This window comes from Elgaria multicarinata, chromosome 20, assembly GCF_023053635.1.
Source record: "Elgaria multicarinata webbii isolate HBS135686 ecotype San Diego chromosome 20, rElgMul1.1.pri, whole genome shotgun sequence".
NCBI classification, from domain to species: Eukaryota; Metazoa; Chordata; class Lepidosauria; order Squamata; family Anguidae; genus Elgaria; species Elgaria multicarinata.
Window position 1 is genome coordinate 12307171 of NC_086190.1, and position 135241 is coordinate 12442411.

Here is a 135241-nt window from a genome sequence, read left to right on the forward strand (position 1 = left end):
TGGCCATCCAGAAGGTGCTCTAGACCACAGTAGGTCAAAATTATGTCTCACCGTGGCTCAGAACAGGACTGGGGAACCCGGAGTCTCTCCAGAGGTTGTAGGACTCAGTGGTGCAGCTAAATCATTTTAGACCCTGGACTTAATGAAGCATTCCTAAGACATTTTGCTGCCTGAGACAGAGCAGCAAATCCGCCCCGCCCTGAAGTCAACCTCATCATCCCCAAGACTGGCTGAGTGATTTCAGCACATGGGACAGAAAACCCCACAAACACCTTTCTCCATCCCTGGCAGTAAAAATACAATAGCAACAAATTAAATAACTTAACCATTTGCTGTTCTTTCATGATTGAAGATTGAGGGGAGACATGAAAGCACTCTTCAAATACTTAAAAGGTTGTCACACAGAGGAGGGCCAGGATCTCTTCTCGATCCTCCCAGAGTGCAGGACACGGAATAACGGGCTGAAGTTAAAGGAAGCCAGATTCCAGCTGGACATCAGGAAAAGCATCCTAACTGTTAGAGCAGTACGACAATGGAATCAGTTACCTAGGGAGGTCGTGGGCTCTCCCACACTAGAGGCCTTCAAGAGGCAGCTGGACAACCATCTGTCAGGGATGCTTTAGGGTGGATTCCTGCATTGAGCAGGGGATTGGACTCAATGGCCTTGTAGGCCCCTTCCAACTCTGCTATTATATGATTCCATGATTCTATGTTTCTCCTAATGTTTAGCCAATTCTTGCTTTATAAGAACATAAGCCCTGCTGGATCTGACCAAGGGTCCATTTAGTCCAGGATTCTGGGCAACACACAAGCAGGACCTCAGTGCAACAGCACCCTCCCACCCATGTTCCCCAGCAATTGGTGTACATAGGCACACTGCCTCTGATACTGGTTCTGCACCGGTACTTCCCTGTCTCTGTCTCCTTGAGCGTCAGGTCCTTCCCTCCCCTTCGCACCATCCTTCATCTGACTCTGAGTCTTCTAACAGGGCCTCTGCGGAGAGTCTGGACCCAATGCTGACACCTAGACCCATCAACAATTACAGAACTACAGCCATGGCAGGGAGAACTTTTGTTAAATCACTTTAAGCTTGTGATACAAGAAGGTAAAGCAATGGATACATTGCTATGCCCCACCCCTAATAGCAGAGGTGGTAACCTTATGTACACCAGTTGCTGGGGAACATGGGTGGGAGGGTCCTGTTGCACTCATGTCCTGCTTGTGGGTTCCTGGTCAACAGCTGCTTGGCCACTGTGTGAAGGGAATGCCGGACTAAATGAATTTTGGTCTGATCCAGCAGGGCTCTTCTTATGTTCCTATGTTCTCACCCAACGTATAATTCCCAGGATGCCTTGGGAGAAGCTGTGATTGTTTAAGTGGTACAAAAACTATGATACATTCTTGCTGTAGCTAGGGTTGGAATTTCAAGCCTCCTTGCCTTTTGTGATTTTAGAGTTCTGGAACATTTTATTGACAGACATTCCAGCATGAAGTAGAGACCCTAGATGGAAATCACCGGAGGTGGCATTATTTTGGTTGTTTCGTCGGCAGAGCCATGTTGGATGCGACGGTTTTACAAACGCCAGCCATAATCATTGACAATGGATCTGGATCGTGTAAAGCTGGGATCGCAGGTGATACCAAACCAAGGTCGGTGGTCACGTCTGTTGTCGGCCACCTTAAACAGAAAGTGGAGGAATACTACATTGGGGAGAAAGCCCTCTCCAACAAAGCTGCCGCCATGTTGAATTATCCTGTTGAGCACGGCATAATTACTTGTTGGGATGACATGGAGAAGCTGTGGAAACACATCTGTAAACATGAGCTTAAAGTAAAAGCCAGCGAGAGGCCTGTCCTTCTCTCAGAACCACCACTGAACCCACGTCAAAACCGGGAAAAAATTACAGAGCTGATGTTTGAACACTTTAATGTTCCGGCTTTGTACCTCTCAATCCAAGCTACTTTGGCTCTTTACACATCAGGGCGCACCACTGGATTGGTCATGGACAGTGGGGATGGAGTAACCCACACCGTCCCTATCTATGAAGGATATTGTCTACCTCATGGGGTGTCCAGACTTGACATGGCAGGAAAGGACATTACCGAATACCTCGCCAGTCTCCTTTTGGAGAACAGCCATTCTATAAGCAGGGCCAAGAAAACCATGGTGAAGGATATCAAAGAGAAGTTCTGCTATGTGGCTTTGGATCCCAAGCAAGAAGCTGAAAAGAAAGCAGAGGAGGTCCTGAAGCTACCAGATGGAAATTCCATCAAAATCAACCTTCACCTCTGCCGAGCACCAGAAATCCTGTTTGCGCCAAAGGCCGTAGGCCTCGAGGCTCCCGGCATTCATGCCATGATCACGAAGAGCATTAGGAAGTGTGACAAGGACATTTGCGCCCTTCTCTACGGAAATGTGGTCCTCTCAGGCGGGTCGTCCCTTTTCCGAGGACTGGATGAAAGAATTTTTAAGGAGATAGAACAGCAAGTTCCGAAGGGAGTTCCAGTTCGAATCATCGCCCCCCCCGAAAGATCTTATGCTGCCTTGATTGGTGGTTCCATCCTTACGAACCTGGCCTCTTTTGCACCCATGTGGTTTACTCTCAAGAACTACCAAGAACTTGGCGCAGCTGGGATCCAGCAGAAGTGCTTTTAAGAAAACGAAACCACAGCCAAATTCAAGTCTGCCGATGAAGACTTACAAAGGGTGTATATAGAACTAAATAATACAAAAAAGTGATGTGTGAGATTGTAACTTGAATAAAAATGGCAATGGGTGTTCAACTCAACTCTCTGTTTTTGATTTTAGGATCATCCACACTTTTGCTTTTGCTCTGAAGCTTTCAAAGCAGTAAAAGAATGGTTTTCACTCATTATTCTGGAAAAGAACATATGTTATGAGCGGTTTTTACTTAATTACCTAAAATTACTTTTTTTAAAAAAAGTGTGTGTGTGACGAGGGAATATTTTTGCGTGATTTTGACCATTTTTGAGGCCTTCAGACTGCTGTCTTCCACCTCTTGACTTCTGCCTTTATGCTTGAAAGACTTTCTTTTGGCAGCCTGGTGACATCATAAGCAGTGCCTTATGACATCACCAGCCGCCACGTTGTGACATCACTGCAACAAGCCCTTGTGAGTCTCATGCCACTGCCTGGACGAACCAAACTTTTAATCACAGGTCCTTGAGGAATTCTGGTCTTGCAGAGATTTGGCAAAGGAAAGGGATTTCTGACAGAGAATTTCCCAGCACCATTCGTAAAAGCACAGTTCCCAGTATTCCTTGTGGTGAGTCTTGTGGGTTAAACTGGTAGGGAGCCGGGATACATTTTCAGCCTAGGGAAGGCTACATTTCGGTTAAAGCTGACCTAATAGTCATTCCCTGTAAGAGCAGGCCTCAACAGCCTTGTTGTTGTTATTATTATTTATTTATTTATTTATTTATTTATATAGCACCATCAATTGTTGGGCCCCCTCAGGACTACATTTCCCAGGTTTCCTGACGGAAAGGCAAGGCATCCTGGGAAATGTAGTCTAGAGGCTGGCAAAAGGCCTTTGCCAGGGAATTCTAGGAAAACTGCAATTCCCAGAATTCTTTGCGGGAAGCCATGACAGCTACACTGGTTCTCAAAAGGCCTCTCCTGTGTATAAACAGGTCCTCCAACCCTACTAGGGCGGCGCTGTTTTCCTTTACTGACAAGCCGCTACCGCTCTTCACTTCCGCCTCAAAGCGCCCTCCGTCCCTTTTCCTTTTATGGTTTGCCGGAAGCCGTTTCCATAGAGATATGCAAATGACACTTCGAGAGGGGCGGAGGGTTTGCCTCCCTCACGGCAACTAGGCCCCAAGGCGGAACCATAGAGAGAGTAAGGGGGTTGGAGTGGGGTGGGGGAGAAACGAGCCGAGGAGCCACTCTTGCCTTTTTCTTCTTCCTCTCTATGGTTAGAAAGGACAGGAAGGGCGGGGAGGCGAGAGTGGGCCAGAGCCGGACACGTCGCCAGGCCCCGCCTCTTCCGCTCCCCGCGGCCGCCATTTTGTGAGAGCGAACGGAGAAGAAGGAGCAGCGCGTCGCCGTCGGAACCGCGTCGACTCCCGCCTCCCGCCGCCGCCGCCGCCTCCCCTCTTCGGCCCCCACCTGCCCCCCAGCCCCTGCCCCTGCCTCGCCGGGCAGCCAGCCAGCCATGCCCTCCTCGCCGCTCCGGGTGGCTGTGGTTTGCTCCAGCAACCAAAACCGCAGCATGGAGGCCCACAATATCCTCAGGTAAAGCCTCTCCGGGCCTGGCTAGGCCTCGCTCGCCTCCTCCCTCTTCCCCACCCCCTTCTCTTCCGTCCATGGGAAAAGAGGTGGGGGGCTGGAGGTGGGGGGCTGGAGGCCACCTCAGGGGCCTGAATGAGCCCCCTTCCTCTGTTGGGCGAGAAGCGGGAGGGAGGGAGGGAAGGAGGGAAGGAGGTCGCCCAGGGGGCTTCGTTGTGACGTCAACGCGCCCCCTCGCCCACTTCTCCAGACGAGCGTTTCTTTCCACCCAGATGGACTACGATACCCATCATTTCCTGCCATGGTCTGGAGAGTGGCTTCCAGACGTATTGGATTACAACTCCCATCATTCCCCTGGCACGAGGGGTGTTGGTAGTCCCAACACGCCTAGAGTCTGCCCTCCGCACGGTTGTGCAACAGCTCCCATTGTTTCCTGCTGTGATCATAGAATCATAGAATCGCAGAGTTGGAAGGGGCCTACAAGGCCACCTAGTCCAACCCCCTGCTCAATGCAGGAATCCACCCTAAAGCATCCCTGCCTCTTGAATGACTCTAGTGTGGGATACTCATAGAATCATAGAATAGCAGAGTTGGAAGGGGCCTACAAGGCCACCTAGTCCAACCCCCTGCTCAATGCAGGAATCCACCCTAAAGCATCCCTGCCTCTTGAATGACTCTAGTGTGGGATACTCATAGAATCATAGAATAGCAGAGTTGGAAGGGGCCTACAAGGCCATCGAGTCCAACCCCCTGCTCAATGCAGGAATCCACCCTAAAGCATCCCTGACAGAGGGTTGTCCAGCTGCCTCTTGAAGGCCTCTAGTGTGGGAGAGCCCACAACCTCCCTAGGTAACTGATGGTTATTGTAACCCCACACATTTAGAGTACAGCCTTCAGGGTGAGTTGGGACTACTCACCACTACTCACCCACCATTTCCTTACATGATCTGCGTTGTATTGGCCTCCGGGCATGTTGGATCGCAAGCTCCTATCGTTTCTTGGCGTGATGGGTGCTGTAGTCCCAACACTTTTAGAAGCCACCAGCCTAAAGCAGGCCTGGATTAAAAGGCTGGGAGCAGAAGAGGGGTCTTGAGGAAGTTTTACTTCATTTATTTTTATTTATTTATTTATTTATTACATTTTTATACCGCCCAATAGCCGAAGCTCTCTGGGTGGTTCACAAAGCTCTCTGGGCGGTTCATGTGGCCATCTTACGCCCATTTTGAGGGAGTGGAACATCATCGCCCTGGTGTTTAGCAGCAGCGCACCTCCCCGCTCCAGCTTCCTATCACATGACAAGAGTGTGCCATTTGGATGGGAGGGGTTTGATTATTGCTATACCCGTGATGTAATTTTTACAGGAAGGGTTGTTGTCCTATCTTTCAACAGTTCTAAACACACACACTCACACAATTTGTTTTACCAGACACTGGGTTGGTGAGAAAATAGGATAAACGAAGGAGAACGTCACATCCCATGATAACCCATCTGTAAATTGAGGGTGGTAGAAGAAAACGAATAGTATTTTGTTCATATCCTTTAAAGGGGTTGCTTGTTTTATTTATCGCTGTCATCCATCCGTCCTCCTCCCCTGTCTCCATGTGAACCCTGAAATAAAGAAAGTGGGACTTTCAGTGTGTTGTAAATATCTCCCCTTCCCCTTATCGTCTTTGGTTGAAGTCTGGGGAAGGAAAATGGATGACTGCTTCTGATCCCACTTTTCTAACTGTTGTATTCTACTTAAACAGTGTTCGAAGTGCTTTGCATACATCACTCCCTCTAATACTGAACTCTGGGAGAGTGCCAACAGCTCCTTTGTGTTAAAACAGGGCTATTAAGAAAGAAAGGGGTGTGTGTATCTGCTTGTTCAAGGGAACCCCATGGCCTTCACATTAAGAGGGCAAAAAGCTAAAATAACCTAAGCAGTTGAATAAGGACTGAGTCTGTTTATAGAATGCTGTGTCAGCTGGTAAAGGAAAAAAAGGTGGAATGAGATGAAATATCTTGATGTTCCAACTTCCAGCATAGCTGGCTGGAACCCTGAACAGGAGCGCCCCTGCTTCTTTTTCAGTTCCCACTAGTATCTTTGCAGTGCTTACAACAACCCTCTAAGGTAGGTCAGTATTATCCCAGTGGAGAGGCTGAGAGATGGTAATTTTCTGAACTCTTGCATTTCCCCCTGTTTTAAGCAAGACAGTAGCTTGCCTAAGGCTTGTAAGCTCACAGCAGAGGTGAAATTTAAACTGGAGACGTTGTTTTGTAGCTCAGTCAGCCAGTACGCTGCAATACTTGGCCTTTATGTAACACTTCATGTGTTCAACGCTTGATATTCTTTGCATATTCCATGCCAGAACCCTGAAAAATTAGATCACTGCTCTGCCGTTTTGCAGTTACCGAATTGAGGAGTGTCTTCCCTAAGGCCACCTGGTAAGTCTAGAGATGTGGGAGGTGGGGAACCCAGCTGTATAATGCAGCAGCTAGCTTGCTGACCTAGCATCCCACAAACACTGGCCTTAAAGGAATTGCATTGGCTGCCTAAACACTTCCAGTCTGAATTCAAGGTGTTGGCAATGACATTTAAAGTCCTAAACAGCTTGGGACCTCAGTACTTGATGGAGTGCCTCTCCCTATAAATGCTTGCCCGAGATTTGAGATCTGTTGGAGGAGCCCTCCTCTGTGAGAAATACACTGTGTTGGGACATGGGAAAGGGCCTCCTCTGTTGTGGTACCCCAGTTGTAGAATACCCTGACCGGCGCTGACACTGTTTTCATTTTGGTGCCAAATAAAACATGGCTCTTTATCAAAGCCTTTGAGGGCTAAATTCCCCATGGTTGCACATACTTTTAATTGTTTTTATTGCTTTCTACTGGTTTTAATTTGTTCACGATTTAATGCTTCTTTAGCTGTGTATATTACGTCTGTTTACATTGTTTTGATTTACGCTGTACGCTGCCCTGAGATCCCAGGAATATAGGGTGGGATACAAATGTTTTAATAAATAACCTATTTTTTTCCTGGGATTTCGGAAAATCTGGAAAATACGTTTCCTCCCTCAATTTTATTTATTTATTTATTTTATTTATTTATTACATTTCTATACCGCCCAATAGCCGGAGCTCTCGGGGCGGTTCACAAAAATTAAAAACATTCAAAGTATAATACAACAGTATAAAACCATAATATAAAATACAATATAAAAGCTCAACCAGATAAAAACCGCAGCAATGCAAAATTACGAATTTAAAACAGCGAGTTAAAATTTAATTATAGACTGTTAAAATGCTGGGAGAATAAAAAGGTCTTCACCTGGCGTCTAAAAGCATCTAATGTAGGTGCCAAGCGAACCTCCTTAGGGAGCTCATTCCACAGCCGGGGTGCCACAGCAGAGAAGGCCCTCCTCCTGGTAGCCACCTGCCTCACTTCCTTTGGCAGGGGCTCACCGAGAAGGACCGCGGGCACATCTGGGCAGGCACATATGGGAGGAGGCATTCCTTCAGATAGCCTGGCCTCAAGCCGTTTAGGGCTTTAAATGTTAATACCAGCACTTTGAATCGGGCCCAGATCTGGACTGGCAGCCAATGAAGCTGGAAAAGGACTGGCGTAATGTGGTCTCATCGGCCAGTCCCTGTTAGTAACCGTGCTGCCCTGTTTTGTACCAGTTGAAGTTTCCAGACCGTTTTCAAAGGCAGCCCCACGTATAACACATTTTCCAGTTCTCTCCCACCCCGCCCCACACAGTTTCTTTCCCCAAGCCTTCATACTTCTAAGAAAGATATTGGCAGACGGAGTGGGGGGGGGGTCTCCAGTCCTCCCAATTTTCAGTTCACTTATTTAGCCAAGACACTATTCATAGAGCTTCTCTTTGTCGCCAGACGGCAGATCGGTTCATAAAATCCGGGCTCAGTTGCATCACCTCCGTCACACGCACAGGCCCCTGGGGCCTAGCCAGCAGCAACAAACCTACCTTGGGCCTGGAGGCGAGGCGTGTTTATGAGATAATGGACTGTTTTGTTTTCGAAAAGCACTAGTAGAAACGAGTAATGATATGGAGACTTGCGAGTCTGACTCATTAAGCCCTACTCCCCAGCTAGCACAGTAATACCAGGGATGCGGGTAGCAGGTTTGGAGGCCGGGAGCAACTCTCAACTGAGACTGGGTGTTAGGCATCTGTTCATGAGATCATTGAGGGTGTAGTCCTAGGAACGTGTAGGCAGCCGGCCATAAAGGCTGGGGCATAGTGGAAGCTCTAGGACTTTTTTCCTGTCTAAACTTGCATAGCGTTGCCCCCTTTAACGCGTGTTTCTAAATGTGGTCCCTATTGCTGTTATCACCTATCATGCTCTTAAGGTGTTTTATGTTCGCCTCCTTAAAACGCTTTTGACATGTCCATGTTAAACGCAGCAGATTTGAGAGAAGGCAGTGGACAGTTTATAGAACACACATACATGCTATACCAAATGTAGTTCAAGTTGGCATCAAGGACTTGTGTACCAGAGTCCAGTGTCTGTGTTTGGATTAATTTCGTCTAAACTGTAAACACCATGGTCCACGATGGAGGGTGGATTCGGGCGTCCACCTTTCTTCTTCTTACTCAACTTGACCCTTTGCATAAGAGACTCGATGGCCTTGTGGGCCCCTTCCAGCTCTGCTATTCTATGATTCTATGAGACTGTGCCTGGATAGCTGTCGAACAGAAGGTGATCAAGAAGACCCACATCTAAGGCAGGAGTGGGGAAGCTTTGGCCCTCTGGAATGTTCTTGGACTCTAACTCTCATCAGCCCCAGCCAACATGGCCAGTAGTAAGAGATGATGGGAAATGTAGTCCAAAAGTATCTGGAGGCACCCGGGTTCTCTGCTTCTGATCTGAGACATTGACCGTAGAAAGGTTATTGTTACTGTTCAGTTAAACGGTCCATAGTTGAGGAACATGTGCTACTGAATATCCCTTTCATAGAATCATAGACTAGTGGAGTTGGAAGGGGCCTATAAGGCCATCGAGTCCAACCCCCTGCTCAATGCAGGAATCCACCCTAAAGCATCCCCGACAGATGCTTGTCCAGCTGCCTCTTGAATGCCTCTAGTGTGGGAGAGCCCACAACCTCCCTAGGTAACGGGTTCCATTGTCGTATTTATTTATTTATTTATTGCATTTTTATACCGCCCATTAGCCGAAGCACAATAGCCATACTGCTCTAACAGTCAGGATGTTTTTCCTGATGTCCAGCCGGAATCTGGCTTCCTGTCACTTGAGCCCGTTATTCCGTGTCCTGCACTCTGGGAGGATCGAGAAGAGATCCCGGCCCTCCTCTGTGTGACAACTTTTTAAGTATTTGAAGAGTGCTATCCAGTTCCAGGGTGGGGGTTGCGGGTGCTGTTGAAGTTCAGGAAAAAGCCTGGTCTTTTGAGGCTGAGCCTCCTATCTCCTTTTACCACACACCCAATTCCTGGGAGGACTTCTTGCTTCACGTAGATGTCCCCATACTTCTCTTTCCTGGCTCAGTTTAACCGGATTTGCTGCTTATCAGCTCGGTGTCTTTGCATATGCTGCTTGGGATCCAAAATACTTTGAGTTGTCTGGTCATGCATGGGAGATATTTTACGGATTGTGGGTGATCTTTGCCCTTCTAGTATCCCCTTCTCTCAAAGCCCCAAGGTTGGAGTCCCTCTGGAGTGATCTCAGGAGGGACTGCTGTTAGAAGGAAATAATGCCCCTCCCTCTCTCGTGCATGTGGAAATGCTCATGTGGGTTTTGGATCCCAGCTATCATTCCCTGGCTTAATAGAGATTTCACCACCTTTCCATTATATCTAGGGCTCGACTCATTGCCTCTTTCTGGAAAATGGCTGGCTTATTCACCAAGGCGATTAGCCTGTTGTTCTGTTATATCAAGACTCCACTCACTTTTGTTTTGTTTTGGGGGCATGTCCACATCTTTCCTGTAGCCATCCCAAGAGTTGGGTTATGTGTGTCTGTTCTCCATGTGACTGGGTTTTCTCTTAGCCTCTGCTTCTGTCATTAAATGAATTGAATTGTTCATCTCCATTTCCCGGAGACAGCTTGAGTTGAAGCTGGCTGCTGCTGGGATCTCTTTCTGGAGTAGCCTTCCCCGACCTGCTGCCCTCCAGATGTCTCAGACTACAACTCCCCACCCGTAACGGCATGGCCAATAGGTATAGGGCAATGGGAGTTGTAGTTCCAACACATCTAGAGGACACCAAGTTGGGTAAGTCTGTGTTAGAAAATATTCCAGTAAACGGGCTCCAGTATTATAATATTCATAAAGCAAACTCTTAGATTGGGAACGTGGCTTGGAGGTTGGGGTCTGAGCATCCCTGGTGAAGAGCCTCATCCTGCACCTGTTTATTCAGAAGTCCCATTTTGTTCAATACAGCTTTGTAATTTAGGCTACAAACATTCCTAACATAACTATCCAGTAGTTCACCTGCTCACATATACCTGCATTAATCATGTCTGGCTTAAAAGGGGGGGGGGAAACACCCTTCAGTGTAACTTCTCCATGTAGTTCCCTGGAGGTGATCCTTACTCACCAAAGGCATCTAGCCTATGAGCTTATTTCAATGGGACTTCAGAACACGAGCAAAGTCCTCTTCATTCCATTTAGCCATATTCATTCCCCCCCCCTCCCCATTTCCTACTCACTAGATTGGACTGACTTGGGCATTAGGGTGAGGATGGGATTTTCTCCATCCTCATCTAAGAGGGTGTTGCCTCTCTCTATGAGAATCATAGAATCATACAATCGTAGAGTTGGAAGGGGCCTATAAGGCCATTGTGTCCAACCCCCCCCCACCCTCAATGCAGGGATCCACCTTAAAGCATACCTGACAGATGGTTCTCCAGCTGCCTCTTGAAGGCCTCTATAGTGTGGGAGAGCCCACAACCTTCGTAGGTAACTGGTTGCATTGTTGTACTGCTCTAACAGTCAGGAGGTTTTTCCTCATGTCCAGCCGGAATCTGGCTTCCTGTAACTTGAGCCCGTTATTCCGTGTCCTGCACTCTGGGATGAATATGAATGGGGCCTGTTCAGACGACACTAAGCCATGGCGCCGCAAATAGTGAGTGTGTTTAAACCATGTTTATGTAGCCACCATGGTTAAGAATGGTTCACATGACACGCTAAGCTATAACATTCAGCTCAAAATGCTCAAGTATTGTGACGTCTGAATAGGCCCTATGGTTGCTTACTTATCAGCACTGACTAAGAATGTTCAGCCATTTGTTCAGAGTAGAGCAGAAAATAGCAGTAATTCTCCCCCCACCTTACTCTTTAAGTGATCTGGCCAATAAGCATGCCATAAAAAAACATAAGTGCCCTGCTGGATCAGACTGAGGGTCCATCTAGTCCAGCACTCTGTTCACACAGTGGCCAACCAACCATTGGCCAGGGACCAACAAAGCAGGTCATGGTGCAACAGTACCCTCCCACCCATGTTCCCCAGCAACTGGTGTACACAGGCTTGCTGCCTCCAATACTGGAGGTAGCACACAACCATCAGGGCTAGTAGCCATTGATAGCCTTCTCCTTCAGGAATTTATCCCACCCCCTTTTTAAGCCATCCAAATTGGTGGCCATCACTACATCTTGTGGTAGTGAGTTCCATAATTTAACTATGCTGTGCGAAGAATCCTAGAATTATAGAATAGCGAAGTTGGAAGGGGCCTACAAGGCCATCGAGTCCAACCCCCTGCTCAATGCAGGAATCCACCCTAAAGCATCTCTGACAGATGGTTGTCCAGCTGCCTCTTGAAGGCCTCTAGTGTGGGAGAGCCCACAACCTCCCTAGGTAACTGATTCCATTGTCGTACTGCTCTAACAGTCAGGAAGATTTTCCTAATGTCCAGCTGGAATCTGGCTTCCGGAATCTGGACTTCCGGAAGTCCTTTCATTTGTCCTGGATCTCCCACCAATCAACTTCATGGGATGCCCCAAGGTTCTAGTATTTTAGAGGGAGAAACATGTCTCCCTGTCCACATTCTCCACACCATGCATCATTTTGTACACCTCTGTCATGTCTCCTCTTAGTCTCCTTTTCCCCCCTCAAGGATCTCTTTGAAATCATTCCACTGTGATCCTAGATCAAGCTCTTTTATCATCCTGACAAGTTTAATTGGAGATCTGAAGTACTTAAAAAAGACACGTTTCCATAGAAGTGAATCAAGTGGTCTCTGCCAAATTCACATCACTACCCTCTCTCAAATTCCAGCTTATCCAGTGTTAGACTTGCACTTTATGGATTGCAGGGTTGATGCTGAAAATGATTAGAACAACCATTTTGCTAACATTTTCCTTCCACGGAAAACTGAGGTATCTCATATTAGATATGGGGAAGGAAGTGGGGTCTTCATCAAAGGTGGGTATTGAAACTGTAGCAAGCAAGCGATACCACAATTGATCATTTGTGCTTGTGAGTAAGTTTCACTTGCATAACGCTTGTATGGACAGGGTGGGCTCCGGGTTGGTGGGCGTATTCTGCTTACATTTGAGAATAGTGCAGTTTCCAGTACAATCATAGAATCATAGAATAGCAGAGTTGGAAGGGGCCTATAAGGCCATCGAGTCCAACCCCCTGCTCAATGCAGGAATCCACCCTAAAGCATCCCTGACAGATGGTTGTCCAGCTGCCTCTTGAAGGCCTCGAGTGTGGGAGAGCCCACAACCTCCCTAGGTAACTGATTCCATTGTCGCACTGCTCTAACAGTCAGGACGTTTTTCCTGATGTCCAGCTGGAATCTGGCTTCCTTTAACTTGAGTCCATTATTCCGTGTCCTGCACTCTGGGAGGATCGAGAAGAGGCTAATGACAGAAATAACTGTTGTGAAGATGTTTTGGAAGCTGTTGTCCATCAAGGATGATCCTGGGCAAATGCTGAATCTCAAATGTACGCACAAGTCTGCCAGTTTTGGCAAAATTCTTTGCATTTTGGAGGTGCGCCTTCTAGCTTGCCAGCAGCATGCTTGAACTGGAAGGCGGGACCCTGTGCCTACCCCTCCGTTACCCCCATGTAGATGGCTCTGAGTTAGTTTTGGGGGGATTTTTACACTGCTTCTCGGCAAAGCCCCAGTGGCAGCTAACAAAAGAGAGCAGCTGCAACATACAACATTTATAACTGGCTGGTTCAGACAACACGCTAAACCATGCTGCTTAACCACAAAATGGTTAAGGGAATCCGTTAACCATTTTGTGGTTAAGCAGCATGGTTTAGTGTGTTGTCTGAACCAGGCCAATAAAATAGGCTTCAAACTTGAATTTGTTGATAGCTAAGTTTGCCGTGGGTTGTAGCCTCACTAAAACATTAATAGGCCGTTGCTTGTCTTTAAGATGCCAATTCCATGTTAACAAGTAATATAACAACTTAGAAAATTAACAGTTGTCATAGAAACATCTGTACTTGACTCCTAATTAGCTTACACTAAGTTGCTCTATTATTATTATTATTATTATTATTATTATTATTATTATTATTATTATTATCATCCCACCATTTGCCCAATACTGGTCCTCAAGGCGGCCTTACAAAGTTTAAAGCATACATTTGGATGGGTGGGTGGAAACAAAACCATAAATGTTTAAAATGCACAACAAAATTATAAGACGTTAACATAGATGGAGGGCCAGATTATTCTCCAAAGGCCTGCTGGAGCAAAAAAGTTTTCGCCTGCTTCCGAAAGCCCATCAAAAAGGGAGCCAGCCTAGCTTCCCTGGGAAGAGAGTTCCAAAGCACTGGAGCAGCCACCGAGAAGGCCCTCTCCCATGTTCCCACCAAGCGCACCTGTGAAGAAGGTGGGACTGAAAGAAGGCCCTCTCCAGAAGATCTCAAAGCACGGTCAGGCTCATAAGGGAGAATACGGTCTTTCAGATAACCTGGACTGAGCCATATAGGGCTTTATAGGTCATAACCAGCACTTTGAATTGTGCCCGGAAACAGACTGGAAGCCAGTGGAGCTGTTTTAACAGGGGAGTTGTCGTCTGCTCCCTGTAACCAGCCCCACTCAACAATCTGGCTGCAGCTCTTTGAACCAGCTGGAGTTTCCGAACACTCTTCAAAGGCAGCCCCACGTAGAGCGCGTTACAGTAATCCAATTGGGATGTAACTAAGGCATGTGTCACCGTGGCCAGGTCCGACATCTCTAGGAACGGGCGCAGCTGGCTCACTAGCTTTAACTGTGCAAATGAACTCCTGGCCACCGCCAAAACCTGGGCCTCCAGGCTCAGGGCTGAATCCAGAAGTACACCCAAGCTGCGGACCTGCGTCTTCAGGGCGAGTGTAACCCCATCCAACACAAGCTGAATCCCTATTCCCTGATCTGCCTTTTGACTGACCAGGAGCACCTCTGTCTTATCTGGATCAAGCTTCAATTTGTTCGCCCTCATCCAATCCATTCCTGCCGACAAACACCGGTTTAGCACAGAAACCGCTTCCTTGGAATTGGGTGGAAAGGAGTAGTAGAGTTGGGTGTCATCAGCGTACTGGTGGAACCGCACCCCACAATTCCGGATAACCTCTCCCAACAGTTTCATGTATATGTTAAATAGCATGGGGGACAAAGCAGAGCCCTGAGGGACTCCACAGGCCAATGGCCAAGGAGTCGAACAGGAGTCCCTCCAGTACCACCTTCTGGGTCCGTCCATCCAGGAAGGAATGGAGCCACTGTAAAACAGTGCCTCCAAGACCCATCCCAGCAAGGCGGCCCGGAAGGATACCATGGTCGATGAAAGCTTTATTCACCATGGTTAAAGCCATGGTTTAAGGTGTCTTCTGAACACGGCCTGGCTTTCTGGCTTAACCACCGTGGTTAAAGCCGTGGTTTCAGGTGTCTTCTGAATGGGGCCATAGTCTTGGTTCAGATGTCATGTCCTGATCTATGGTGCTGAGAGTCAGTTAGGCCTGGTTTGCATGTCACAGCTAATTCCTGGCTTGTTTAACCCAGGAATTGGTGGGAGCCTGCAGGTGTGTTCCATTCCATCCATGGGGCGTTCCTGGGTTGTTAATTGAAAGTGTAAGCAGGCCATAACCAGCTCACTCCAGCATACTTGCAAACAACCCATTAATCATGGGTTGTTTGATCCTTTATTTAATTACATTTCTATTTGCCCAACAACTAAAGCTCTCTGGGTGGATCATAACATAAAGTACAGTATAAGAGACATTGACCTTGTTCAGATGATACTCTAAACCACGGTGCTTAAGCATCTTGAGCTAAACGTTATGGCTTAGCATGTTGTGTAACCATTCCTAACCATGGTAGCTACATAACCACGCTTTAAGCACGCTCCCTACCCACTTGCTTCAAAGGGGTTAGCGGCCTAACCATGGCTTAGCATGTTGTCTGAACAGGCCCAGTGCAACTTAAAAGTTTAAAACTACAGTATAAAATCATAATAAAAACCAAAATAAAACCTATTAGCAGTTCAGAGATTTAAAATATAGTGACAGATTTAAAACAACTAAATGACTAAATTAAAACCTGGCTTTTTATCAAAGCTTTCAAGGGCTAAATTCTCCATGGTTACACATAGTTTTAATTGTTTTATTGCCTTTTTTAAGTTTGTTAACAATTGAATACATTTTAGCTGTGTAAATTATTTACGTTTATATGTTCTGATTTTATCTGATAATAGAGTGGGATTCAAATGTTTTAATAAATAAAATGCCTGGGAAGGTAAAAAGGTTTTAAATTGACGCAGGAAAGAATACAATGTAGGTGCCAGGCGAGCCTCCCTGGGAAGCTCATTCCACAATCGGGGTGCCACAGCAGAAAAGGCCCTCTTCCTGCTAGCCACCTGCCTCATTTCTTTCAGCATGTGCTCTTGGAGAAGGACCGCTGGTCATGCAAACCGCGTCTTATTTTGTAGAGTTGTATGCTCATGGTTTCCAGGTTTGCTCTAACCATAGCTTGCTGTGACATCTGAATTGGATGAACTTTGCTTGTCACATTTGTAGCCTGCTGTTTTCCCCAGCGCTTGGGATGGAGTATGCAGTACCCTCCATCCACCTCCTTTTTTGCTACAGCAACCCCTGAGGTAGGTTAGGCTGAGAGCATGAGTGACTGGCCTAACATCACGCTATAAACTTCATGGCTCGATGGGATTTGAACCCAGGTCTCCTTAGCCCACTCTGCGCCCCTCTGTCTGTTCATTTTGATTCGTGCAAAACTTCAATCTATTATTAGTGTAACCCCAAAACGGAGGTGGAATCCTGTGTGCCACAGAAGAGGAGGACGTGCAGAAACACAAGGTGTTCCCTATGATATGAAGATCCATAGAATCAGAATAGTGCAGCTAGAAGGGGCCTCTAAGGCCATTGAGTCCAACCCCCTGCTTAATGCAGGAATCCTCCTTAAAGCATCCCTGACAGATGGTTGTCCAGCTGCCTCTTGAAGGCCTCTAGGGTGGGAGAGCCCACAACCTCCCTAGGTAACCGATTCCATTGCCGTACCGCTCTGACAGTCAGGAAGTTTTTCCTGCTGCCCAGCCAATATGGAATCTAATTTGCCACTTGTAGGAGATGGAAGGAGCACTTGATTTTCTTGTCATGGTGGGTATGATGCCTCACTACCTAATCCAGCCTTGTAAATAAGCCCACAAACACTACTAAGCCTGCAGATTTATTATTATTATTATTATTTTTACTAGCATGCTGGGTGGTTAGTAACCTGCATTTCCTTACTAGCTATGGTGGTAAGGGTGGGGTGTGCGCTCTCCTCTTAGCCAGCTAGTAAAAAAGTTGTCTTGTACCAAGCAGCCTCAGAAGAGGGGTGGATTTGTGGGTGAAGGGGCTTTTGTTTGACTGTGAGTAGCACAGAGACTAGGAGGCCTGGCACCTCTGACCTGCTCAGAATTCCTTCTTGCCTGTGTAGGCTAGGATAGTCATTAATTGCAAGGTTGTCCTGACAAACCCATTCAGAATGCCCCAATATGGGACCCTCAAGAGGTGTTGGATCACAACTCCTAGCATGGCCTGGCTGGAGGTGATGGGAGTTGTAGTCAACACATGTGGCAGGCACCAGATTGAGGAAGGCTGGACTAGCCAGTTAAACCAGGTAACTTTGCATCGAGAGCGTTTAATTCCAGATATTTCACTGGAACTTGAGTGGTCTTTAATACCCTCCTGCTTAATTGGCTAGTAGGTTGGGCTTTTATGAGGTTCCCTAGAGAGATTCCATTGTAGTCTATAGGAGACATTTGATTCCAATCTTAACGGACACCCCTTTGCCCACCACGACCCCCTCCCCATCCTGAGAACACAACCCCCCCGATAAATATACGAAGGGCCTCTTCCTGTGCTTTGTCGTACAGAACAATTTTATTTTTTATTTATTTAAGGATTTTTATGCCGCCATTCAGCCAAAAAAGGCTCTCACGGCAGCTTACAAAAGTATTTCTTGACAGTCCCTGCCCACAGGCTTACAATCTAAAAGACATGACACAAAAGGAAAGGGGATTGGGAGGGAGGAGGAGGAGGGGGGAAAGGAAAGCAAATTCAGGCACTACAATCTTAGTTGGAAAGTTCAGCAGTTACAGGTGACAGCAGGAGGGAGGGGGCTCTCAGCTGGAGCTGGACCCAGGCACGGTGGAGAGGTGCCTGGCTGCTGCTTCCTCCCTCACTGGTGGCCTCTGCAGAGACACTTGGTAGCAGGAGGGAGGGGGCTCTCAGCTGGAGCTGGACCCAGGCACGGTGGAGAGATGCCCGGCTGCTGCTTCCTCCCTCACTGGTGGCCTCTGCAGTGACAGTTGGTAGCAGGAGGGAGGGGGCTCTCAGCTGGAGCTGGACCCAGGCACAGTGGAGAGATGCCTGGCTGCTGCTTCCTCCCTCACTGGTGGCCTCTCCGGAGACAGTTGACAGCAGGAGGGAGGGGGCTCTGAGCTGGAGCTGGACCCAGGCACGGTGGAGAGGTTTCTGGCTGCTGCTTCCTCCCTCACTGGTGGCCTCTGCAGAGAATGCGGTGCCTGGAATTTCAGAGCAAAACCCAGTTTTGCATAAGATGAATCATGTCCCAAAGTTGCAAGATGGTGCCCTTTTAAACAGAAGACATAAGATAACTTGCCAGCAAGAGATTGCTATAAATGTCTGAACTCCGTTCTGCATGGATGTGAGCAGGTTGTGTTTATTGCCACACTTTTCTAAACTGGTATTTCAGGGATTTGTCATATCCGTATTTTTATTTAAGATCGTATTTAAAACTACTGTTATTGCTCTGGTGCCTTACAGCCTAACTTTTTTCTTTTAACTTTCGGTGGGCGTTCTCTCTTTCTTCTTTTGGTCAGATGTGGGAAGCAATGGGACTGAGATATTGTGTTTTTAAATTTCCTTTATCCTGCCCTTCCTCTAAGGAGGTCAGGGGTGGTATGTGTGTTTAATCTCCCTCTTGATTCCTTAAAACAGTAGCAGGGAATCTGGTGTCTTCCAGATGTTTAAGACTACAATTCCCATAAGTCCCAGCTAGCATGTCCAATTGCCAGGGATCATAACTTGTTTTAGAGTATCCTACTTTCGCCTTCTAACAACCCAAGGAGGTGGCTTAGGGTTGGATATCAAGGTCGCACAGTGAGCTCCGTGGCTGAGCATGGATTTGAACCCAGATCTCTCTAGTCTGCCCCAACACTGATGCAATAAGCTATGGCTGCAGTAGTTGAGACCATAAACCAGTTAACTTTTAAAGGTGTCCCAGCATCACCTTTTTCTGTTGCTGCTATGGGCAAATAGAGCTGCTGTTCTATTATTATTATTATTATTATTATTATTATTATTATTATTATTATTATTATTAAACATTTATATACCGCCCGATAGCTGAAGCTCTCTGTGTGGTTTACGAAATTCTAGAATTCCTCAAGCTTGGTTTCTGCTATTCTGATGTGTCTTCCTAAATTGCACTTCCTTAATTCAGGCATTTTCATTGATTGATGAGTCATTGGAGGTGTAATCATCATCATCATCATCATCGAATCATAGAATCATAAAATAGCAGAGTTGGAAGGGGCCTACAAGACCATTGAGTCCAACCCCCTGCTCAAGGCAGGAATCTACCCTAAAGCATCCCTGACAGAGGGTTGTCCAGCTGCCTTTTGAAGGCCTCTAGTGTGGGAGAGCCCACAACCACCTTAGGTAACTGATTCCATTGCCGTACCGCTCTAACAGTCAGGAAGTTTTTTCCTGATGTCCCTCTGGAATCTGACTTCCTTTAACTTGAGCCTGTTATTCCGTGTCCTGCACTCTGGGAGGATCGAGAAGAGATCCTGGCCCTCCTCTGTGTGACAACCTTTTAAGTATTTGAAGAGTGCTATCATGTCTCCCCTCAATCTTCTCTTCTCCAGGCTAAACATGCCCAGTTCTTTCAGTCTCTCTTCATAGGGCTTTGTTTCCAGACCCCTGATCATCCCGGTTGCTGTCCTCTGAACACGCTCCAGCTTGTCTGCGTCCTTCTTGAATTGTGGAGCCCAGATAATAATAGTAGTAGTAGGGATAATCAGGGCTGTTGTGTTTTGTTCATAATGTCTTCCTCGCCGCTTACACCATAGAACCATCTGTTCTTAAACACCACTGTTCAGTACATCCACTTAACACCCCAACACACACACACACACACTGCCCCATCAAAGGCAATGGTTGTGCAGTCCTGGCCTTCACATCTCTAGCTGTGATGCCAAACCGTAGCCTGCAAATCCAGTACGAACCCTGGTTTTCCATTCCGGATTCTTGGCCAGTCACAAAACTGGGGCATCAAGCCGTTCCATGAATAAAGTTCCTTAGCCATCGTTTGGCCACACGTCTGAATTGAATCACTAAGATGCCAGGCATAACCTAAAACATTTGAGGGACAAAACAGCCGTACAGTTTGTGAGTTGTTAGTCTCGCATCTCAAGCCAAACTCTAACACGCAAATAGGTTGTCACGCTGACTTTTTTTTAGTCTCCAACATGAATCGCAAGTAAAGTACCCGTTATAAGCTGCTTAGCTTGGCATGTGAGCTAATCAGTTCTGATTTTCACTTCCGCACCGACTTGCGCTCCGAGCTGGCTTCTATGTTTGCAGCACATTACGATGGCTTACAGCTGTGGAACTTCCTGCTGCACAGATGGAAGACCATCCAGGCGTGAATTGCAATCCTTGCTTCCGGGAGGTTGGGGGAGAACTTAAAAGAAGCGAACTAATCTTGGGCGTCCAGTATCCTTTCTCCAGAAATGGGAATTCCAGTTTGAAGTTGGATAAATTCCTGGAGGCAAAGGCTATCAATGGCTACTAGACTTGATGGTTGTATGCTATATCCAGTATTCGAGGCAATAAGCCTCGAATAAAAGTCACGGACGTACAGGGCCACCTTTTGCACACCATCCCTTTTCACAATTGGCCGGCACGTGCACCTCTAGGTCACCGTCAGCACGCATGGGGCTGTATGGAATAATATATGCAAGGAGGCAAAGGCTATCAATGGCTACTAGGCCTGGTGGTTGGACCCTTGACCTGATCCAGCATTAGGGCTCTTCTTACGTTCTCAAGATGATTCCCCACTCCAAGGAAATTGTAGTCTCAGAGTTTGGCTGATGCAGCAGGAGGAAATGCAGACAAACCTTATACTGGGACAATGTGAGCAAACGTGGTTATGTAGGCCTGGTCATGTGTCACGGTTAGGCTTGGTACTGGGATTAGAATTTGGGGAACTCATAAAAGCCAGGTTTTACCTCCAGCACAATCCTTACTCCGTGCTTACCTTTAAGTAAGTTACACCGAGTTCAATGGGGCTTGATCCCAAAGAGACGTATGCTCGGGGTGGCAGCTTTAGCTTCCGAATCTGTAGCATCGTCCCTTCCCAGGAATAAAAGTCACGGACGTACAGGGCCACCTTTTGCACGCCGTCCCATTTCACAATTGGCCGGCACGTGCACCTCTAGGTCGCCGTCAGCACGCACGGGGCTGTATGGAATAATGTGTGCAAGGAGGCAAAGGCTATCCATGGCTACTAGGCCTGGTGGTTGTGTGGTATCTCCAGTATTTGAGGCAGTAAGCCTGTGTGCACCAGTTGCTGGGGAACACGGGCGGGAGGGCGCTGTTGCACCGTGTCCTGCTTGTTCATCTCTGGCCGACGGCTGGTTGGCCACTGTGCGAACAGAGTGCTGGACTGGATGGACCCTCGGTCTGATCCAGCAGGGCTCTTCTGATGTTCTTAAGTGCAGCAAGAAAAGCCACAAAGGTATTCTGTGAAAACAGCCCCCAGGGCAAAAAATTACACAGGGCAGTGGCGGAGTGATACCTTTAAAAGCAGCAGGGCCTCCTATCGACATGTAGAGCAGGAGCTGGGGAGTTTATAGTACAAAAATGGGCTTGCAGGAAGAAGGTCAGCTGGTTTTCTTACAGCTCACCTTGCCTCCAGTATTGGAGATATATTGGAGGAGGAAGCAGTGGATGGTGCTTTTCTATGCTGCTTGTTACTCTCTCCACCTCTATATTTTATGTATTTATTATTGCATTTATATCCCGCCTTTTCCCCCTGCAAGGACCCCAAGGCGGCGTACGTAATCCTCCTCCTTCTCTCTACTTTATCTACTGGAGCGTGTTCAGAGGAGGGCAACCAGGATGATCAGGGGTCTGGAAGCAAAGCCCTATGAAGAGAGACTGAAAGAACTGGGCATGTTTAGCCTGGAGAAGAGACGATTGAGGGGAGACATGAGAGCACTCTTCAAATACTTGAAAGGCTGTCACACAGAGGAGGGCCAGGATCTCTTCTCGATCCTCCCAGAGTGCAGGACACGGAATAACGGGCTCAAGTTAAAGGAAGCCAGATTCCAGCTGGACATCAGGAAAAACTTCCTGACTGTTAGAGCAGTACGACAATGGAATCAGTTGCCTGGTGAGGTTGTGGTCTCTCCCACACTAGAGGCCTTCAAGAGGCAGCTGGACAACCATCTGTCAGGGATGCTTTAGCGTGGATTCCTGCATTGAGCAGAGGGTTGGACCTTGTGGGCCCCTTCCAGCTCTGCTATTCTATGATTCTATGATCCTCACAACAACAACCCTGTGAGGTGGGTTGGGCTGAGTGTCTGTGACTGGCTCCAAGTCACCCAGTGGGTTTCCACGGCTGAGTGGGGACTAGAACTTGGATCTCTCGACTCCCACCCCGACACTCTAGCCACTACACCACACTAGCTCTATGCGTGATCTGGGCAGATCTGTTCTTCAAAACATCATTGCTCTCTCATGTACTTACTGTGTTAGAAGTCCTAAAGGGAGGCAGTTCTCAGTTTCCACGTGAAGTGACTTGGTTCTGGACAAGTGCAGACATGGTCAGCTGTAAATGGCTTCATCAAGGGCTCCTAGTGGTCTCCCAAGATGAAATTACCAGCTGGTTAATTTCTCAGTGAAATGTTCACGTTGCTTCCCAGGTGTACCCTCTGCTGTTCTCTGAAACCTTTCGCCTGCAGCATCAGAAGCAGAGACTTGCTGCATCAAGCTACCATTGATAAGGCAGGCCTTGTTCTTAGTTGAGGTTGCTTAAAATCTAGCCCCAAAGACGAACCACGTTTGGGTAAAGTGAACTGCCACGACATGTTTCAGTTGTCAAACCAGATGTCCATTTGTAACCATGCTTGGTGAAGCCTGATTCATCTCTCATCCTATAATTAGCCCCATGATTTGCATTTGGAGCGAGACGCAATGTTCTCTTGTTTGGTATTCACAGTTTATGGAGCAAGTAGCACATTGCGTTTGTTTGGGGGAGAGAGAGTGAGAAAACTTCAGCATGGCAGAACGTTTGCGCTGGATTCTAGATGTGCAGCTGTTAAATCTAGTTGGGATGCCTCACTATAATAAACTCTATTGGGACTGACTGTGTGTGTGTGTGTGTGTGTGTGTGTGTGTGTGTGTGTGTGTGTGAGAGAGAGAGAGAGAGAGAGAGAGAGAAAGTAAGTAAGTAAGTCCCAGCCCTGTGGGAGTTATTAGGAGAATGAGCAGTGTTGCTGGTAGTCATTACTTTGAGTCTCCGAGTGAGCATCCCACAAGCAACACCCAGAGGAATTCGTTGCTCCCTTCCTGTGTCCTTCAGTTTATCTCTGTTGACAGACTGGGATGGGGTGAGGGTAAGAGGAAATAATCCTGCTAAAACCGCAGTGCCTTTGATTCTCAAGCTCAACAAGGCCCATACTCCCCTCCTCTCTTCCCTCCCTCTCCAAATCAGAGCCAGGTTTTGCTAGAACCTGGCCTTCCATTTGTTCTTGTGACGGGGGCTCAGCTAATAACACGAGAAGTACTGGGATCTGGGTGCTGTAAGCTGCCTTGCATTGCCCTCAAACTCCCCATCCATCTAGTTTCTGGGATGTCTGTTCCTCAGCTGGGGTGGGGAACCTCAGGCCTGGGGGCAACTCCAGCCCTCCTGGAGTCCCACTTCTAAATGGTAAAATACCTCCCCTATAGCTTAGTTACCGGCAGTAAGAGTTAACTCACAATACACTGGTATTTTTTCCGTATTTGAATTCGACCCTTGGCCTGAAAGAGGTTCCCCACCTCTGTCTTAATCAGTCCCCAAAAAGCGATCCATTCCGACGACAAGGAGGCAACAAGCAGGGTCAAATAGGGGCTGATATCACTTCTCCGCTGAATACGGCTGTGCTGCATTCCCACCGCACTTTGAAATACCGCCTTCAAGGAGAAATGAACAGCAGTGCAGCGGGTGCGATGTTGCGTTCTGTTAGTTCTCTCCCACAAACGGAGACCCAGAAGGCAATGCAACTTTCTCATCAAGATGGTATCCTCAACTGTGTCGGGGAAAGCATGTATTGGCGCCTCCTTGGCTTAGCTTACTGCAGTTCTGCAGCAAATGCAAACAGCTAATTAGTGTTCCCTTCGCACCTTTTCCCCAAGGTCAGCCTCTGGCAAGGAAAATGTGAATAAATGGAAGGTAGAATCATAGAATAGTAGAGTTGGAAGGGGCCTATAAGGCCATTGAGTCCAACCCCCTTCTCAATGCAGGGATCCACCCTAAAGCATACCTGACAGATGGTTGTCCAGCTGCCTCTTGAAGGCCTCTAGTGTGGGAGAGCCCACCACCTCCCTAAGTAACGGGTTGCATTGTCGTCTGCTCTAACAGTCAAGAAGTTTTTCCTGATGTCCAGCCGGAATTTGGCTTCCTGTCACTTGAGCCCGTTATTCCGTGTCCTGCACTCTAGGAGGATCGAGAAGAGATCCTGGCCCTCCTCTGTGGGACAGTCTTTGAAGAGTGCCCTCATGTCTCCCCTCAATCTTCTCTTCTCCAGGCTAAACATGCCCAGTTCTTTCAGTCTCTCTTCATAGGGCTTTGTTTCCAGACCCCTGATCATCCTGGTTGCCCTCCTCTGAACTAGGGGTGTGCACGGACCCCCCGCTCCACCCCGCGGGCCGATCAGAAAATTTCGGATCGGCCTGCTCCGCTCCGCGCCGCCCATACTCCGCTCCTCTTCGCCACGGAGCTCCGGCTCCGAATCAGAGCTCCGCAGTGGAGGGGAGTGGTGCCAGGTAAAGCCGGGAGAGGAGGGCGGGGGGGGGGGTTACCAGGCCCTGCTGCCGTCGCTGCCTGTGCGGCGACGGCGGCAGAGCCCGGTAAGGGACCAAGGGGGAGGGGGGCCTTACCTGCCTCCGTCCGCGGTCCGTCGGCTTCTTCAATTGAGCCCGCGGTTCAACCAGGAAGTCTGGGCCGTGCGGCCCAGACTTCCTGGTTGAACCGCGGGCTCAATTGAAGAAGCCGAGGGACTGCGGACGGAGGCAGGTAAGGGAAGGGGGGTTACCGGGCCCTGCTGCTGTCACCGCATGGACGACAGCGACAGGGCCCGGTAAACCCCACTTACCTTTCCGGCGGAGCTCCGGATCGAGGCGAAGGATCCGCCTTCACCTCGATCCTCTTCGCCACGCTCCGCCGGCCCCCCAATCCTCTTCGCCTCCGCCTTAAGGGGAGGCGAAGCACCCCGCTCCGCTTCTAATTCGCCGGTCCGATTAGAAGCGGAGCACATCCCTACTCTGAACACGCTCCAGCTTGTCTGCGTCCTTCTCGGGTGCTTTCTCAAGGCAAAAAAGTGCAAGCTAGCCGCTGACTCTCCGGACCTTCACTTTCTAGTTGGTGCGAAGGATACAAACCGCAGAGCTCTGTCCCAGAATCCTGCTTTGTTTTGCGGTCTTGCATGCCGTCTTTTTCTTTCTAGATGTTCAAAGAATACAACACATGCTAGGGAACGTGCTGCAAATCAGGGACTCTTGATTCACCGCTCGCTCGCTCGGGGCCAATTTCTAGACTCTGCTAGCTGCCGGGATACACCAGTTTGTTGCTCGATTCAGACAACACATTAGTCGATGCAGTGGGAAAATTCCACTCAGTGGTTGAGTTTGTAGGACGTTCTCCCCACACAACATGTTCTAACTCCACCCTTGTGCGACTGTGGGCTGCCGCGGATTTGAGTAAAATCCAATGCGACGTTTGATTGACAGTTCCTCCGCCCTCTCTCCTCCTTCCCCTGGTCTTCCTGATGGTATCCCATCAGCCATTGCTGCCAAAAAAATAATAATAATCTTGGCAGCTCTCCCAGAGTGGCACTCGCTCCTTTCACTGCTCTTGCCAGGGAACTCTGTAGCCAGTGGGAAAAGTCCACTGAATGCAACTGAAAACTACACACAACGCAATGGTTGTGCAGGAACTCTCCGTTCAGCACAGCGTGGGTATTCTGAGTGGAGTGTATTCCAAAAAACCTCCACCGTGGGGTGGAGTTTTCCCACCAGACAACACATTCCTCAACAGTGGTGTAAAAACTCCTCAGTGGAGTCCTAAAACCAGCATTGAGAAACATGTCTGAACTGGACCGATGTGTCACCTTTGCAATCCTGCTTTCCGGGCGCCTATCTCCTAAAACAACTTTGCAATTTAAAATTCAATATCCCATGCTGTATATAAAGTCCTGGGCTCTGCTGTCAGGCTTATAAATTTTTTTAAAAGATAAGCAATTTAAAATTCAATATACTGTATATAAAGTCCTGAGCTCTGCTGTCAGGCTTATGAATTAAAAAAAAAAAGATAAGCAAGGGAAGGGATATAAGAAGGAAAAGATGGGGAGATCTACTTGACAACGCTAGGGAAAAAAAAGGTGAGTTGTAAACAGGCATTTACATCTAGTTGGGGCCAGGCAGATATTTTTTATTTATTACATTTCTACACTGCTCAGTAGCTGAAGCTCTCTGGGTCATTCACAACAACTGCAGCCACAAGATATATCATAAATAGAAAGGTCTTCACCTGACTCCCGAAAGAGGAAGCTCATTGCACAACTGGGCTGTCACTCTTCTCGGTAGCCACCCACCTTGCTTCTTTTGGCAGGGGCTGCCAGTGAAGAACTGCTGAAGATTATCTTAAGAGTCTGAGCATGTGCTGCTGTCCTGGCTGAAGGGGAAGATGGTGCAATAGTATTGAGCAAAAGGCAGGATACAAATAATAATAATAACAACAACAACAACATCCCCACAGTCCTTGGTCCCGTGACAGGAATCACAGGGCAAATCCCTCTTGCCCCTGGAGATGCAGGGCAACTGTTAAGGGATAAGCCTGCAGTATAGTAAGTTTAGGAAATGGCCCTTGCTTCTTAAATGTTCAGAGAAGTTAACCCCCTCAAGTAAAATTCTTGGTTTTCTCCAGGGCTAGGCAGATGGAAGGAACCCCACAATCCCACTTGGAAACACTGAATGCCCCCCCCCCCCTTTGCGACCTGTATTGAAAGGAGGGTTTCACTTTCCACTCTCAGACCCAGTCCAGGCTTGCCTTGTGGGGCTGTGCTGGTAAGAGCCTGGCGCAACCTTCAGGCCTCCATGGGCGAAAGCAAGTTACCCTTTGAGAATCAGAGCACTTAAAATACAGAAGAGCTCTTTACAGTAAGCCAAGCAGAATGTTTTTTTGGGGTGGGGGCATTCTGGCTTAAAACTGGCTTGAGAAGGTCCTTAATCTGCCCAGAAATGTAGTTTCTGTGTGTAGGCCGGGGAGCATTCGCCTCCTTGCCTCACAGTCCAACTTAACCAGCTGCATGGCTCTTTTTCTCTCCTCCCCCTGCTTTGCTAGGAAGGGGGGGGGGGTAAGACGACGATATTCATGAACAGAGTTGCTGTTTTGCAACAGATGGCTGTGCAGTTGAAAATGGCTGTCTGGTCCTGTTAAGTTGTGCAGATCCAAACAGGTATCTTATCCCAAACGAAACCGGCCAGTGATGAGAAATTGTAACCGGCCAAAGTGTGCCCTTGAAGGAACCCAATGGGCCTGTTCAGACAACACGCTAAGCCATGGTTAGGCCGCTAATCCTTTTCCAGCAAATGGTTAGCGAGCATGTTTAAACCGGGGTCACGGTTCACATGACACACTAAGCCATAAAGTTTAGCTCAGAATGCTTAGCCACCGCGTTGTCTGGACAGGGGTCTCTGTAGATAAATAATTACTTCCGGCCTGTTGCAATGCAGTACTATGAAGAGCCTGCTTGTAGTTTCATGGGACATGACATAGTGTTCCCATAAGCCATTCCTGGCTGCTGAAATGAGGTGGGGTCACCCCTGAAGAGTGCGGAAAGAGCTTCGGTCAGAGCAGCCGCCTTAATCAACATCAAAGAATTCACACAAAGCAGAAGCCATAGAAGTGCTCAGAGGTTGGAAAGCAACTGTTGTTTTTAAATGTATACTTTTTAATATTTACTGTTTTTAACTTTTGTAAACTGCCCTGGGAGCGGTATATAAATTTAATAAATAAAATAAAATAAATGAAGAAACCTTGCTCCTGTTGTTACCCTACACCAGGGGTGAGCCATCTTTTTTGGGCCCATGGGCACATCGGCAATTTGAGAAACCTGCCCTGGACACCGCCGCAGAACGAGCACGCTGCGGATGAAAGCACAGGCCTACAGCCGCTTGTCTTCTTCATCTCTTGCGAGCATCTCTGAGCCCAGAGGTGGTCATGGGAAAAGAAGATGGCTAGAGGCCCTCGCTTTGCTTTGAAGCGATCCTGGCTGCCAGTATTATTGAAAAGAAAAGAAAACATGGGTGGGATGGGACACTGGAGCCCGCGGGCGCTGTGTTGCTGACTGCTGCCCTACACTGAGCACCAGTCTTTCCCAACCTGGCACTGGCTGAGGGAAAATGGGAGCCACACTCAAGTCGCCCATGCCTGCAATAAACACTTTGGTCTACTGCGGGCATAGGCAACTTGAGAACTCCCAAAGATAATTCTGACCCTTTTCGCGCTCTGTAGCCACTACAGATGCCAGTGTTTTGTTTTTAAATGAATTTGGGGCTCAGGGCCAGATGTTGGGCCATGGTTTGCTCTCCCTTTGCAAATGCCAACTTTTCCGTGTTGGAAGGTGGAGCGTTTCGTTCTGTCCCAATTCTGCGTAGCGGTTCGAGTGTTCGGAAGCTGATGCCTCCTGTAACGAAGCTGCTTTAGACTTCCACCTCAGTTCTAAAAAAGAGAACTTTTAAAGCCCAAGTGGCAGCGTAAACATGGCCCGTGTTCACCGGTCTTTAAAATGTGCAGCGCCACATGCATTAATCAGCCTCAAGCTGGCAACTCGTTTGCCTGCCTTCATGCCTCTCTGCTCTCTCCTCTCCAACCCCCCCCCCCCCGCCCTTCACACAGTTGACAGCAAGGGCTAGTGAAGGGAAAATGAAATTACAAGAATTAAAAGCACCCTGAGGCATTCGCTTATCTGCTATTTTTGGGAGCACTGCAGTAGCGTAACTGCTCTGTGTGCTTTGCTGCCATCCAAATATCTTTTTGCCGGGGTTTATTGAGCGTGGGGGGTGGGGTTCCTCGTAAAGGGTTGCTTTAGAAAGCTGATGCAAGCGCTTAAGAACTTGAAATATTTCTCTGGCTCTGCTTTAGGCTGCTTAAGCTTAATCCTACCGACTGTCATGTACAGATTCCAAAATGAGCATCTTAAATGACTGCAGCTGAGCACTGCAGTGTATTTGGTGCCTGGGAAATATTCGTGGCTAATTCAGAGGGGCTGAATTAGGGCATGTATTAGGGCGTAGGGCATGTATTGGTGAAAGGCCCACGGTTCAGAGATTGATCACATTGTAGGCAGTATGTCCCAAGAACAGACCCTGGTATCTCCAGTTAAAAGGATCATTGGGTTTCCATGGGAGGGTTGTCAAAGTAGGTAGCACTGAGCTCTTGGTATATCAAGGTTTCAAGCCGTTTAGGGCTTTAAATGTCATCGTCAATACCTTGAATTCCAACTGGGAGCATATAGGCAGCCAGTGCAATTCCTTTAAGACTGGTAATGTAAGGTCTCTGTGAGATGTACCGGTCAGCAGTCTAGCTGGTGCATTTTGCACTAGCGGCAACTTCTGAGTTGTCTTCAAGGGCAGCCCCACGTAGAGTGCATTGCAGTAGTCTAATCGGGAAGTTCTCTGGACATGCACTGCTTATATGTCATCCCCCGCCCCTACATACACAAACACACACACACACACAGAGACAGAGGCACGTGTGTTTCTGCACATGCAGGGGAAGGCACTTATTTACCCAACAGAACAGGCCAAGTAGACAGTTGTGTATATAGTGCATTCTCTTAGAGCTATATGCATGTTTATGCAGGAGCACAGAATAGATGGAATGTGATCCTTAGATTCATGAGAATGAGTGCTATTTTTTTTAAAAAAAGTCATGTTTCTAGTTCTTACGTTGCAAATACGAGTTTTGTAGGTGCGCATAGAATCGCAAGAAAGCCTTTGAGAATGCTGCATAACGACTCCACATGCACATCGGATGGGGCCGGAGTTTTCCCTATGGAGCTCTTAGCCAGAAGCAGAAATCCTGCAAAACGTACATTTTAGGATAAACTCCGAAATGAGAGCGTATGCACACTTCTTTAATATAATTTATGCAGCTTGCGGAATTCGGCTTGTATTGCTGCGGAACGTCGTGTCTTAGCAAAACAGTACAAACAGCCCTGTTCATAGTACCGGCTTACAAACAACTTGTGCGTAACAGTACAATTCTATAAATGTCCACTCAGCAAGTTCCGTGGTGCTCCCTCGCAGATTGGTGGGTATAGCACTGTAGCCTTTGGATTGCAGCCTGTGAAGAGTTAGTCATGCAAGTCACTTCCAGCGATAGCAAGCAAACTTTGGGAGTAAACTGTGGCGTAAACCCTGGGTTTGAAAATAGCAACGTGTTCTACCTGTTCTTGGTGCGAAGTGCGTTGCTTTTACATCTCACCTGCAAGGCTGTTCCCTCCTTCGTAAAAGTGCCTCTCTCGAGGTAAGTGTGTCATTAAATAAAAGCGTCTTAGAATAATCTTCCACCTTTAGTTTTGACTTCAGCTGCTTTGAAGGAGCACAAGATTAAAGGCATTGGATTTAAAGCTGCATGTCATTATTAGAAATGATGTGATTGCCCCACCACTTTTGATCATGGTGCATGGACATAGTATAGATTGCTTTTGGAAATAAACATAGCAGTAGATTCTGGAGTGCCTTACTTGTGGAGTTCGTTACACAAATTGGTGTTTTCTTTTGTTTGGTGCTGCATTTTCTGGCATGTTGTCTTTCCCCCATTCCCTTCCTCCTGACACATTTACCTGGTCTGCACATAATGCTAAGCCATGGTTTATTTAAGCCATGGGTTGAATATTGGGTTGTTACGATGTGTGAACCCAGTCATGCCAACATACCATGGTTTGTTAGGTGCAAACAATCCATTGTTGGGTTGTGAGCTCCTGGTTGTTTAAACCATGGGTTGTTATGTCTGAACCCAGAACTGTAGGGTGTTTTTGTTTTTTGCTAGGCTTCAAAGGCATTGAGCAAGAGTGGTTAAAAAAATAAAATAAATCCCAGCCCAACCTAATTGCTCTATGTGGCAGTACTAAAGCATTGCAAAGCTATTTGGAATACAGGGAGGGAACAGACGAAAGAGGAGAGAAACAAAGAACCCAGGGACTGAGAAAATAAAACACAGTTTGTTCGAACATCTGCAAGACAAACTCCGGGCAGGGTAGCAAACTGGCTTAAAAAAACTATGTGCTAGTGTTATGTGCAAACCAGGTTATTATTGAAACTGACAAAATGTAATAGCTGAAAGCCTAGTTGCCAAAGTTTGATAAGGGTTAAACTGCCCAGCTCTGTAACAATAGGGGGGAAATCCCTTTGCGTGACTACATCTTGCCAGTTCTGGGCTCCACAATTCAAGAAGGATGCAGACAAGCTGGAGCGTGTTCAGAAGAGGGCAACCAGGATGATCAGGGGTCTAGAAACAAAGCCCTATGAAGAGAGTCTGAAAGAACTGGGCATGTTTAGCCTGGAGAAGAGAAGATTGAGGGGAGACATGAGAGCACACTTCAAATACTTAAAAGGTTGTCACACAGAGGAGGGCCAGGATCTCTTCTCGATCCTCCCAGAGTGCAGGACACGGAATAACGGGCTCAAGTTAAAGGAAGCCAGATTCTGGCTGGACATCAGGAAAAACTTCCTGACTGTTAGAGCAGTGCGACGGTGGAATCAGTTACCTAGGGAGGTTGTGGGCTCTCCCACACTAGAGGCCTTCAAGAGGCAGCTGGACAACCATCTGTCAGGGATGCTTTAGGGTGGATTGCTGCATTGAGCAGGGGGTTGGACTAGATGGCCTTGTAGGCCCCCTCCAACTCTGCTATTCTATGATTCTATTATTGAAACTGACAAAATGTAATAGCTGAAAGCCTAGTTGCCAAAGTTTGATTAGGGTTAAACTGCCCAGCTCTGTAACAATAGGGGGGAAATCCCTTTGAGTGACTACATCTTGCCATATTTAGCCATTCATCGAAACTTTTGTGTGGACAGGGATTTGGGACATGGTGGGTCAACAAGAGTGTGCAGACCTCTTTTAATTGGATGTCATTCCCCAGAGTTGAAACCCAAAGACCCACTGTTCTCTCCTAAATTGTATTGGCTTCCTTCATAAGGGGCTGTCAACTAAATAGTGAGTCATAGCTATATAAGCCGCCCGTGTTCAGTGAGTTTATGGCACTGGATACAATTTGGGGAGGGCAACTTGCCTTACTGCCCTGCTTTGGGGCTTCTTGAAGGCAGTTAACTGGACGGTGAACTAGACAATAGACTCTAGTTTATGTGGGTTTGTTACAATCATTGCGTAGGAAGACCCCACAGAGGATCAGTGCAGATGGAAATGTCCCAGCCTTGTAACCCGTGGCTCAGAGACTGCGTGGCGGGCTTTCACACTGTCCCTTCACTCTTCTGCGTTAACCATGGTGTATAATTACGTTTTTGTACATGCCAAATGCCAACCGTGGTTTGCATTAAATTGGGGGTTGAGATGCAGGTTTAAAACCGATCTATAAACCCTGGTTTAAGGTTACCTTCAATTTGGTAGTCATAGAATCATAGAATAGCAGAGTTGGAAGGGGCCTACAAGGCCATCGAGTCCAACCCCCCTGCTCAATGCAGGAATCCAATGCAGTGTACCAAGGTTAACACTAAAGGAGTAAGAGACTTGTGTGAGGGGGAGGCGGAACACGAAATCTTAGCAGTTGCGCCCACCCTTCCAACCGGGGTTATTTCTGCAGTGGATCAGAACTGCCATTTTGTTTTAATCGGCTGAATGGTAGGGACAGGCAGGTGTGTATCGCTCACTATCAAATGTTTGTTTATTTCATTCATTACATTTATATACTGCCCCATAGCTGAAGCTCTCTGGGTGGCTTACAAAGATTAAAAACACTGAACATTAATGTTGTAATCATTTGATAGGCAGGACGGCGTGCATAATTTCCCCCCAAAATTCTCTGGGCAGCCCAAGAGAAGCTGAACTCTACAGCCTTTGGGTTGCATCCAGTGTTAGTCCTCCTTAGAGTAGACCCATTGAAATGAATGGTACTTAAGTAACACTAATGTTGGATACAACCCTTTATAATTCCTGTATAAATTGGCAGAATTTCTCTAACCTTGCAAAATTCTGGTTTTGCCACTCATGAGGAGCAAGAAGCCCTGAGATTTTATCACGAATCGCCCGGCAACTCTTTGCCGCCATGAGGACTAGAAATGTCCTCTCTTAAAAGTAAGCTTTAACTGAATTCTATACTCGAGCTATTTTGGGGATTTCTTCACAGCTAGTACCTATAGACCAACCTTCTTCACCCAACCTTCAGATCAGTGGGACTACAACTCCCGTCATCCCCAGGCCGCAAGTTGAGGGACGCTGGTCTGTAGGTTGTAGGCTGTCTATAGGTTAGCAAAGATGCTTTGTTATGCCTGATTGTCTCCAGTGTGAGAGAGACAGAGAAGCGCGGGCGAATCCTAGCTCTTAGAAGCAAGAGGAAAAACCTTGATATGCACAGCAAAAAGCGGCACCTGGGTCCCTTGTTACGTAAATTCAAATTAACGGTGAATCATGATTCCAAACGAGTTGAAGCTCACTTTCTGGAGCTGTATGTGTCCAGTCATCCTGTTAACTTCGCTTTACACTTGGTATTCCACCAGTGTTACAGGTCCCTGTTGGGAGAGCATTGCGCGCCCAAGTGCCCATTATCCGTGTGTGGGAGAGTGATTCCATGAGCTATGGTACTTGTGTAACATTGTTTGGTAAGCGTTTATGCAGCCCCGTGTTTCCCACTGAGTGGCATTAACACAGTTTCAAAGCACCTCTTTCCTGCTTCTGGCGAGGTTAATAACTCCCTAGAAATGACACCGCCAGCACTAAAAAATAAAATAAAACGAAGATTGCCTTTACCACTGGTAAGTTATTCATGTTCTGTACCGCTCGGTCACTTCGGCGATTCCCTGGCTTATGTTTATGTTTCCTTTCCCCAAAAAGCCATCCCTGCAAGGGCTAAGCAAACTTTAAATAGAGGTGAAAGGCGCGAGAGCACTTCCGGTTCTGCAAAGAAAGAAAGAAAGAAAGCGGCTGTGTGCTGGGAATGTTCTCCGCAGAATAGGGGAGAAATTGAACTGTCTGCACTGCTGCTGGACTTGGGTGTCCTTTGTTGTATTATTTATAATTGATCGTTGAGGCAGGAGGGGCCCTAGCATGAAACACTTGGCGACGATCGATCCAAACACGGTTAAGAGATGCTTAGCTGGGGCGGAGGAGAGGATTTTAACTCTGGCACAGTTGGCTCTCCGGTCAATGTCTGTTCCCTAACAGAGCCGCCATGTTGTGTAACTGACTGGCAAGTCATGACAACGGAGTGCAAATTATCTGTCCTTGAGAACCGCAGTTCCTGTTGCAGGAAGTAGCTTTCCTGCCGCAACCTCAGAACAAAACAGTTCTGGATTGCGGCACTTTCAGGCCTGCGGATTGCGGAAATGGTGTGTTTGGGGTGCTCCTGTGTACGAAAAGCGGCCCCCGCACATCGAAAACCAGCATTCCGGGGTGAAGGTCTGGCACGGCAACCTTGCTCCTTTAAATGCTAGTGCATTTTCTTTTCCTAAGAGCAAGGGATGTTCTTATTTTTGCTTCTTAGGGAATCATAAAGCCGGGTGGTTTGCCCCCATGTGCGGTGTTTCATCCAGGAAGAGTTTTAACCACATCACCTGTCGTTTAACGTGAACTATGTCCCACTATGAAAGCAGGCTGTTCCTGTTTCCCATGGATTAGCAGGAGCAACGACGTGGCAGGAGAGCCTTTTATACAAATGGTGGCTGCCGCCCAGCCTTGCATGAAAATATTCCGTTTGGCTGTGGCTGCTTGTTTCAATTCCCAAAACTGGTTCTGGCCAAGGGCAGCCCATGCGCACTTCCGTACACCACTTCGGGATATAGCTTGCTTTCATCAACCAACACAAGGTGCTGCAAATCTCTTTCACTTTCTCTTCCCCCCCCCCCCCCCAAAAAAAATCTCCACAGGGAGGTTGAGCCTTACCAGTTCCCTCTAGTGCAGCCTTCCTCAACTTGGGGTGCTCCAGATGTGTTGGACTGCATCTCCCAGAATGCCCCAGCCAGAGCTGGCTGGGGCATTCTGGGAGTTGTAGTCCAACACATCTGGAGCGCCCCAGGTTGAGGAAGGCTGCTCTAGTGTAACAGGGTGGAGGGATAAAATAGGGCTCAGACAGTACACCCCCCTGATGCATATGCCTCTTAACCCAAACCTCTCCCTCTAACAATTGCCTCTGGGGCAAATGAAAGTCCATGCGGAGGAAAGGGGTTCTAGCTCCAGAGTGCCCCTTCAGTTTTCACCCATGACACGACTTTTAAGGGAAGGGTTTCCCCTCTCTCAAGTGTGTCATGTCCCGTTCCCCCCCCCCCCATGGTGAAAGTTGTGCAATCGCGTAAATCAGTTAAGTTGAGGGTACTGCCTCAACCTAGGAATCATAGAATAGTAGAGTTGGAAGGGGCCTATAAGGCCATCAAGTCCAACCCCCTGCTTAATGCAGGAATCCACCCTAAAGCATCCCTGACACCTTGAGTCTTTTTCTGGAAAAGGCATCTATTAATAAAAGAAGAAGAAGGAGGATATAGAATAGCAGAGTTGGAAGGGGCCTACAAGGCCATTGAAATTCGGGCCTACATGGAAAGGTGACAACAGGGATTGATTAGTTCGGAAAAAAGGAGGCTAAGGGGAGACATGATAGAGTGTACAAAACGATGCCTGGTTTGGAGAATGTGGAGAGGGAGACATTTCTCTCTCTCATAATAGAATCATAGAATAGCAGAGTTGGAAGGGGCCTACAAGGCCATTGAGTCCAACCCCCTGCTCAATGCAGGAATCCACCCTAAAGCATCCCTGACAGATGCTTGTCCAGCTGCCTCTTGAAGGCCTCTAGTGTGGGAGAGCCCACAACCTCCCTAGGTAACAGGTTCCATTGTAGTATTTATTGATTGATTGATTGCATTTTTATACCGCCCAATAGCTGAAGCCCAATAGCCGTACTGCTCTAACAGTCAGGAAGTTTTTCCTGATGTCCAGCTGGAATCTGGCTTCCTGTAACTTGAGCCCGTTATTCCGTGTCCTGCACTCTAGGAGGATCGAGAAGAGATCCTGGCCCTCCTCTGTGTAACAAGCTTTCAAGTATTTGAAGAGTGCTATCCAGTTCCAGGGTGGGGGTTGTGGGTGCTGCTGAAGTTCAGGAAAAAGCCTGGTCCTTTGGGAAAAGGCTTCTTGTTCTCCTTGGTCAAACAATTGTCTTGCTTAGTTTGCATAGTTTTGCCTAGAGGGAAGTTTCCAAGCGATTAGACTCTCTTCAGGTGGAAGAGATGTTTGTTGCTTAATAAAAGCTTCGTGGATTACCTAGCAGGCCTCATCATTTGCCTCCCATTGAAAGCAGGAGTTTTCCGAGAAACACGACAGTGGGTTTCTACGGCTGAGCAGGGACCAGAACCCGGATCTCCTAATTCCCAGTCCAATACTTCAGCCTCTACACCACACTGGCTATGTGGTGTAGAGATCTCTGTAGCTGGCTGTCCTTGCTCCCTGCGCATGGATTTGTGGGTGTTTGTGTATGTGAGCCTTGCAGATTCTTGTGTTGTTCTGCATCCACTAACTCGTCAAGCCCAGCGGGAACGTTGCCAACCTGAGAAATTCCTCAGTTCTGCTCCTGGATGAAATACAGTCCAGTCCAGGTCCGATTCAAAGTGCTGGTATTAACATTTAAAGCCTTAAATCAGCCTTCCTCAACCTGGGGCGCTCCAGATGTGTTGGACTGCATCTCCCAGAATGCCCCAGCCAGCGGAGCTGGCTGGGGCATTCTGGGAGTTGTAGTCCAACACATCTGGAGCCCCAGGTTGAGGAAGGCTGCCCTAAATGGCTTGGGGCCAGGCTATCTGAAAGAACGCCGCCTCCCATATGTACCTGCCCGGACCCTAAGGTCATCCTCAGGGGTCCTTCTCCGGTGGCTACAAGGAGGAGGGCCTTCTCTGCTGTGGCACCCCGGCTGTGGAACGAGCTCCTTAAGGAGGTTCGCTTGGCACCTACATTATATGTTGAAGACCTTTTTATTCTCCCAGCATTTTAACAGTCTATAAATACATTTTAACTTGGCGTTTTAAATTTGTAATTTTGCATTGCTGCTGTTTTTATCTGGTTGAGCTTTTATATTGTATTTTATATTATGGTTTTATACTGTTGTTTTATACTCTGAATGGTTTTAATTTTTGTGAACCGCCCAGAGAGCTCTGGTTATTGGGCAGTATAGAAATGCAATAAATAAATAAGTAAATAAATACAGAGTGGCCTTTGGCTAGTTGGAAACATTCAGCATTTGAATTAACTATGTTTTCTCCCTTCCCACCCATCCATCCCAGCTTTAAAAAGCCTTTTCTGATTAGTAAGGGGTAGGGGGAGACGTGTTCTGTGTTAGTACTTCTGCAATCCAGTATGGGCTGATTTGCCTCATTTGGAAGGAGAAAAGCAACTAAAAATAGTGCCGGTTATCTGCTGCACAGCTGACTTTATTTCCAAGACTGCAGGGCTCTCTTTTGAAACGGCATATGCTCTTTCTGAAATGGCAGATCCAGAAACTTGAGGAAGACTGCCTTTTTGAAGGTCAGAATTGCTGTCTGCTTAATTGACAATCTCCTGAAAGAGCTGTGATTAGAGAAGTTAACAACCACCAACCTGTGAAGGTACAGGAGGAACTTGTGCCGATTTCTCTTCTATCAAGTAGAAAACTTCAAGTATTCTTCTTAGTCTCGGTTGCTTATGTCAAGGTTCGCTTTAAAGTCAGTTAAAAATGATTGATTATGGGGGAATTAAGTAGCAAAAGTTGTATAATAACCAGAGGGCCTACTTGATTGCTTATTTTGCCAGGTTCAATGAAGTAAAACCTCTAGTAGTGCAGTGAACTGAACATATTTACCACTTCAGGTATCACGTAGTTGCTGTAACTATCAACTTTGTCTCCACCCGCCTTTGTATTTTTGCCATGTAAAATCTGGATACTTCCAAAATAATTAAGCCCTTTCTCTCTCTCTCTCTCTCTCTCTTTTTTGTGTCTTTCAGTAAACGTGGTTTCAGCGTTCGATCCTTTGGTACCGGGACTCACGTGAAATTGCCGGGACCAGCGCCGGACAAGCCGAACGTTTACGATTTCAAAACGACATACGATCAGATGTACAGTGACCTGCTTAGGAAAGACAAAGAACTGTATCCCTGCGGAATGCCCCTTTCAAAACCCTGCTGTTCAGTTTTCCGAAAGGTGTCCTTCGCCTGTTTGCATAAGGAACATGCTGCTACTTGACTGTGGCCAGGTCTTGGTATTTCACGTCTAGGCAGGTGCTTCACACAAGGGAAGGGCCCCTTAAAATCCATCCCTCGACGGCTTCCCCTTCCGTCGGATAGTGGTGCATGCAGCGGACGCCGCTAGAGCAGGCACTTGGCTTCTTTCTTGGGATGTTATTGCACCACCACGCGCTGGATAACTACATTGGGTTGTCCCCTAACTGGCAACGCCCCCCATAAATGCTTTGTAGTCATGACATCACTGTTAGAGACCCGTAGCCAAGGAATTGGCTCACTATGCATTTCCTGGCCCTCTTCTCCTGGTCCCTTTTTGCTCCTGGATTCCCTCCCCACTCTGACTCCTCTCCCTCCCGTTTTCCTTTGGACCATTCCCATCTCAGTTCCCAAGTCCCCTTTGTCTCCCTGGCCTGCTCAGACTCCTGCTTCCCTGGGCTTCTACCCTTTTTTCTCCCCGTGCCTTTCCTGTCTCTCTGTGACAATAGGGCAGCACAGACAATTGCTTTCAGAAACAATTCACTACAGAAACTCTTCCTGCTTCACAGTATAGGTAGAATTGCTCAAAAGCTAAGCATCCTGTTTTCTCCTCCCTGTCCCCTGTCGTCGTCCCCCCTCCAATTCCCTGAGTTGTGCTTGAAAAGCACTTTTGGACATTGTCCTTCAGAGAGAGAAAGAGAGAGAGAGAGAGATGGCAGAAGTAGCACCATTGTGCTCTAGAATTATTTGATTTCAGATTCCCCCCAGGATGCTCAAGAGTGGGCATAGTATATTTCCTGTGCTAACAGATGGATTTAGGACGTACTGTTAGAGGTGCAAACCCTCCTGGGAGTGAGGGTGGTGGTGGTATGTCCCTCCGTAGTTGGAACAGTACCGTGGTGGTGCAAATGCATCCTCAGAAATGGCGACGAGTGTCTGGCACCCTCTTCCATTTTAATCCCCGCTGTGCTGTCGTTCCCCAACACAAAGAGTGTTCTTTGCAAATGGGCAGGGCTGCGGTGCTTATGTAGTTCAGTCAAGGAAGCAGGTAAGAGTTGAATTAGTCCAAAAAGGAGAGGGCTTAGCTCTCACCAGCCTTTTGAAGCAGCTAAAATGCAGACTTGAAAACCTCCCCCCCCCCACAGCCCCCCGGCAAATGTCTTCTTCAGTGCGCGCACCCTGACTCAACTCTTGACTGGGTGTTCTTTTGAGCACGGCACCTGTGTTCAGAAACTGGGCTGCTTTTGTTTTTGGGGATAAAACGTAACATTTTGTACACGATAGAGGCCCACATAAGCAAAAAAAAAAAAAAGGTGGAGGAAGAGAGAGGTTCTTTTCATGGGATTAACGCAGGGAATTTATAACAAGGGTGCGGCGTTTCTCAAGGTGCCTTTAACCTAATAAGCGGCTCTCCGCCTCCTCTGAACGTTATCTGGCCTAAATTAAAGACGAGGACGAAAGCAAGCGACGTACACTTGAAAAACGAAGGGGCTTGAATGATCCCCGCAGCTGAAAGCTTAGGCTATAGAGATACTAGAACCTTGCTAGTTTCAATTCTGCTGCTCAGATCTTTTGAGAGGTGGAATCTAAAATTTAACATCTCCCCCCTCCCTTGGCCCATTAACAGCGGAGGACAGCAGAGGGTGTCTGCCAGGGGATAGACGTCTCCACTTGGGTGCTGGAGCTAGGAGGTTCCTGGTACTTCCTCTCTGGAACTTGGACCAGGAAGTGAAGGGAATAAATAATAATAATAATGGGAAGGCATAACTGATTTCCAAGCAAAACGACACCCTGAACTAAACTAGTCCTATGGCCGGCTGCCCTTTCTCAACAAAAGGGGGGCCATAGACTGTGGAGTTCAGAGTGCATTGATACACAGGTGCTCACAAAACCGGTACAAATAATAGCCTGTCCGTAGTAAGCCCTCAATTGGGCTCCTAAGCTTAATTAGATCTTAGAATTATCAAAGGAGGAGGGCATTGGAACTCCATAACTCCAGTTGGTCTGTCTTCGGTAGAGGTTCAGCTATGTGTGTGTTACTGGTGGGAAACGATACCTGAGAGCCTATAGCTCCCAGGAGTGACAATTTTCATTTTTTCAGGCTTTCGTTGAAACCTAAACAACTGTGGGCTCACTGCTTTACGAAGGCATGTACAACACACTTGGAATCTTGTATTGTGGGGAGCGGGGTGTCTATTGTAAAGTTTTGCCCGGCATTCGTATGCTGTATTTGAGGAAACCTTGAACTGGGAGTCCATAGACTTTGATACTTTACAGAGCCATCCCCAATCGGGTGCCCTCCAGATGTATCTTGTCCATGCTGACTAGGTCTGATGAGAGTTGAAGCCCAGCGCATCTGGGGTGGGTGGGTGACCAGGTTGGTGAGGTTTGCCTGATTGCACTCGTCTTGTAGGCCTAGTTCTCAACTGGGGTGGTAAAACCTGTTCCGTTTCAGACAGCAGGTGGTCAAAGTGGGTGGGGGTTCACTTGATGGAATGTAAATCTTTAAGAGGAGCCCTCATGGCGGAGACCAAGGGCCCCCCACTCACAGCATTCTGTTAGGCACAGTGGCTGCAGGTCACTCAGGAGCAGAGCGTCAAGACGACCGTCCTCCCCTCCCTTCTGCCCCCATAGTCTGATATTCAGAGCTATACTACTTCATAACATTTGAGGCTCGCTTTAACTCTCCTGGCTAATGATCCTTGATAGACCTCTCCTCAAGGAAATTTGTCCAGCCCCTCTTAAAAGCCCACGACAGCAGGTGGCCAACATTTCACCCGGCCGCAGTGCCTTTCATAAAACCAATTCTGCATTGTTTGAAATAAGTGCTTCTCTCTGTCTTGCCTCTACTGCCAGTCAGTTTCAGTGGACGGCCCATTTCGAGGTTTTTCAAGCGAAGGCTGGATGCCTAGCCTATCAGGGAATGCTGCAGCAGTGGATTTCCTGCGTCGGCCAGGGGTTGAACCTTAGATGGCCGTCGAGTTCTAGGACTAAAAGAGAAGAGCTATCTATTTTCTGCATCTACTTTCTCCACATCATGCATAATACGATAAACCTCTGCCCTGTCTTGCGTCAGTCATCGTTCACGTTTCAGCCTTGCATTCACCAACCCGGTGCCCTCCAGATGTTTAGACTACGACTCACAACGTTCTTGACAATTGTCTGTGCTGGAAGTTGTGAATGTCTGGAGGGCACTGGTATGGTGAAAGCTGCTTGAGCCACTCTCCGTGGGGGAAAAAGGGATCTACGCCTAGAAAACTAGCACTTCCTGTGTGACTAGAACCCTTTCCCTTGACAGCGAGCTTCTTTTGTAAGGAGAGGCATTCCATCCTCTGAACTTCCACTGATAACCTGAAGTGGTACATCCCAGGCACAGGTTTACCACCTCCGTGAGAACTAGCACAGAAAAGCACCAAGCACAGAGAGGGTCGTTTTCATACATGCCTCGTCTGACCAGGCAATTTCTCCTTTTTGAGATGGTGATCATCTCAATGGGACTAACGAAACTTTTTTTAAAAAAAGGTGTGTGTGTGTGTGTGTGCGGTTTCCATAGACATTTTGAGGATCTACGTGATGGTTGCCTTTCTTGTTAAATTATTGTTGTACTGAGAAACCGAACACAATTAAAAAAGAAATACCTTTGGCCCCCTGTCCACTCTCTCGGAGTTGCTTTCTTTTAGATCAGCACTGCTATAGAGAAGCAGAACTGCGGCCATCAAGCACTCCTTGCAAAGGGAGGGGGGAAAGGAGCAATCCGTTTGGCTTCGGGGCATAAGGCCCTGCAAAAGGCGTTAGATGTTCTTTGAGGCGCTGACCTCGAGTTCAAAAGGGCGTTCTTTGGATTGCAGCTGAGAAGGCCTGAATAGTCCTGCACTGACTGTCAATAAGCAGCCCCGCTGCAAATCCATCATGGGGCAGGTTCACATTGGGCCCAGGGTTTCGGGGAGAGGGGACCATTGGTTCGAATGAAACAGCTACTAGGGGTAATTTTGGGGATGGAAGGATAGACTATCAGGGAGCTTGGATTTTTAATATGGGAGAATGGACTATCAGGGAGCTTGGGTTTTTAAGATGGGAGAATGGACTATCAGGGACCTCTGCTTTTAAGGTGCGAGAGCCTGCACTGTGTGAATGGATGGCTTGGGATATCTCAAAAGAAGCACGGATGGAAGCCATCCTCCAGAAACTTAGGTTCCTTTGTCAAACTCCCCAATCCTGCTTGCTTTCAGGCTCTGAAAGAGCAGTTCTTTCATACGCGCAGTTTTTGTGTCGGCACCTCCACGGTATATGGGAATGTAGACCAATGCCTTGGCACCAGGTTGAGGTTCACTACTCTAGCACAGAACGGAAGCTAGGTACACTGTGGATATTTGTGGAACGGTTTTGGCTACCCAACTTCCCATCCACCCTCACCCCCTCCGGTCCATCTGATCAGTTGAGGAAGCAGCCATCCCAACCAGGCAGAAAGTGCTACAGCGATGAACGTCTGGGAAATCAAGGTAAAAATATTAGAATGGCAAGGTGTGCAGAAAACGTCCTCTTTCTAGGAAATTTGCAGGTGGGTGGGGGTGGGGGAGGAACCCATCTTGGTGTTTAAGGGAAATGTGAGATGTCTGGTTGGTTGCAGGATGCTGGGAGTTGTAGTCAAACACATCTAGAAGTCACAGGGTTAGGGAAGGCTGTTCTAAGCAATCACTGCTACTCTACTATGAGTAGATCTTGAGTGCTGTGCTGTATGGACCAAATTAATTCAGTATAAACCCATTCCATACATCAGTACACTAGGAAGCCTCCCCCTGCCTTTTTAAAGCAAGAACAATTTTCAGCTTTTTTTTTTTAATGTAGGGGATGAAATTGTAAAAGGCGGTTGTGTGTGTCTCTTCTAAACACAATGAGCCTGTTCAGACAACATGCTAAGCCATGGTTAGGCCGCTAACCTTTTTGCAGCAAATGGTTTGTGACCGGGTTTAAAACCGTGGTTATGTAGCCACCGTGGTTAGGAACGGTTCACACGGCACGCTAAGCCATAATAATTAGTTACAAATGCTTAACCACCGTGGCTTAGCGTGTTGTCTGAACAGGGTCAGTATGAAGAGGCCTTAGGGTGAGGGGCAGGTAGGGGCAAGTCCAGGGAAGACTGAACATTTTTTAGGGGGCCAAGTCTTGGCAGAGCTGCTGACCGAGCTACAACCAGGCTTGTTAGAAGCTAACGGATTCGGTTCTGAACTGCTCATTCACACAAACATGTTTCTCGTTCGGGTTGGTGGCCACACACAGAAATGGCAGTTGCAGATCGTTTTCCTTGCACAAGTGTAGTACCAGTCGACGGAGGCACGTGGCTGAGTTAATATTATTGTAGTGTGCGTGTGTGTGTGTGTAGTCCCACCTCAGGAGCTAGCGTGTGTTGGACCATTAGAACTTGTACGGTCTGCATAGGGTTTTCAGCCCAATTTTTAAAAAGTAGTACTTCATCCGCCTTTTAAATCATAGAATCATAGAATAGTAGAGTTGGAAGGGGCCTCTAAGGCCATTGAGTCCAAGGCCCTGCTCAATGCAGGAATCCACCCTAAAGCATCCCTGACAGAGGGTTGTCCAGCTGCCTCCTGAAGGCCTCTAGTGTGGGAGAGCCCACAACTTCCCTAGGTAACTGGTTCCATTGTCATACTCTAACAGTCAGGAAGTTTTCAATCACATTGAAATTCTCTCACATTTTGCCAGACTCACCAGTACAAGCTTCCTTTTAGGTGTGGGAGGCAGTTCGGAGAACCTCCAGCCCGTGGGCATAATCTGGCCTTGCTGGGGCCCAGTTTTGTCCTCTGGTTTTCCCTGGTTGTCCAAGCGCCCCTCCCCTCCTGTGTCCCCATCCCATTTCCCCCAAACACCAATCGTATAGTGCAGTGGTTCCCAAACTTTTTCAGGTCACCGCCCCCTTGGTTCCACAAACTCATGCCCAGTGCCCCCTACCCTACCCTATCAAAATCATTATTCAGAATAGCGGTTTTCATTGACCCACTAAGGAAGATAGTAACAATAAAATTCAAAACAGTAACAATTAATTGAATATTTATTCAAAATCCGAAGCACCCGCCGCAGGCTTGCCGAGGGAGGGAGGAAAAAGAGAGCGAATGCCTCTGTTTTGCAGCCGGCGTGGCGGGGCACACCAAGCAGGGTATGTCTCTTGAAACATTACAATTCACCATTAAAAGGACTCTTCTTAAACTGTATTAATACATGTGTGGATTGTTCCCCTATATGGCTTGGGACTAAACTACCTTCTCCCATAAAAATGTCCCTGGGTTTTAAGACTTTCTGAAGAGGAGCTTCTCAGAAAAGACCATCTTGAACGCCCCCCCCCCCGCTGCCCCTTTGGCTCTTAACGCCCCCCCCCATGCAATCCCACCGCCCCCAAGGGGGCAGTACCGCCCACTTTGGGAACCACTGGTATAGTGGGTTTCCAGGTTTTGTGCACACCCACCCACAGCTGAATTCTAACAAGGTTGAAATTCCTCTCCTAAGGCTCCATTACTGGCATAAGGACTTTGAGCTAAAATATGCTGGGTTTTTTTTACCCCTCTGCCCTCTTGCTTTCATCTGCACCTACCATTGTAATGCCACCCCACCCCCACCCCCGGCTGAATGAAATTCGGTGTCCCTGCCTTAAAATGTAATGAGCTAAATCTGCCAGGCTGCAATTCTTTCTAGAAGACAGGAGCAACTTTAATGCTTTCTTCACTTCCTATTAGTCACAGGCTAGAACCAAATCCTCATCATAAAAATAAGCGCAGTGCTCTCAGTTCCCATCTCAAAACAATCCTGCACATATAATCAAAAGCTTTAGTTGTTTGATCTATGGATCATTATTATTTTTTAACTTGGACCTGTGAGTTCCTTTTCTGGTTTTGTAAAGGCTATAGTTCGTATTCCCATACGAACTCGAGACCTGCTACTTTAAAAGCTTGGTTCAGTTGGCAACAGATTGGAATTCCGTCAGAGATGTACTGGAACAATTCAAACATTTTGAGCCAGATTGATTTCATCTACTCTTAACTTTTCAGTTTTTACTCAACCCTGAAATTTTGTAGAGTTGAGTGAAAGAAGCCCTTGGTTAGCATTACAGTGTATAAATCCTAAGTAGATTTTAAAACTGCAAGTAGTCAACGAATTGCTTACCGTGTTTTCAGAGGATTTCAATTTTTAGTGTATGTAAATGTGCTTCATGAACAATTTGGCTAAACGAGCTCTGTGATGAGGAAACGTTGAGGTTAGATTATTATTTTTTTAAAGGCAGAATCCTATAACAGTAGAACTGGAAGGCCATCGAGTCCAACCCCTTGTTCAAGGCAGGAATCCACCTTAAAGCATCTGACAGATGGCTTCATCTTGAAGGCCTCTAGAATGGGAGAGCCCACAACCTCCCTGGGTCACTTGCAAAATTTAAGGGCAGGGGAGGAACCCACCCTGCAAAACCTCGTATCTCCCTCTCCTACAGCTCCAGTCATCCAAACCTTCAAATGACTCGAAACCAAACTGATTTGCTCTTTGCAAGTAGTTTTTGCTACATCAAGAAACCAAACTTTTGTGAAAAGTGATGCTTGAGGAAACAGGCAATTTCTTTTCTGACTTCCACATCCACATCAATTGAACTGCAACTGCCATAATTACTTGCCCAACACATCTGCAGGGCATCACGCTGGGGAAGGCCGGGCTGCAGTGTGGTAGAGCGCATCTTTGCAAGCAGCGTCCCCCAGGTTCAACCCAGTGCACCTCCCTGTAGGGTGGGGAAAGTCTCCTGTTGCTACCCATCAGTGTAGAGCAATCTTCCTCAACCCAATGCACTCTGGATGTTTGGCACCTCATTTATCAGCACCAGCCGGTATGGCCAATGGTTAGGAATTAGGAGTTCCACTCCAAAAACATCTGGAGGGCATCAGTTTGGGAAGGCAGGTGTAGACAATATTTAGATGGACCCGATTCTGTAATAAAGAAGCTTCATATAAGAACATCAGAAGAGCCCTGCTGGATCAGACTGAGGGTCCATCTAGTCCAGCATTCTGTTCACACAGTGGCCAGCTGGCTGTGGAGCACGAATCCACAAGCAGGGCATGGGTGCAATAGCACCCTCCGGCCCATGTTCCCCAGCAACTGGTGTATACAGACTTACTGCCTCTGATTCTGGAGGTAGCACAGAGTCATCAGGACTAATAGCCATGGATAGCCTTCTCCAGGAATTCCTCCAATCCCCTTTTAAAACCATCCAAATTGTTGGCCAATACTACATCTTGTGGTAGCAAATCCCATAATTTTAAGTATATGCTGTGTGAAGAAGTCTTTCCTTTTATCCGTCTTGAATATTCCACCAATTGGCTTCATGGGATGACCCTGGATTCTAGTATTTTTGGGAGAGAAAACTGTCTCTCCACATTCTCCACAATGCATAATTTTGTGCACCTCTATCATATCTCCCCTTAGACTCCTTTCCCCCCAAGATGTTGTAACCTTCCCTTACAGGGGAGATGCTCCAACCCCTTCATCGTTTTAGTTGCCATTTTCTGCTCTTTTTCCAGCTCTATACAATATTTTTTTATAAGCATGGTGACCAGAACTGCACCCAGTATTTCAAGTGTGGTTGCCCCACAGATGTGTATAAAGGCAGTATGATATCGGCAGTTATATTCTCAGTTACTTTTTTCTAATTATGCCTTACATGGAATTTGCCTTTTTTTGGGGGGGGGGGCAGCAGACACACACTGGGTTGACACTTTCATCAAGCTGCCCACCACAACCCCAAGATCTATTTCTTGGTTGTTCACCGCTAGCTCAGATCCAATCTGGTTATATTTGAAGTTGAGTTTTTTTTGCTCCAACGGGCATCACTTTACTCTTGCTGACATTTAACCTCATTTGCCGTTTGGATGCCTATTCTCCCAGATTGGTGAGGTCCTTCTGGAGCTCCTCACAATCCCTTTTTGTTTTAACTATCCTAAGTAATTTGGTTTCATCAGCAAACTTGGCCACTTCACTGCTCTCTCCAGATTCCAGTTAATTTATGAAAAAGGTTGAAAAGCATTGATCCCAATACAGTTCCCTGTAGGAAAGGAAAGGAACCTCTCGTGCAAGCACTGAGTCATTGCTGACTCTTGGAGGGACACCAGCTTTCGCTGACGTTTTCTTGGCAGGCCTTATAGCGGGGTGGTTTGCCGTTGCCTTCCCCGGCCATGATTGCCTTTCCCCCAGCTAGCTGGGTACTCATTTTACCGACCTCGGGAGGATGGAAGGCTGAATCGACCCGAGCCGGCTGCCTGAAACCAGCTTCCGCTGAGATCGAACTCAGGCCGTGGGGAGAGTTTCAGCTGCAGAAACTGCTGCTTTACCGCTCTTTATTTCCCTCCATTGGGAGAGTTCACTGTTTATCCCTACTCTGTGTTCTGTTCTTCACCAATTACCGATCCATAAATATTCCAAAACTGCTACGTTTGCTCAGGAGTCTTTGATGAGGGATCAAAATCCTTTTAGATGTCCGAGTAAACAATATAAAAAATGTCTACCGGATCACTGCTCTCTACGTGTTTATTGACACTCTCAAAGAACTCTAAAATGTTGGTGAGACAGGACTTTGCAGAAGCTGTGTTGATTCTTTTTCGGCAGGTTTTGTATATACCTACTAATTTTATCTTTAATAATACAACCAATTTACCCGGCACGGACGTTAAATTAACTGGCCTGCAATTATCCAGATTATCCCTTGGATCCCTTTTTAAAAATTGGTGTTACATTGGTCATCTTCCAGTTCCTTGGTATAGAGCCTGATTTTAGGGAGATGTTGCATATTCAGGTTAGAAGACCAGCCATTTCATCTTTGGGTTCTTTGAGAACTCTAGCATGGATGCCATCTGGGTCCAGTGATTAATTTGCTTTCAATTTATCAATAGGGTTGAGAACTTCCTCTTTTGTCACTCCTATTTGCCCCAGTTCCTCAGATGCCTTTCCTGGAAATATATGTTTGGGCACAGGTGTCTGTTCTATATTTTCAGCAGTGAACCCCGATGCGAAGAATTCATCCAGCTTCTCTGCAATCTCCTTATCCTCTTTTAGTATTCCTTTAAGTCCATTGTCATCCAGTGGTCCAACTACCTCCTTAGCTGTTTTTTTACTCCTGATATATTTAAGGAATTCTTCACTGTTGGTTTTAATATTGTTAGCGATATGCTCTTCAAAGTGCTTTCCCCCCCCCCCATCTCTTATTGTCTGCTTGCATCGCCTTTGTACGAGTTTGTGCTCCCTTTTATTTCCCTCACTTGGGCAAGACTTCCATTTTCTGAAGGAAGCCCTCTTTTCTCTAATAGCTGCCTTAACACTGCTCCTTAACCATGCCGGTGACCTCTTGGAATTTGTGTTAACTTTCCTAACCTGTGGCATACATTTTAGCTGAGCTTCTGTAATTTGGGTTTTGAGTAATCTTCAAGCATTTTGAAGGGATCCGCCTTTCAACTTCCTTTTCACCAGATCCCTCATTTTAGGGACTTCCTTCTTTTGAAGTCAAATGTAACTGTGTTGGACTTCCTGGGCAACTTTCTGTTTAAGTATCTATTAAAACTTTCCAGTTGGCTCAGAAACCTTTCCATCTCATACTATGTCCTGAGCTACACCACTTAAGATTCAACCTAGTGTCTCCTCCCCTCTGGTCGGTTCCATGACCAGCTGTTCTAGGGCAGCGGTCCCCAACCTTTTTGGCACCAGGGACCGGTTTCGTGGAAGACCATTTTTCCACGGACCGGGGTGGGGCTGGTTGAGGGGATGCCGTCACATCACCAACCTCCTTTAATACCTGGTTTTTGTATTAGAAACAGGAAGTGCAGCTAGACTCTCAATGATAATTGAAAAAAAGTGTGTTTTGAAGATGAAAAATATCACAGGAAACATTTTTCGTTTTGTTCAAATAAAAGAAAACAAGCAGTCAGGCTGTTGTTGTGCTCGCTGAGATATGGGCGGGAACTATCTTGCGGCGGCCGGCCTGGACCTACTCTGAGGTGGAGAAGAGCCGCGGAGAGAGCCGCCCCGGGGGGTGGGACCAGGGGAGGAGGCTGGGTCCCTGCCTGCAAGTGGTGGTGGCGGCCTGAGAGGGAGGAGTGGAGCTGCAGCGGCGGCAGCCTCCTCACCCCCGCACCCGGAAGCCACTCTCCCACAGTGGCTCTAAGAGCGCACCCCCCCACTCCAGCGTCCTGGCTTTGCTTCGGCTGGGTGGGCGCCCAGCCGAAATGAAGCCAGGACACTGGAGCGGGCGGGCGGCTACGGAACGGCGCGCCCGGAAATGGGTGGGTGAAAGCAGCTCACCTGGTTCTTGAAGGCCTCTAGTGTGGGAGAGCCCACAACCTCCCTAGGTAACTGGTTCCATTGTCGTACTGCTCTAACAGTCAGGAAGTTTTTCCTGATGTCCAGCCGGAATCTGGCTTCCTTTAACTTGAGCCCATGATTCCGTGTCCTGCACTCTGGGAGGATCGAGAAGAGATCCTGGCCCTCCTCTGTGTGACAACCTTTTAAGTATTTGAAGAGTGCTCTCAGGTCTCCCCTCAATCTTCTCTTCTCCAGGCTAAACATGCCCAGTGTTGAGGGAGTGTGGTGTGGGGTCCAGTATCAATCCAGATACTGAGGACTGCGCCAGGCTCCTCTCTCTTAGACCCCGTGCCTGGGTCTCTCTCTTGGCCATGCTGGCATGATGGAACGTCCGTGTTAGGTGGTCTGATATCAGCCGTGTTCAGCCTGCTAGAATTTGTTTGGATCATTTAGATTTCCAAAACAAGACTTCTTTCTGGGGAACTCTTCACCCAGGTTAGTTACACTGTAAACATCTAGCATTTGCAAAAGATGTCTCCCGTAGTAGTTTTATTTTCCAGATACTCTTCCTCCTCCCTCAAAACCCCTGCGGTTGTAATTCTACTTGGGCAACCCTCATTACCACCGCCACCACCTTCACGAACCTACGAGTTTGTGTTCTTTAAAAGAATCCTGTGCTAGATTTGGAATGAGCAGGTTTGGATAAATGTGGAGGCCTGTCGTGAGCTACTTAACCCATAATGACCTGCAGGCCAAATTCCTGCCCCTGGGGGTTGTCACATTGTGCGAGCCCGGCAAACGTGGGTTACGTGCTGGTTAAAGAACCTTCTCATAACTCTAAATCCATGGCTTAATGTAAGAGTTGTTGCTCCTTGCAGGCCCCCGCATGACCCACATTCGCTGCGTTCAGACGACATGACCACCCCTGAGTGGCGATTGCTTATTCAAAATGGCGGCCACGCACGCCCCATACCTACCGCAGCCCTGTCCTGTTACATTGTGCAAACAGCCCCAACGTTGCTTGAGTTTCCCTTGCAGGAGAAACTTCCTAGTATCTGTAGCTGGCAGAGAGAAGTTGAGATAGAAGGGTCTTTTCAAAAGATTGAGAAAGCCAGAGGGGGTCAAGCGTTTTTTGGGTTTTTTTTAGCCACAAACAGACCACACTTCTACCTTCAACCAACGGGCTGAGGAGCGATGAGCAAAGACGGGTCTCTTCCCTCTCCAAGGGCTTTGCAGTCTTAACTTCCAACACTAGTGGACCTGACGGAGGAGGAGGTGATGGAAAACTGATAGGCGAGAGTGAATAAAGAGTGAATGTGAGCAAGTTTTCTTAGGCATCATCTCAATTTAGGAAGGCCATCCTGACATCGTCTGCCAACTCCCCAAGTAGTCTCTTCTGCAGCCAAATGGCTCGTATCACGTGGTGCCTTCTGGAGTAGCCTCCAGATGTTTCAGACTACGACACCCATTAGTCTCAGACGGCATGACCAATGGTCAGGAACGTTAGGAGTTGTCGTCCGAAACATCTGGAGCAGGCCAGGTTGGGGGTAAGGCTGCTGTGCAGCAACAGAGGACAAATTTGCTCCGTCATCTGCAGGACAACCCTTCCAAGTATTTGTAGGAAGCTCTCCTCTCTTCCCTAGGATAAACATCCCCAACTCCTTCAACATTTCTTCATTGGACGCGGTCATATGTCAAACTGGTGGCATCCCATCACCATTTTCTTTTCCATTTTTTAAAAAAAGCAAAAATGAGAAGTCAAAGTGAAGAGGAAGACTAATACTTTTTGTTTGTTTGTTTAAATCAAAGTCAAAAGTGGATTCCCTATTTTGGGTTGGGCTAAACCCCGATTTCCGGTCTCCTGACTGCTTCAGGTGGTGTGATATGCCTCATCTTCTCTTTCTACTAAAATTTGCCCCCCCCCCCGCTCCCTGCAACACACCATGTCCCTTCTAGGTTTGTTTGTTTATTTGTTTATTGTTTTTCTGTACCGCCCAATAGCCGAAGCTCTCTGGGCAGTTCACAAAAATTAAAACCGTGAAGACAATTAAAAGTATAAAATAGAACAACAGTATAAAACCGCAATAAAAAAGCACAACCGGGATAAAACTGAGCAGCAATGCAGAGATTAACGCAGATTTAAAATGCAGATTTAAAACAGCCAAGTAAAAAATAATAATAAGATGATAAACTTAAAATAGTGGGAAAATAAAAAAAAGATCTTCAGCTGGTATGGAAAAGAGTATAACATAGACGGATCTCTCTAGGGAGCTCATTTCACAGCCAGAGAAGGCCTTCTTCTTGGTAGCCACCTGCTTCACTTCCTTTGGCAGGGGCTCACGGAGAAGGACCCCTGAGGATGATCTTAGGGTCTGGGCAGGTACATATGGAAGGAGGTGGTCCTTCAAATAACCTGAGCCCAAGCCATTTAGGGCTTTGAATGTTAACACCAGCACTTTGAATCGGGCCCGGACCGGCAGCCAGTGAAGTTGGAAAAGGACTGGCGTGATGTGGTCTCGTTGACCAGTCCCTGTTAACAATCGTGCTGCCCTGAAGTTTCCGTACCGTTTTCAAAGGCAGCCCCACGTATAATGCATTGCAGTCATCCAGACGAGAGGTTATCAGAGTACGGATAACTGTAGCCAGGCTATCTCTGTCCAGACAAGGGCGCAGTTGGTATATCAGCCTAAGCTTCGTGCCCTTTTCTATGTTGCTATAAGGTAAGAGTGGAGAAATCTGAGACACTCCAATTCCCACGGCCAGTGGTTGGAGGCTATGGAAGTTGATCTCTTTCATAACCTTCATATACTGCCTTGCTACAAGCCATCAAGGCAGCATACAACAATTTAGAACAACATCTGGAGCCGACAGCTGGAGGGCCGAAGGTTCCATGCCTCTGCTTTCTGAGTTGTTGGCGGCATTCGTTCCGTCCTTGTGAGCTACCTTCTCCCCAGTCCACAAGGTGGAGAAACTTATTTGGCCACCATTTCCCCATAACTCTTAATCTTGTAGTTGTGTTCACCATACAGCAGCGTAGCTCTCGATTGCACCGGAGTAGACGCATCTCTGTGTTTGCTGCATGAAATGGTGCTCCCCGATCTATCCTATGCTGTGATGATGCGATTTTGGCTGGTGAATGAAAGGTCCTTACTAAAATACACTCCTTGCTTGCTTGAAATATATATATATAAAAAAACTCATGCAAAGCAAGTAGGTTTTATTCATTTATGTATTACATGTTATACTGCCCAATAGCCGAAGCTCTCTGGGCGGTTCACAAAAATTAAAACCATCAATACAACTTCAGCTGTCAAAGTCAAAACTGCAATGTCAAAACCGCAATCTAAAAGTACAACCAGCATAAAACCGAGCGGCAATGCAAGGATTTAAAATACAGATTTAAAGCAGCAAAGTTAAAAGACCAGAATGGTAAAAAGTTAAAATACTGGTGTGTGTGTGTGTGTGTGTCTTCATCTTGTGTTGGAAAATAGTATAATGTAGGTGCCAAGCGAACCACTCTAGAGCGCTCATTCCACAGCCAGGGTGCCACAGCAGAGAAGGCCCTCCTTGTAGGAGTTGCAGACTGCAAAGGCCTTTGCCGTTTTGTCATATTAGGTGAAAAACTTGGCCGTTATCCAAATGCTGGTCCTAATGACGTTGTGCCAACGGGCATTAGCACTTGCTATGCAAAGGGAGAAAGTTGAGATTTGCCACCAAATTACACCACCGCCTTCCCCCTTTTGCCTCTCAAGCACTGATGACATTGCCGTAGCATGACCGCACCGGAGGAGTCCCTTAAGTTATTTGCGTGCTGCTTCCTGTATAAACGCAATAATAAATTCAGACGCGCCGTTAACCATGCACGAAACCGGCTGAAAACTAAAACACGATGCCCAACGGGAGAGAAAAACTCTTAACACGCATTTGAACAGTAGCTAAAACCATCTCAGTTCAGCAGCCCATAAAAACATAGCTTAAGGGATGGGGGAGACGGAACCTCAAGAGTTCTTCCAAAGGCCCATGTTGAATAGCAACCAGGTCTCCGTGCTAGTAAGGGAAAGTTAGTGACTTCCTTCTTTCCTGTAGGGCAGGAAGTAGTTGTCCAGATGTTTTTGACTTCAACTCCCAGAATTCCTGACCCTTGACGGGTGGCAAACATCTGGAGACCTAATTTCTGTCCACCTCTGCAGTAGCTCAGGCTTCCCCGACCTGGAATCTTCTAGATATTTTGGACATCTGAATTTCTGACCGTTCGCCATTCTGGCCCGGGGGCTGATGGGAGTTGATGTCCTAAACATCCAGAGACCAAGCAGGATGTGGAAGGCTACCCTATTCATCACATTTATAGACCGCCCCACAGCCAAAGCTCTCTGGGTGGTTTACAAAGATTAAAAGACTGAAGATTAAAAAATCAATACACAAAATTTTAAAACATAAAAACAGCTAACATTTAAAACAACTGTACGCCTCGGTTACATAGTGAGTTGTGCCTCTCCCCTACCCCACAGCCCGGATACTTACGAGAAATCCAGCGTCCCATTCTCCACTGGCTATTTGCATCCACGGTGCTAAACAGAATCTCCAGGCCAGGGAGAGAGTATGCCATAGAACAAGGGTGAAGGATCTAGGGCTCGGGGACGCACCTGGTGCTCCCGGGGTCCTCTGGGGGGCTCCGGTTGGCCATGTGCCCTTCCTCTGGCCACTCCCCCTTCCTCCAGCCACGGATCATTTGGTGGTTCCGTGTCTTTTGTGTGGCATTCCCCCCCCCCCATTCTAAGAGGTTGAAACGCCTCTCCTAAGGCTCAGTGGCCAGCGAGAAGAATTGTGAGTGAAAATATGCGGGTGTTTTTGGCCCTGCCCCTCCCACCACCGGAACGCGGCCCCCGAGCGCTTCTTTGAAATGGAATTCGGCCCTCGGGCTCAGAGTTCCTGCACCCCCGCTATAAGAGTAGTGCGCATTGCGTTCCTTGTGGGCTTCTCGTGACATCTGGCTGGCATTTCTTGGAAACAGGATCCTTCACCTGTTGTAGTCGGACTTTTGTCCTAAATGCCACCCGCTAGGACCAGCGGGGTTCTTACTACTTTCTAAATACCGGTTCTCAGGATGCAAATAATTTATTTTCACGAAGCCCGATGCCTTTCGGCCTGTACTTTATTCAAAGGCCTTCTTTGTGTGTGTGTGTGTGGGAGGGCATAACAATAATACAATAAAACACTTTAAGATAATATTAAAATATGTTTTGGTTGTTAGGTTAATTAGGCACATTGCCACAAGGGCCTATGCAAGTTTTAAAAGCTTTTAACATAACGCCGTGCAGCTAGGGGCCTACACATATGCAGTATTAACAAAACCGTATAAAACTGGTTTCTACCAAAGTGTAATATAAAAATCCTTACTTGTTAGAAGATCGTGTCTGCGGAATTTCCTCCAGCAAGGTCATTGTCTCCGGTGATAATCTGGCGACTGAAAAGAGTGACATTCAAATCCATCCTTACATTCTTAGTTCATTTTTTTTGGAGGGGGGGGAGGCTGCCAGGTGTGTCCAGGTAGTGATAAGTCCAAGGTCTCATAGTCAGACACTGCTGCTATTGAAGGGCGCTGACCTATAAATAGGTTCTGAATCGCAGGAGTGGTAAAAATTCCACCGGGCTTCGTGAAAATAAATTATTTTGCATCCTGAGAACCTGATCCTTTTTTTTTTCTCCCTGACCTAGCTTGGGTGCTCTCCTCCTTTTGATTTTGGTTTTTCTTTTTAATTTTCTAAATACCAAAAGTGGTGCAGTTGCTGTGCATCTGCACCTCCCCCGTGGCAGAGTGTAACGGGAGAACGGTGGCATGATGAGTCTGGAATCATAGGCAGGTCTGTAGGATCCCTTTTCCCAGTTACGTATTTCTTCGATTCTAAGACACACTTTTCCCCCCATATAAACATCTCTAAAAACAGGCATAGCTCTGGGAGCAGGGGTCAGCAACTGGAAGCCGTTAAGCAAAGGCAGCCCCACCTGGGGGAATACTCCCTATTCCTTAGCAGCCAGCAAGACGCAAAAGAGGAGTTTGAAGGAAGCCGTAGCAGGTCACTGAGGGCGAAGAAATTTAGTTCTTAAGCAGCTTGGATCAACCTGCATCACATAGAATCATAGAATAGTAGAGTTGGAAGGGGCCTACAAGGCCAACGAGTCCAACCCCCTGCTCAATGCAGGAATTCACCCTAAAGCATCCCTGACAGATGGCTGTCCAGCTGCCTCTTGAAGGCCTCTAGTGTGGGAGAGCCCACAACCTCCCTAGTCAACTGGTTCCATTGTACTGCTCTAACAGTCAGGAAGTTTTTCCTAATGTCCAGCCGGAGTCTGGCTTCCTGTCACTTGAGCCCGTTATTCCGTGTCCTGCACTCTGGGAGGATCGAGAAGAGATCCTGGCCCTCCTCTGTGTGACAACCTTTTAAGTATTTGAAGAGTGCTCTCATGTCTCCCCTCAATCTTCTCTTCTCCAGGCTAAACAGGCCCAGTTCTTTCAGTCTCTCTTCCTAGGGCTTTGTTTCCAGACCCCTGATCATCCTGGTTGCCCTCCTCTGAACACGCTCCAGCTTGTCTGCGTCCTTCTTGAATTGTGGAGCCCAGAACTGGACACACATATCCAGAGTCTCGTGGCATCACCGTCGCGTGGGTGACCTGGGATCTAGCCAGATCTCTCTCCCCATGATTTGTGATCGGAGGAGAGTCAGCTTGGGAAGGGAGGAAATAGTGGAGTTTTCATGGGCTCCTCTACTGTTGCCATCTATCACTTTTTAGAGACTTGAACGACCTTTTCTTTTCTCTTGAAAGGGGGGGGAGGAGAGAGCAGGTGCAAAGGAGAACATTTTTCTCTCCCAGCAGTTGTGCGGCAGAGTGAATTTCAGTGCATTTTTGCTTTTCTCACCCCAGCACAACAACCTGGCTGCTGAAATTCCCAGCTGTTAAAGGCACACAATCTTTGCCCTCCGTTTTCCCCCAGAGAGAGAGAGAGAGAGAAGCAGAGATGTGCATGTACCACTTTTAAAAAAAGAAAGGTGTCCCAGGTTGTAGCTTTGGACTGGAAGTGTGCCCTGGGTGTGAAAAGGCTGGAGACGATTGCCTTAGGTTTACGTACGGGAAGCATTTTGAACACACGCAATGTTCAAAAGGGGAAGGTCCGCCAAGCAAGGCGGGCTTGGAAAATCTTAAAGCCGTGTTAGCCCGTTAACGCTGGGTCAATTCTTTCCTCTGGGATTGGTTTTTTATTTTTATTGTGCCCAGCCATTTTCTAAGCCTTCTATGACTGGGTTCGGATGACACAATAACCAGGAAGGAAGGAAAGGAACCTCTCGTGCAAGCACTGAGTCATTACTGACTCTTGGAGGGACGCCAGCTTTCGCTGACGTTTTCTTGGCAGGCCTTATAGCGGGGTGGTTTGCCGTTGCCTTCCCCGGCCATGATTACCTTCCCCCCAGCTAACTGGATACTCATTTTACCGACCTCGGGAGGATGGAAGGCTGAGTCGACCCGAGCCGGCTGCCTGAGAACCAGCTTCCGCTGGGATCGAACTCCGGCCGTGGGGAGAGTTTCAGCTGCAGAAACTGCTGCTTTACCGCTTAAATAGTCAACGGTGGGTTATTGTGTTGCCTGTTGGGACTTTTTCACACCCTGGTTGGTTATTCGGCCGAAATAACCAACACTGTGCAGAGTTGATTATTCGAACTACCATTGGTGATCGTGTCGTGTTTCGGGCACCGTTGACTATTTCGTCACACACAGTTGGTTATTTTCGGCGACTACAGAGTCCCCTGGCAAGAGTGACCAAAGTGGCTGCTGCTGCTCTAATCCAGCCAGCAGAACTCGCAATGGCTGATGGGATACCAGCAGGAGGACTGGGCGGGGGGGGGGGGGGAAGGACGGGGGATGTGTCAATCAAACACACCGTTGACTAATAGTCAACTCAATGCTGGCCTTACTCCACACCATGGATGATTATAATCATGTTGTGTGGGGCGTACCCCCCCTTGATAACCATGGAGTTGACTATTAACCCACCATGGACTATTGTGTTGTCTGAACGCATCGCACCAAAATATTCTCCCAAGGTGAAAAAACTGCAGGGCCGAAGGGGAGAGAGAGAGATGAGGCCCGTGGACGCAAAGGCGTGCTTCCGTTTAAGACGGACTAAACGTTTGAGGTGGCTCTCCAAAATAAAGGATAGGTTTCAGACGAGCAGAAGAACTGAGGAGAAAGGCACCAGGGGAAGAAGTGGTTATGGGGGGGCATTTTAAAAGGCCAAAGCGAAGGCGTGCTGAATATTGGGAGGAAAGATGGAAAATCCAAAGAGGTGACATCATTTTGAAAAGAAGAAAAAAAGGAGTTCTTCATGAACTCTTGGACATTGCAACTCTGTTGGAGAGTTTAAACATACCTCTTCTGAGATTTTCCTCCCAAACTCCCTGAATTCAGCTGGTGTTTATATCGTATAGTTAGATGTATTTATAGCCTGCTTTTCCTCCTCCGAGGAGGTAGATGGCCTCCTGTCCAGCCGCAGCTGGGAATTGGACCTGCTTAGTTTCGGGAGTTGACTATAGGCCAACCAGAGGCACGTTCCTTTTTTGGTTTGCCATTGATCTTGGGCTGTGATTGCAACTTCCAAAATTGATCCTCTTTTAGTAAGAGGCGGGGGATGTCCCCAATTCCGCAGTGACCGTCTTGAACTGAGGACATGTTGGGTGCTCATGTTCTTGCAGTGTGACGGGAAGGAATTTGGAAGAGCTAAGTGCAGGCTAATGTATAGGATTAGTGATAATTTGGAGTCAGAAATGGTCGGTTTCATCGCCTGAATTGACCACCGTCGGAAACATCATTAGCATCGCTTCCACAGCAAAGCAACAGAACTTGAACTCGGACCCTCCCTTAAAGGTTTAGTCGACTGCCATTGCAGCTTAATAAACTTACACAAATGTAGCATGCTGCTATGGTTACACAATTTAAGACACTTTTACAATGCGCCTCCATCTTTAAATCCTTAAGGCCTAGAAAGCCCAAATTCCCAAGATGTGAAATCCAGAACACTACTTTTGCATAGGGTTGTGCCGGGCAAATGCAGAAAGTTCTTGAACTGGCCGTACTGAGTAATATTTGCCTAGATGGTGAAATAGTATCATGAGGCCTGTATGGTTGCAAAAAGGAACTTAACTCTATGTACGTTCAATTCCATCAAGAGTCTTATTGACAAACCAGCAGAATTTAATCTTTAAAATTCTTTATATACCACTATCTTGGACTTACTTGTAGTAAGTAATAAAACAGATCTCTGGTGTGGGTGATATTAACTTCTCCAAATTCTCCTTTCCTAAGACCTAATTATTCCCCCCCCTTTTTTCCCCTTTTTGTATTTTCTTTGGTCAGAGTTAATTTAGATTAATCATCTTAACGATGAAAAGCTAATTAATGAATAGGCCTCTACTGCTGCTTTCTCAACAATGAGAGTGTTTAAACCTGACGGACTGCTGAATCAATCAAAAGTGTGTCTGGGAGCAGGGAGAAGTTCGAATAAACCAAGGCAATTATTCCTAAAGAGGCCCACGCTAGCTTTCCTCAATTGTGGGAAACTCTAAAAGGCAGAGAAGGAAGAGGGCAAGGTCCGAGAGCAAGCAGGCGTGGAAATTTGCGGACAGTCAAATTGAAAAGCCATGCACCCAACTCTGCTCTTTCGGTTGCTAAAAGTTTCCGCTTGCCGTTAAATGTTGTGTGAATTGCCCCTGAACAGGCAAATGGGTGCTTGTCAAGCAGAAGCAGCTGCCCTCGGGGAACACTGTACTTTTTTCCCATAGAAGTGAATGGTTTCCCTCCTCTCGTGCCAGCACTGAGTCATTACTGACTCTTGGAGGGACGCCAGCTTTCGCTTGACATTTTCCTGGCAGGCCTTAGAGCGGGGTGGTTTGCCGTTGCCTTCCCCGGCCGTGATTACCTTTCCCCCAGCTAGCTGGGTACTCATTTTACCGACCTCGGGAGGATGGAAGGCTGAGTCAACCCGAGCCGGCTGCCTGAAAACAGCTTCCGCTGGGATCGAACTCAGGCCGTGGGGAGAGTTTCGGCTGCAGTAACTGCCGCTTTACCGCTCTGCGCCACACGAGGCTCTTGAATGGTTCCCACGCACTAGTATTTATTTATGTCTTGCCCATCACCAATGGATGTGGTGCTTTTAGGGAAGTGGCAAGAAGGCAGGCCTCTGTCCCGAGGCACTTACAGTGTAAAAGTGCTGAAAGGAAGCAATTAAAAGGGTTGTGTTTGTGGGGTAAACACCGTTGGAGTAGATCTTAAAGCTGAACCTTGCCCACAACTACCCCAAACAGAGCCGGCCGCTCCTACCTTGGCTTCGGGCTTTTTTGCAGTGCAGATTTACTCAGAAATACAGCCCATCTGTGTACTACGCGGCTTGTATCTGATTGCAGCTGCCGTCACGCTAGACCGGGATTAGAATTTGGGGAACTCATAAAAGCCAGGTTTTACCTCCAGCACAATCCTTACTCCATGCTTACCCTTAAGTAAGTTACACCGAGTTGAATGGGGCTTGGTCCCAAAGAGACGTGTGCTCGGGGTGGCAGCTTTAGCTTCCGAATCTGTAGCATCGTCCCTTCCCAGGAATAAAAGTCACGGACGTACAGGGCCACCTTTTGCATGCCATCCCTTTTCACAATTGGTCGGCACGTGCACCTCTAGGTCGCCGTCAGCACACACGGGGCTGTATGGAATAATATGGAACTGGGTATGGAACTGGGCATATTTAGCCTGGAGAAGAGAAGATTGAGGGGAGACATGAGAGCACTCTTCAAATACTTGAAAGGCTGTCACACAGAGGAGGGCCAGGATCTCTTCTCGATCCTCCCAGAGTGCAGGACACGGAATAACGGGCTCAAGTTAAAGGATGCCAGATTCCAGCTGGACATCAGGAAAAACTTCCTGACTGTTAGAGCAGTACGACAATGGAATCAGTTACCTAGGGAGGTTGTGGGCTCTCCCACACTCGAAGCCTTCAAGAGGCAGCTGGACAAGCATCTGTCAGGGATGCTTTAGGGTGGATTCCTACATTGAGCAGGGGGTTGGACTCAATGGCCTTGTAGGCCCCTTCCAACTCTGCTATTCTATGATTCTATGTGCAAGGAGGCAAAGGCTATCAATGGCTACTAGGCCTGGTGGTTGTGTGGCATCTCCAGTATTTGAGGCAGGAAGCCTGTGTGCTCCAGTTGCTGGGGAACATGGGCAGGAGGGCGCTGTTGCACCATGTCCTGCTTGTTCATCCCTGGCCGATGGCTGGTTGGCCACTGTGTGAACAGAGTGCTGGACTAGATGGACCCTTGGCCTGATCCAGCAGGGCTCTTCTTATGTTCTTAAGTTCTCAAGATGATTCCCCACTCCAAGGAAATTATAGTCTCAGAGTTTGGCTGATGCAGCAGGAGGAAATGCAAACAAACCTTGTACTGGGACAATGTGAGCAAACGTGGTTATGTAGGCCTGGTCATGTGTCACGGTTAGGCTTGGTACTGCGTCATGCCATGTTTAACACAATCAACCTTCCTCCAAACTATTGCTCTGCAGGTGTGTTGGTTTCCCAAGTTTCATCATCCCCAACCAAGCTGGGGATCATGGGACTTGTAGGCCAATACACCTGCAGGGCTGTAGGTTGGGGAACGGCTCATTAATAGTTAAAAAATATATATCTACGATTCATTGACTAAAAGGCTGTCCTCATTTAATCGGGCGGCAGAATTTAAACCGCAACTATTTTTGAATAAAGTACTGGTTAGAACTAAAGATTTACAGGCAGCTGTCTGCCATCTTTTCTCCCTGTTGAGTAAGAGATTTTCTAAGGATTGCTTTAGAAATGCTGGCGTTGACCCATTTGCAACATGTAATCAATAAGCTTGCATATGACTCATTGATTTTTTTTTTTTTTTAACAAAAGTGTTACGGCTCTCTCGTACGAACAGAAGTTTTTATCCTAAGAATTCAAGGTGTGCCCCTGTACAGGTTCTTGGGCTTGTGGGGGAGGGGAAATTTGCCGGGTTTTGCCATGGCAAAATGTCCATTACCAATTAAAAAGCGAACAAACTACGGTTTGAAACTTGATCTTTTTTCCTGACTGTCATAACCGATGCCCAAATAGGAGAAACAAAAACTCGCCGAGTGCTATCAAACATCCAACAGTCTTTTGCCTCCTTAACCCTGGTTAACTTCAGCTATACACAGAATGGAATTTTGCACATGTTGGACAGAAACAAGCGGATCAAACCGCGGCCGGAAAGATTCCAAAACTGCAAAGACGTCTTCGATCTGATCTTGACGTGTGAAGAAAGAGTCTATGATCAAGTAGTAGAAGGTAAGAAGGCCTGGCCTCGGGGAAGATGGGTTGGTCGGGATTTCAACTGAGGCTGGCACAACGTGAGCCAAGTGTGGTATAGTGGTACAGGTGTTGGATTAGACCAGGGAGACCGGGGTTAAAAATCCCCAAACACGGCTGCACCAAGAAATTTGGCTGCCTGAGGTGAAGAACAAGATGGCGCCCGCTCCCATCCGCACGTACAGAGGCCAACTTGCCTAGAAGATGGCTATTATGTGAATACTGGGGATGGAACATCTTACTCCACTGGATCTGGCTAGCCTAGGGGGCATAGGGCAACAGCTCTCTCCTCCACCACTTTCCTGCCGCCTCCAAGCATATGCCGCCTGAAGCAACAGCCCCACCCTACCTAATGGTAGGGCCGGTCCTGGCCTTGAAGCTCACTAGCTGAATCTGGGCCAGCCAGTCTCCGTCTGTGTGTGTGTGTGTCTGTATGTCTGTGTGTCCAACCTTCCTCACAGGGTTGTTATGAGGATGCCTTTGCTGGAGGCAATGCTGCAGGAGCCCTGCCCCCTTTTATATCTGGTCACTCTAGTGTAGCTCCTGCAGCTTTAACTGTTGTGATGAAGAGGGAATTTCACCAGGTGCTGCATGCATACAAGTAACACCTGCAGAAATGTCATTTTCAGTACAACTGTTAAAGATACAGGAGCCGCGTCCTGCTTTCCAGGTGATCACCCTAATACCATAGATCTCTCTCTCTCTCTCTCTCTCTCTCTCTCTCTCTTTTTTTCTCCCCCTCTCCTTTCTCAAAAACAACCTCCCCGCCCCCCATAGCCACTGCTTCTCCTTTTCTCTTGTTGCTGCTTGCGTGATCAGAGAGAAATCGAGCAGGCAACAAGGAGAAACGGAGTTACTCATGGAGTTCCCTGCTAGGTTGGGGGCTCAGCATATTTTCCTTGCTGCCGGTCATGCTCTGTCCCGAGCGTATGCTTAGTCTCGTACAAACTTTAAGAAGACTATAGAACTATTACAATCTAAACAAAATAAACTGTCATTGAAAAGCAAAGCAAACACAAGCATAGTGGTGTGGTGTAGTGGCTAAAGTGGCGGAATAGGACTCAGGAGATCCGGGGGGTCTGGAAACAAAGCCCTATGAAGAGAGACTGAAAGAACTGGGCCTGTTTAGCCTGGAGAAGAGAAGATGGAGGGGAGACATGAGAGCACTCTTCAAATACTTGAAAGGTTGTCACACAGAAGAGGGCCAGGATCTCTTCTCGATCCTCCCAGGGTGCAGGACACGGAATAACGGGTTCAAGTTACAGGAAGCCAGATTCCGGCTAGACATCAGGAAAAACTTCTTGATTGTTAGAGCAGTATGACAATGGAACCAATGACCTAGGGAGGTGGTGGGCTCTCCCACACTAAAGGCCTTCAAGAGGCAGCTGGACAACCATCTGTCAGGGATGCTTCAGGGTGGATTCCTGCATTGAGCAGGGGGTTGGACTCGATGGCCTTGTAGGCCCCTTCCAACTCTGCTATTCTATGGTTCTGCCAACCTGCCCAGTCATGGAGGTTATCAGAGGGCATGCTCCTGGTGGTTCTGCATGGACCTATGGTCCAATTGGAGTCCTCCTGAAGAAGAGCCTTCATTGTGGTGGCCCCCTTCCTACGGAACTCCCCGGCAGGCAGTCGCCAACACTGCACTGTTTCCGGCCCCCTCCTGAAAACATCTTTATATCAGCGAGGCCTTTCTTGAGAGATCAGCCACAGCTTTATCAGAATTCTGTTTCCTTTTAAAAACAGTAATTGTTTTAAACACGGTGTTTATTCTTTCCCCCCGTTTTGTATCCTTTATACAAAGATTTTGTATCTTTTTATCTTTCGTTCACTGCTCTGGAATCTGTCTAGATAGGGAACGGGATGGAAGTGTTATAACTCAAACAAACAATCCCAAAAGCCTTGGTAGAGCACCAAAACAGTTGTTTAAACGCCAAGTGCATCATCAAGGCAGAAAACCACCTCGCCAACTTGAAGGGATACTGCAATAGGATAAATGGGAACTTCACTGCTAATGAGAAGGAAGGAAAGGAACCTCTCGTGCAAGCACTGAGTCATTACTGACTCTTGGAGGGCCGCCAGCTTTCTCTGATGTTTTCTTGGCAGGCCTTATAGCGGGGTGGTTTGCCGTTGCCTTCCCCTGCCGTGATTACCTTTCCCCCAGCTAACTGGGTACTCATTTTACTGACCTCGGAAGGATGGAAGGCTGAGTCGACCCGAGCCGGCTGCCTGAAACCAGCTTCCGCTGGGATCGAACTCAGGCCGTGGGCTGCTTTACCGCTCTGCGCCACACGAGACTCTTCCGAATGAGAAACCAATTCAATTCTCTGGTGTGTGTGTGTATGTGTGTGTTTTAAAACCCCTCCATTCCCAATCACAGCAATGCAGAGTTGTAACCATTAGCAGAGGTTTTTCTCTTATTTATTTATTTATTTATTTATTGCATTGCTATACCGCCCAATAGCTGAAGCTCTCTGGGCGGTTCACAAAAATTAAAGCCGTTCAAAGTATAAAACAACAGGATAAAATAAGTCCTCTTCTAACACTTCCTCTCACACCTTTTTTTTTTAAATAGTCCGTAAAACTTCCCAAAAAAATGAACTAGGCCATTTTAACTCAAGCTAAATCTAACCAGCGTGGTGCCACCGTTCTCTCCCTCCGGCTCCTGGCTGGGCAGCCTCCCTCGCTACGATGTGGCAAATCTTCAAATTAGGAAGCAGCCAAGCGGAGCTGGTTGTGTCATGAATAAAAAATCGCCGCAGATGGGGTCCCTGGTCGGCGAGGCTCTGCCTTCGAGCCGGGGCCGTCCATCCGGCTGCCACGGTGCCCGGAGTGCATTAAAGGAGAGTCAGCTCGGAACGTCCTCCAGCGGCGTTAATGAGTCGCCGTACCGAGCGACAAATGGAAGGTTCTGCTTGGTTTCGGCTCGCATCGCTCCGAGGGAGGCCTCTTCCTCCTCCGAAGAAGGTTCATTTCGTAGCAGCTGGGGAAGGGAAGGCCCTCTGTTAATTCCCACCTTCCTTTCTCTCTTTCCTTCTCCCTCCAAATCGGGTTAACGCAATTTCTTTAAATAGCATGCGAGAGACGCCGAAACCCAGCCTCTCGCCATGAGCAGATGATGAGATTTTTTAGCTCGGCCTGCCTGGTGGTGGGTTGGGGAGAGGTGATGCCGGCCGGCCGGCCGACCAACGTTTTGAGGCTTCGGAGACCGGGTAACGCTGCCGTGCGAACGGCGCCAGGGTTCTCCATTCTGGGTCGGCGCTATGAATCATAGAATCATAGAATAGCAGAGTTGGAAGGGGCCTACAAGGCCATTGAGTCCAGCCCCCTGCTCAATGCAGGAATCCACCCTAAAGCATCCCCAACAGATGCTTGTCCAGCTGCCTCTTGAAGGCCTCTAGTGTGGGAGAGCCCACAACCTCCCTAGGTAACTGCCCTGATGAGGAGAGCGTTTAAAAGTTTGCTTCGCTTCGCTCGCTTCCCCCCTAACGTTGTTGTGGCATTGTTTTTGTCTTTGGTGTCGTCACAGATTTAAATTCCAGAGAACAGGAGACGTGTCAGCCTGTGCATGTGATAAACGTGGACATTCAAGATAATCACGAGGAGGCAACGCTGGGCGCTTTCCTTATCTGCGAACTCTGTCAGTGTGTAAGTATGAAGTTCGCCCTTCCCCAACCCAATTCTTACCCGCCTCTCCGATTGGATCGAGGCAGGTAACAACAGCAAGTATAAAATACTAATTAAAAACATAGTATACACTGTTAAAAACATCCTAAAAGCATACTAAGAGTATCCTAAAATTCTACTGGATGCGGAGATTAGAACGTGAGAAGACCCTGGCTCAGATCACAGCATCTTCCACTCGAGATGCTCTTTGGACTGAAACCCCCATTATCCCTTGCTCGGGCTGTCTGGGGAGGATGGGAGTTTGAGTTTAACACCTTTGGAGGGCAGGCTTCGGGGCGAAGGTAAAAATCTGATGTTGAACATGGTCAAGTTGTCACCTCTGCTACACTCACTCATTCTCTCTCTCACATGCAGAGAGGGAGAGAGAGGGAGACAGAACCAGCAGAGATTTAAGTGGGTCAGCAAGCCTAAGGCAGGCTTGGGAATCCGGCTCTCTTCTCTGGAGGGTCCCCGCTCCTGCCAAAACTAGGCCGTTCTGCCTACATCGGAATGAACCAGCCATGAAAAGAAAAAGTCACGAGTTTGTTGTCCACGGCTGCGTTCACTTGGCGTGCCCCCCACTGGGGCTGGACGTATGTTCATGTGCAGAACGCAGCTTTCTGGGAGAGTTTCTGCTGCTTGTTGCTTTTTTAAAAAAAGCATCCTTCTAGTCCACATGGGAGGCTTATTATTATTATTATTATTATTATTATTATTATTATTATTATTATTATTATTATTATTATTACCCGCCTCTCTGTTCTGATCGAGGCGGGGAACAACAGTAAATATAAAATACATAAAACTGAATTAAAACATAATATACATTGTTAAAACATCCTAAAATCATTTTAAAAACATCCTAAAATTACACTGGATAGTCGTGCCAAAAGAGATCAGTCCTAATAGTTTTCTTGAATGCGAAAAGACTGTCAGCTGACGAGTCTCCTCCGTGTTTTGAACTTTCAACTAGTTCAAAACATGGCAGCCAGGCTGGTCACCAGTACACCTAGGGGTGACCACATTGCACCAGTTTTAAAATCAGAATCATAGAATAGCAGAGTTGGAAGGGGCCTACAAGGCCATCTAGTCCAACCCCCTGCTCAATGCAGCAATCCACCCTAAAGCATCCCTGACATATGGTTGTCCAGCTGCCTCTTGAAGGCCTCTAGTGTGGGAGAGCCCACCACCTCCCTAGGTAACTGATTCCACCGTCGCACTGCTCTAACAGTCAGGAAGTTTTTCCTGATGTCCAGCCGGAATCTGGCTTCCTTTAACTTGAGCCCGTTATTCCGTGTCCTGCACTTTGGGAGGATCGAGAAGAGTTCCTGGCCCTCCTCTGTGTGACAGCCTTTTAAGTATTTGAAGAGTGTTCTCATGTCTCCCCTCCATCTTCTCTTCTCCAGGCTAAACATGCCCAGTTCTTTCAGTCTCTCTTCATAGGGCTTTGTTTCCAGACCCCTGATCATCCTGGTTGCCCTCCTCTGAACACGCTCCAGCTTGTCTGCATCCTTCTTGAATTGTGGAGCCCAGAACTGTGTGTGCGTGTGTGTGTGTGCGCGCGTGTATACATACACATGCATTGTGTATACATACACATACATACACATGAACATGCATATATATAGTATTTCTTTGATTCTAAGACGCCATCGATTGTAAGACGCACACTAATTTCAGTACCACCAACAGAAAAAAAAGCTTTGATTCTAAGAAATAATAAACGCACCCGCGATTCTAAGACGCACCCTGTTATTAGAGATGTTTATATGGGGTTGGGGGAAGTGTGTCTTAGAATCAAAGAAATATGTGTGTGTATATCCTTCAAACAAAACAAAACCGCTGTCCAGTTTATTTCTGCGTACTCAAATAAAACGCTGCAGACCTGGTTTTCAGTAAATTGGTTTTCAGCTGCCATTCCTCCTGTCTCTTTGCTCCCAGATACAACATACGGAAGATATGGAAAACGAAATAGACGAGCTGTTACAAGAATTTGAAGAGAAAAGTGGACGGACTTTCCTGCACACGGTCTGCTTTTATTAAGAAGGGGTCCCCCGTCTCCTCCTTTTTCGGCCTTACTGCAGACGAAAGAAGCATGTGTTAGTTCTGACTCTACTGGACTTTTCCTGCCTCCTCTCGGAGAGTGAACTTGCAACGGATTTCATTGTTGCCGTTTAATTTCTCTTCTCCCACTTTGAGTTTTTTTTTTAAAATGTTGGTTTGGGTGGAGGAGGAGCAATGTTTCTGTACAGAAACACAAAAAAGAACTTTGCGTCTAAGAACGAAAGACATTCTATACCGAAAGGCTGCTTTATTTAAGAGATTACAAATCAAGGGTTTTTTTAAAAAATCCCTTCCCCCCCCCCCGGTTCCCCCCCCCCCACTCCTGCTTCCGGATACCCTACTTGAATTATTCTAAGTAAGGTTTTAATTATAAAGAGAATATTTCTGAGAAGATATCATTTATATTTTCCAGCGTAAAGAGCTTATCTTATTTCAGTTCTTTGGGTTTCGTTTTTTGCTGGGGTGGGGGGTGGGCGGAGAGGGGAGATACTTTTTTCTTTTAAAGGACTAGAATTGGACGGCTGGGATATACAAAAGTATGAATGGGATGATGAATATCTGTATAATATTAGGAATGAAATTGGAAGTCTCCAATAAATATAAATGGTTCAATTTCTGTCCTGTTCCTTGTTAACGCAAATGAATATAGATGTGCATTTGTACAGGACCTGATCAGCTTCTGTGGTACGTGCCGGAGCCGGTGTCAGCGTCCATCTCGCTGGGTTGCTTTGAGAAACGTGAATTATGTGTGTATATTATCATCCCATTAATAGCAAACTGAGTAGCTGTCGTGCTGACCAATTGGGCTGTGAAACGGGGCAGCAGAACAGGGCTTGTGCTTAGTCATGAGCCTTTGGAGTGCAGGTGTAAAGCCTTCCCTTAGGACAGAGTGCCAAGGTGCTGGTGTGTAGTGGTTAGAGAAGAGTATCATAGAATAGTAGAGTTGGAAGGGGTCTGTAAGGCCATCGAGTCCAACCCCCTGCTCAATGCAGGAATCCACCTTAAAGCATCCCTGACAGAGGGTTGTCCAGCTGCATCCTGAATGCCTCTAGTGTGGGAGAGCCCACCACCTCCCTAGGTCATTGGTTCCATTGTTGTACCGCTCTAACCGTCAGGATGTTTTTCCTGATGTCCAGCTGGAATCTGGCTTCCTGTAACTTGAGCCCATTGTTCCATGTCCTGCAGTCTGGGAGGTTAGAGAAGAGATCCTGGCCCTCCTCTGTGTGACAACCTTTCAAAAATGCTATCATGTCTCTTCTCAGTCTTCTCTTCTCCAGGCTACACACGCCAAGTTCTTTCAGTCTCTCTTCATAGGGCTTTGTTTCCAGACCCCTGATCATCCTGGTTGCCCTCCTCTGAACCCCCTCTAGCTTGTCTGTGTCCTTCTTGAAGTGTGGTGCCCAGAACTGGACAAAATACTCAAAATGAGGCCTAACCCGTGCCGAATAGAAGGGGAACCAGTACCTCGGGCGATTTGAGTAGGTGACCGGGTGCCCTCTGGTGGGAACGACAACCCCATAAGCCCCATCCAGCATGGCTAATGTCCAGGAATGATGGGGGTTGCAGTCCAAAGCATTGACTTGATTAGCCCTGGATTCGAGGGTTGGACCTGGGAGGCCTGTGTTCAAATCCCCATTCGGCCATGAAACTCATTGGGTGGCTTTGAGCCACATGTCCATCTCTCAGCCTATTTTTCAAGACCGTCGTGAGGATGTCATGGAGTGGGAAGAACCACAACTGTTGCCCTGAACTCTTTGGATGAAGGGTCGGATAGCAATGTATTTAAATAAAGATGCAATCCTCTCTAGGTTTAGACAGAAAAAATGCCCTTCAATTCCTGGCTGGGGAAAGCTAAGAGTTGTAGGACTTTTTCTACTTCTTGGGGATTGCTTGGATGTTTCGGACTTTTTTCTGCTGGCTGGGGAATTCTGGGACATTTTAGATGTTTTCTGCTAGCTAGAAATCCTGGGAATTGTAGGAGTTTTTTCCCCTGCTGACAGGCATGCTGGTAGTTGTAGGCCATTCTGTCTCTAAACATTCATAGGATTGTATGGTGTGAGTGTTTGAAAACCACCAGATAACGTTAAGGTGAATCAGAATTCCTTTTCAAGAACATAATGCCCCCCATTTGCCCCCAAACAAATTGGATTGACTGGGCCTGTTCAGACAACCTGCTAAGCCATGCAGCAAATGGATAGCGAGCATGTTTAAACCATGGTTATGAATGGTTCCGATGACACAAGAGAGGAAGGAAGGAAGAGGGGAAAGGGTGGCAGAGAGAGAGAGAGAGAGAGAGAAAGGGGGTGGGTGAGAGCAGGAATGTCAGAGAGAAAGAGAAAAAGGTGGCAGAGAGAAAGAGAAAGGGGTGGCAGAGAGAGAGGGAAGAGAAAATGGTGCGTGGCAGAGAGAATGAGAGGAAGGTGGCAGAGAGAGGGGAGAGAAAGAAGGGGTGCGTGGCAGAGAGAATGAGACGAAGGTGGCAGAGAGGGGAGAGAAAGAAGGGGTGCATGGCAGAGAGGGAAGAGAAAAAGGGTGCGTGGCAGAGAGAATGAGAGGAAGGTGGCAGAGAGAGGGGAGAGAAAGAAGGGGTGCATGGCAGAGAGAATGAGAGGAAGGTGGCAGAGAGAGGGGAGAGAAAGAAGGGGTGCATGGCAGAGAGAATGAGAGGAAGGTGGCAGAGAGAGGGGAGAGAAAGAAGGGGTGCATGGCAGAGAGAATGAGAGGAAGGTGGCAGAGAGAGGGGAGAGAAAGAAGGGGTGCATGGCAGAGAGAATGAGAGGAAGGTGGCAGAGAGAGGGGAGAGAAAGAAGGAGTGCATGGCAGAGAGAATGAGAGGAAGGTGGCAGAGAGAGGGGAGAGAAAGAAGGGGTGCATGGCAGAGAGAATGAGAGGAAGGTGGCAGAGAGAGGGGAGAGAAAGAAGGGGTGCATGGCAGAGAGAATGAGAGGAAGGTGGCAGAGAGAGGGGAGAGAAAGAAGGGGTGCATGGCAGAGAGAATGAGAGGAAGGTGGCAGAGAGAGGGGAGAGAAAGAAGGGGTGCATGGCAGAGAGAATGAGAGGAAGGTGGCAGAGAGAGGGGAGAGAAAGAAGGGGTGCATGGCAGAGAGAATGAGAGGAAGGTGGCAGAGAGAGGGGAGAGAAAGAAGGAGTGCATGGCAGAGAGAATGAGAGGAAGGTGGCAGAGAGAGGGGAGAGAAAGAAGGGGTGCATGGCAGAGAGAATGAGAGGAAGGTGGCAGAGAGAGGGGAGAGAAAGAAGGGGTGCATGGCAGAGAGAATGAGAGGAAGGTGGCAGAGAGAGGGGAGAGAAAGAAGGGGTGCATGGCAGAGAGAATGAGAGGAAGGTGGCAGAGAGAGGGGAGAGAAAGAAGGAGTGCATGGCAGAGAGAATGAGAGGAAGGTGGCAGAGAGAGGGGAGAGAAAGAAGGGGTGCATGGCAGAGAAAATGAGGAAAGAGGGTGGCAGAGAGTGAGGAGGAGAGAAAAGGGTGGCTGAGAGAGAATGAAGGGACTGGCAGAGAAAGTGTGAGAGAAAAGGGAGTGTCTGAGAGCGAGACAGGGAAGGGGGATGGCAGAGAGAGTTAGAAGCCAGGGGTTCTAAACCAGGGGTGGCAGAGATGTCTTTCAGCCCCAGGGCTAAATTCCATTTCAGAGAAGTTCTTGGCTGCTACATTCCAGTGGTGCGTGGGGCCATGATACCCAAACTAGCAGGATATTCTAGTTTTAAGTGCTTCCTGCCAGTAACTTAGCCTAAGCAGAGGCATTTTGGCCTTTTACAGTGTGTGTGTGTGTGTGAGTGAAACTACACAAAAGCTGCCCAATAATTGTTAGTTGAGGAAAAAGGCGGGGCTACGGGAAGAAGGCGGGGCCATCTGAGGATGCCTGGCGGGCTGGATTGACCCTGGGGCTGCCGTTGCGCACCCTCGTTCTAAGCACTCATTTGGAAGTTTTGTACGAAATCAAGAATTTCCCTTAATAGAGGTCTTCTTGAAACACCTCGGGGGAGTGCACAACATGGACACAGCTCTCTCTCTCTCTCCCTCTCTCTGTCTTTCACAGCGTTTTGTTTTTTTAAATCCCTTTTGCTGTTTTCGATGGCTGGATTCGTCTGTTAATGGTTTTAGGAATGCACAATATAATAAGGTGTGATATGCAAGGGACAACAGCAAAAGAACACTAACCAGGATGGTCACCATAGCAACGGACCACCTCTCTCTTTCTCTCTCTCTCTTTCTCTCTCTCCTTTCTCTTTCCTTGCAAAACTGCAGCATATTTTAGCTGCTGCAGTTCTGCAACAGGAAGGGCAGAAGTCCTGAGGCTGAGGGGGTGGCGTCTTTGAGATCAGGGGGTGGAGCTTGGCGGGGTGGGAGGAGCCTCGAAGTGCCGTGGCGGAGGTGCGAAGGACGTCACTTGCCTGTGCGTTTCAGGCAGGCCCCGATGGACGCAAGAGCAGAAGGTCTCCGTTCAAGCAAAACTAAATAAAAACATCCCTCTCTTTTTATTCCGGGTGTTAATTCTGCCAATCCCTGGAGACCCTGCAAAGGAAGTGGGCAAGCAGAATGCCGCTGTTGTTCCCAAAGATGCACCTGGTCTTTTATACCTTGCACTGAATGGTGTTATGGAGAGCCCCTTTAGATGGTCATGTGCCTGGTGTGGAGAATGTGGATCGGGAGACATTTTTCTCCCCCTCCCATAATACTAGAACCCCGTGGGGTCATCGCATGGAGCTGATTGGTGGGAGATTTGGGACAGATAAAAGGAAGGACTTCTTCACGCAGCATAGAGCCAAGCTAGGGAATTTAAGAACATCAGAAGAGCCCTGCTGGATCAGACCAAGGGTCCATCTAGTCCAGCACTCTGTTCACACAGTGGCCAACCAGCTGTTGACCAGGAGCCCACAAGCAGGACATGGGTGCAACAGCACCATCCCACCCATGTTCCCCAGCAACTGTTGTATACAGGCTCACTGTCTCTGATACTAGAGGTAGCATGTCGCCATCAGGGCTAGTAGCCATTGACAGCCTTTCCCTCCAGGAATGCATCCAACCCCCTTTTAAAGCCATCCAAATGGGTGGCCATCACTACATCTTGTGGTAGGGAGTTCCATAGTTGACCTCTGTGCTGCGTTAAGAAATACTTCCTTTTAACTCTCCTGAATCTCTCCCCACTCAGCTTCATGGGATGACCCCAGGCTGTATTATTATTATTATTATTATTATTATTATTATTATTATTATTATTGTCTCTTGGTGGTGTTTTTTCTAAACGGACATCACAGGCTTTGCCAAGTCATACTGTCTTTTACTGGTTCAGGAATTTCCGGACAAATGAGCATGTTTTAAGTAGGACTGCTTTCTGGACGTTGGTGTGGATGTATTTTGGTAGGCCCAGTTTCTGAAGGTTTTCAGTATCGTTTTTTGATTTGATGCCAGTGACTGATGTGACTAATGGAATAATTGTAACTTTTTCCTCCTCCTCCTCTTCTCCTTCTCCTTCTCCTTCTCCTCCTTCTCCTTCTCCTTCTCCTCCTTCTTCTTCTCCTTCTCATTATTATTATTATTATTATTATTATTATTATTATTATTATTATTATTATTTTCAATTGTGCCCCATAGGTGAAGCTCTCTGGGTAGTTTATACAAGATTAAAACAATTAAAAATGATATGCAAAATTTAAAAGCTTGAAATCATGCAGCATCCACAAAAACATAGATGTAGAAACTGGGTGGGGTGGGGGGGAATAAGAAAGGCAGAAAAATGTCTCCCTATTGAGATGGGCAGGGAAAATCCAGGCGCTGACCGGGAACAGGCACGCTTCACTTCACCAAAGCGGTTGCACCATGCCCTGCACGCTTGCAAATATCACCCACTCACCCTTTGCTCCATTCTGCAATTTGGATCAATAATATTTTTTACTTGCCTGTCCTGGGGGTGGGCAAAGCCTTATCTCCAGACCACAGCATTTCCTGCTCCCCCTCCCAGGCTTTTGAATTCTTGCCAGGCGTGAACTGCACACTTTCAAAGTTATTTGCGTTTGTCATAAGGGCTAGACACTTGCTCTTAAACAAAAGCGGAATTTCCAAGACGTTCTCCATTTTTGTGTAGAGAAGTGTAATGCACACAGGCCGATCTGTAAATATTAACCCTTGTGGCAGTTTTTAATGGACTGTTTGCTGGAGGCTACGGATATGGGTAAAGTTCTTCTTTTATGGGACCATGTCCTAAAGTCTGGCTTGGATGATAATTGATCGGAAACACATTATATTAATTATAATTCAGAGGCTTGGCGTGATGTAAACGGAAGCCATGATGCATTTCAGTGAGAGGGCCCTGGGTTCAAATCCTCCTTCAGCCGTGCAACCTTGGCCAGCCTCTATCTCTTAGCCCACCTAATCTACCTCAAAGGTCTGTTGTAAGAATAAACCCTCTCCTATGCTACCCGGAACCGCTTAGAGGAAATGCTACAAACAGATGTGATTATAAAGGCTTTGACATTTGATTAATGGGTTAGATTAAAAGAGTTTTTTCATTGACCAATCTACTAAAAAGGTTAATTGGGCAGACTTTTTGTGTTTTGTTTAACAGAGAACAGAAGGAGTCTTGGAGGAGAGGAATCTTTGGGCCCAATCCATTATTATTATTATTATTATTATTATTATTATTATTATTATTATAATATAAGTGGCTATTAAACCTGTAGACTTCTTTTAAAAGAGGTATGCCTGTCAGCTCTCTCATGCACAAGAGGGAATGCCTCTTTCAGCACCATCTTAGAAACAGCATCTCCCCTTCTCTCATATACACAGCAGGGAATGCCTTTCTAGCACCATCATAGAAAAGGCATCCCTTCTTCTCTCACATAGGAAGGAATGCCTCTTCCAGGGCCATCATAGACAGGGCATTCCCCCTTCCTTCTCAAAGGTGGGAACGCTTCTTCCAGCAGCATCATAGAAAAGACACCCCCTTCTATTTCACAGGAGGGATTGCTTCTTCCAGCACCATCATAGAAAAGACATCCCCTTCTATTTCACAGGAGGGAATGCCTCTTCCAGAACCATAATATAAGAAGCATCCCTTCTTCTCTCACACAGGAGGGAATGCCTCTTCCAGGGACATCATAGACGAGGCATCCCCCTTTCTTCTCAAAGGAGGAATGCTTCTTCCTGCACCATCATAGAACAGACATCCCCTTCTATTTCACAGGAGGGAATGCCTCTTCAAGAACCATCATATAAGAAGCATCCCTTTTTCTCTCACACAGGAGGAAATGCCTCTTCCAGGACCATCATAGATGAGGCATCCCCCTTTCTTCTCAAAGGAGGAATGCTTCTTCCAGCACCATCACAGAAAAGAAATCCCCTTCTATTTCACAGGAGGGAATGCCTCTTCCAGAACCATCATATAAGAAGCATCCCTTCTTCTCTCACACAGGAGGGAATGCCTCTTCCAGGGACATCATAGACGAGGCATCCCCCTTCTCAAAGGAGGAACGCTTCTTCCTGCACCATCATAGAAAAGACATCCCATTCTATTTCACAGGAGGGAATGCCTCTTCCAGAACCTTCATAGAAGAAGCATCCCTTCTTCTCTCACACACACAGAAAGGAATGACCCCACTAAATCCATCTTAGAAGGGGCATTTCCTTTCTCCCTCACACACAGACAAGAACGCCTCTTCCAACATTGTCTTAGAAGAAGCGTTCCCCCTTTCTCTTACACATATAGAAAGGAATGCACCTTCTAAAAAGATACCTGTGATACCCGTGTTGCATTTTCTACAAGTATTTTCTTTTCTGTTTTTTTTGGAAATATTATAGGTTCTTAGTTTACCGATGTGCGTATTGAATTGGCAGATGGTGTGATCCCTTGACTAACACTCCTACGACGGATCAATGAACGTCCCTCTAGCTGGGTTGCAGACGTGAAGGGGATGGGGGTGAATTTCGCAGCAGGTTCTGCTGTAATCTAGGCACCCTATCAAGAGACCTCCCCGACTGTGGGGGACACTTCAAGGTCCAGCAGTCCCTCCAATGCCAACGAACAGCTTTCAAGATAAATTTGAGAGTGGCAGAGATGGGCATAAAGTGATGAGGCTTTGGTAAAAGAGCATGGCAACGCTCCATAAACTTAATGGATTGCGCAGTGGCAGATGGAAAGAAGGAAACATGGAGTTGGCAATTATCATTGGGTGAGGGTGTGCAAGATTTACACATTGCTTTCGGCTATTGAAAACTTCCGCAGTTCACACAGTGCACGTGCCAAGGTTTCTCTGGGGTGTGTGTGGATTTCGTTTCTTTTTTTTAAAAGGGCTTGCCGAAAGAATTCAAATAAGAGGAAGATAAACCGGGGGTGTGTGTTGTGTTGTGCGGATGAAGTACTGCGTCTGCGCTGCGAGTCGAGGGTGCAAAATCGTAGCGTCGGGCAGAGAATTCCGCTCCGCTTTCATTTCAAAGGCAAGTTCCTAGCCCTCATGGATGCAAAGTTCTGCTCGCAAAGGTGTGTTACTTATCTGTGAGTAATAAGACTGGCCTTGTAATAAGACTGGGGCCGGATCTACACTACTGCTTTAAAGCGCTTTATAACAGTTATAAAGCGCTTTAACTGCTTTAAAGCGCTATAAAACTGTTATAAAGCGCTTTAAAGCAATAGTGTAGATCCGGCCTGGTTCTTGTGATTTCACATCTAGAATCATAGAATCATAGAATAGCAGAGTTGGAAGGGGCCTACAAGGCCATCGAGTCCAACCCCCTGCTCAGTGCAGGAATCCACCCTAAAGCATCCCCAACAGATGCTTGTCCAGCTGCCTCTTGAAGGCCTCTAGTGTGGGAGAGCTCACAACCTCCCTAGGTAACTCCCTAGGTATCTATTGCCTTGTTGACATCCTTACAACAACCCTGCAAAGTGGGTGAGTATTATTACTCCCCTATTGCAGATAGGGGCAGGCAGGAGGTGCGTTCTATCTGTTTGGAGTGTGAGTGTTTTGCCCCCTCCCTCATGATGAGAAGTCAAATATTTATTTTATTTTATTTTATTTTATTTATTACATTTCTATACCGCCCAATAGCCAGAGCTCTCTGGGCGGTTCACAAAAATTAAAAACATTCAAAGTATAAAACAACGTGATATAAAATACAATATAAAAGCTCAACCAGATAAAAACAGCAGCAATGCAAAATTACAAATTTAAAACACCAAGTTAAAATGTATTTATGTGGAATAGTAAACATTGCAGGCTCAATTTGTGTTGTGGGGAGGCGAAAGTCCAACTCCCCGTATCTGCTTTAGATACATTTATTTATTTATTTATTTTATTTTATTTATTACATTTTTATACCGCCCAATAGCCGAAGCTCTCTGGGCGGTTCAGAGCATAATAAAACAACCAACAATTTAAAAACACAACTACAAAATACAGTATCAAAAGCACAACAGGGATAAAACCACGCAGCAAAAAATGATGTAAGATTAAAATACAGAGTTAGAACAGTAAAATTTAGTGTTAAAATACTGAGAGAATAAAAAGGTCTTCAGCTGCGACGAAAGGAGTACAGTGTAGGCGCCAGGCGGACCTCTCTGGGGAGCTCGTTCCACAAGCGGGGTGCCACAGCGGAGAAGGCCCTGCTCCTAGTAGCCACCTGCCTCACTTCCTTTGGCAGGGGCTCAGTGGATTTAAGCATATGTTTTGCCTACGCCCAATACTTGCTTCTCTTGGGGGAGGAGGTTATTATACAGATACACATTGCATTGGAGCACTCTTTAATAATTACTGATGTACAAGTTAACACACAGTCAGTGCAAATGGATTCTCCATGCTCTTCCAACAGCTAAAAGACTGATATTAAAACCCTGGAAGGATAAATACTCACCTCTTATAATTCAGTGGATTAAGGAGACCTCACAACGCTTTCGACATTTGAATGGGTGGTGTATAGACAGCACTTGTGAATGGGTATATGACTATTTGGTCTGCCTTTGTTGAAGTTTATGTATAATTCTTAGAATGCTGTATTTTCATATATATAAGTATATTTAATTTCTGTAGGGGTGTATGGGTTTTGAAGGGGAAAAAAGTTATTTCAAGGTTTCATGGTTTGCCAGGTGCTATTTATACTGTTCTTTAACAGAACAAATCAGATTTCCCCCCCAGAATTTCCCAAATGCGCAAATTAGCATTTGTGCAAATTCATGCTTTTGAAAACGCACAAATCCCCCTCAAAATGTGCAAATCCTGCAAAATGCACATTTTAATGCTTTAGCTTATAGGGAAAATGTGCAATTTTTGGCAGTTTTTTTAAAAAATATTATATAGATTTCTAAGATTAAATTTGCATAAAATTCCAAAAAGTTTTTTTTTTTAAAAAAATGGTCTGCAACTCCACGGAATCTGTGTGATTTGGGAGAAGTTGGTTTGCTATGGACTTCATGGGTCAGACACCTCTATGTTCTGTTCCATTTTGTAGAAACTTCACAATTATTTTTTTTTTAAAGGGTGTATTGCTGATCTGTCCCTGAATGAACATAAATCCTTTTTCCTCTTCTCAGCACTGGAGCACAGCTACCCAGTCTGGTCGGGAACACCATAGGAGTTCCCTATGGCTATTATAGAATCATAGAATAGTAGAGTTGGAAGGGGCCTATAAGGCCATCGAGTCCAACCCCCTGCTCAATGCAGGAATCCACCCTAAAGCATCCCTGACAGATAGTTGTCCAGCTGCCTCCTGAAGGCCTCTACTGTGGGAGAGCCCACAACCTCCCTAGGTAACTGGTTCCATTGTCGTACTGCTCTAACAGTCAGGACGTTTTTCCTGATGTCCAGCCGGAATCTGGCTTCCTTTAACTTGAGCCCGTTATTCCGTGTCCTGCACTCTGGGAGGATCGAGAAGAGATCCTGGCCCTCCTCTGTGGGACAACCTTTCAAGTATTTGAAGAGTGCTCTCATGTCTCCCCTCCATCTTCTCTTCTCCAGGCTAAACACGCCCAGTTCTTCCAGTCTCTCCCTCATCCCCCCACCCCGCAACAACCTCCCTCTTTGGGCTCCCGACACCTGCATGAATTTAGGCCCGAGAGCTGCCAGTATCCCACCCTGCATTGCACTCATGACCCACTATGACATACCCACCCCATATACCCACCCACGCATGGCAAACTTTGCAGTATTACACACACACACATACACACTGGTGGACATGACAGGGCGCTTCAAGGCGATGGGAGCATGAATGAACCCTCATCCAGAACAAATGTGGGTCCCTGAAGCAGTACCAAAAGCTAGCAGCAGAGGGCGGTCGTGAGAGGAACAGCTGCCTAGTGTGTGTGTGTGCGTATGTGTGCCTGATCAACAAAAAAACTTAGCAGCATGGTGCCCTATGGGGAGAAAGGTTGGGAAGGTACCTCCTTAAGAGGCTCCGAGGCGCTTTATTTTGCAACTTGATGCTCCTTGTAGCTCCACTTTGCCTCGGAGAGGCTTTCTCTGGGAAGCCTGTGGAGGGCAAAAACGGGGGGGGGGGTCCTCCACCAAGGAGCAATTCCCCCTCCCTCCAACTTCTCTGCCCCCCTCTGTGAAAAGACACAGATCTGCCCATGCTAAAAGTTGCATCACTTTTTTTTTTTTTTTTTAGGGAGAAAGCAAGGGGTGTGTGTGTGTGGGGGGGGTCAGTATGGTCTTCTCTGGCTGAGTGGTGTTGTGGAGCGGGGCGGTGGAGTGTGTGTGTGTGGGGGGACGGGTTGGCTGTGGTTGAACCTCCAAGCGTCCTCACCAGGGACTTCCAAAGGGAGATGGGAGGTGGTGGATTTTTGGTGGTGGATTTTTGGTGATGGTGTTAGCACAGACCAGCTGCTGATGGTAAGAGCAGCAAAGAAGGCAGAGAGAGAGAGAGAGAGAGAGAGGGAGACTCCAAATTTGATCAAGCACCATTTTGATTAAAGGAAGGAAGAGAGAGGGAGAGAATTTTGCGGCTCTTGGGGAGAGGGACAGAGAAAGAAAGGGGGGAAAAGAGGCAGGTTAGTAAACAGCGTTAAGTCAAGATCCGCAGCACTGGTTCCTCTCTCCTCCTCCTCCTCCTCCTCGGCGAGTCTTTAAAGATGGAACACCGTCGCCACCTCAAATAGGTAAATGGCAAAAAAGGGGGCTGGAAAGAGGGAAGGGAGAAAAGGCTCGTCAATTTCTTCCGATGAAATCGACAAGGCGCTAATCCAGTCCTCTCTCCAAAGTAGTGGGCTTGGGAGGCTCCGAGGTTCCACCCATACCGTCCCACATCTTAAATTCTCGGGGCTGGGCGGGGCTGGCTTGTTGGTGGGGTGGGTGGTGGGGTGGGTGGGTAGGTGGGGGGAGAAGAAGGAGAGAGATACTGGTGGTTATTAATTTTTAAAATTTAATGCCTGCTTTGGGAGAAAAGAGGGGAGTTCATGCTGACACTTAAAAAGGACTTGGTGTTTTTTTTTTTTTAAATGATTATTTTAATAATAATAAAAAATCTGTTCACCCCCTTTCCAGATTTCCTTCCCTTTAATGAATGAATGAATGATTATTTTTAATCCACCTTACTTTAGCGTGGTGCAGAAGGCATTATTCCAGCTTCAATGTCACCAGAGGAAAAAAGGGGGGAGTGTGCTCTTGTGAGTGTGTGTGTGCGCGTGTGTGTGTGTGTGTATGTGTGTGTGTGTGCAGATAGCCAAAATCCGTCCTCAGGTCACGTTTTGGGCTCCCCCCCCCCCTGCTCTCTCTCTCCCTTCTTCTAAAAGGCGCACACAACAGCGGTAACAGCTAGGCTAGCGGCAAAGGAGAGACTTTCGCTCTATGTGTGGGGTTTTTTTTTCCCTTCCGCCCCTCCAGTGATGGGTCCCCCCTTCTTCGTAGCAAATGAACAAGAGAAGACGGCTATCTTTTTAAATAGATTCTAACATGACGCCAGTCTATGCCCACCTCATCTTTCCAGCTTTGGTCTTCCATTTTTTTCCCTGCTAAGAAAAAGCAGAACAGGGAGAGGGGGGGAATTCTCTCTCCACCCCCCCTTTTTTTTCTTCCCTTCTTCTTCTTTGCACCAAAATTGCCTCCCCGTTTCTAAAGAGATGGGATTTATTTATTTTTCCCTGGGAGAGTGAGCGAGCCAGGAAATATCTAAGCCATTTCAATGGTTTGAAAGACTGTTTTTTCACCCATTCTCTCCCTCTCTCTCTCTCTCTGCATTTTTTTTGTTTTGTTTAGTGTGTGTGTGTGTGAATTTAATTTTAATTTTAATTTTGTGGGGAGCGGGGACCGAACCAATTTCTCCCTGGCGGTGCGGTGATGTGGTCGACCTTTCCGTGGAAGGGGTTCGACGGATCACTCGATTTGCCTTAGGAAAAGACCTAGTTATCTGTGTAGAGATAGATAGATATTGAATAATTTGGAAAAACCTAAAACGTATAACAGGGAGAGAGAGAGAGAGAGGAAAAAAAGATAGAAGAAGAAGCCGAAAGGATCCAGCATAGGGAGAGGGAAAAACCCAAACACCCAGGAGTGTGGATTTGTGTATGGTTGAAAAGTGGGGGGGTCAAGAGCCCTCCCCCCTTCAGGACTGCAGCCTGGTTTGAAGACCTTGTATTTGACCATATCTGACCTCTACAGAAAAAACTGGCACCCATTTCTCTCTTTTTTCATTCTGGGTAAGGGGGAGGTGGGTGGGTTTGGGGGAAGTGACACAGCAACTGTCAATTTCCAGTTGAAGTCCATGAATGCTAACACCATGATATTTATGATCTTGGGGGCATCTATTGTTATGGTAAGAAAGCCTTTATTTTCCTCTGACCAATGTCTTTATTTCCCCCCTCTCTCTTTTCCCTCCCCCCTCCCTCTCTCTCTCTCTCCCCCCCCCCAATTCTTTTTGGTCTATCGTGATCTTGTCTTGTCGATGTCTGCATGCGTGGTGCGTTTTCGTGATGTCCCATTTCAGGGCGCATATGCGTGCGTAAATATATATATATATATGATGTTGAATTACAAGTCCTTATTTACTTGAAGTCCCCCCCCGCCCCCAAGCAAAGCAAACGCAAGCGAATGTTTTATTCCGGCACCTCTAAGACCTGACCTGACAGCTTATGGCCTCTTACAGGCAATTGCGTGCTTGATGGATATGAATGCACTCCTGGACCGATTTCACAATTATATCTTACCACATTTGAGAGGGGAGGACCGAGTTTGCCACTGCAACTGTGGAAGGTAAGTTGCACAGCTGCGCTGTTGCGCTGAACACCTTCCCGTCTCATTGCATGGAATGCATTTCTCATTTCATGTTGGTGGTGGTTGGGGGGCGGCGGAGGGAGAAAGACGGTAGAGTGAGAGGTAGTCACATAGACTTAGCAACCAAGGATGGTGGTACATCCTTGTTTGGATTTAGCAATTTGGGGGAAAGGAGTTGCTTTGGAAATAGGGTGTTTCCGGCACAATGTCTTGAGCGTACGCAACTATCATAATCACTTCTAAGCGTTCGAATGCCGCTCCCCCTCTGTTACCTTGTTTGAAACCTCACGACAACCCTGTAAGGTAGGTCAGGATGATAATCTCTGTCTTGCAGGATTTAGACCCCCGGTAGAGTCGCCTTGCGCCCTTCGATTAATCCATCAATCCACCGATGGGGAATAGACTTTGGGATTCATGGCCACAGGACACGAGGACCGACGTTAGCTTAGGTAGCTTTCAAAACAGAAAGAAAAAAGATTAAACGTGGAGAAAAGGGTCGTTTGATCGATAGGGATCTACTTTTGAGGGCTCTGATGAGCCTTCATCTCTAGAAGAAGCGTAACCCTGAGTCGCAAATTTGGGGGGGGAGGGAAAGGACCCCAAAGTAGCAGATGCTGGGGAGGCAGCTCTTCTCCCCTTTTTGCCGTCTTGGTTTCTCTGTTGCATCATCTGATGGGCCATTTTTTGGGAAGACAGGATGTTGGATTTGAAATTTGGATGGTCCTTTGCTCCCATCCAGCCAGCCTATTTCTCGTCCTTTTAAATTTTTTTTACAGAAACCATAAAAAAAAATAAAAAATGAGAACCTCACATAACGGTCAGACTGACCTTGGAAACGCTGGTCAGCCGCCTTCCCGGGCTGCTGCAATTTGGGCCAGTTCCATGGGGGTGTGCGAACGTTTGAAAGTTCAGACGGGGAGGTTGTTCTCAGCTTTATGTAAGCTTCTAGAGTCACCCACGGAAGTTGGCTCCGGGGTTTTTTAAATGCTTTTTCATTCTTGCGTTGCTCCGTTCGAGATCTCGGGCAAGGGTTAGGCAAAACAGAGTTTTGTGCCACCGCTCTCATCGCCTCCGAGCGTTGTCCATGCTGCCTGGGGAAGATGGGAGGTGTTGTCCAAGCAATCTGGAAGGTACCACGCTGCTAATCCCTTCATTTAGAACTTCTTTGCATTCTGTGTGTCTTTTGGGGCGCCGGACTTCTGCTCTGAGATAGTTTGCAATTGCTGGGCTGATGTTGCGCATTATGAGGTCGAGGCCTGTGGATAGGAGCCTCAAGACGTTCTCTTTGGCTTCTTTTGGAATATAATCTGGAAACCCTCTTGGTCATAGAGTAGCGATGCTGGTATAGATTCGACGTTAGGAGAAATGGGGATGTGATTTGCAGAGTTGCGACGTATTCCACCGCCACGCATTGTATCACATGCTCTGATAGCTTGAAGTTTAGACTCTGCCGCTGCTTGTAGGGATGGGTGACAGCGTGCTCCGTGGCGTTTCCCCCCGAGAGGCAGTGTGGTGCAGTGGGCACAGTTGTGAGACTCGGACCGCAGAGATCTGAGTTCAAATAAATAACGTGTTTATAGAAATGAATTCAGTTTTGTTTTTAGCCCACCTCTCATAACAATCCCAGGGCAGGGTATAACAAATTCCAAAAGAACCAGCCACATAGGTGTGCATAGCACATTTCATTAGAGTGTACACCCGGGGAATTTTATTTTTTGAAAGATCAACATTTATTGAATACTCAGTCATAAAGGACATTTTAAAAAATCATTTATTTATTAAACACGGTGGATACTGATCCCCTTCTAAGCGTTCAGCTTGCCTGACAGTGGGAGGACCATTGCAGGTGAGGCGTGGCTCAAGGAGATACTTATTGCTCCAGGCATTAGGGTGTGCCTGGGCACACCCGGCACACCCCTTGCACACACCTATGACCAGCCATCAGTTGCAAGGCACATGCTTTTTAATAAAGCCAAGGGATCATCACCAGAGAAAATAAATGATTAACAGAGTAAATCCGGTTCTATTTCTTGCAGCGGCAGCTAACCGCTCCTAAATGCCCAGGAAAATGAATGGATCTTAGGGTGTGGAGCCAAAATGTTAGTACAGTTGGCAGCAGGTATATCGCTTTGGAGATGGCATTCCCCAAAGCTTGGGATGCCACCAGGGAGAAGGCCCTGTCTTGTGTTGCTATTCGATGTCCTTTCCGCAGCGGCGGGGCAAAGTGGTTGGTCTCCCCCACCCCAAATCTAAAAGCAGGGGCAGGCTGAGACAAGGAGAGGCATTGCTCTCCCTCAAGACACGGGTGGAATGAGAAATGTGGCCGAGATTTGGTTTAGAAAAGACGCACCTTTTGCGTGACGAATCGGGCAGATGTGGAAATGAGAGAGAAATCAGATAGGTGGTGGGAAAATGGAATTGCTTCTGAGTCAACTGATCTAGGACAATAATGTAAGGGGATTAATGTTGTACCGAGTCCGTGGCTGTGTTATTTATGTGTCCACAGTGGGCTATGCTGTCTCTAGAAGGTGGGGCTTGTCTTATCTAAAATCATCAATCCAAACAAGGCAAACTAACTCAGACCCTTATAAAACAAACCAAAATAAAAAAGGTCTCCCTTCTGCTGCAAAGGAATTCACTCAAACTGCTTTCGGCTGCTGTCGGAAACTCTGACAAAGCTTTGGATAGGGCCGCCGGGAGAGGAGAAATTGATGTACCTGAAGGTTGCCTCCTTCGGTTGCAAGAGATAAAGTGAGATCCTGGAACCGCAAATAGTCCTGATACGAGAGTTATCTTCTTCACGCAGCACAGAGTTTAACTTATGGAATTTGCTACCACAAGGTGGGAGTGATGGCCACCAATTTGGACAGCTTTCAAAGGGGGTTGGATAAATTCCAGGAGAAGAAGGCTCTCAAGGGCTACTAGTCCTGATGCCTCTATGCCAGTGGTTCCCAATTGGTGGTCTGTGGACCCCAGGGAGTCCGTGTAACCCACCCAGGGGCTCCGTGGCACCATTCACATATTCACCATTCATTTCTGGAGTCCACTGACAATGAATTCCTACCAGAAGTAAAATATAACATCACTGAGCACCTGCGACTAGCTTCAGAGATTACTTCCCTGCACCTAATCCTGAAAACTCATGGATAAGGAATCCTTTTGAATGTGGTGATGTACAACTAACAACTCTCTCTGCGGAAGAGCGAGATGCACTTGTTGACGTGACTTGTGATGGTTCATTGAAATCATTTTTCAAGGAATCTAGACTGGACCAATTCCTGGTGAAGGTTTTTCCTGATTGTAAGAAGTTAGGTGAAAAAGCTTTGAAACATCTAGTTCCCTTTTGTTCCACATATCTTTGTGGACAAACATTTTTGACATTTTGTTATATAAAGAACAAGAATAGAAATCGGCTCGATGTTGATCCAGATCTGAGATTAAAAGTAGGAAATACTGAACCGGATGTGGAAGGGATTTTTCGGGACAAAAAGAGGCACGATTTCTCCCATCACATTTAGGCTTAGTAGCTGCTAGGCATGTCACAATTTGTTCAATTGTAAACTAGACATTAGTAAAATTAAATTCGTCTTTATATTCCTAACTAAATCATATTCCTAACTAAATATCACAATTTTTACAGTCTGTTTTTTTAGTGTACCTAAAATCCTTTGCTTATTAGGGGCTACCTCTTATTTTCTCCAAAAAATTGCTTCGTACAAGTAACTACCATAGAGATAACATTTTTTTCAAAAGTAGGGGGTCCATGGCTTGGCATTTGAAAAACAAGGGGTCCTCAGCACTTAGCTAATTGGGAACCACTGCTCTATGCTACTTCCAGAATCAGAGGCGTTATACCTATGTACAGCAATTTCTGGGGAACATGGGTCGGAGGGTGCTGTTGCACTTCTGTCCTGCTAGTGGGTCCCTAATTGATAGCTGGTCGGCCACTGTGTGCACAAAATGTTGGACTAGCTGGACCTGTGGTCTAATCTAGCAGGGCTCTTCTTTATAGAATCGTAGAATCATAGAATAGCAGAGTTGGAAGGGGCCTACAAGGCTATCGAGTCCAACCCCCTGCTCAATGCAGGAATCCACCCTGAAGCATCCCTGACAGGTGGTTGTCCAGCTGCCTCTTGAAGGCCTCTAGTGTGGGAGAGACCACAACCTCCCTAGGTAACTGATTCCATTGTCGTACTGCTCTAACAGTCAGGAAGTTTTTCCTGATATCCAGCTGGAATCTGGCTTCCTTTAACTCGAGCCCGTTATTCCGTGTCCTGCACTCTGGGAGGATGGAGAAGAGATCCTGGCTCTCCTCTGCGTGACAACCTTTCAAGTATTTGAAGAGCGCTCTCATGTTGCCCCTCAATCTTCTCTTCTCAAGGCTAAACATGCCCACTCCAAAACACGCAACCGCTCTCTTGAACTCAAATTAAAGATGGCGCCAGGGGACTGCATTTCCCTTTGCAGCAAGCCAACCTCCTGGTTTAAAAAAGTTTTTTAAAAGTACTTAAGAAAATTGAGAAAGAAATAAAATTAAAATGTGGAGGGGCAGGAACTCTGTGTCTACATGGGCACCCACAGGTACCATGTTAGAGACTCCAGGTCTAGGGTGACCAGGCGTCCTCCTTTATAGAGGACAGGCCTCTCTTTGAAGGCTTCCTCTATTCAAAGGGCTTTCTGGTTTTAAAACAATGATGCATAAGAAGGCAGAGTGGGTGACCTGTTGTGCATCAGCCATTGGCACTTATACAGTAAACTGAGAAGGTGGGCACAAACATGGCATCTGATCCCTCTACCACAGCCTTCCTCAACCTGGGGCGCTCCAGATGTGTTGGACTACACCTCCCAGAATGCCCCAGCCTGGGGCATTCTGGGAGGTGCAGTCCAACACATCTGGAGCGCCCCAGGTTGAGGAAGTCTGCTCTGCCATGTAGCAATGATATCTCCGTTGGCATCTCTCCATATAAATCACTGTATGCAAAATGTATGCAAATCGGTGTCCTCTTTTTGAGGGGATGCAGCAGTTCTATCTAGAACATAGAACAGAAGAGCCATCTAGAACATAGAACAGAAGAAGAGCCATCTAGAACATAGAACAGAAGAGCCATCTAGAACATAGAACAGAAGAAGAGCCATCTAGAACATAGAACAGAAGAAGAGCCATCTAGAACATAGAACAGAAGAAGAGCCAATCTAGAACAGTGGTCTTCAACTAGTGGGCTGTGACCTAAAAGTGGGTCGCAAGATCAGTCCAAGTTGGCCATGGGGAAATTGTGGAAGTGGGTCCCAAGTTGCAGGTTGGGAGTCCAAAGTGGGTCTTGGGTCTGGACCAGTTGAAGACCACTGATTTAGAACATAAGAAGAGCCACCAAGGGTCCATCTAGACCAGTATTCTGTTCACACAGTGGCCAGCCACAGGAAATGAGTGCAGCACCTTCCCGCCCATGTTCCATAGCAACAGGTGTACATAGGTGTCCTGCCTCTGATTACTGGAGGTAGCAGACCTTAAAATTGCCCATCAGTGGTCGACAGCAACTGGACACCAGACTGAGCTGTACACACAGGTGACCTGGTCACCATCTTCGCCACTGTGCTTGATATTCCTGTTTAAATAGAAAAATATGATTTCTAAATTCATATTGGTCTCCATGCAAGGATGTCTAAATCCCCATCAATACCCATGAATGAGCATTGGCACATTTTGCACAGACCTCTGTCCTTTTTTGGGCAAACTGGGAAAATTTGAGGGGCAAACTGGAAGTGTCCACCCTATCTTCTGCTGATCTGGATAGAGGAGCACAAAGAGGGGGCTTTTTGCATTTTGCGGTTTGTCAGGACCTTTTCTTCCATCGTCCGCTCATTGGCGGAATCAGATCTGTTTTCGAATTACCCGAATCTGCACAGATTCGCACTTGCAAGACTGTGCAAATCCCCCAATGTGCATTTATATGCTTCGCCTATAATGCGCATTTTTCGCCGGATTTTTTTTTAAATTTTACGTATTTTTCTAAATTTGCACAAAATTCCAGACAGTAAAAAAAGAAAAAGAAACTTGGGCTGTGCACAGACCCCCCGATCCTCTTCGCTCCCGATCCGCAAATTGCGGATCACCCGCTCCACCCCGCCTCGATCCGCCTAGGTTCCGCTCCGCTCCGCTGCGGAGCTCCGGCTCCGAATTGGAGCTCCGCAGTGGCGGGGAGTGGTGCCAGGTAAGGCCCCCCCTCCTTTCTCCCCCTTACCTGTGTCTGTCCTGTCCTGTCCCAGCTTCACTAGAGCCCGCAGCTCAACCAGGAACTGTAGGCTCCGCTTGCGGCCTACACTTCCTGGTTGAGCCGCGGGCTCTAGTGAAGCTGGCAACGGGCCGCGACGGACGCAGGTAAGACCCCGCTCCCCCTTACCTGGCTCTGCCACCGTCGCTGCACAGGCAGCGGCGGCAGGGCCAGGTAAACCCCTCTCCCTCTTCCACCTTACCTGCGTCCGTTCATGGACCCGTGGCTGCTTCAGCTGAGCCCAAGGACTCAAACAGGAAGACCAGGCCACAGTTGTGGCCTAGTCTTCCTGTTTGAGTCCTCGGGCTCAGTTGAACCAGCCGCGAGACCACGGACGGATGCAGGTAAGACCCCCCTCCCCCTTACCTGGCTCTGCCGCCGTCGCCGCATGGGCGGCAGCGACAGCGGCAGGGCCAAGTAACCCCCCCTTACTTTTTTGCGGAGCTCCGGATCGAGGCGAAGGATCTGCCTTCACCTCGATCCGCTCTGCAACGCTCCGCTGCTCCCCCGATCCTCTTCGCCTCCGCCTTAAGGGCAGGCGAAGCCCCCCGATCCGCTTCTGCTTCTCCGGTCCGAAGAGAAGCGGAGCACAGCCCTAAAAGAAACAGACTGCAAGTCCGCAGAATCATTGTGTCTTGAGAAAAAAACCGTCCGCTGTGGATTCTCCGGGCCAGATTCATAGAAATCTGAACTCATTTGTTACTGTAGTGTTTTTCAGACGTTTATAGTGTTGGCAGCAGTGACGTAGTGGGCCAGGGCTCACCAGGAGGCAGCACTGTCACGTTTTCCTTAGCAGGGTCGCTGACACCGTCTGCCACCCCCCTCAGATTTCCCTGTTCCCTCTGAGCTCAGCTACAATCCTCACAGCCGCTGGAGGGAAGCACATTTTTCCCCCACCCACAATATATTGTCCCTTGTGATGCAAAGGATTTTGGGGTGCGTCTGACTGGAACAGGCCATGAAGAGCCAAGAGCTTTGCCACAGATGTGCTCTGGGCAGAGATGAAAACTATTAGAACGGGTGCGTTGATGGGGTCAACACAACTGACCACATTTCCGGTATCAGGTGCATGGCCTTTTTGGTGGTATCACAATTCTGGCTTTCTCTCCCTGAGCAGATCCTGCATGCCCCTTCTTTGATCGCCTTTAGGTGGGCTGAGAAGAAGCTTCTTTTTAAACAGGCATTTCGAATGCAAACATGTGTCCGGCCTTATTGTTACCTGTTTAGTTTCCAGAGGGGTACAGCTGTGTCAGTCACTGTAGCAAAAGTAACCAAGTGTTTGGCGGCATTTTAAAGACTTAACGGCATTTTGGAATAAAGGTTTGTGGATGTTGTCATCAACGTCTTTGTTGCTTTTGCTTTTTTTGGTGTTATTGATCAGTTCTTTTCAACTAATTCGCTTTATTGAGGTTTTTAGTTGTTCACTGCTGTAAATACATATGTGCATTGAAGCAGTCTATATGTAATATAAACTACAATATACTATAATAGCATCAGCTAAAACCACATAGGAAAGAGGGCAGTCACCCCAAAACCATGAGGTGGCTTGACCCCCCCCCTTTCTGTGTCTTTTTAAATTACCAATTGCTGATAAGCTCCACCCCTTCTCCGCCTTCAAGGTCTTAGGTTCCACCCACTGAGTCTGGAAACAAAGCCCTATGAGGAGAGACTGAAAGAACTGGGCCTGTTTAGCCTGGAGAAGAGAAGATTGAGGGGAGACTTGAAAGCATTCTTCAAATACTTGAAAGGTTGTCACACAGAGGAGGGCCAGGATCTCTTCTCGATCCTCCCAGAGTGCAGGACACGGAATCATGGGCTCAAGTGACAGGACGCCAGATTCTGTCTGGACATCAGGAAAAATGTCCTGACTGTTAGAGTAGTATGACAATGGAACCAGTTACCTAGGGAGGTGGTGGGCTCTCCCACAATAGAGGCCTTCAAGAGGCAACTGGACAACCCTCTGTCAGGGATGCTTTAGGGTGTATTCCTGCATTGAGCGAGGGTTGGACTCAATGGCCTTATAGGCCCCTTCCAACTCTATGATTCTATGATTCTATGACTCAGGAGACCTGAGAACTCAACCTGTTTAGAATTGCTTTGAGCAGAGACGTTAGCGCTAAACATCCTTTAAAAGTGCAACCTCGTGCATGTTTAGCCAGGAAAACATTCCACAATTCCCAGCTATGCTGAGAGCTGTAGGACTTTTCTTTAGCTAAACGTTCATAGGATTGCACTTTTACTCACACTGATATACTCCTATCCTCTTCTCTCCATGGTTTGGTCTGCTGCATTGCAGCGTGCCAGGGTGGACTACAGCAACTCCTGGGAAATATAGTTCCCTCCAGGGCTAATGACATTGCAGCAGACCTTGGGCAAACTACAGATCCCAGGGGCTACCGAGGCCTGGCCTGGTTCTCAGCAGTGCAGGACATCCGATGTTGGCATGTGGAGGGAGAAATAACTTTCCTCTTATTTCTTTATTTACAATATTTATATACCGCTCCCTCTCTGAGGATTTCGGAGCAGTGAACAAATGGGATAAAAGAATAAAAATATCATTAAAAATGCATTTTAAAAGAACAGGTACAGATTGAACCATGGTTAGTCATTTCAGGAAATTACTATTATTGTTCTCGGAACAATAATGTTTTCAGGGGGCGCTGAAAGCAATACAATGTTGGCGGCTGCCTGGCCTCCAAAAGCAGGGATTTCCATAGCAAGGGGGCCACCACACTGAAGGCTCTTCTCCTGGTGGGCTCCAATTGGACTGTAGGTCCGTATCTCTTGTCTTCCGGCAACATGGCGATGCTGGAGATAAGTGGGGTGGAAGTAGGGTGGCTGTAGCTGACTTCCTCCAGGTTTTGGAAGAGCATTTCAAGCCAGCTCAAGCCGTGAGATCATAAGAACATCAGAAGTGCCATGCTGGATTAGACAAAGGGTCCATCTACTCCAGCACTCTGTTCGCACAGTGGCCAAACAGCCATCGGCCAGGGATGAACAAGCAGGACATGGTGCCACAGCACCCTCCCACCCATGTTCCCCAGCAACTGGTGCACACAGTCTTACTGCCTCAAATACTGGAGATAGCACACAACCATCAGGGCTAGTAGCCATTGATAGCCTTTGCCTCCAGGAATTTATCCACCCCCCTTTTAAAGCCACCCAGATTGGTGGCCATCACTACATCTTGTCGCAGTGAGTTCCATAATTTAACTGTGTGCTGTGTGGAAAAAGTACTTCCTTTATTTGTCCTGGATCTCCCACTAATTAGTTTCATGGGATGACCCCCATTGTCATGGACCTGCACTGTTAGAGCACAATGACAATGGAACCAGTTTCCTAGGGAGGTGGTCGGCTCTCCCACACTAGAGGCCTTCAAGAGGCAGCTGGACAACCATCTGTCAGGGATGCTTTAGGGTGGATTCCTGCATTGAGTGGGGGGTTGGACTCAATGGCCTTGTAGGCCCCTTCCAACTCTGCTATTCTATGATTCTATGATTCTAAAGGAAGCCAGATTCTGCCTGGACATCAGGAAAAACTTCCTGACTGTTAGAGCAGTATGACGATGGAATCAGTTACCTAGGGAGGTTGTGGGCTCTCCCACACTAGAGGCCTTCAAGAGGCAACTGGACAACCATCTGTCAGGGATGCTTTAGGGTGGATTCCTGCACTGAGCAGGGGGTTGGACTCGATGGCCTTAGAGGCCCCTTCCAACTCTACTGCTCTATGATTCTATGAACTCAATTGGCTTACTTTTGAGTAAACATGCACAGGGTTGGGCATGTCTACTGAGAAGTAACTCATGAATAGAAGAATAATGTCTCAGGATGCTGAAACACAGATTTTTATTTGTACAGCACGTATTTCAGCCTATGCCTGTTTTCAGGCTTTTTTCAGAAGGCTGTGAAATAATTCAAAGCTCTTCAAATCAGAGTAGCAACCCAGGTCCACAGACCAAGGTCTGAACAACACATTCCTCCACAAAACGGCATAGATGGATTGTGCTGTGCCAGAGAAGTAAAAACGGAATAAAACAGCAGTTCAAAACATCATCTTCAATCAGTGTCTGGTGGCTCTTGATGTCAGTGGGGCAATGAATCCGCTCTGGGTTTCAGTCAGATTCACGCCCCACTGATATCGGAGCCACCAGTCTCTGCTGGCTTAAGTTGTATCTACTTTAATCTAGAGATGTAAGGATTTGGTTCAATCTACTCTGTGTTTCGCAGATTAGTCGGGTGTCTTTTGCTCCGTCATCTGCGCGTTGAAGGAATTGGTTTGTTTTTTAAAAGGGATGTACAAGGATCTTGTTCCATGCGTGCAAGTCTGCACAACTCGGAAAAAGTTAGTCTGCTGTGAATTCGTTGCGGAGGTAGAATCATAGAATAGTAGAGTTGGAAGGGGCCTCTAAGGCCATCAAGTCCAACCTCCTGCTCAATGCAGGAATCCGCCTTAAAGCATCCCTGACAGAGGGCTGTCCAGCTACCTCTTGTCTCCAATATCCCCACTTTAACCACTTTGATGGTATATATTCTTTTCCAAAACAAACATCTGTCATGTTTAACCCTACAGTCCCTGTTTTGGGAGAAGATGTTTCTGGTAATCAATCAGAATCAGATTCAGAACTAGAAGACACCAGCCAGCCTGTACCAGTGGGAGAGGAAGCTCTCACAGGCAATTCTCCAGCTGGGAGTCAGCCCCCTCCAGAGCTTATCTCCTCAAGGCCAAATCCTACACACTCAGTGGGAAATGAGCTTTCTTCTGGAGGTGAGTGTCCCGACAAGCTAGCTGATGCTAGGGTCTGCCGGAAGCTCAAACGCACGGGGTGGAAGGAAGGTGTGAGAAAGCCGGTTTGATTACGTCAGAACCTGCCTCTGCACCAGGGTCTCTGAAGTTACGGGCGTTTGAGAAGTGGCTTCCTATTCTTCTTGAGAGGACAATTGCCTTGCTTAGTTTGCCAATTTTGCCTAGGGGGACGTTTCCAAGAGGTTAGACTCTCTTCAGGTAGAAGAGACATTTGTTGCTTAATCAAAGCTTTGTGGATGACTTAGCAAGCCTCGTCATTTGCCTCTCGAAAGCAGGAGTTTTCTGAGAAAAACGACAACATCTCTTGCCATAATGATGTGAAATGGGGCTGGCTCAAGGTAGTCCATTTCCTTAGGCGAAGGATAACATGTCATCACACCCTCCATTCCTCTCCTAGAAGCTGACTGGCTTTGGTGCAGCTCCGTAATTTTAGACCTTGGACAGAATGGTCTAATGACAGGGCCGGCCCTGATGAGAAACATAGCAGCTCCTATTTCAGAAGGGCTGTAAAGGTGCTAAATTTCACAAATAGGTTCAGCTCCTTGGATAACTTTTCCAGTACACCTCCATCAGAAATACTCTGTCACCCTTTTTGAGTGGTAGAGGGGTGGGGTGGGGAAATCAATCAGTTTAAATCAGACTTTGCAAAGTTTTGATCGCCGCAAATTCATCTTTCTCTGTTGTGATGTCGAGGGGACCTCCTTTAACGTTCCTTCAACGGGCATGTTAATTCCTTAATACGCTCCATTTTCTCCCCATACTTTCCTGGAATGGCTTTTGCGACGAGAGCCAAGTGCTTTTCTCTTCTGTTGGCTTTATAGATGTCACTAGCGGCGTTTAGGAGAAAGGGAAACGCACGGGCGCCAATCTTCAAGCCAAATCTAACGTCCCTCAAACCAGAGCCATAAATTAGTTTCTTCGAAAGAGCCAAGCTAGAAACAAAGAGGGGGGAAGGAAAAGGTTTTGTAACCCTGCTTTGCCGGCAGTTGGGTCGGTGTAAGAGAGAGGGTGAAGGAGGCACACAAAAGCCAGAGTTGAGGAGATCTTTTAAACGTCAGGAAAAACGTCCTGACTGTTAGAGTAGTACGGCAATGGAACCCATGACCTAGGGAGGTTGTGGGCTCTCCCACACTAGAGGCCAGAGTTGAGGAGACCTTGAAAACATCAGGAAAAACGTCCTGACTGTTAGAGTAGTACGACAATGGAACCCATGACCTAGGGAGGTTGTGGGCTCTCCCACACTAGAGGCCAGAGTTGAGGAGATCTTGAAAACATCAGGAAAAACGTCCTGACTGTTAGAGTAGTACGACAATAGAACCCATGGCCTAGGGAGGTGGTGGGCTCTCCCACACTAGAGGCCTTCAAGAGGCACCTGGACAGCCACCTGTCAGGGATGCCTTAAGGTGGATTTCTGCCTTGAGCAGGGGGTTGGACTCGATGGCCTTGTAGGCCCCTTCCAACTCTGCTATTCTATGATTCTATGAAACTATGGAATTTACTACCATAAGATGTAGTGACGGCCATCAATTTGGATGGCTTTAAAAGGGGGTTGGATAAATCCCTGGGGGAGAAGGCTATCGATGGCTACTACTCCTGCTGGCCCTGTGCTTCCTCCAAGATCAGAGGCAGAATGCTTACGCACACCAGTTGCTGGGGAACATAGGCGGGAGGGTGCTGTTTCAATCATGTTCTGCCTATGGATTTCCCATGGACAGTTGGTTGGCCACTATAGGAACAGAATGCAGTACTAGATGGACCCCTGGCAGGGCTCTTCTTACGTTCTTATGCTTTTGCCAACCAAGTGGGCCTCGTGTTTTTCTGAACCACCAGAGAAGCCCCTCCGTTCCGACGCCGTATGGCGAACATGTTTTCATTTTTGTTTTTGAAAGGAGAGGCATTTCGAAAGCAGATTGTGATACTTCTCTGGGTGGGAGAACGAAGCAGCACGAGTCGTCTCTTGTGTTCCAAATGAACAAATGGCCTCAGCAAAAGACGCCCCCCAGGCACAACAGCATTTGTTGAAAACTGAGCACTTTGGGTGTGTGTGTGTGTGTGTGGCAACGATTGGGAAACTGAGGCACATGTCGTGCTGAGCGTTGCTTGTGTATTTGATTTCTTAGTCGTGCATTTATGAAAGGCACAATCCTAGGCTTGTTTACACAGAATTTTTTTTTAACTCCCAGCATACCCCAGCCAGTATAGGGAATTGTAGGAGGCTTTTTTTTTTGTCTAAACAAGCCTAGGATTGTGCCTTTATTATTTATTTATTTATTGAGGGGAGACATGATAGCACTCTTCAAATACTTGAAAGGTTGCCACACAGAGGAGGGCCAGGATCTCTTCTCAATCCTTCCAGAGTGCAGGACACGGAATAACGGGCTCAAGTGACAGGAAGCCAGATTCCGGCTGGATGTCAGGAAAAACTTCCTAACTGTTAGAGCAGTGCGACGGTGGAACCAGTTACCTAGGGAGGTTGTGGACTCTCCCACCCTAGAGGCCTTCAAGAGGCAGCTGGACACCCTCTGTCAGGGATGCTTTAGGGTGGATTCCTGCCTTGAACAGGGGGTTGGACTCGATGGCCTTATAGGGCCCCTTCCAACTCTACGATTCTATGATTCTATTGCATTTATATACCACCCCACAGCCGAAGCTCTCTGGGCGGTGTACAAAAGTTTAAAACAGTAAACATTAAAAACAAATATACAATTTTAAAAACATGAAAAGCATAAAAACAGCAGTATCCTGGTAAAAACAGCTATTCTGGGGTCAGTTAGAAAGAAACAAACTCAGCTCATGTTGTTAACTGCCTGGGAGAAGAGAAAGGTCTTAACCTGGTGCCGAAAAGATCACAAAGTTGGCGCCAGGCGAGCCTCGTCGGGGAGATCATTATATTTTGTTCTCATTCTTCCTTCCAGCAGCTCATGCGGGCACAAGTGGTCTCCCTCTGCCCCACCAATTTTCTCCTTATAAACCCTTTGTGGTGCCAGAGTCTGTGTGGTTGTGCACCTACTAGTAGAGGGCCCACAACTAGAACCACCTGGATCTGTTACTCCTCGCTGTTCCTTCCCATTTGTTCATCCACCCTCACCTTCTGGTCCAGAATGGGTGAACAGGCAAAGCCAGTTTGGCGTAGTGGCTAAAGTGTCAGCCTGTGAGTCGGGAGATCCGGGTTCTAGTCCCCACTCGGCCATGGAAACCTACTGGGTGACTTTGGGCCAGTCACAGACTCTCAGCCCAACCCAACTCACAGGGTTGTTGTTAGGATAAAAATGGAAAGGAGGAGGAGAATTACGTACGCCGCCTTGGGTTCCTTGGTGGAAAAAAGGCGGGATAGAAATGCAATAATAAATAAATATCAGGCGTAGAGAAGAGGTGGAGCAGCGTTTGCGGGCCGGCTCATCTGGAAAGTGAGTGGGTGATAGCCGCAGCGAGGAAGAGGAGGAGAGGGCAAGAAATGGTGATGACGGAGTGATAGGATTGCTGAGGGAGGGGGACCCACCACAACAGAGAGAGGGTGTCTTGCATAGAATCATAGAATAGCAGAGTTGGAAGGGGCCTACAAGGCCATCAAGTCCAACTCTCGCTCAATGCAGGAATCCACCCTAAAGCATCCCTGACAGATGCTTGTCCAGCTGCCTCTTGAAGGCCTCTAGTGTGGGAGAGCCCACCACCTCCCCAGGTAACTGATTCCGTTGTTGAAATAGGAGTTACAAGAAGCCATATTTCGGCTGGACATCAGGAAAAACTTCCTGATGGTTAGAGCAGTACAACAATGGAACCAGTTACATAGGGAGGTGGTGGGCTCTCCCACACTAGAGGCCTTCAAGAGGCAGCTGGACAAGCATCTGTCGGGGATGCTTTAGGGTGGATTCCTGCATTGAGCAGGGGGTTGGACTCGATGGCCTTGTTAGGCCCCTTCCAACTCTTCTATTCTATGATTCTGTGATTCAGCACTGCGCGTTTCCATAATTGCACCCCACTGAAAGCATAAGGGGTCAGTGAGTGTGCCTCCTGTCATCTTGCCCACGGAAGCTGGTGGGGGTTATTTTGACGTGTCGAAAATGGATTATAGAACAAATGATATCTGCCAGTCTCTAATTCCCCGTGTCACTACGTTCTAGTACATCTCTAATGAAAAGAACACAACAAGCTCTTTGCTCTGGATGCCCCCATAGAACAGGCTGCTACGAAGTGAACGAATACTGCCAGAACAGCCAAGGATCTTCTGCAACATGGAATAGAAGGTCTAGGGCAGTGAACGTCAACCAGTCCAGGCCCAAGAGTGCCCTGGGATTCCCAGACCCACTTCCACAATTTCCTCCAAGCCCAACATGGCGGCAGCAGCGTTGCCGCGACCCATCTGGATTGATCTGGTGACCTACTTTTGCGTCACGACCCACCAGTCTAGGGCAGGGATGTCTGAGTTTCTCAAGATCTGTGAAGTCTCTGTTTTCACGGATCGTCAGGTGCTTTTCATTCACTCATTGGCAGGATCGGAATGCTTTTTCTAATTTGCGCAACTTCGCATTCGCCCAGAAGGTGAACCGAGGCGCTTCGCCTTCCTCTAGCTATTGACACTGGTGACTCGCATGGGTTGGGCAGGTGAACAGGCTGTGGCAGTTAGGGATGTATGGATTTTGTAAAAGTTGGTCTGTCTTGTGTTTTGTCAGGCACCTCATTGGTGGCACCAGACTTCCCCCCCCCCATTTCTCAAACTTGAAATAGTGTGCACTTGTGCAAAAGCGCAACCCTTCGCAAAGTTGCAAATACCCCCCCAAATGCTCGTTTTCAAGCTTAGCTTGTGGGGAAAACGCACATTTTTTTTTTAAAAAAAAAATTCACGTGTTTTTCTGCAAGTAAATTTGTGTAAAATTCCAGAAAGTAAACAAACAAATAAACAAAACAGCTTCAAGTCCAGTGTGACTTGGGAAAAGCCGGCCCGCTGCAGAAACGATGAGTCAGATTCATCGAAATCCCAACTCATTTGATGCCATTGTTCATTTCTCTGACATCCCTAGAGGCACTGAGGAGGAGAAGGGGAAGGTGTGCCAGGGGTGGGATTTGGGGGTCAGCAGTGGGCCCCCTACCGGGCCATGGGACTCAACAAATGCCCAACAACGCTGATCACCTATACTGGCCCTGCATCTGGGGCACTAGGTCCCTAGTACACAACAAACTCCCAATTTTAGAACATCACACAAGTAGCGCTCTGCTGGATGAGACTGAAGGTGTCTTGTTTCATCACAGCGGCTAACCAAATTCCCCTGGGAAGCCCACAAGGAGGATGTGAGGGCTAGGTGGCTTTCCCTGTTCCATGATGTTCTATTGCAGGCTTCTCTGAACAAAGAGGGGGCATGAAACCACCATGACTGGTAGCTCTCGATAGCTTTATCTTCCATGAATGGACCTGATCCACTTTGAAGTTCGTGGCCATCACCCCTGTGGAAGTGAATTTCATCCTTGCTTTGGTCAGCCCTGGCTCCCCCACCTGATGCTGCCTCTAGGTTTTGGAGGGTCCTCGGAAAGGATACCCTCGGTGAACATGGCTGGAGGACACGGGACAATGGGCCTCAGTTACAGGAAGGCAGATTTGGGTTGAACATCAGGGAAAGCTTCCTAATGGTCAGAGCAGTTGGACAATGGAACCAACTGCCAAGGGAGGTGGTGAGCTCTCTGTTGCTGGAGGTGTCAGGGATAGGAATGTTAGAAGAATGTGGTTTGGGGGTGGAGTTTGGCCAGGTTTTGCTAGCTCACCTCCCCCTGAATGAGAGCTCACGAATCCCTGAGCTGGCTCTCAGATCAGTGCACGCTGAGTTGGGCAAACTTGCAGTTTCCCACTTTCTTTTTGGTGTAAATCCCGCTTTGTGCAACTTGCGATTTGCGCAAATCACAATTTGGGCAAATTCGCGGCTGGGGATATTCATGAGCAGGGGGTTGGACTCGATGGCCTTGTAGGCCCCTTCCAACTCTGCTAGTCTATGATTGTATGAAAATTGCCACTGTGAATAGCGTGGTTTGTGCAAGATGGCAGGCGTAAAAACCTGTGCATTTTTATGCAAACTGTGCGATTTATGGCTGCAAGATTACAATTTTCGTTGATACCCCCAGCCACAAATTTGTGCAAATCACAGCTAGTGGAACCCCCCCCCCCAAAAAAAAATATGCTAGCACTTGCCGGGTGCCCACAGACCATCTGACAATTTGCTCTGCATGTACGACAGGGTCAGGGAACCTGCAGGAGTTCAGCAAGCACAGCGCAAATAGGCCCCAGGGGAGTTTACCCATCCTTAGGGATGCTTCAAACTGGATTCCTGCACTGAGCAGAGAGTTACCTAGGGAAGTTGTGGGCTCTCCCACACTAGAGGCCTTCAAGAGACAGCTGGACAACCATCTGTCAGAGATGCTTTAGGGTGGATTCCTGCATTGAGCAGGGGGTTGGACTCGACGGCCTTAGAGGCCCCTTCCAACTCTACCATTCTATGATTCTATGATTAGAGTTGTTGGCTTAAATGCCCACTTCCAACTCTATGGTTCTATGAGTGGGCCTACCTTCTCACTGCCATTGTCACCAACTGCTATTGTTCCTCATCCTTCTATGTACCCTTGATGAGTAGAATCATAGAGTTGAATGGGTCCATGGAGATCATGTGGTCTTACCTCCCCCAAACCCAGATATTTAGGATTGTAACACTCAGGATTTCACATAGGTTCGCTCCCTCTTGTCTGTCCTTCTGCTGGAAGGCAAAGACTGCTTTATTCAAGGAGGCGTTCGGCTTGTTAGTGGTTCTACTGGGTGCTGTTTCCTCCCTCTGCCCTGTAATGGTAATATTTTCAGTGCATTTCAATGTATAGTTTTATAGTTTTAATCAATTTTAATTGTGCCTGTAAACTGCTTTGAGTACTCCCCTTTTTTTGGGGGGGAAGAAAGGCGGAGTGTGAATCAAATCAAATCAAATCAATAATACAATACAATAAAAATCACAATAAAGGCACGGGTGTAACATGAAGCCAACAACAACATACACAAATGGGAACAGCCGAGCATGGTAGCATTTACATGGCATGCTATCATGCTATGTAATCATGCTATGTAATTTGCATGCTGTCATGCAAATACTTAAAAGGTTGTCACCCAGAGGAGGGCCAGGATCTCTTCTCGATCCTCCCAGAGTGCACGACACGGAATAACGGGCTCAAGTTAAAGGAAGCCAGATTCCAGCTGGACATCAGGAAAAACTTCCTGATGGTTAGAGCAGTACAACAATGGAATCAGTTACCTAGGGAGGTTGTGGGCTCTCCCACACTAGAGGCCTTCAAGAGGCAGCTGGACAACCACCTGTCAGGGATGCTTTAGGGTGGATTCCTGTATTGAGCAGGGGGTTGGACTCGATGGCCTTGTAGGCCTCTTCCAACTCTGCTATTCTATGATTCTATGATTCTATGAAATCTCCAGGGAGCAGTACTTAAACGTCCCAACAGAGGACGTCTTGGTTGACTCCTGTAGGCGGCTTTCCAGAAAGTGCCAGCAACCACAGAACCTGCAAGAATAGAACAGGATAAAAATGTTCCATTAATAAGTGTACCCTCGCCCCCCTTTCAGCCACCTCCTTAGAGTAAGGTAAGCATTGAAACCCTGCACACTGAAGGGTTTTATGGGAGGGATTTGTGATGCCATCCCCTCTGGTCTTCTTTTATTCTTCCCTATAAATCGAAGGATCCCAGCAATGGAACGGCATCAGAGCGCACCTCACGGTCTCTGTGACTCGCCGCCCTTGTCTGGCCCCACAACAGCCCAGCCCCCTATTCTTGCACCTTCCCTTCCACTGCCCCCATTGAATCCTGTACTCTACCTCAGGCACTTCACAACACACTCCAGTGTGAAAGAAAATGAATGCTTGTTAACAACAATTGAGGTTATCCAGTTAAAGAGCGTAACGGTTTCATTGGGTTCAAGCGGATTTGTTTCAGTACAGTTCCATGTACAACCCTGCCTACTCTACCCTCTAGACTACACTACCTCTCCTCCCTTCATTTTGCTCCCCAAAATAATAAAGAATGTTCTTACACTAAATCTAGACCCTCTCTCTGACAGACCCCAGACCCTTCTCACTAACTGCTTCTCTGTTAACTCCTCCCACTCCCTGCTAACCACCAATCCTAACCTTTGAACCACCAGCCAATCAGCATTTACTCTCACATCCTGGTCATTCCCTCCCCCTCCCACTAGAATTACATACTTAACGCCCTTGTGGCATCAGTACACACAGCCAACGCATCTTTAAACCGCAACCATTATTAAAACAGTACAAAGACTTACATGGCAAGACTTACAAGGCATTAAGCAGCAAAACATCACAGGGTTGCCCTGGGAAATGTAGTTTTACCGTCATTCAGAGGATTGCAGGCAATTGTTTCACCGAGCGTATTTGTGGCTTGTAGTTGACAAACTAAAACCGACAAATCACAAGTATAAAAGAACAATGCATATCAGAAATGGGCAAACTGGGCTAGGTGGGCAGACCGTCCAACCTGGTAGAAGAAAGCTTCATAGGGGGGAAAATTCCTCATCCCATAATTCAGGGAGAATATGAAGTTCGGAGAAATCCTCAATGGGTTCAAGGCAGTTCAGATTTCTAGGAATCTGAGGTACAGATTCCCCAGCGGGCCAGCGATTTCCGAGTCATATGGAGTCTGTGGACTTGTGGACCATTTTTTAAACTTGGGGGGGATTTGCACAGTGATGTTCATTTGCAAATGCACATTGGCGTGAATGCGTATTTGCGCGAATGCGGCATTGTGCCAGGGAGCATTAGCACAGTTGCAAACGAATGAAGCAGACCAGTAGTTTCTGAGTCATATGGACTCAGGGGTCTTGTGGACCATTTCTTAAACTTGGGGGGGGGATTTGCACAATTCTGTTCATTTGCAAATGCGCAGTTGTGTGAATGCACATTTGCACTAATGCACCATTGCATAATGAGCATTAGCACAGTTGCAAATGAACAAAGCAGACCAGTTGTTTTTGAGTTGTATGGATTCAGTGGCCTTGTGGACCATTTTTTAAACTTGGGGGGGATTTGCACAGTGATGTTCATTTGCAAATGCACATTGGCGTGAATGTGCCATTGCGCAGTGAGCATTAGCACAGTTGCAAATAAACGAAGCAGACCAGTTGTTCCTGAGTCGTATGGACTCAGTGGCCTTGTGGACCATTTTTTAAACTTGGGGTGGATTTGCACAGTGATTTTCATTTGCAAATGCACATTTGCGTGAATGTGTATTTGTGCGAATGCGCCCTTGTGCCAGGGAGCATTAGCACAGTTGCAAATAAACGAAGCAGACCAGTTGTTCCTGAGTCATATGGATTCAGTGGCCTTGTGGACCATTTTTTAAACTTGGGTGGGTTTTTTTGCACAATTCTGTTCATTTGCAAATGCGCAGTTGCGTGAATGCGCCATTGCGCAGTGAGCATTAGCACAGTTGCAAATGAACGAAGCAGACCAGTTGTTCCCGAGTCGTATGGATTCAGTGGACTTGTGGACCATTTTTTAAACTTGGGGTGGATTTGCACAGTGATGTTCATGTGCAAATGAGCAGTTGCGTGAATGCACACTTGCGCGAATGCGCTGTTGTGCCAGACAGCATGCACATTTGCAAACGAACAGAATTCCCATGCAAAAACTGTGACCCTAGGAGCCTCTCTGTAATTGAATTTGGCTGTGGAGCCGAAATTTTATTTGGAACAACCGCATAAAGTACACACACACCGCCCAGCGAATACTCTGGGGCCAGAATCAAGTCTCTCGCTAAGAAGCAGAAAGGACCGGCGGATGGAATGACAAGCAAGTGAATTAGAGCTCCTTGCTGCCAGCGGGAGTCTTGTCTTATTTTCTCGCTGTCTCCCGGGCCAAGACTATAAAGCGGGCTGCCTTTCCCCAGCTCATGAATTTGAGACCGTTTTTGCTTTCTCCATCTTGCGTTGTCAGCTCATGTTAGTTTCACCCGCGTGTTGAGACAGCGCCGGGCAAACCTGTTGTTGGCGGTTTCCCCACCACCCGCTCTCAAAATGAAAATCCCGTTTGGTTCCCAATACCATGCCGAGATCCAATCTGCCAGTCCCCGGAGTCCATCTGGGATTGGTGCGTCTTCTTCTTGGGGGGGGGGGGGCACGTATGCCATGAACGAGAAGGATCTGAATCGATCCAGGGTTTGGGGGAGAAGGAATCAGCCGTGTCACCTCACCGACAAGGCATTTATGTGGGAGAGGTGAAAAAGAATGTATGGGGAGGTTGGGGGGCGCGCGGGCGGGGAAAGCCACTGGCTATGTGGGAGGCTTAATCTGGGCTCCGGTAAATTCTCAGCTGCTGATCCTGAGAAACTCCATCTTAATTCAAAGAGCCTCAACTAGGTATGTTGGAGAAATTCACAGTGGAATCAGAGGGATTCAGATTTCTATGAATCTAAGCTGCGAACGCCGGAGCGGATCACTTTTTCTGAGTTGCACCGATGCTGTGGTTTCCCAGGCTCGTCCCCCCCCCACCCTCTAGGAATTTAAGCAAATTTAGTTATAGAAAAAACGATTCTATCTGCTGGATAGAATCATAGTGTTCTAGTTGGAATCCAACGCATTGCTCAGTGCAGGAATGTTGCAAATACATTCCTGCACTGAGAAACGGAAAACAATGCGATGAAGCGAAATACGGTTTACTGATTTTGATATAATTCCAGAAGATGGTCTCACCTTGAAAAATTTAATAAAGAGAGATTGCGTGAGCTTTCCACTGCCTGTTGGCAAGTACAAAGACCAACGTTTTTGAAGGAGATACTTCGAAACAAGGAATAACATGAACCTTGTTGACTAAATTTGATCTTAATATACTGTTGTGATTAGATTAAAGTGTTTGTTGTCTACGGGTTGGATTTTCTGCAATGATTGTTAAATACAATTGAATGCTATTGATGTGTAATGAGATGCTACACTGATGTGGTAGTTAATTGTAGACTTGTATTAGCATTGGATTGTAAATGGTTATTTTAGTAAAAACAAATGTGTATAATTTTTTGAATGACAATTTAATTCATTGGGTTTATTTTGTTTCTTCGGTAGTCGCCTTTTGGGTTCCTTTTGTTCACATGTTGCAAATACAGTCTGTGTTGGCTTTGTCTGCCTTTCTTCCCAGTTTGTGGGAACGCTCTGTGGTGGCTGGTGACAGCAATGGTTTTAGCCTGAACCGGTGCCAGGTGCTTGGCTCCTTTATTTTATTTATTTATTTATTTATTTATTACATTTCTATACCACCCAATAGCCGAAGCTCTCTAGGCGGTTCACAAAAATTAAAACTATAGTAAGACAACCAACAGGTTAAAAGCACAAATGCAAAATACAGTATAAAAAGCACAACCAGGATAAAAACCACGCAGCAAAATTGATATAAAATTAAAATACAGAGTTAAAACAGTAAAATTTAAATTTAAGTTAAAATTAAGTGTTAAAATACTGAGAGAATAAAAAGGTCTTCAGCTGGTGATGAAAGGAGTACAGTGTAGGCACCAGGCGGACCTCTCTGGGGAGCTCATTCCACAGCCGGGGTGCCACAGCGGAGAAGGCCCTGCTCCTAGTAGCCACCTGCCTCACTTCCTTTGGCAGGGGCTCACGGAGAAGGGCCCCTGTGGATGATCTCAAGGTCCAGGCAGGTACATATGGGAGGTATGTACCCATATGTACCTGCCCGGACCTTAAATAACCTGGCCCCAAACCGTTTAGGGCTTTAAATGTCAATACCAGCACTTTGAATCGGGCCCGGACCTGGCCTGGCAGCCAATGAAGTTGCAAAAGGACTGGTGTAATGTGATCTCATCGGCCAGTCCCTGTTAGTAACCGTGCTGCCCTGTTTTGTACCAGCTGAAGCTTCCGGACCATTTTCAAAGGCAGCCCCACGTATAACGCATTGCAGTAATCCAAGTGAGAAGTTATCCTTTAGAGTTCTGAGTGGTTAGAACTCAAACCTGGAGTGGATTCACTGTCCTACTGACTTTGGAGCCACAGGCCTCGACTGAGAGGAATTCACTTGTCCATGAGTTCCCCGTCTATGTCCAGTCCTGGCCAGGAGCAGCCCATGGACAGGTCAGGGTCCAGCTGTCATGTTTCCCCAAACCTCCCGCCTTATTGGGAGGCGATAATGAGGCCTGCTAAGTAATCCACAAAGCTTTATTCAGGCAATAAACATCTCTTCCCACCTGAACCTCTAGGAACTTCCCTCTAGGCAAAACTATACGAACTAAGTGAGGCAATTGTCCTGTCTAGAAAAAGGGAAACCCTTTCCCCAGAACGCTTTAACTTCAAGGAGGCTGGTTCTGAAGAAGCCTTCGGCGGGCCGACCTTCTCTTGCCTTCCTTTAGCTCTGCCCGTTTTGGTCCGCAGCGTACTCTTGGGTCAGGTAGTCTTGCAGTGCCCCCCTCAGAAGAATACTGATTCCCCACAGACTGTGTGTTGTTAACGTTTTCATTGATAAGGTCTGGCGAAGGTTCAACCCCAGCTGGTGAAGAGCCCATGGGAGTCACCTCCTCCACTCCCCGTATAGGCTGGAATGTTTCGGGCACCGTCTGTTCTTGATCGCCTGAAACTCCTTCCCCCAGCCTAAGGAGAACAGGCCTAGTCATGACACCAGCATGCACCCTTGGGCAGCGGGAGGAAGCAGCCAGGGTTTGCCGCCTCCATCCAGACTCCTGAAAACAAGGGCTGTTGGAGGCCAAGGTTTCAGCACCTTGGACAGAGCCCCAAGAGCAGAGGAGTTGTCTCAAGGAGCGCTTCTGTGCCCTTTTATACTCTGAGGCCTCTCAAGCTCCGCCCCCTTGCTGTGGATTGCAGAACCTTAAAGGGGCAGAACCTTAACCTGAAGCCCAGCCATAACCCCATGGCAGGTGTGCTGTTAGCAACCAGACTTAGAGGCGCATGGTGGGTTCAGGGGGTGGGATAGGATGCTGGGCTTTTAATAGAATCTGTTTTGAGGGCTGTGTACTCTGGGGGGGCACTCGGGGTTCTCTGGTTGTTGGTTTAGGGCTCATTCAGGCTTCAGGCCTCCTCGTTCTGTGCCACCTGCCCCTCAACCTCCGTGCATGTGTGGGTCACAACTAGGGCTGTGTAGCATCTTGGACGAATGTCTGAATCCCTGGGCTGTTTTGGCCTGCCTCACCTCAGTCCTGAGGCAGTTCTGGTTCAGCCCGAGGCACCACGAAGGTGAAACTGAACGGCTCCGAAGCTTTGGAGCACCTCGGGCCACCTCGGAGCAGCACTGGGCTGCTTACTTGCTGCCATTGCTGCTGCCACCCCCTCGCTCCTGCCAGCTATGCAGCTAGCACCCAGAAAAGGCCAAGTCACCTCGAAGGCCCTGAATCTCGCCTCAGCTTCGGCACCGAGGCGAGGCGGGCAGCCCCCGAAGCACCCCGAAGCGGATCGGGGCTGTTTCGGGGGCTCTGAATCAGCCTCTGAGCCAAATTGGGGATCCTTGCACACACCTGGTCACAACACAGCGACCCCCAGCATTCTAGTACAAACAAGAGAAGAAGAGCAGAGTTCAATATGGTTGCTCTAGAGCAGCCTTCCTCAACCTGGGGCGCTCCACATGTGTTGGACTGCAGCTCCCAGAATGCCCCAGCCTGGCTGGGGCATTCTGGGAGTTGTAGTCCAACACATCTGAAGTGCCCCAGGTTGAGGAAGGCTGCTCTAGAGCCATGAGCACTAGAAACTTGTGAAGGAAAAGTTATGGCGATGCGTTAGGTGTCATATTCTGCACCTGACACCAAATTCTGGCTGTACGCGGTGGCACGGCAGGTGCGTAGGAGCCAACCTGGCTCTGAGAGAAAGCCGACAGCCTGGTTCGGGTCGGCATCTGGATCTGGAAGGATCCTCCCTCCGCACCTTGGCAAGAGCGTCAGGATGACGAAGGCAAGCAGGGTGACTCTGAAAGGCCCCCGTGAGTGAGCGCAGTCGCTAATGGATTTGTGTAATTGCCGCATCGCACACCGGAGCATGAACAGCCTCGGGGTGGGTGGGTGATGCGTGTGTGTGTAGGGGGTCTTTCCTGTGACCTTGTCGGCAGCCTGGCGCACGTCCGCTCCGTCCTAACGCCTTGGAGGTTTGCCGCAATCGGCCGTGATCAACTTAGGGGAATTATCCCATCGATTGGCCCGTTTAAAACGCAAGGGAAACTGTGATTGCCTTTTAATTTGCTTCATCTGTTGGGATGTGAGCTAATTGCTTGTTGTCATCCTGTCTCAGCCCTTCCCCCGCCCCCGCCAGAACTCTCCTCTGTGGGCATTGCATCATTTATTTATTTATTTATTTACTGCTCATTAATGGACACATTCGTTGCTTCAATGATCTGGTCTTTCTCTTAGAACAGGGGTGGGCAACTTGACAGCCTCTAGAGTTGGCCTACAACGCTAGGGTGACCCTATAGAAAGGAGGACAGGGCTCCTGTATCTTTAACAGTAGTATAAAAAAGGGAATTTCAGCAGGTGTCATTTGCATGCATGCAGCACCTGGTGAAATGCCCTCCCCATCACAACAGTTAAAGCTGCAGGAACCCTGCCTACTTTCACATCTGGTCAAGAAGGGAGGGCTCCTGTAGCTTTAACTGTTATGATGAAGAGAGAATTTCACCAGGTGCTGCATGCATACCAATGACCTCTGCTGAAATTCCCTTTTCTATACAACTCCTAAAGATGCACGAGCCCTGTCCTCCTTTCCACATGGTCATCCTATGGAACAACGCCCACTGGCCCTAGCCAGCAGTGGAGACTGATGGCTCCGATGTAGGCGGGGCAGTGAATCCGTTCCGGGTTTCAGTCAGAACCAGCGAGAGGTCCAAGGAAGCAAAGCACCTTGGATAGCAACTTTGGAGGTCTGACTGGTTCTGACTGAAAGCCGGAGCAGATTCATCACCCCACTGATATCGGAGCCACCAGCCACCACTGCTTGTGAACATAACCAGCGGTGAGGGATTGTGGGAATTGTAGGCCAAAACACCTGGAGGGCCACTGGTCACCCAGCTCTGATTTGGGAAACAGCTGCAGCAGCTGAGGTTCCAATATAAACTTCTTCTGTTGACCTACAAAGCTTTTCACTGTCTAGCTCCTTCCTATCTCTCCTCTCACACTATTGCCCCGCTCGTGCTCTTCGCTCCTCTGATGCCATGCTTCTCACCTGCCCAAGGGTCTCTACTTCCCTTGCTCGGCTTCGTCCATTTTCTTCGGCTGCCCCTTACGCCTGGAACGCTCTTCCAGAACATTTGAGAACTACAAGTTCAATCGCAGCTTTTAAAGCTCAGCTAAAAACTTTTCTTTTTCCTAAAGCTTTTAAAACTTGATTTTCTTCTGACTTTTATACTGCCTGTTTGGTGCATTCTCTTCCCCTCCTTATTGTTTTATTATGATTTTATTAGAATGTAAGCCTATGCGGCAGGGTCTTGCTATTTATTGTTTTACTCTGTACAGCACCATGTATATTGATGGTGCTATATAAATAAATAAATAAATAAATAATAATAATAATAAGGTGGATTTGGGAAGCAGCTGCAACTTTACGGATAGCCTTGGAAAATGTGCTCTCTCTCTCTCTCTCTCTCTCTCTCTCTCTCTCTCTCTCTCTCTCTCTCTCTCTCTCTCTCTCTCTTTCTTTCTCTCTAATGTTGGGGATCAACCGGGGGTCCCTCCTACATCTTTCACAGGCCCCTTGCTCTTTAAAGCTCTCCGAGAGAAAAACATTTGCAGTCAAATTGGCTTCTCTCCTTACAAACTGAGCACTGGGCCTGGACTTACCTAATAATAATCACAGTGAGATGGTTTCATGCTCTTCTGAGTAGCTGGAAGCAGTCGTTGCAGGATGTTTGGCTTGGAGGAGGCAGCTGGGGAGATGTGTTGTTTAAGGATCTGTTTATGAGTATATAGGTTGAGAAGGCATCATGGGGTCCAAAGGGAGACCAGGCAGCCTTGTGTTGAATAATAGTAACAACAACAACCTACACCATACTATACATACTCACCCGAAACAATCTTGGAAACTGCAGATCATAAAATATACTGAGAGAGAACAATTCATACAGACAAGACAATACCTTGCAACTGACCAGACCGAACAGTTATAGACAAAAAAGAAAAACACATGTACCTCATCGACATAGCAATACCTAATAACAAAAATGTTGTAGAGGAGGAAGAGGAAAAGAGAGAAAAATATACACCCACTGGCAATGGAAGTGAAAGAACTATGGCAACAGGAAAAGGTCACAATTATTCCGTTAGTCATGTCCGTCCCCGGCATCGCATCAATTATTTTTACAGCAGACGTAGTTCTCAACAGGAATGCCGAAAAAGATTTTCTAATCACTATTTTCATTCTTCCTTTTGAATCACAACAACATGTCTCCAAATCCGGCTCCTGAAGAAGGATTGTATATCCAAAATATGCTTGTCCAGCTGCCTCTTGAAGGCCTCTAGTGTGGGAGAGCCCACCACCTCCCTAGGTAACTGGTTCCATTGTCATACTGCTCTAACAGTCAGGAAGTTTTTCCTGATGTCCAGCTGGAATCTGGCTTCCTGTCACTTGAGGCCGTTGTTCCGTGTCCTGCACTCTGGGAGGATCGAGAAGAGATCCTGGCCCTCCTCTGTGAGACAACCTTTTAAGGGAGACTGAAAGAACTGGGCATGTTTAGCCTGGAGAAGAGAAGATTGAAGGGAGACATGATAGCACTCGTCAAGGACTTGAAAGGTTGTCACACAGAGGAGGGCCAGGATCTCTTCTCGATCCTCCCAGAGTGCAAGACACGGAATAACGGGCTCAAGTGACAGGATTTTTCCATGACAAAATTTGCGCAAAATTCCCAAAGGTAAGGAAAATGGGCTGCAAAGCCACAGATAGGGGGGAAACTGGTCCGCTGTGGAATTTGTGGGATCAGATTCGTAACATTCTGAAGTCACTTGGTCCCGTTGTGCATTTCTCCAACATCCCTAGCAGGAACTGTCTTGGGACTTTCTTCATGAAAAGCCAGTGTTCAACATCAAAAGCTCTTGATTTTTGGAACTGTGTTCAATGCAGGATGAAATTTGGGGCATCCCTGACAGACGGCTGTCTAGCCTTTGCTTGCATATCTGCATCTGGGGAGAGCCCACCAACTCCCGAGGTGGTCTCCTAACATTTCACCAAAATCCGCTTCCTTGCCATTTCTGGTTCTTGGTTTGAGTCCTGCCCTCTGGAGTAATAGGCTGTCTCCGTGTGCTGCATGACAGCTCTTTGGGTGCTTGAAAGCAGCAATCATGTCTCCCTATAACTCTAAAGTGGACTGTGTGGGTCCCTTATCGCGGAATCACAGAGTGTTAGAATTGGGTGGTGTCTTAGAGGGCATCTAGTCAACCCCTGCTCCATGCAGGAGGCTTGAAACGATAGCAGCTTTGACTGATCACCATGCCGCCTTGCTATCATCATCATCATATTTGAGTTAAGCCCAGCAACACCCATTGTGTCTACAAGCCTCTTTAATGCCCTTGATTTGATTTGATTTATTACATTTATATACTGCCCCATAGCCAAAGCTCTCTGGGCGGTTTACAAAAGTTAAAAACAGTGAACATTAAAAAGTATACAAAATTTAAAACCATCAAAAACATAAACAGTATAAAAAACAACGGTATCCGTTTAAAAACATCTGTTCCGGGGGCCGTTAAAAAACAAACAAATTTAGCGGTGTGAAATGCTGTTAAATGCCTGGGAAAAGAGAAAAGTCTTGACCTGGCACTGAAAAGATAACAATGTTGGCGCTAGGTGAGCCTTGTCGGGGAGATCATTTCATAATCGGGGGGCCACCACTGAAAAGGCCCTCTCCCTTGTTGCCATCCTCCGAGCTTCCCTCGGAGTAGGCACTCGGAGGAGGACCTTAGATGTTGAGCGCAGTGTACGGGTAGGTTCACGTCGGGAGAGGTGTTCCATCAGGTATTGTGGTCCCAAGCCGTGTAGGGCTTTATAGGTTAAAACCAGCACCATGAATTCGGCTCGGAAACATACAGGCAGCCAACGCAAGCGGGCCAGAATCAGTGAACTAGAATTCTCCCTTTCTGCATCCCATGAGAATTGTTTTCAGTTTTCAGCACCAGTCAGGATTCTAAAGCACCTTGAATCGCTCCTTTAGAGTTCTGACGATAATCCGGAGTGGATCAACTGCCCCACTGACACCAGAGCCACCAGCCTCCACTGATTCAGGGCTTGGGAATGAAGCTCATTTAGGCTCGCACCCACCCCTGCTTTGGAGAATTCCCACGTTGTGAATCGGGGATCTACAAGGCCGCCTTTCGTCGCCAATTCGAGCTGGCAAACCCAGGCTTCCGTCCTCAAATTTCCTTCGCACGCGCCAGAGTTGAACTCTCCGCTGCCCCACCACCATGCCTGTCTATTCTATTAATAGCTCTTTGGACAAAATGTTTCAGTGCCTTATTAATAAAACACAGTGGGTGGGGGGGTTGTCCAAGGACTTGGGCAGCCATGGTGAAACCCGCTCTAGAGAGCTTCTTCCATATCCTCCCAGAGTGCAGGACACGGAATAACGGGCTCAAATTAAAGGAAGTCAGATTCCAGCTGGACATCAGGAAAAACTTCCTGACTGTTAGAGCAGTATGACAATGGAACCAGTTACCTAGGGAGGGTGTGGGCTCTCCCACACTAGAAGCCTTCAAGAGGCAGCTGGACAACCCTCTGTCAGGGATGCTTTAGGGTGGATTCCTGCATTGAACAGGGGGTTGGACTCGATGGCCTTGTAGGCCCCTTCCAGCTCTGCTGTTCTATGATTCTATGATAATATATAAAATACAATAAATACAAGGGGGTGATTTTACGGGTGCTGGTAAAAATAGGCTCTGCTCCTTGTAAAACGGGACGCTCGGGCTTTGCTCGGAAGAGGCGTCTCCTAGCTTTGCTCGGCAGGAGTGTCTTGAGATGCGTTTCGCCTGATGCAGTCCCTGAGTTCATCTGCAGTGGCCTGTTGCGCGTGGCCGGAGGGCCTGGAGCTGACGCTGAGAGCCAGCCTTTTTTGTCGCTGGCTGCTTCACCCGCTGCCTGAACAGCCCACGCCCAAGCGGTCCCCACTCCTGAGGGTGCAGCGGGGAGGCAGCCTGGGGCAGAGTACGGACACCAAGGACGGCTCACAGATGTGCTTGTGTGCAAAGGAGGGGAAATTATTAACACACCTCCAAGCTGTGTCAATAAGCATTCCAGCGACATTTACATCCGAGGGGACTCTTTCCCAGGGCGAAGAGGTTTGGATCCTCCCCCAGCAGGCTTGGGGCAGCGGGGAAAAGGTAGCAGAACAGGGCTAGGGTGATGGATAGAGGAGGCAGGCCGCCCTTAATTTATTGATTTTATGTATTTCTTTATTCAAACACACTACCAGTGACCGGCTTGCCAGTTTTAAAAATTGCAATGAATGAAACAGAGGATGTGGAACCGTTTACAAAGGAGGAAGGCAGTCGTAGGTGAAGCATCTGATGTGTTATGTGCCACGGAAGGCAGTTGGAAGGGATGGGAGGGGGCGTTCATTCTTTGGAGGGGAAGGCACTTCGAGAGTCAGCGTGGCGTAGTGGTTAGGGCGGCAGACTGGGACGTGGGAGACGCGGGTTCCAGTGCCCACTCTCGGCCACGATGCCCGCTGTGGATGACTTTGGGCCAATCACTGACTCTCAGCCCAATCTACCTCGCAGGGTTGTTGTTGTGGGGATAAAGTGGGGAGGAGGAGAAACATGTCAGCCGCCATGAGTTCCTTGCAAGAGGAGAAAGGGTGGGGCAATAATGATGGTGATGATGTAGCAGCAAAGCTTTATTGTTTCAACCAATGGTTACGACAAGCATAGTAAAAGCAATGCTAAAACAAATCCTCCATTCTGCAAGGTCAGACATTTTGCTCTATACAGTTGGGCTGCAAGAGCGAAGTTGGCCAGCGCCCAGACGAGTCTTGCTATCGCAGGCAAACAAAAGGCATATTCTTGCTGCTGATGGTGATGATGATGGTGTGACTAACGGAATAATTGTGACCTTTTCCTGTTGCCGTAGTCCTTTAACTTCCATAGCCAGTGGTGTATATTTTTCTCTAATAATAATAATAATAATAATAATAATAATAATAATAATAATAATAATAATTTGAATGGGAATTGCTCCCTAGAAATAATAATTGTAATAATAATAATAATTTGAATGGGAATTGCTCCCTAGAAATAATAATAATAATAATAATAATAATAATAATAATAATAATAATAATTTGAATGGGAATTGCTCCCTAGAAATAATAATTGTAATAATAATTTGAATGGGAATTGCCCCCTAGAAATAATAATAATAATAATAATAATAATAATAATAATATGAATGGGAATTGCTCCCTAGAAATAATAATAATAATTTTAATAGTAATAATAATAATAATATAATTTGAATGGGAATTGCTCCGTAGAAATAATAATAATTGTAATAATAATAATAATAATAATAATAATAATAATTTGAATGGGAATTGCTCCGTAGAAATAATAATAATAATAATAATAATAATAATAATATGAATGGGAATTGCTCCCTAGAAATAATAATAATAATTTTAATAGTAATAATAATAATAATATAATTTGAATGGGAATTGCTCCGTAGAAATAATAATAATTGTAATAATAATAATAATAATAATAATAATAATAATTTGAATGGGAATTGCTCCCTAGAAATATTAATAATAATTGTAATAATAATAATAATATAATTTGAATGGGAATTGCTCCCTAGAAATAATAATAATAATAATAATAATAATAATAATAATAATAATAATATAATTTGAATGGGAATTGCTCCCTAGAAATAATAATGATTGTAATGATGATGATGATGATAATAATAATAATAATAATAATAATAATAATTTGAATGGGAATTGCTCCCTAGAAATAATAATAATAATTGTAATAATAATTGTAATAATAATAATACTAATAATAATTTGAATGAGAATTGCTCCCTAGAAATAATAATAATAATAATTGTAATAATAATAATAATAATAATTTGAATGGGACTTGCTCCTTAGAAATAATAATAATGATGATGATGATGATGATGATGATGAAGAATAGGGCTTGCTCCCAAGTAAAGTGAGGTGTTCTAGTTAAAGTGTTGGGCTGGGAGTTGGGAGATCCGGGTTCTAGTCCCCTCTCAGCCATGGAAGCTGACTGGGTGATTCTGGGCCAGTCACGGACTCTCAGCCCAACCTACCTCACAGGGTTGTTGCTGCTGTGAGGATAAAATGGAGAGGGGGGAGGGTTATATATGCCACCTTGGGCTCCTTGCGAGAGAGGAAAAGGTGGGCTCTAAATGCAGTGATAAATTTAAAACATTTCAGAGTACGCTTTCTCAGTTTGAAGCTATAAATATAAGATTAGCCGGTGCAAATGTTATGCGAAAACAGTGCCCTCTGTTTGGGTGATGTCTATAGGGGCCACCGTAAGCCACCAAGAAGGCTCAGAGATGGCCTTAGCGGAATCCAGAGCATCTCTCCCCTGTAGCCTTCTAAAATCAGTCACTAAATGGGTGTGTGTATGTGTGTGTCACAAAATGTACCCTCCTCTGCTACCCGCCTCCTCAAAATTCAAGCACAGAAGGCAGACGGAGGCACAGCCCATCTGGAGATCCGCCGGTGGTGCAACCCTCACGGGAGCAAAAAAGGGTTCGTTTTTAGGAAGCGCCATGCCTGGATATGCCCCCAGGTGGTGGGCCCCGTGTTCATCTGTGCGTGCGTGGGGTGTGTGCGTGCTATTTGGACCCTTCGCCTCTCCGGCACCACGCTGGCTTTGACAATATTAGTGGCGATTAACTCCAGTGTAGCAGGCCTCTTGATGTGCTTTCGGCTCAGCGGTTCGGAGGGCGGCCTTCCGCTGTCGCTAACAGAAGAGAGGCGCAGGTGGTCTCCTTAGCTCTGTGCGGCTGCCTTGGCTGGGCATGAGTTCCCCAGGGTCTTGAGCAGGGAAGGGTCTTTCCCCATCACTTCGCACCTGATCTTTGTAATTGGAATTTCCAGGGATGGAACCGGGGACGTTTTTGTGTGCAAAAGCAGCTGCTCTCCCACGGAGCGGTGGGTGCTATTACTTTACGATCAGAAGATGCCTGATACGAATTCGATCAGGGGTGAGCAACCTCTGGAGCTTAGGGGGGGGCAGTTTGGCTCCCCAAGTCCCCAGCACGGAGCACAGTCTGCGTGGGTGCCCCTCCCCTCCAAAAGCCCAAATGGCCAGTTGGCTGCAAAATTCGCTGGCAAACTGCCCTGTGGCACTACATAGGGCTGCCGTGTTCAATTTAACCCCAGCTTGGAAACAAGATAAATGTCAATGGTTCTGTTCAAACAACACGCGAAACCATGGTTAGGCCGCTAACCCATTTTGCAGCAAATGGTTAGTGAGGCGTGTTTAAACCGTGGTTATGTAGTCACCAGGGTTAGGAAGGGTTCACGTGACACGCTAAGCCATAATGTTTAGGCCAAAATGCTTAACCACTTTGGTTTAGTGCAGTGGTTCCCAAAGTGGGCGGTACTGCCCCTTGGGGGCAGTGGGATTGCATGGGGGGGCGTTAAGAGGCAAGGGGGCGGCTGGGGGCGCTCGAGGTGGTCTTTTGCAAGAACTGCCTCTCCAGAAGGTCTTAAAACCCAGGGACATTCTTATGGGAGAAGGTGGTTTGGTCCCAAGCCATATAGGGGGAAAATCCACACATGTAAGAGTCCTTTTAACGGTGAATTGAAATGTTTCAAATGCACCAAAATGCTAATGAAGAGACATACCCTGCTTGGTCTGCCCCGCCACGCCGGCTGCAAAACAGAGGCGTTCACTCTCTTTTCCCTCCCTCCCTCGGCAAGCCTGTGGCGGGTGCTTCCCATTTAAAGGGGCCAATTGAGCTACAAAATGACATTGAGTTGAAGCCAAAGTTTAAGAAAATCGTACCGGGAGTTTTGGTTACAGAAGGAAATTTCTGATCGCTATCCTGCACTATGGAGAGTGGTTCAGAAGCTCCTGGTTGCATTTCCAACATCATATTTGGTGGAATGTGGTTTTAGTGTGGTCTGCCTACTTCTCTCCAAGCAAAGAAATCGACTCCAGATTACGAAACGTGGTGATTTAAGACTCATGTTAAGTGACTTTAAGCCAGACATTGGGAAACTGGTATCACTTCATCAAGCCCCTCCATCACATTACGTTCCTTTTTTGGGAGGGATTTGCACAACGTCGCACCTGTGCGAACGTGCTTTAGCATTCGTTTGCACAGCAGTGCTAATGCACAGCAACGCTGCTGCGCAATTGCATAAGGGGGAATTAGCACTAATGTGCCTTAGCCCAAGTGGAACGGAAATCTTGGACGTCCCTAAAAAAAAGTCCGATTCTGTCAATGGGTGGAAGATGGAACCACAGACGCCCGGCAATCGCCAAACACAGATGGAATGGATTTAACAAAATATGCACACACCTCTGGAAACAATACTGTTCCTGGTTGCCCCCCCAAATCCTTGATGCTACCCTCTTCTTTTTCATCCCATGTCCCAACTCAACCCAACAGGCATCATGTCCATTACGTCATCCCGTACGACGGAGACCAGTCGGTGGTGGATTCCTCAGAGAACTACTTTGTGACGGATAATGTCACCAAGCAGGAGATTGATCTGATGCTGGGACTCTTGTTGGGGTTCTGTATAAGCTGGTTTCTGGTCTGGATGGACGGGGTGCTCCATTACGCCGTGCGGGCGTGGCGGACAAGCCGACGGTATGGTAAGTGGATTTTTGCTGGCGTGTTTGCGGAAGGGTTTAAAATGTAGGGGTGCCTTTATCTATCCGTTTTGCTTCCTCCTACATTTCAATCTCAAGTTCTTCCCATCCCGGATCTTAGGATTTAGAATCATAGAAGAGTTGGAAGGGGCCTATAAGGCCATTGAGTCCAACCCCCTGCACAATGCAGGAATCTACCTTAAAGCATCCCTGATGGATGGCTGTCCAGCTGCCTCTTGAAGGCCTCCAGTGTGGGAGAGCCCACCACCTCCCTTGGTCATTGATTCCATTGTCATACTGCTCTAACAGTCAGGAAGTTTTTCCTGATGTCCAGCTGGAAACTGGAATCATAGAATAGTAGAGTTGGAAGGGGCCTACAAGGCCATCGAGTCCAACCCCCTGCTCAATGCAGGAATCCACCCTAAAGCATCCCTGACAGATGGTTGTCCAGCTGCCTCTTGAAGGCCTCTAGTGTGGGAGAGCCCACAACCTCCCTAGGTAACTGATTCCATTGAAAGTCTGGGCTGTCCTAATTCAGATATTTCCTTTCTTTTATTACCTTTCTATACCGCCCAATAGCTGAAACTCTCTGGTTCGTTTACAAAGACGAAAACCTTAACAATATATTATAAAAACTGTTTTTTTTTTTAACGGACAGCACATGCAGAGGCACAGATGAATCTAAAACAATTTTAAACCATCCACAATAAGAAGAATGCCGGACTCGATTAAAATCTCATATAGATATAGATTTGCACTTGTATCTATAGGGTATCCCAGTATGTGGCTCATCGGTTTGGTTCTCTCAGGCACTTTTTGCACCTGGTTCTGGTTAGTGGGCCTTTGAGATTCTAAGTGTTCACACATACACCTGCTTTGACTTGTCCACATTTTGTTTATTTATTTATTTATTTATTTATTACATTTTTATACCGCCCAATAGCCGAAGCTCTCTGGGCGGTTCACAAATACCAGGTTACAACCTGGTATTAAAATAGAGTTAATTGGCATGTTTACCATTTGATTTATGCAACATACTTAACTAGTTTGACCATATTTAGGAAACCAAAAAAAGAGGACACCCAGGATAGAACAAAAACTCGGACAAATCCGGGGAAATCCGGACAGTTGTTCACCCTACTGAAGGTGCAAAATCTGGAGAACTTTGAAGGGGGGCGTGAATACTTATCAAAGGCATGGAAATGACCCCCCCAATTGATCTCATAAGCTCAAAGCCTGCCCATGTATGTATTGTATAATTCCCCGAGTTGATGCCCTCCAACTGTTTTGGACTACTGGCTAGGCCTGATGGGAGGACACGAAATGGGGGAAGGTTGGTGAATTGTATGAATGCATCTGTCCATTTTCGTTTCACATTTTTCGAAACTAAAATTAATTCAGTTCCATTTCTTCGTCAGTTTGTGATTTATTTATTTATTAAAAAAAATTCTAACCAAACATTGAATCAAAAATACTTGCTGATCTAGTACAAAACTCCCAGGAGATCCAGAGTAACCTTCTGGCCATCTCTGGTTTGGGACATTGTGTGGGACGGTGCTCATTTATGTATTTCTTTATTTATTGCATTTAAATGCCACCCCATAGCCGAAGCTCCCTGGGTGGTTTACAAAAGTCAAAAAAAGTAAACATTAAAAACAAATATACAAAATTTTAAAACATAAGAAGCATAAAAACAACAGTATCCTTGTAAAAACAGCTATTCTGGGCTCAGTTAGAAAGAAACAAACTCAGCATATGTTGTTAATTGCCTGGAAGAAGAGAAGGGTCTTAACCTGGCGCCGAAAAGATAACAATGTCGGCACCAGGCGAGCCTCATCGGGAAGATCATTCCACAGTCGGGGGGCCACCACTGAGAAGGCCCTCTCCCTTGTTGCCATCCTCCGAGCTTCCCTCGGAGTAGGCACTCGGAGGAGGACCTTAGATGTTGAGCGCAGTGTACGGGTAGGTTCATGTCGGGAGAGGCGTTCCATCAGGTATTGCGGTCCCAAGCCATGTAGGGCTTTATAGGTTTAACATTGTTAAATGCTGTTAAAATGCCTCGTCGGGGAGATTATTGCATAATTGGGGGCCACCACTGAAAAGGCCCTCTCCCTTGTTGGTGCTTCTGCGGTCACCCATCCAAAGTTGGGTGAGGTTTTTGCTAAAGTCATGCTGAGACCTCTCTCTCTCTGTGTGTGTTTGTGTGTTTCTTCTCTTTCCAGACAATTCTTGGTCGTGGATCCCCAAATTTTGTAACTTCAAGGAGTTCAGAAAACGTCACCACCGGCAGTATGATGAACCCACTGGGAACATGGTGCACATCAAACAGAAGCTGTATCATAACGGGCATCCCAGTCCGAGACACCTCTGAGGAAGCAGAGACTGATGAGAGGTCCAAGAACTTGCCTTCTGCTGTCTGTCGAGGGGAACGTCCGTCTGCTCGTTCCTCAATGGATGCCGCTTAAGGACTTCCTTTTAGTTACCCATACGGTGTGTCTATCGGGCACACAGAGAATGCACAATTCAACCCTGTCCCGGATGCCCTGCGCCCGAGACGTTGCACTGTGGTTACCATTTTATTGGTGGACTTCTGTAGATATGTAAAAACAAAAACAAACAAAAAAATCAAAAAAGGAAAAAAAAAAAGAGATAATTTGCATTGTACTTCCAGCCCGTTGCTTCTTCGATGCTGTCCTGCAACGCCAATGTACCTTTTTCGTTTCGTTTCGTTTGTTTGTTTGGACAAATTTGTTGTTGTTGTTCAAGGTCTTCGTAGGTGAATTTGGCCAGAAGATGCAATGTTTAGCATTCAAGAACTTCCAGACTCCTCTCTGATTGTGTCCACCTTCCCTTGCCCGTCCCGAGTTTCTTCCTAGTTTCGAGGATGTCTTGTTTTCGACACGGATTTGATTTGAAGGTTTATACCATCTAGTAGCTATGGGAGATAATACGCTAGTATGGCATATTTTGGTTGTTTTAGAATTGGGTTGGTAGCCTGGTCCCTTCTGTTTATATCATTTGCGGGGAGGGGTTCTATTTCTTAAAATAATGGGATGTAATTCAACTTGCCCGGATTTGCAATTTTGGAAGAACCAACCGACACTGATTGGCCGTGTAAAACTTAGCAAACAGCAGGCTGGAAGCAAAAGAGTCCTACTTGGGATGTCCCATGGGTGGTACTCCGTTGGCTTTGGTGAAATGTCCTTCAAGGCCAGTTAAAACAGATTTGTGATCTCGCCGGCTGCCTGGAGACTGTATCAACTGGTTGTGCGTATCTGTCTTGAGGGTGATTATCCCTTTCGATACATTGCGTTGCTAAAGGGTTCACATGGCCTTGCCTCCAGACGCGTTGGGCAGGAAGCTCCCCTCGTGCCCAGACCGCATGGCGGTGGGAGTTTGCAGCCCAACACATCTCGACAGAAGCAGGTTAGGTTAGGTTAGCAGCTAAGTGACGACTCCCCAATGGCGCTTGTAAGCACTTTACCACTTGGTTGTAGCTCATAATAAGAGCCTCGTGTGGTGCAGAGTGGTAAAGCAGCAGTTTCTGCAGCTGAAACTCTCCCCACGGCCTGAGTTTGATCCCAGCGGAAGCTGGTTTCAGGCAGCTGGCTCGGGTCGACTCAGCCTTCCATCCTCCCGGGGTCGGTAAAATGAGTACCCAGTTAGCTGGGGGAAAGGTAATAACGACCAGGAAAGGCAACGGCAAACCACCCCGCTATGAGGCCTGCCAAGAAAACGTCAGCGAAAGCTGGTGTCCCTCCAAGAGTCAGTAATGACTCAGTGCTTGCACGAAAGGTTCATTTCCTTTCTTGTAGCTCATAAACAGGATTTCCTGGTGAGTTGACCACTGATTCAGCTAACCACGGTGAGGTCTCCACTGTCGACTCCTTCGTTGTGTTGACTAGTCTTGCGAATGCTCCAACCTGTCACTTGGGAACAGAAGATCCTCCCTTATGCAGGTCAGAATAGTCGTTATTTTGGAGTCTCCGGTTTTCTTCACCATGTGCCATATGAGCCTTTAACTGCGAGGGACTGAACGCGGGACTTTCTGCATGCAGAGCATGTGTTCCACCATGGATCTGTGGTCTCTCCCTTGCTAGTTTCACGGGTTCTTCCAGGCCAGGGGCGAGGAACCTGTGGTCCTCTAGATGGTGTTGAACACCAAGTCCGCAGCATGGACCGTGGTCACAGATGGTGGGAATCAGTGGTGCATCTAGGCCTGGATGTTGGGGCCAGAATCCACCGGTGGAGGCAGGTGGTTTCAGTGTCAGTGGGGATGTGAATCTGTTCTAGGTTTCAGTCAGAACCACTCAGAGCTCTAAACAGTGGAGGCTGGTTACTCTGTTGTTGTTGGGGCATTGAATCTGCTCCAGGTTTCAGTCAGAACCAGTCAAAACTCAATCCAGTTCTGGGCATCACACTTTAAGAAGGAGGCAGACAAGCTGGAGCGTGTTCAGAGGAGGGCAACCGGGATGATCAGGGGTCTGGAAACAAAGCCCTATGAAGAGAGACTGAAATAACTGGGCATGTTTAGCCTGGAGAAGAGGAGATTGAGGGCAGGCATGATAGCACTCTTCAAGTCCTTGAAAGGTTGTCCCACAGAGGAGGGCCAGGATCTCTTCTCGATCCTCCCAGAGTGCAGGACACGGAATCATGGGCTCAAGTGACAGGAAGCCAGATTCCGGCTGGACATCAGGAAAAACTTCCTGACTGTTAGAGCAGTATGACATTGGAACCAGTTACCTAGGGAGGTTGTGGGCTCTCCCACACTCGAGGCCTTCAAGAGGCAACTGGACAACCATCTGTCAGGGATGCTTTAGGGTGGATTCCTGCCTTGAGCAGGGGGTTGGACTCGATGGCCTTGTAGGCCCCTTCCAATCCTACTATTCTATGATTCTGTGATCTTGGATAGCTCCTTTAGAGTTCTGACCAGTTCTGATAGAAACCCAGTCAAATCCACAGCCCTACTGACATCAGAGCCGCCAGCCTCCACTGGAATCCACACTCCAGCATCTCAGGAACCCTCAGAACAACCACCTTGCTGATGGAGGCACCAGAACTAAACTCTGTTTTATTCTTGTACGTCTCGATGGTGCGTTGGTTTGAGTTTAAAATGCAAAATTGCATGGGCTCTGTGTATTGTTATTGTTTATTTTAGATGAGGGTTGGCAAATAGCATCTTTATTGTTTTAACACAGAGGTGCAAAGCCTCAGGTCCAGGGGCTGAATCCTAGGCTGAATTCCCAAGAAGGCTCCACCCCTTCCTGTGTCTCCACCCACTTTCCTCCAATCCCTGATCATTTTGGTGGTGTGCCAGCTTTTGTACAACCTTTCCCCCCCCCATCCTAAAAAGTTAAAATGCCTCCCCTAAGGCTTAGTTACTGACAGTGAGAGCTTTAAGCTACAATGGTGCCTCCCCCTGAGAGCTTCTCCCAAATGAAATGCTACCCTCAGGCTGAGAACGTTCCTGCCGTCCTGTTCTCATCTATCAGGAATGTGAGACGTGGAAGCAAAAGAGAAAGGTTAGGTGTGTGTGTTTCATAACTGAAGTAACACACATAGCTGTCTACAAGGGTTTCTCCAGGGCTGGCCCTACCATAAGGGAACGTGAGGCGGTTGCCTCAGGCAGCAGATTTGGGGCATCATAGAATCATAGAATAGCAGAGTTGGAAGGGGCCTACAAGGCCATCGAGTCCAACCCCCTGCTCAATGCAGGAATCCACCCTAAAGCATCCCTGACAGATGGTTGTCCAGCTGCCTCTTGAAGGCCTCTAGCGTGGGAGAGGCCACAACCTCACCAGGCAACTGATTCCATTGTCGTACTGCTCTAACAGTCAGGAAGTTTTTCCTGATGTCCAGCCGGAATCTGGCTTCCTTTAACTTGAGCCCGTTATTCCGTGTCCTGCACTCTGGGAGGATCGAGAAGAGATCCTGGCCCTCCTCTGTGTGACAACCTTTTAAGTATTTGAAGAGTGCTCTCATGTCTCCCCTCAATCTTCAATCATGAAAGAACAGCAAATGGTTAAGTTATTTAATTTGTTGCTATTGTATTTTTACTGCCAGGGATGGAGAAAGGTGTTTGTGGGGTTTTCTGTCTCATGTGCTGAGATCACTCAGCCAGTCTTGGGGATGATGAGGTTGACTTGGGGGCGGGGCGGATTTGCTGCTCTGTCTCAGGCAGCAAAATGTCTTAGGCGGCCCTGGCTTCATTAAGTCCAGGGTCTAAAATGATTTAGCTGCACCACTGAGTCCTACAACCTCTGGAGAGGCTCCGGGTTCCCCAGTCCTGTTCTGAGCCATGGTGAGACATAATTTTGACCTACTGTGGTCTGGACTGGAGCACCTTCTGCATGGCCAACACTTGGCTCAGATGGTCAGGTATTGTCAACTCTAACGGTTGTGGCATTTGCAAGACCAGCTACCTCAAAAGTTTATCTCGACAGGGGGTGTCACCATCAACCCCGACATCACTGCATATGTATTAACTCACTAATTCAGCCAAAGAATTATGAATTGTCTTGATATTGAGGATTGCAGATGCATGTGGACGGCCCCATCATTAAGTGTGCCGGCCCTTTTAAGGGAAATGGGTTCCTGTTGTGTGTGGCAGGTGCCTAATCCAATCCGAAAGAGAGGCTCCTTGCCTGTCCTGAATGCTAATCCAATCAGAAAGAGAGGCTTCTTGACTCGCCTGACTGTTAAACGGGCACAGCACTTTGTCATGTGTAGAAATTCCAGCTCCTAATATTATAGGGGACGTTTTGCCTTTAAAAGCCAAGTGTCAGGTAGAAATTGAACAGGTGCTGTTTCTTCTGTCATTGCCATTGGAGAACAGCAACATCTACAATTGTTGGATTTCTGTCTGCCAGGCAGCTATTCGAGGCACAACAGTTCCCCCTTCACGTTGAGAGAAAACAAGACATTGCCTTTGTTATTTATTTATTTATTTATTTTAGATATGCCAGGTGTTCCCCAGCAATTTCCCCCCGTTATTTATGTATTTATCGATTTAATTGAAATGATGCCCTGCCTATTTTTATATCAACTCTTAAGTGGCTTACAATTATACTAAAGACAAACGAAATAATCCAATGGAATTGCATGTGTGAATTGGTGCGGATGAATGACACAGTTGCTACGCGAGGAGCAACCCGGCCAGGCGGACGTGGGGAGGGTGTCGTTGTGGTTCATTGGGCATCTTGGGGTTTGGGGAAGCCAGAGGCCTCAATCCAACACAGAGCGGAGTGTGCTTACGCCCTGGCCGGGCGGGCAAAGCCAAGGTGGAGCCAGGCGAGGTCGGGCGATGGAAGGAGCGGGATTTTAGCATGGCAACCCGGGCATTTCAGGGCGTGCTGCTTGTTGTCCAAGAAAATGTCCCTTTTTTAGACAATGGCTTCTCCCTCCCTCTGTCTCTCTCTCTCCCCCTTCTTTCTCTCTCTCTCCTTTCCTCCCTTTTCCTCATTTATTCTTTCCTTCCTTTCCCTCCATTTCTTTCTTCCTTCCATCCATCCCTTCTTCCTTCTTCCTCTCTCTCTCTCTCCCTTCCTTCCCTTTCCTTCTCTCTCTGTCTCTCCCTGTCGTCGTCGTCTTCTTCTTCTTCTTCTTCTTCTTCTTCTTCTTCTTCTTCTTCTTCTTCTTCTTCTTCTTCCTCCTCCTCTTCCTCTTCCTCTTCCTCCTCCTCCTCCTCCTCCTCCTCTTCTTCCTCCTCCTCCTCCTCTTCTTCTTTTTCTTCCTCTTTCTCTTCCTCCTCCTCCTCCTCCTCCTCTTCTTTTTCTTTTTCTTTTTCTTTTTCCTCCTCCTCCTCCTCCTCCTCCTCCTCTCCTTCCTTCCTTCCTTCCTTCCTTCCTTCCTTCCTTCCTTCCTTCCTTCCTTCCCTCCTCCTCCTCCTCCTCCTCTTCTCTCTCTCCCTTCTTTTGCTCTCGCCTCTTTTCCTTCCCTTCTCTCACTCTTCCTTCCTTCTCTCTCTCTTTTCCCTTTTCTCCCTTTTCTCCCTCTTCACCCCTCCTTCGCTCCCTTCTCTCTCTCTCTCTCTCTCTCTCTCTCTCTCTCTCTCTCTCTAGACCATGTAGCCTCTCCGACCAGAGTATGGGGCCTGACAAATTCACTTTTCACTCCCCCTCCCACCCAGGATCAAGCAGCTGGCTTACTGCAGAAAAGACTTCATCCTGAATCCCAAGAGGAGAAATACCAAATGGGCGAGTAACATACCAGAAGGTTGTTGGCGACCTGGACGGCCGCCAGTCGGGGCTGCCGTAGTTGCCTCCTGCATTGCAGAGCCTGCATCGAGCAGGAGGCAGCTGGAACAGGTGACCTCCAAGAGCCATTTCCAATTCTACAATTCTACGACTCTGGTTTAAGAACATTTAACTGTGTGGCCTAAATCCCAGGGAAGGACAGCCCTTACTTGGCATGATGGCCTGTTTGGAACAGGCGGGCTTTCTTCTGAGTAGGTAGGAGCAGGGTTGCATGCTCAAAATCCAGTTATCTGCCTCCTCCCCCCATTCCAAAATTCCAAAGAGGCACCAGCCATCTCTGGACACATGCCAACACACCACTTCTTCTTCTTTTTCCTTTTTCTTTAGCAGACTTTATGTTTGTAAAGAGGGTTCCCAACTCATTCCACGTTACCAAAAAAAAAGGGGGGGGGAGAGAGAGAATAATGAAATTTGGACAGAACCTCCTTCTGAAAATATTGACAACGTCTGTGATTATTCTATTGTTGGATTGCAACGTCCATCTGATTAAAAGGGAAAAACAACAACCAACCACACACGAAAAACGCCAAACCAAAATGAAAACATGAAAAACCGACCGCCAAAATTAATCTCACTAATTTTACTGTTGATTTGATTTGCTGGGCCTTGTCAAAGATCATGTTCATTAACGTGTGTGTGTGTGTGTGTGTGTGTGTGTGTGTGTGTGTGTGAGAGAGAGAGAGAGAGAGAGAGAGGATTCAAAAATTTCACATACAACCTAAATTTTGTCTCTGTATGTGGTACATCCTACATAGATATATATTCACAGCTGGTTTCCACACCCAAATGCATTAAGTTTTCATGATTGATCGTGTTTTTGTACATTTTGCCATTCAGATGTTTTGCATGTGATCCTCAAACCATGAACTTCAGATTGTTTACTCTGGAGCAAGAGTTTTCTTTTCTTTCTTTTTTAGGATTGGGGTATGCATGTTTGTAAATCCCATCGGGATAATTTTAACAACCCGCACCCTCTTGGGTGCAGTTCTGGTCTTTCAAAGGGTAAACATTTTATGCAATTTTGTCTCAATGAAATGATATTTTATATAACCTTCCGTGCCCGGGTGATGCAAATTCTTTGCTGGGAAAAGCAAACTCCTGCGATGTGTATAAATGAAGCAAATGTGCATATTCTGGGGGGCCCTCATTTTGCATACTTTATTGTGGTTTTGTTGATAGGACTGGGTTTCTCTTTGCATTGTACACTGGAACAGTGTACAAAATAAGCCAACGCTTTTCGGTCCTCTTCTGACGCCCAGGGCCCATGCCACACTTCCTAAAGGCAGAAGACCAAGTTCAGAAAACAGTGCCTCGATTCGGAGCTAAATTCAACCTTTGCTTTGTGAACTGCCCAGAGGACTTCAGTTATTCAGTTATGGAAACAAAGCCCTATGAAGAGAGACTGAAAGAACGGGGCCTGTTTAGCCTGGGGAAGAGAAGACTGAGGGGAGACATGAGAGCCCTCTTCAAATACTTGAAAGGTTGTCCTACAGAGGAGGGCCAGGATCTCTTCTTGATCCTCCCAGAGTGCAGGACACGGGATAACGGGCTCAAGTTAAAGGAAGCCAGATTCCAGCTGGACATCAGGAAAAATGTCCTGACTGTTAGAGCAGTACGACAATGGAACCCATGACCTAGGGAGGTTGTGGGCTCTCCCACACTAGAGGCATTCAAGAGGCAGCTGGACAACCATCTGTCAGGGATGCTTTAGGGTGGATTCCTGCATTGAGCAGGGGGTTGGACTCGATGGCCTTGTAGGCCCCTTCCAACTCTGCTATTCTATGATTCTATGATTCTAACCCACTTCAAGCAGCTAAGCCCAGATGTAACCGAGAAGTCTAACTAGGTAGGGGCACATGGCGTTATCATTCCTGCTAATCCAGAAGTCCCGGGCCCTCGACCCTGTGAGCCCTTGGCTTGCAACACCACTGCTCACACGCAAATCCTTTTGCGTGCACTGCTCTTATTATCTCCCACGTCTTATTGGTTGCGGTAGCTGAATTTAGGGAGGGGGGAAAAAAGAGGATTTTCATTGTCATAGCTATTAAACTGTTGGGAGTTGAAAGCCCTTCGTGATCAACTGCAAATCACCAGATAGGATCTATCGTCTGCCTGCTGCTGCTGCAAGTCTATAGCAGAGGTCTTCAACGAGTGGGTCGTGACGCAAAAGTGGGTCGCGAGAGAAAATGGTGAAAAAGTGGGTCCCATGTTGCAAGTTGGGAGTCCCAGGGGGGCCTTGGGTCTGGACCAGTTGAAGTCCACTGGTTTTTATGATGTCCTCATCTGGAATACTGTTTACAGTTCAGAGGCAGTGCGGTGTAGTGGCTAGAGTGTCGGACTGAGATTCACCACTCCAGTTAAACCCGGAAATCTGCATTTCAAGTTGGGCCAGCTCATGAGTAAGTCAGAATACGAGCTGTTTAGTGATCAGCTAACGCCCCACCACCACCCCGACCCTCTCCCAGATGGAATTCTCCGGCATTTTGCATCTGGCTCCAGTCGGTAGATTTTGGGGTTCTACCAAAGCAAACAACAAAATGTGACCTGTTAACCTAATGTCTCCCCTCCCCTGAGGTAGGAAGGCCGACATTACTCCCCTCAACGCTCTGTGGAGGGCTGGATTTATCTGAATCGAGCACACGTGGAATTTTCGGTCGCCTCAGAACAGACGTTATTTTGAAAATAGCCAGGCCATTATTGTTGTGCGTGTTGTTTTTTATCATGGGGGTTTATTAAAAATGTTTAAATGTTCCAACAACAGAAAGAGAGAGAAAGAGAGAGAGAGAGAGAAGGTGTGGGTGGAACAACAGACTGGGCCAACATGTTTGAGAAATGCCTCTGGGCGCGACCGATACGCAAGTCTGATTTTCAGCCGGCTCCCTGGTAACGGAGCCTGCGGCTGCTATGAGACTCCGTTTAATATTAAGAAGCAGGTGGGCAGGGTGAATGTGTGAGGGAGCTATATTGAAAGCAAGTATGGCTCCAGGTTTGTCTTTTTGTGGAGGGGGTGTCTTGACATTTTGCCCTCAGCGGCCCCGTTTTCCGAGCAGGGGTCTGGAAACAAAGCCCTGTGAAGAGAGATTGAAACAACTGGGCATGTTTAGCCTGGAGAAGAGAAGATGGAGGGGAGACATGACAGCACTCTTGTCCCACAGAGGAGGGCCAGGATCTCTTCTCGATCCTCCCAGAGTGCAGGACGCAGAATAACAGGCTCAAGTGACAGGAAGCCAGATTCCGGCTGGACATCAAGAAAAATTTCCTGACTGTTAGAGCAGTACGACAATGGAACCAGATACTTAGGGAGGTTGTGGGCTCTCCCTCACTAGAGGCCTTCAAGAGGCAGCTGGACAACCATCAGTCAGGGATGCTCTAGGGTGGATTCCTGCACTGAGCAGGGGGTTGGACTCTAGGCCCCTTCCAATTCTACTATTCTGTGATTCTATGAGCAGGCCCACCTCCTCCTCACCACCTCACAGCTGCTCCTTCAGTTGTCCTCTCCTTCTGGCCCCTCCATTGGGACAACGCCCAGAGGGACAACACAAGCTGAGGAGTAGATGCCACACCATCTTGCGGGGAGACATGCTAGCACTCTTCAAATACTTAAAAGGCTGTCACACAGAGGAGGGCCAGGATCTCTTCTTGATCCTCCCAGAGTGCAGGACACGGAATCATGGGCTCAAGTTACAGGAAGCCAGATTCTGGCTGGACGTCAGAAAAAACATCCTGACCATTAGAGCAGTATGACAATGGAACCCATGACCTCGGGAGGTGGTGAGCTCTCTCACACTAGAGGTCTTCATGAGGCAGCTGGACAACCATCTGTCAGGCCTCTCCCCCTTGCCCAGGAAAGCCAGTGCAGGGCTCGCCGTGAGTCCATCGGTGGCCTCTCCCACACTAGAGGCCTTCAAGAGGGACAACCATCTGTCAGGGATGCTTTAAGGTGGATTCCTGCATTGAGCAGGGAGTTGGACTTGATGGCCTTATAGGCCCCTTCCAACTCTACTATTCTATGGTTCTCCTCAAAAAGTGGCCAGGAGGCTCCATGGGTAGCAGTGGGCCCCAGGCAGTTGCCCTAGTGTGCCGACCCTCGGCGCCATCTCACTGGGAAGAGAGGAGAAGGAAACAGTTCTGCCAGTTCCGCCATGAAAAGACAAGTCGAATCAAAGCCAGAGTCGCAAAGCTGGCAATATTTTGAGATGTTTCTTTTCAACAGCCTCCCCTGCGCTTGGTTCTTCGATACAGCCCGAGGCCAGTTTCAGAAGTGGCCTTTGCCCTCAGAGTGAGATTTTAAATTTGGAATGCACGGCTTGCAGCTGCTGTCGCCGTCACAAGGCAGAAAGTGGTCAGCAGCCATAAAACACAGAGAGAAAGAGAGAGAGCGAACGAGCGAGCGAGCAAGGGTCCATCTAGTCCAGCACTCTGTTCACACAGTGGCCAACCAGCCATCGGCCAGGGATGAACAAGAAGGACACGGTGCAACAGCACCCTCCCACCCATGTTCCCCAGCAACTGGGGCACACAGGCTTACTGCCTTGAATACAGGAGGTAGCACACAACCATCAGGGCTAGTAGCCATGGATAGCTGTCTCCTCCAGGAATTCATCTAACCCCCTTTTAAAGCCATCCAGATTGGTGGCCATCACTACATCTTGTGGCAGTGAGTTCCATAATTTAAGTATGAGCTGTGTGAAGAAGTCCTTCCTTTCATTTGTCCTGGATCTCCCACCCATCAGTTTCATGGGGTGACCCCGGGTTCTAGTATTTTGAGAGAGGGGGAAAAATGTCTCCCTCTCCACATTCTCCAGCTGCGGCCTTCGTGCGAACGAAGCAGCGTTTCTCATTTTGAAACAAGGTGAAAGATGGAGAGGAAGGGAAAAAAGTAATAAAAAGTGAATTGGAGAAATCCTACTAGGTCGTTGGCCCTTCCCTAGCGGCTGAAAAGTCACAGATGGTCAGAGGGGGTGGGGGGCGTTGATGGGCCCAGGGTGGGCAACACTTCAGCCAGTGGTGAAAGGAGCCAGAGGGTTGCAGCTCCACAACTTCTTTCTTAGCAGGGATGCTGACATCATCGGCCACCTCCTTCAGACCCAGTGGCGGCTGGTGGCTCCGATGACAGTGAGGCTGCAAATCCGCTCTGGGTTTCAATCAAAAATGCTAAAGGAGCTATCCAGGGTGCTGAACCTCGATTTCCTGGTTTCCCTCTCAGTTTGGCTGCAATCCTCACAGTAGCTGGAATGGATTTTCCCAGCAACAATAGATTCTTGTTGTAACGTATTTTTTATTATTATTTGGATTTTTAATTGTGGGCTGTCCAGGGAGCTTTGGCTGATGGGCAGTCTAAAAATGTAACAAATAAATAAATAACATATTTTGGGGTGGTCGGTCCACAACGGGCCACGAAGTCCCATCAGCTTTATAAAAGGCCTAAAATTCTGCCTACAATGCCCTCCCCTGCAATCTGAAGTGAAAGGCAGTGTAGTATAATGGTTAGAGTCAGATGCGAGCTAAGCCTAGGGCCTGGTTTACCCATCCAACTCACTGGCTCGATTTTGAACCAGTCACTCTCGTTCAGCCTAATCTACCTTGCAGGGTTGTCGTGACGATATCATGGAAAGGTTTCCACGGCCTGGAGGAAGGACCTGCTCAAAACAACGCGGCAACATTAAACCAAATGCTCTCCAAGTAACACTCATAGAATCATAGAACTGAGGAGTTGGAAGGGACCACAAAGATAATCTAGTCCAATTTATTTATTACATTTCTATACTGCCCAATAGCTGGAGCTCTCTGGGCGGTTCACAAAAATTAAAACCATTCAAAGTATAAAACCACAGTATAAAACCGTAATCTAAAATACAATATAAAAGCTCAACCAGATAAAAACGGCAGCAATGCAAAATTACAAATTTAAACACCAAGTTAAAATTTATTTATAGGCTTGTTAAAATGCTGGGAGAATAAAAAGGTCTTCACCTGGCGTCTAAAAGCATATAATGTAGGTGCCAAGCGAACCTCCTTAGGGAGCTCATTCCACAGCCGGGGTGCCACAGCAGAGAAGGCCCTCCTCCTGGTAGCCACCTGCCTCACCTCCTTTGGCAGGGGCTCGCGGAGAAGGACCCCTGAGGATGACCTTAGGGTCCGGAGAGGTACATATGGGAGGTGTTCCTTCAGATAGCCTGGCCCCAAGCCGTTTAGGGCTTTAAATGTCAATACCAGCACTTTGAATCGGGCCGGACCTGGACTGGCAGCCAATGAAGTTGTAAAAGGACTGGCGTAATGTGATCTCGCCGGCCAGTCCCTGTTAGTAAACGGGCTGCCCTGTTTTGTACCAGTTGAAGTTTTCGGACCGTTTTCAAAGGCAGCCCCACGTATAACGCATTGCAGTCATCCAAATGAGAGGATACCAGAGCATGGATAACTGTAGCTAGGCTATCTCCATCCAGATAAGGGCGCAGTTGGTATATCAGCCGAAGCTGATAAAAGGTGTTTTAGTCCAACCCTCTACCAAATCCAGGAAAACCAATTCAACCATCCTTGAGAGTTGGCCGTTCAGCCTCTTCTGAAAAACCTCCAGAGATGGAGAACACACAACCTCCATAGGTAGATTGTTCCACTGTTGTTCAGATCTTACCATGATGTTTTTCCTTCTGTGTCATCGAAATCTAGGTAGCTGTAACTTACACCCTTTATTCCAGGTCCTAATTTCTGTGGCCATGGAAAATAGCTCTTGACCATCCTCATCATTTATGTGTGCGAACCAGGGCCCCTCCCAGTGCAAACACGCCGTTAAGCCTCAATGTTTGAAGTCGTCTTCAGAAACGTCCCCTTCGCGGCGCTTCTGGCTCTCCCGGCCGTCAGCGGCACGGAGTGCTTTAATCCGACGGGTTTTTCTTAATCCACCTCGGCGGAGAGAGTCAAATCCTTCGAGGCGGCCTGCAGAGGGGCAACGCCGGTGCCTCTTTATTATTGTCAATAGAGTTAATGTAGTGCCAGGAAGAGCGCTCTCCTGTCCAAACACCGCTAATGAGAGCTGGCAGCTTGGGCAAGCAGAAAGGGATGAGATGGAGGACATGGGTGGATTGCGCCTCTGCGGCCGAGAAGCCGACACAACAATTGCCTGCCGGTTAGTGTTGCCCAATTCAACCCAGAGAACACTCATAGAATAGTAGAGTTGGGAGGGGTCTATGCCACCAGTGTGGGAGTGCCCATAACCTCCCTAGGTAACTGGTTCCATTGTCGTACTTCTCTAACAGTCAGGAGGTTTTTCCTGATGTCCAGCTGGAATCTGGCTTTCCTTTAACTTGAGCCCGTTATTCCGCGTCTTGCACTCTGGGAGGATTGAGAGGAGATCCTGGCTCTCCTCTGTGTGACAACCTTTCAAGTATTTGAAGAGTGCTCTCATGTCTCCCCTCAATCTTCTCATCTCCAGGCTAAACCTGCCCAGTTCTTTCAGTCTCTTCTTGTAGGGCTTTGTTTCCAGACCCCTGATCATCCTCGTTGCCCTCCTCTGAACACGCTCCAGCTTGTCTGCCTCCTTCTTGAAGTGTGGTGCCCAGAACTGGACAAAATACTCAAGGTGAGGCCTAACCAGTGCCGAATAGAGGGGAACCAGTACCTCGTGTGATTTGGAAGCTATACTTCTATGAATGTACAATCAGCTTGTGATGTACGACAATTCCAAGATCATAGAATCATAGAATAGCAGAGTTGGAAGGGGCCTACAAGGCCATCAAGTCCAACCCCCTGCTCAATGCAAGAATCCACCCTAAAGCATCTCTGACAGATGGTTGTCCAGCTGCCTCTTGAATGCCTCTAGTGTGGGAGAGCCCACAACCTCCCTAGGTAACTGATTCCATTGTCATACTGCTCTAACAGTCAGGAAGTTTTTCCTGATGTCCAGCTGGAATCTGGTTTCCTTTAACTTGATCCTTCTCGCTTGTAGTGTTGCTGAGTGAAATATCCCCCATCTTGTAACTGTGCATTTGGTTTTTCCCCCCTGGGTGTAGAACTTGGCATTTATCTCTATGAAATTTTATTCTGTTCTTTTCCATCCAGCGCTCCAGCCTATCAAGATCACTTTGATGTTTAGTTTCCGTCTTCCAGGGTATTAGCTATCCCACCCAATACGCTGGCATTTCTTTTGCATTTTTCTCCCACATCTTTGTCATTAAGCTCTGCCCACTCCTGGAATGCGACACCCGAGAGAGGCTCTGAAATGCAATTCATCCCTCAGGTTGAAAGAGGTTCGGGACGGGTCCAATTTCCGAGCTGTCGTACGGATCCCTTTTTAAAAATTGGTTTTCCATCAGCCCCAAAAGGTTTAGCCAGTTACAGGATGGAAGCTGCCCAGTGCCGAAAAGAAATACCGTCTCTGAATCTGGACACGATGTGATTTACGAATCCGTAGACCTATTATAACTGTATTTTTTGCCGGCCGGTGAACGTGGTGAAGAGGTAGGGGAGAAATGAGTGTGTCCATCACACCGACAGTCGCCAGCAATACCGGCTCGGTGTCGTTTTGATACGGGATAGCATCCCATCTCGGGGACAGACTAATTGCTTCTCTCTCCCATTTCACCTCTCGCCCTTGCTATCAATCACAAGCATGTATTTTGCTCAGGATGACGCTGGCAGAGAAAAAAAGATCCATCACAGAAGATGGAGGTGTTGTTATGGCTGCAGCCCGGAAGCCAAGAACACAACCCAGGTGATGGCAGGCCAGCTTCTGTCAGTGTGGGCGAGAATCATAGAATCGTGGAGTGGGGAGGGAACACAAGGGTCATCTAGCTCAACCCTCTGCGATGTGCAGGGAAACCAATTCGACCATCCAGGAGAGGGGGCGGTCCAGCCTCTTCTGAAAGACCTCCAGAGATGGAGAACCCACAACCACCATAGGGAGACAGTTCCACCGTTGTACAGATTTTACCATCAGGAAGGTTCTCCATAATTTAATCGGAATCTAGCTGTAACTTATGCCCATTATTTCAGGTCCTAATTTCCGTGGCAATGGAAAATAGTTCTTGACCATCTTTCCCGTGGCACCCTTTGATGGACTTGAACCCTGCTCACATGTCTCCCTTTAGTCTTCCCTTCTCTAGACTGAACATCTCACGTTCCTTCAGCCTGTCCTCAAGTCCCTGCATCATCGTTGCAGCCCTCCTCTGAACCTGTTCTAACCTGTCCATGTCCTTCTGGAAATGTGGTGTCCAGAAACATACACAATACTCCAGGTGTGGTCACTCTAGTGCCGAGTAGAGAGGGATAAAGACTTCATGTGTCTTTGTTACAATGATTCTTCTAACGCAGCTCAGAACTGTGCAAGCCCTCCTAGTGGCCAGCTATGTATTGGCGCGTCATAGAGGGTCTTGGAGGACATCAAAGTCATAGAATCATAGAGTAGGAAGGGGCCTGTAAGGCCATCTAGTCCAACCCCATGCTCATTGCAGGAATCCACCTTAAAGCATCCCTGACAGACGGCTGTCCAGCTGCCTCTTGAAGACCTCTGGTGTAGGAGAGCCCACCACCTTCCTAGGTCATTGGTTCCATTGTCATACTGCTCTAACAGTCAGGAAGTTTTTCCTGATTCCCAGCCGGAATCTGGCTTCCTGTAACTCAGGGAGGATCGAGAAGAGATCCTGGCCCTCCTCTGTGGGACAACCTTTCAAGTATTTGAAGAGGGCTCTCATGTCTCCCCTCAATCTTCTCTTCTCCAGGCTAAACATGCCCAGTTCTTTCACCCTCTTTTCATAGGCCTTTGTTTTCAGACCCCTGATCCAAACCACATCCCAGCACAAGTAGGGACAGACGGACTCACTGCCATTTATTCTCACTGGGTGCTCCCCAAGCCAAAGGCCCGGTGAGCGTCCACCGAGCTGGCTGGGGAATGTTAGGAGTTGTAAGATATATATTTTTTGTCTAAATATATATCCTAGTCTAAAAAACTAAGGACATAAGAAGAGCCTTGCTGGACTAGAAGGGCCCTTCTAGTCCAGTATTCTGTTC

At 47.4% G+C, this 135241-nt stretch overlaps 3 protein-coding genes across 3 annotated transcripts; all 3 read left to right on the forward strand.

Annotated features, from left to right (window-relative positions):
• The first annotated feature begins 1490 nt into the window (after positions 1 to 1490).
• On the forward strand, positions 1491 to 2704 carry LOC134411527 (actin-related protein T2-like). Its single transcript, XM_063145372.1, has one exon. The coding sequence runs from the start codon at positions 1556 to 1558 to the stop codon at positions 2654 to 2656; it is 1101 nt and encodes a 366-aa protein (XP_063001442.1). The 5' UTR covers positions 1491 to 1555; the 3' UTR covers positions 2657 to 2704.
• Positions 2705 to 4130: 1426 nt separating this feature from the next.
• SSU72 (SSU72 homolog, RNA polymerase II CTD phosphatase) lies at positions 4131 to 68462 on the forward strand. Its single transcript, XM_063145373.1, has 5 exons — positions 4131 to 4258; positions 38188 to 38331; positions 61968 to 62107; positions 65658 to 65776; positions 67736 to 68462. Exons 1-5 carry the CDS (start codon positions 4179 to 4181, stop codon positions 67835 to 67837), a joined length of 585 nt encoding a protein of 194 aa, XP_063001443.1. The 5' UTR covers positions 4131 to 4178; the 3' UTR covers positions 67838 to 68462.
• Positions 68463 to 81368: 12906 nt separating this feature from the next.
• TMEM240 (transmembrane protein 240) lies at positions 81369 to 119690 on the forward strand. Its single transcript, XM_063145225.1, is given in 5 exon segments — positions 81369 to 81396; positions 81399 to 81616; positions 81947 to 82053; positions 116779 to 116987; positions 119207 to 119690. Coding segments are annotated over 5 exon segments (711 nt in total). The 3' UTR covers positions 119356 to 119690.
• Positions 119691 to 135241: the final 15551 nt, after the last annotated feature.

Bases quoted from the DNA above. Each gene is read 5' to 3' on its own strand.
- LOC134411527 (XM_063145372.1), top strand. From the start codon at position 1,556: ATGTTGGATGCGACGGTTTTACAAACGCCAGCCATAATCATTGACAAT.
- SSU72 (XM_063145373.1), top strand. From the start codon at position 4,179: ATGCCCTCCTCGCCGCTCCGGGTGGCTGTGGTTTGCTCCAGCAACCAA. The intron at 4,259-38,187 runs GTAAAGCCTCTC...TGTGTCTTTCAG, and splicing joins GAGGCCCACAATATCCTCAG to TAAACGTGGTTTCAGCGTTC. The intron at 65,777-67,735 runs GTAAGTATGAAG...CTTTGCTCCCAG, and splicing joins TCTGCGAACTCTGTCAGTGT to ATACAACATACGGAAGATAT.